At 45.3% G+C, this 144,179-nt stretch overlaps 4 protein-coding genes and 1 long non-coding RNA gene across 6 annotated transcripts; 3 read left to right on the forward strand and 2 right to left on the reverse strand.

The window, feature by feature from the left end:
- Positions 1-2,061: 2,061 nt before the first annotated feature.
- On the reverse strand, positions 2,062-13,133 carry cgrrf1 (cell growth regulator with ring finger domain 1). Its single transcript, XM_061703778.1, has 6 exons — positions 12,943-13,133; positions 9,303-9,439; positions 6,164-6,341; positions 3,466-3,613; positions 3,262-3,369; positions 2,062-2,694 (listed from the first exon to the last, which is right to left on the reverse strand). Exons 1-6 carry the CDS (start codon positions 13,044-13,046, stop codon positions 2,356-2,358), a joined length of 1,014 nt encoding a protein of 337 aa, XP_061559762.1. The 5' UTR covers positions 13,047-13,133; the 3' UTR covers positions 2,062-2,355.
- A 509-nt stretch (positions 13,134-13,642) lies between these two features.
- On the forward strand, positions 13,643-61,834 carry ddhd1b (DDHD domain containing 1b). Of its 2 annotated transcripts, XM_061704899.1 has the most exons (13): positions 13,643-14,561; positions 23,288-23,464; positions 29,841-29,969; positions 30,164-30,311; positions 30,384-30,493; positions 30,865-30,971; positions 31,184-31,440; positions 33,087-33,162; positions 43,691-43,840; positions 47,949-48,013; positions 48,835-49,013; positions 58,073-58,324; positions 60,850-61,834. In XM_061704899.1, the coding sequence occupies exons 1-13, from the start codon at positions 13,811-13,813 to the stop codon at positions 61,032-61,034; spliced, it is 2,586 nt and encodes an 861-aa protein (XP_061560883.1). In that variant the 5' UTR covers positions 13,643-13,810; the 3' UTR covers positions 61,035-61,834. The 2 variants fall into 2 exon arrangements, 1 of the variants encoding a protein (XP_061560883.1); XR_009770334.1 differs by lacking the exons at positions 47,949-48,013; positions 48,835-49,013 and having other exon boundaries at positions 60,850-60,935.
- Positions 34,479-34,956, forward strand: LOC133417274 (uncharacterized). The gene is made up of 3 exons (XR_009770335.1): positions 34,479-34,538; positions 34,620-34,674; positions 34,780-34,956. It is a non-coding gene; the product is annotated as an uncharacterized LOC133417274 (long non-coding RNA).
- A 10,219-nt stretch (positions 61,835-72,053) lies between the features above and the next one.
- stxbp6l (syntaxin binding protein 6 (amisyn), like) lies at positions 72,054-89,312 on the forward strand. Its single transcript, XM_061704648.1, has 7 exons — positions 72,054-72,206; positions 75,580-75,741; positions 76,395-76,525; positions 76,619-76,913; positions 77,569-77,667; positions 78,955-79,067; positions 88,667-89,312. Exons 2-7 carry the CDS (start codon positions 75,588-75,590, stop codon positions 88,688-88,690), a joined length of 816 nt encoding a protein of 271 aa, XP_061560632.1. The 5' UTR covers positions 72,054-72,206; positions 75,580-75,587; the 3' UTR covers positions 88,691-89,312.
- Positions 89,313-115,992: 26,680 nt separating this feature from the next.
- gjd2b (gap junction protein delta 2b) lies at positions 115,993-121,771 on the reverse strand. The gene is made up of 2 exons (XM_061704477.1): positions 121,444-121,771; positions 115,993-117,903 (listed from the first exon to the last, which is right to left on the reverse strand). The coding sequence occupies exons 1-2, from the start codon at positions 121,512-121,514 to the stop codon at positions 117,060-117,062; spliced, it is 915 nt and encodes a 304-aa protein (XP_061560461.1). The 5' UTR covers positions 121,515-121,771; the 3' UTR covers positions 115,993-117,059.
- Positions 121,772-144,179: the final 22,408 nt, after the last annotated feature.

The following is a 144,179-nucleotide window of genomic DNA, read 5'->3' on the forward strand; positions in this document are numbered from 1 at the left end:
GCAAGCTAACACGAACGCCGCATTGCTAACGCTCGCCGAACAAGTCAACGAAATTGAAAAAAAACACCCGGACTCACCCCTCATTATTCTCGGGGACTTTAACAAAGCTAAACTCGACCACGAACTCCCTAAATACAAGCAGCACATCGACTGTCCTACCAGGGAAAATAATACTTTAGACCACTGCTACACTACGGTAAAAAACGCATACCGTGCTATACCTCATGCAGCCCTGGGCTCGTCCGATCACTGCTTAATTCACTTAATACAGACGTACAAGCAAGAACTTAAATGCGCGAAGCCTACAGTGAAAAACAGTCAAAAAGTGGACCAATGATGGATGATGCAGTCAACACGGGACTGCACTTCATCCTAGAACACCTCGACAGTGCAGGGACCTACGCGAGGATCCTGTTCGTGGACTTCAGCTCAGCGTTCAACACCATCATCCCTGAACTCCTTTCAACCAAGCTTTTCCAGCTCAGCGTCTCACCTGCCATCTGCCAGTGGATTTACAGCTTTCTGACGGGCAGGACACAGCAGGTCAGGCTGGGGGAGGCCACCTCATCCACACGCAGCATCAGCACTGGGGCGCCCCAAGGTTGTGTCCTCTCTCCGCTGCTCTTCTCTCTCTACACGAACGACTGCACCTCAGCGAACCCGACTGTCAAGCTCCTGAAGTTTGCAGATGACACCACTGTCATCGGCCTCATCGAGGACGGTGACGAGTCTGCATATCGACAGGAAGCGGAGCGGCCGGAGCTGCGGTGCGGCCGACACAACCTGGAGCTGAACACGCTCAAGACAGTAGAGATGATCGTGGACTTCAGGAGGCATCCTTCGCCACGGCTGCCCCTCACGTTGTCCGGCCGCCTTGTGTCAACCGTCGGGACGTTCGAGTTCCTGGGAATTACAATCTCTCAGGACCTGAAGTGGGCGACCGACATCGACTCCGTCCTCAAAAAGGCCCAGCAGAGGATGTACTTCCTGCGGCTTCTGAGAAAGCACGGCCTGCCACCGGAGCCGCTGAGACAGTTCTACGCAGCGGTCATCGAATCGGTCCTGTGTTCTTCCATCACAGTCTGGTTCGGTGCTGCTACAAAAAAGGACAAACTCCGACTGCAACGGACAATCAAAACTGCTGAAAGGATTGTCGGTACCCCCCTACCCACCCTTGAGGACTTGCACGCTGCCAGAACTAAGACAAGGGCGTGCAAAATCCTCTCGGACCGTCCGCACCCCGGTCACCGGCTCTTCCGGCTCCTTCCCTCAGGTCGGCGCTACCGATCAACGCAAACTAGAACTAGTAGACATTCCAACAGCTTCTTCCCTCTTGCGATCAACTTCTTAAACACCTAACCTATAATTCCATTTCAATAAGCTGGCAGTTTTTGACTTGAGTTCGTTGTCACATTTCTGTGGGGCCAATTATGTATTAATTGTGCACTCACTGTAGTTGTCTCGCCATGCTGCACTATTTGCATATACTGGCCACTCATGCCAGAGTAGCATCTGCTCCATTTGCACACTGATTGAGGAGTAGCTGTCACATTTGCACAACCGACATTGTCCCAGATGATCGCACTACTCGTCACTTTAAACCGCATCCACTCCTTGAAGTCTCAGCGCCCTTTGCACAATGGTCATTGCACCGGACTATTGCAATGTGAGTCTTTCGAACTGCTCTAAGTGCTCGAGGACTCTGCATCTTTTTGCACAATTGCTTTTTGTCATTGTCTTTATGTCTCCAAAGTGTTCTGTCAATTGACTGTCTGTCGTACTCGAGCGGCTCCAACTACCGGAGGAAAATTCCTTGTGTGTTTTGGACATACTTGGCAAATAAAGATGATTCTGATTCTGATATATTCATGATAAGGAGACATTTTTCTTTTGTACTGCTTCAGGAACACTGGGAAACTGGAGCCTATCTCAGCTTAGTTACAAGTGTACGCCAGTAGTCAGTCACAGGGTTGACACAATCCTTCACACCTCATTTTGACTTCAACGAAAATAACAGGAGCAAAATATTTCTCGATACACACCCAATAAACTGAAAACCTCTCAGTGGGAAAAGTACAGTTTTATCATATAAATTAGTACAGCCTTGAGTCAAACCATCTCACATCATTTGAATGTGGCTTAAGATGCTAATATGTCATACATGCCTTCTGTGTTGTAAGATTGAACAGGGAAAGGTGAATACAGTAATCAAATTAAAAACTAAACGAAGCCCGAGCAGCAGCATGTTCTTCAAAGAAAACCAATTCCTAAATGGTATAAAATAATTCCAATATTACGATAATAGTGTGACACAGACTCCTGTGGGGTTGGCTAACTGTTACTGGCCCAATGGTGTCATTGTTCAGATGCAGCTGGACCAAGAGTCAGCACAAAGGACTCCTGGATGAAAGCCCTACATATGGGGCAGTGTTGGAAGTGAGCCACACAACTGTCACAAACACAAGCGTGTCTGCAGGGCAGCAAAACCCGGTTGACTGCTGCATTCTGACACACCACACAGTCTCTGCCCTGCCCCTCGGACCAGTCTCGATCATCTTCCTCCTCATCACCCTCTACAACTGATGCCACCTGTTCGTCCTCTTCCTCCTCACACTCGGGCTCACTGGGACCGGTAACTGGGTCAGTATCAGGATGACCAGATTCCCCACTACCGTTCGCTGACATGAAGAGAGCCTGCAAGAGGGATCGGACAAAATTTCAGTTTTATTGAACTCGGACAGGATAAAGACTGAAACAAAGAAGGTACAAGAGTGTGGTCACCTTGCCATCTTAAAAGACATTTTACTAAACCAACTTCTAGTAGTTGGGATGTAATATTGGCTCTATGGTACCTACGTCAACGTAAAATATGAATTAAACTCGTTGCAGACGTTTTTCTGCTGAGAGGCCTGTGAAATCAGGTCACTCAAAATCCTCGACATCATCAGCGAAGATCTCCGCCTACCTCTCCACTCCTGAGTCAGCGCTGTCAACATAATAAACACGTGTGCTCTCACAAGTGGGTCTTCTACATGGAGGCAACCAATCAGAGGCGAGAGGGATGTCCTCGCCAAATATGGACAAAGCGGCTACAAAACTGGGTCAAACTGAAGTAGCTGTCAGAGGGGCCTTTTCTGGACTCTTGTTGACAAAACCAATGTATTTTGTTTTAAATGGAATTGACACTTTTACTAAGTCCATGTTACAGAGTCACTCTTTGGAGGTCTCAGTAGCCAAAATATGGTACCTTCAAAAACATACCTTTAACTCGTACATGTTCCCTTGTGAGGTGAGAAGGTACTGGAAGAGGATCCTTGCCGACAGGTTGTGTTTATTATCAGGTACATGAATAACACTGACACTGGCCACCTGAAAGAAGATGACATGATGTTTTCTTCAAGGATGGTTTTGACCTCCCTATTTTAGCTGCCAACTCATGTTGTTGGTAATATTTGAAAAACTCACAATGTTGTATGCGTCTCGGGCTTCTTGTTCCGCCAAGGTCAACACGGCCACGAGAGGATAGCATTGCCTTGGCAATGGGCCAAAATCTGTGAGCCCCTGATCAGCTGGAATACGAGTGTAGCGTTCCTCTCGGTCTTCACTGCTGGTACTAGGAGAATCGCGTCAAAGGGCCAAACAATCAGAGTTTATACCCCAAAAATAATTTTAATATGTGCCTCCATTCAAATGAGATAATGAATACATTTATGTCATTCTCTAGCAACATTTGATCGAGAATTTATTTCTCTCGTAGGAAATTAATGTGGCGGTACGGTGAACGACTGGTTAGCACATCCGCCTCACAGTTCTGAGGACCGGGGTTCAAATCCCGGCCCCGCCTGTGTGGAGTTTGCATGTTCTCCCCGTGCCTGCGTGGGTTTTCTCCGGGTACTCCGGTTTCCTCCCACATACCGAAAAGATGCAGGGTATTGAAGACTCAAAATTGTCCGTAGGTATGAATGTTAGTGTGAATGGTTGTTTGTTTGCATGTGCCCTGCGATTGGCTGGCGACCAGTTCAGGATGGACCCTGCCTCTCGTCCGAAGCTAGCTAGGATAGGCTCCCGCACGCCCGCGACCCGAGTGAGGATAAGCGGAATGGGGGATGAATGAATGAATGAATGAATGGATGAGTATTAAATGTCATAGTGTTGCAATGGTAGTTCTAGAATAATTTTACTAAGGGGGCATGGGTGGGGTCAGTGGTTTTGTCAGAGGTGCACATTCACACAAACACTCCTTTTTTCATTTGTTACCCTACTAACATTGGCCAAACGCCATCCTGTAAAACTGAGTACCGTAATTTCTCATGTATAATGCGCATTCCCCCCCCCCCCCCCCCCAAAAAATTGTCAAAAGTCAATACTGTGCATTATACATAGGTATAGGAGAAAATGAAAAAGACTTCTAGCCATCTAGAGGTTATGAAAAAAGCTGTACACTTTCATTCCAATATGCCACCGCCTCGTAGAGGTTATGAAAAAGTTGTACACTTTCGTTCGTTTGCCACCTAGAGATTATGAAAAAGGTGAAGACTTAACTTTCATTCCAATATGACAGGGGTACATATGACTGCATATATGTACAATTGTGCTCATAAGTTTACATTCCCAGGCAGAATTTGTGAAATAGCGTTTTGTCTTGTTTTTTTTTTTTTAAATATGACTGATGACTGAACAACAACCATCATTAATTTCTTTACGGTTATGTTTGGTTTAATGATAATGCTTTTCTGAAATGCTTGACAGTTTAATTTGAATCCCATTAAAATAAAACTAAATATGTTTTTCCTCGTCATTCATGTTTTCTTTAAAGAATTGTACCCATCTTACAAATTCTGCCTGAGTAATCTAACATTAGCACAACAGTGTGTTTTGTCATTTAAGTGAATTTCAAAATCGTCCATCCATCCATCCATTTTCTACCGCTTAACCGAGGTCGGGTTGCGGGGCAGTAGCTTTAGTAGGGACGCCCAGACTTCCCTTTCCCCAGCCACTTCATTCATCTCTTCCGGGGGGATCCCGAGGCGTTCCCAGGCCAGCCGAAAGATGTAGTCTCTCCAGCGTGTGCCGGGTCGTCCCCGGGGTCTCCTCCCGGTGGGACGTGCCCGGAACACCTCACCAGGAGGCGTCCGGGAGGCATCCGAATCAGATGCCCCAGCCACCTCATCTGGCTCCTCTCGATGTGAAGGAGCTGTGGCTCTACTCTGAGGTCCTCCCGGATGACCGAGCTTCTCACCCTATCTCCAAGGGAAGCTCTTCAAAATAAGAGCAAGTAAATAAAAATAAAGTATTATGTGTTCAAATAAAGTCCTTAACTTCAGAATAATTATTTGAAAAAACTAAGAAAATACAGATAATACTTCATGTTTTGTTATGGGTAGAAGCAAAATCATGCATTGTAAAAACTAATTATACATAGGTTGAAGGGGTTTCCAGAATTTTCAGGTCGATTTTGGGGGTGCGCATTATACACGAGAAATTACGGTAATACGGGGTATTCCGGAAGTCACTTTGCACTTATATTCTTATCAACAAACATGTTTAATATAGAATACAGGGGCTACATTGAATTGTACTGAAACATGTCCGTTAATAAAAATATACAGTGACTTTGCGAACACCCTGTATTAAGTAATATTTGTATTTCGCTAAATCAGATTACATGTCAATACATGGATTTTACTAAGCATTGGACAATCCATGACAATGTTCTACCTCGTGATTCATTTTTAAACCCGAGTACCTTCTCATTTCTTAAACAACCAAGTTGGAAAACATTTTAAATATTGTGTAAAGATACTCATCTGTTACTCCTCAATTTGCTAAGATCAATTACAATTGGACTACAGATAAATATGGGTAGTTTGGTGAGCATATGAAAAGATGCTGTCATAGTGGCAATTTTAAGAGGTGGGGTGGAAATGGGGGTTCTTCATTTCTAGTTGAAGTAGCCTCATATAAGGCCCAAAGAGATCAGATGACTCCTTGAATACTATATCCTACTCAATTTTCGTGTTCCAAGATTGCAGTGCCAGGATTCACGTAGTGAGCCTATGGAAAATGAAGAATGCAAATCCGGACATAAATAAAACCTGACTCAAAGCTATAAATTTTCTTCGCAACTTTTTTATGGCCCAGCAGTGTATTTTGGAAAGGATACAAGAAGGTCTGGCAGTGATGATAGAAGTGGTCTAACGCGTCTTGGAAATGATGGGGGGTACTGAACCTGGAGCCACCCTGGTGGGCCTGCAACGCTCGCTGTAGGACACTGACCTCACAACCCCAGAAGCAGCTCAAGACGCAGGGCTCCAAACAACATGGCTTCAACCACACACCATCTGTAGAATTTAAAGGGTTTCTATCACGATCTGGAATGCAAAAACATACTGACACAACTGGAGTAAAATCTCTCACGTTGCCCTGAAGGTCGTACTAAACCATTAACCCTGAACTGTCATCATGCAAGATGTCATCTCACAAGGGCTCAGTTCATCGAGCAAATCTTGCCTATGTCTGTATTATACTCCCCCCGAGTGGCCAAAGCACATGCACCAGAAGAGACTGCAACAGATTCATGGCATTTTTATAACTTTCAACGGAGAAAGATGATTTAAGATCTGAGTGTTTCAAGTTTCGATCACGTTACTTCTTCTTTTCCTTTCGACTTGTACCGTTAGGGGTCGCCACAGCGTGTCATCCTTTTTCCATGTAAGCCTATCTCCTGCATTCTCCTCTCCAACACCTTCCCTCACGACATCCATCAACCTTCTCTTTGGTCTTCCTCTCGCTCTCTTGCCTGGCAGCTCCATCCGCATCACCCTTCTACCAATATACTCACTATTTCTCTTCTGGACGTGTCCAAACCATCAAAGTCTGCTCTCTCAAACTTTGTCTCCAAAACATCGAACCTTGACTGTCACTCTGATGAGCTCATTTCTAATCCTATCCAACCTGGTCACTGCTAGAGAGAACCTCAACATCCGCCACCTCCACCTCTGCGTCCTGTCGTCTCTTCAGTGCCACTGTCTCTCATCCGTCCATCATGGCCGGTCTCACACCACTGTTTTATAAACTTTGCCCTTCATCCTCGCAGAGACTCTTCTGTCACATCACACACCTGACACTTTCCTCCACCCGTTCCAACCTGCTGGGACCCGTTTCTTTATTTCCTTACCACACTCCCCATTGCTCTGGACGGTTGACCCCAAGTATTTCAAGTCATCCACCCTTGCTATCTCTTCTCCCTGTAGCCTCACTCTTCCCCCTCCACCCCTCTCATTCGTGCACATATATTCTCTGACTTCGGCTAATCTTCATTCCTCTCCTTTCCACTCCATGCCTCCACCTTTCTAACTGTTCCTCCACCCGCTCCCTGCAGATCACAATGTAATCTGCAAACATAATGGTCCAGAGGGACTCAGTCTCACCTCATCTGTCAGCCTATCCATCACCGCTGCAAACAGGAAGGGGCATAGGGTTGATCCCTGATGCAGTCCCACCACACCTACAGCGCACCTCACCACTGTTCTATTGCCCTCGTACATGTCCTGTATTATTCCAACATACTTCTCTGCCAGTCCAGACTTCCGCATGCAGTACCACAGTTACTCTCTGGGTACTCTGTCATAGGCTTTCTCTAGATTTACAAAGACACAATGTAGCTCCTCTTGACCTTCTCTGTACTTTTCCATCGACATCCTCAAGGCAAATAATGCATCTGTGGTACTCTTTCTAGGCATGAAACCATACTGTTGCTCGCAAATACACACTCTCTGATCACCTTGGCTGTAGTGAACCAATCTTTTGGAAGCTCCTCCTGTCCACCAAGAGCCTGTCCACCAAGAGCCTGTCTCCCCTTTACTCGAAAAGCCGCACAACACTCTTCCTTTCTCAGCTTCCACCACATGGTTCTTTTCTCTGCCTTTGTCTTCTTAATGTTCCTCCCCACCACAAGACCCATCTCATAGCCACTAATCACATGACACATAACACCCTCCATTTCAAGTTTCAGCCTCATCACTCGAGCTGATACTCTTTTCACCTCCAAGACATTCTTAGCCAACTCTTCCTTTAAAATAACCCCTACTCCATTTCTCTTCCCATCTACACCATGGTCAAATACTTTGAACCCTGCCCCTAAACCTCTAGCCTTACTGCATTTCCACCTGCTCTCCTGGACACACAATATATCAACCTTTCTCCTAATCATCATGTCAACCGACTCCCGAGCTTTTCCTGTCATAGTCCTAACACTCTCCACATTCAGTTCGAGGCTCTGTGCTTTCCTTATCTTTCTTCCTAAAAAAAACACTTTCCACCTCGCCTTCGTCTTCGACCCACAGTAGCTGAATTTCCACCGGCGCCGTGTGGCGGACGTCGTTAACCCGGGCCACGACTGACCCGGTATGGAATTCTTTGGACGAACGCTCATATTTGTTTGGCAAAGTTTTAAGCCGGGCGCCCTTCCTGACGCAACCCTCTGCATTTATCCGAGCTTGGCACCGGCCTACAGTTTGCACTGGCTTGTGCCCCCCATAGGGCTGCATTAAGTTACGGTCACATTACAATCATGTAACTCAAGGCACCACTGTATTTTTATTAGGGTCTGACCGATTAATCTATCGGTCGATTTTATCGGTAGATTTCAGCCCTTTTCAAAATAATCATAATCAGTTGAAGTTTGCTGATTAAATGCCAATATAGTAAAAAAAAAAAAAAAACGTACATGCTGTTGAGTGTTGGGAGTTTTACAGAATGATGTCCTTGCGCCGTTTGTCCACTACAAGGAGGTCCGACTCCATTCAATCACATCTTTCCTGAGATGATGACATGGTTGACCGAGAACTTGCGTGACAGTGGGCGAACACGGCCAACATTTACAACAACAGTGGTGGATTACCGTGTTACATTTGTGCTGCAGAAGATCCTGAGCTTGATATTGCTTTTAGAGCAAAATCTTGTGCTCCTCTACCGCCACCGTCAGCAACATGTGGAGATGGAGAACACTATATCCTCAAACCACTGCGTATAACAACCATAAGGGTAACGTTTTGGGTATGTTTCAGTGTTTTTGTGTCAACACACATTTCTTAAAACAATTCCGTTTACAGGAAACTTTTTAAAAACAAGAATTGATTGTACAGTATGTAAAGGCTCTACGGGGCAACATTTTGCCTCTGGACTGTGGAAAACCGATGGAAATTTTTTCCAAATCCAAACAAATGGCAGGTCAACCTTCATGCAGTTTGAACAGACTGTGCCTCAACATTTTTAATGATTATGTACCATTTTTTTCTTACCTGCGACAGATGCGAATCCTGAACCCATCTCGAGGGAAAAAGGATTAGTCACCTGAACCATTTTCTTTTCGGGAGTCGGTAGGATGGATTGTGTGTCATCAGAGCCACGCAAGATCACTGGGACATCAAACCCAAACCTGCAAGACATTGAAGCAAAATAAACATTTTTTTTTTTTTTTTAAATGTCTTGATGTGACTGGTTATCTTGGCTTAACCCGGATTTAAAGTGGGGATGTCCCGATTCGATATTTGAATATCAGCAAAAAAAAAAAAAAAAAAAAACGAGTGTTGGATTATAAAGGTTCTCAAATATAGCCACTCTTATACAAGCAGTCCATTCCAGGCTGCGCTCCGAGCACTTCAATCCAGCAGCGCCCATGTGATCACAACGGGGTCGCTAAGGTGCTGATAAGTATAGCAAGAAGTAAAAGTGACCGTCACTTGCTTAAAGTTGTTTATTGACACTCCGATTGAAAGTCATTGTAAAACTAAACCAATATAACAAAAGAATGCACCCGTTTGTATGTGGCACTTACATCACAGACTGTTTGCTCACAAAAATTGCCAGCTCAAAGCTAACACAATGAAAAACACCACTGGTGAGCTCACTCTCGCTTAAATCGCTCCAAAATAAATATAATATAATCACATGCAGACAATCAAATAATACTCTCAGGCATATATTCTTTAAACTGTGACAACTGAGGTATATTAACCATTTTCGATCGTGACTGTCTTCTACTTCTTTTTTTTTTTTATGTCAACTGTGTATCTGTAGCTAAATTTGTCCAAAAAAAATGAAAAATAAAATTCTTTTCAACATTTGTGAAATTTGGGGAATGGGAGTGGTTCACAGGGGGGGCTTAAATGAGCTGAACACGTCGAAGTCGAAACGGTGCGAATCGGTTGAGAAAAAAGGAAACTACAGCTAAATGTGTAAAATATTTAGAATTTTGAGCTTTTATTTTGAAAGTCTGTGAAATTTGGGGAGTGGGAAAGAATAAGATGAATACGTAGAAGTGGAAACGGTGTGAATCGGTTGAAAAATCGGGACATTTTGGGCTTTCATTTTGAAAATTGGTGAAATTTGGTGTATGGGAGCGGTTCACGGAAGGCTAGAACAAGCTGAACACGTAGAAGTTGAAATGGTGCAAATCGGTCGAGAAATGAAACTAGCAAAATTTGTATAAGAATTAGAATTTTGAGCTTTTATTTTGAAAATTGGTGAAATTTTGGGGAATGGGAGTAGTTCACAGGGTGGCTTGAATGAGCTGAACACAGAAACTGCAACGGTGCGAATCGGTTGAAAAATAAGGAAACTGGAGCTAGATTTGTACAAATGTTGAGCTTTTATTTTGAAAATTTGGGGAATGGGAGTGGTTCGCAAAATGGCTTGAATGAGCTGAACACGTGGTTGAAACGGTGCAAATCGGTTGAGAAATAAGCAAACCGGAGCTAAATGTGTAAAAAAAAAAAAAAAAAAAAAAAAAAAAAAAAATTATAATAATTATGGGCTTTTATTTTGGAAAATTTGTGAAAGTTGGGGAATGGGAGTGGTTCACAGGATGGCTAGAATGAGCTGAACACGTCGAAGTTGAAACGGTGTGAATCGGTTGGGAAATAAGGAAACTAGCTAAATTTGTAAAGATGGTGAATTTCGGGCTTTCATTTTGAAAATTGGTGAAATTTGGGAAAGGACTTCAGCTCAGCGTGCAACACCGTCATCCCCGAACTCCTTTCCTCCAAGCTTCTCCAGCTCAGCGTCTCGCCTGCCATCTGCCGGTGGATTGACAGCTTCCTGACGGGCAGGACACAGCAGGTGAGGCTGGGGGAGACCACCTCATCCGCACGCACCACCAGCACCGGCGCGCCCCAAGGTTGTGTCCTCTCTCCGCTGCTCTTCTCTGATCTCCACACGAACGACTGCACCTCAACGCAAACGGCTCTCAAACTCCTGAAGTTTGCAGACGACAACCACAGTCATCGGGCTCATCAAGGACGGTGACGAGTCGGCGTATCGACAGGAAGCGGAGCGGTGCGGCCGACGCGGCCTGGAGCTGAACGCGCTCAAGACGGTAGAGATGATCGTGGACTTCAGGAGGCATCCTTCGCCACAGCTGCCCCTCACGCTGTCCAGCTGCCCTGTGTCAACTGTCGAGACCTTCAAGTTCCTGGGAATTACAGTCTCTCAAGACCTGAAAAGCGGGCGACCGACATCAACTCCGTCCTCAAAAAGGCCCAGCAGAGGATGTGTACTTCCTGCGGCTTCTGAGGAACAGGAGCTGCTGAGGCGGTTCTACACAGCGGTCATCGAATCAGTCCTGTGTTTTTCCATCACGGTCTGGTTTGGCGCTGCTACGAAAAAGGACAAACGCCGACTGCGACGGACAATCAAAACTGCTGAAAGGGTTGTCGGTACCCCCCTACCCTCCCTTGAGGACTTGCACGCTGCCAGAACTAAGACAAGAGCGTGCAAAATCCTCTCGGACCTTCCGGCTCCTTCCCTCAGGTAGGCGCTACCGATCAATGCAAACTCGAACTAGCAGACGTTCCAACAGCCTCTTGCCATTAACGTCTTAAACAGCTAACTTACAATTCCATTGCAACATGCTGCCATGTTTTTTGTCTTGAGTTCGTTGTCACATTTCTGTGGGGCCAATTATGTAGGACTCGTGCACTCACTGTAGACGTCTCGCCACGCTGCACTATTTGCATATCTGTTGTTGACCAATACCGGCCACTCGTGTGCCTGAGTAGCATCTGCAACATTTGCACAATGGACAGATTGTCCCAGATTATGGCACTGGTCACTCTAAACTTTCAACTTTAAGTCTCTGCGCCCTTTGCACCGGACTATTGTTCTATTCGTTATTTCAAACTGCTCTCCTTGCTAGAAGACTCTGCATGTTTTTGCACAATTGTCCAAAAAAACATTTTATCAAAAATTGTTCCGGCATTGCCACATGACTGGTAACCTTTTATTGCTCAGTGTCTGTGGTTGTTTTCTGTCTTTATGTCTTAAAAATATTCTCCGTCAGCGGACTGTCTGTTGTCGTTCTCGAGCGGCTCGGACGACCGGAGTGTGTGTTTTTGACAAACTTGGCAAATCAAGATGATTCTGATTCTGATTCTGATTCTGATTTGGGGATATGGGGTTGTTTAAAAACACGACAGTAGAACCAGCAAATCCTTTTTATTCTCGTGATGTGGCCGAATGCATTTGGACAAAATGACAAAAATAATGATTCGACTTTTATTACGAAGTAACCGCAAAAGTCAAAGTAATGAAATCGTTTCATGACAAAATACTGCACGAAATAAAACAGACACGAAGGAAAATCTGTCGGCTACAGTGCAACTCAAATGATGAAAAACCTCAAAACAAAAGAGGATTTCAATTTCAAACCAGCTGTTTCGCGCCCTCTTTACACGTCACTGTCGAGCAGCCAAAAGGACTCACGCAAAGGAAATAGCAACGCTTCCTCGATTTCAGCTCGTCTGTGATAACCTCCTTGATGCTCGGTACCCACGCGTTCGGAACATTGTAATTCGGACAAATGAGATCCAGCCATACATTACAGACTTGTTCCAGAGCCGTTGCTCTGTTTCCAGTCAAGTAACATGGCAAAATAATACTTACCAGCCAAGGACAATGGCGGCTGTAACAACGAAACACAAAGAAACTACGCTAATATAGAAGAGTGGCGAGTACTCGTACAATGTGACTAGGAAACATCCTGCCATTTCCTATCAATTGTACGATGGAACCAAGTAATTCCTAAAAACACACTCCAAACTGACAACTCTCGACGGCCATGACAGGCGCAAGCTGAAACTACGGTGGCTCTCGAGGTACAATGCGCACGAAATAGACTTACATTAAACGTATTACTATAATATTTATTACTGAGTGATGGGACGAAGTAGTGGATTATTTCTTTGCCAAATCTGTAGAATGTACAATGAACAAATGTCATGCAGAACTGTAGGAGGGTGTTTTTTTTATTATTTTTTTTTTTGCACGCTGCAAATTACTCCGTTGTAATTGTTTCAAATCCGACTTCAAAATAATAATTAAAAAAAAGGGCAACTCGAAGTACTTTATTTCCGTGAAATGCCGACCAAATTAAAACAATCACATAATGAAATTGTTTGGCTACTGTTTGGTCTACTCTACTTTATTTATGTCCAACGCTCTGCTTCGTAAAGCAGTATCACACTTCATTTGTCGAATATAATCTTATTTTGATGGGTTCCACCGGAACTTCCCCTGTCATTTTCTCGCTGACTTGCCTTCCAAACTAGCATCGTTTATTATAACACTAGTGACTGTGATGAATGAATAGCATTACAGCAGGCTATTTTTGTGTGTGTCCGGAGTCGGTTAACATCGGTTTTGGAATCAGTTCTATTATTATTATTATTATTATTATTATTATTATTATATCAATATTATCGCGGTCGGGACAGACAGGCGAACAGATGTTCCAAACTGGGAAGAAACCTTTATGCTGGGACTACAAGGGGTTAGCCCCAATACAGCAACGTTGTGCGGAACCGTGAGCGATATGAATATCCGCCAGCAGAGCTCGGATAATAACTCGGTGAGCAGTAGCGAATGGGACATGGCAAATGACGTTTTCGTGTCCGGCTACGACGAGAACCCGACGGGAACGGAAGCCCGCGTCGGCGGCGGCGGCGGCGGCGGGTGTGACCCGGCGGAACCGGGTTTGGACAGACACCTTCCTCTTTTACCGCAGGACGGCCTCATGCTGGGCCTGCCTGATGAGGAATACTCGAGAGAGACTCCGTCGTATCTGGACATCGAGCGAAACTACAGCGAAAGTGACAGCAACGCGACGAGCAAGAAACGCGTGCGTTCCAACAGCTCCAGGCACAGAGGCGAAATCGTCACGGAGCTGGGCCCGGAGGAGGTCAGGTGGTTTTACAAGGAGGACAAGCGGGCGTGGAAGCCTTTCGTCGGACACGACTCTTTAAAAATCGAGAGCGCCTATGCGAGGTTCGCGAAGCACAGCCCCGACGAGGTCAAACGCCCCCGTGAGCCCGTCGAGAGCCGGGGCAAAGATGCGGCGGAGGACTGCCGACGGCCCTCCTTGTCCGAGGAGATGAGCGACCCGGACGGCACCGGCACCGGCATCGGCATCGGCATCGGCATTAACACGGAGGCAGTGTGTGTGAGAGGGGGGCTCTATGAAGTGGACGTCAGAGAAAAGGAATGCTACCCAGTTTACTGGAACCGTGAGCACCAAATCTTGTTGCAATTATGAGCCTGCGCAATTAACGCTGACCTTCCTCCCTTAACACTTCTTCACCGATTCAAACCGTTCCAACGCCAAAATATTGGCCACAGTCCCCCAATTCCCACATTATACAAACCGCCCCCTTTTTCATGTTCAAACACCCACAAAGACAAATTCGACATTCTTCCCTCCTGCGTCAACATTTCTTAACCGATTCAAACCAATCCAACTTCAAAATAATTTTCAGGTTCCCCAAGTTCCCTCAAACCACAAAACGTTTTCACCCACATTTCTCATTTCCCCACATTAAAATAGCCACATTTCCCCCGCATTCGCATCTATTCTACATTATTCCCTCCTCCTCCAACATTTCTTGACCGATTCAAAAACCGTTCCAAATTCATTGTGTTCAGTGAAGTCACGCCATTCTGTGAACCAATCCCATTTCCCGAATTTCACTTTTTTTCCAAAATAAAAGCCCGAAATTCAAAATTTGTACAAAAAGTTCGCTAAAGTTGTCTCTTTTCTCAACCGATTCGCACCGTTTCAACTTCTACATGTTCAGCTCATTCAAGCCATCCTGTGAACCACTCCCATTCTCCGAATTTCACAAATTTTCAAAATAAAAGCCCGAAATTAAACTTTTTTTTTTTTTTTTTACAAATTTAGCTCCAGTTTCCTCATTTCATTTCATGGGTGTGTGTAAGGTTGTTTGTTTCTATGTGCCCTGCAATTGGCTGGCGACCGCTTCACGGTGTACCCCGCCTCTCGCCCGAAGATAGCTGGGATAGCGACCCGTGTGAGGGTAAAGTGGTATGGAAAATCAGAATCAGAATCATCTTTATTTGCCAAGTATGTCCAAAACAATGTTGGTTGTGCAAATGTGACAGATACTCCTCAATCAGTGTGCAAATGGAGCAGATGCTACTCTGGCATGAGTGGCCAGTATATGCAAATAGTGCAGCATGGCGAGACAACTACAGTGAGTGCACGAGTAATACATAATTGGCCCCACAGAAATGTGACAACGAACTCAAGTCAAAAAATTGCCGGCTTGTTGTAATGGAATTATAGGTTAGGTGTTTAAGAAGTTGATCGCAAGAGGGAAGAAGCTGTTGGAATGTCTACTAGTTCTAGTTTGCGTTGATCGGTAGCGCCTACCTGAGGGAAGGAGCCGGAAGAGCCGGTGACCGGGGTGCGGACGGTCCGAGAGGATTTTGCACGCCCTTGTCTTAGTTCTGGCAGCGTGCAAGTCCTCAAGGGTGGGTAGGGGGGTACCGACAATCCTTTCAGCAGTTTTGATTGTCCGTTGCAGTCGGAGTTTGTCCTTTTTTGTAGCAGCACCGAACCAGACTGTGATGGAAGAACACAGGACCGATTCGATGACCGCTGCGTAGAACTGTCTCAGCGGCTCCGGTGGCAGGCCGTGCTTTCTCAGAAGCCGCAGGAAGTACATCCTCTGCTGGGCCTTTTTGAGGACGGAGTCGATGTCGGTCGCCCACTTCAGGTCCTGAGAGACTGTAATTCCCAGGAACTTGAAGGTCTCGACGGTTGACACAAGGCAGCTGGACAACGCGAGGGGCAGCTGTGGCGAAGGATGCCTCCTGAAGTCCACGATCATCTCTACCGTCTTGAGCGTGTTCAGCTCCAGGTTGCGTCGGCCGCACCGCAGCTCCGGCCGCTCCGCTTCCTGTCGATATGCAGACTCGTCACCGTCCTCGATGAGGCCGATGACAGCGGTGTCATCTGCAAACTTCAGGAGCTTGACAGTCGGGTTCGCTGAGGTGCGGTCGTTCATGTAGAGAGAGAAGAGCAGCGGAGAGCGGACACAACCTTGGGGCGTCCCAGTGCTGATGCTGCGTGTGGATGAGGTGGTCTCCCCCAGCCCGACCTGCTGTGTCCTGCCCGTCAGAAAGCTGTAAATCCACTGGCAGATGGCAGGTGAGACGCTGAGCTGGAGAAGCTTGGTTGAAAGGAGTTCAGGGATGATGGTGTTGAACGCTGAGCTGAAGTCCACGAACAGGATCCTCGCGTAGGTCCCTGCACTGTCGAGGTGTTCTAGGATGAAGTGCAGTCCCGTGTTGACTGCATCATCCGCAGACCTGTTCGCTCGGTAGGCAAACTGCAGGGGGTCCAGCAGGGGACCTGTGACACTCTCGAGGTGGTCCAGCACGAGACGTTCAAAGGACTTCGTGACCACAGATGTCAAAGCGACAGGCCTGTAGTCATTCAGACCAGAGATTGCAGGTTTCTTGGGGACTGGAATGATGGTGGAGCGTTTGAAACAGGATGGAACTTCGCACATTTCCAAAGATCTGTTGAAGAGCTGAGTGAAGACTGGAGCGAGCTGGTCCGCGCAGACCTTGATGCAGGATGGGGACACATGGTCCGGTCCTGCCGCTTTGTTAATCATCTGTTGTTTGAAGATGCGTCTCACATCCTGTTCATGGATGGTTAACGCAGAAGTCAGAGGTGCGGTTTTGGTCGCGGGTGCGGCCGGGTGGGTGTGTGGAGTGAAACTGTCCTTTTCAAATCTGCAATAGAAGGTATTCAAGTCGTTGGCTAGTGTGCTATTGTTCTCAGCTTGGGGGGATCGTCGCTTGTAATTAGTCAGCGATTGGAATGCACGCCAGACTGATTTTGAGTCGTTCGCGCTAAACTGTTTTTCCAACTTTGCTGCATAGATCCTCTTTGCAATGTTAATTTCTTTAGTAAGCTGGTTTCTAGCTCGATTAGACAGGATGGATGGATGGATGGATGATTCAATACCGGTCCACATAATTTCATTCAGCATTTTTGCATTCACATGCAATTTCTATGTCTAGTTTTAATTAGTTTTGACTAGAAATAAAATATTCTTGGTAAGTTATTGCAGGGCCACCTATGAACATGCCCTATCTTGGCATAAGATACCTCACAGGTATCCATATCGTAACCATCATGTAACCAATAAGATTGGGGTAGAAGGAGTCAATAGTTATATCACAACCATGTTATTAACCCCCCTTAGTTACAAAGTCATTCTGTTCTAGTAGAACTATAAATTGCAACAAGGGTAAAAGTTGCGTGCCGTGTCCAAATAACAGACGATAATTCACTCCCAAGGGCGGGTGCTGTGACCAAAATGGTCTGTGGTATTAGGGGAATTTTATTGTGGGTTATTCTTACTAAGGCCCGACCGATTAATCGGCCAGCCGATTTAATTGGACAATGTTAGCCCTTTGCAAATTGGCAAAAATATGCCGATTCATTCATTCATTCTTTCATTTTTACACATTAACCCAATACAACATAAAACAAAGGTATATTCAAACAAACATTTCCAAAAATTGGCGGATTTTTGCAGATTTGTGTTCTTTTTTTTGCCCATTAATACATGACAACATAAGACAAAGACATAAGACATGCAAACAAACAACGAGACATTACACCGATCTGAACGGCCTGATAGGTATCGGCCGATAATTGGCATTTTATGCCGATCGGCTTTAATGTCATAATTCGCCTATCTGATCATTGACGTCATTGGTCGGCTTCTCAAAAGATATTTACTCCGTGTCGCCATCGTGTACAGCATATTTGAATCCAAAAGATGGTTTATTTTTAGCCTTGTCATTTTTAGCCTTGTCACCTGTCTGTTGACGTAGTACTGTAAATATCTGACAGCCAATCAAGTTATTTAATAAAAAAAATATAAAAAAACCATGTCGGCAGTGTAGGACAGACAACCGGAAAACGTGTGTTGGTGGTCACCGGTGCTCGGGAGAGGACTTTAATTCAAGGCTTGCTTGAGGTACGTTCACATACTTTTAATACGATACGGCTCGCAAGTAGGCAACAAAACGTAATGTAGCCTAGCAAGCTAGTGCTAGCACTAACGGTTGTAACGGCGTTCTGTCGAATCATGCTCTAAAAGTTTCGGTGTGTGTGAAGTAATTTAATTACAATAAAGTCATTTAATTACAGTAAGCTAGCACCCATTATTTCTGTCATGTTGTAATGTTGGTTTGACCTGACTGATTAAAATACATGCCCTGACAAGATATTTTTTGAAGAAACTCAGTATACAGTACACAAGTATATACAGTAAATGAACAAGTCACTTAAATAGACACATTGCTCAAGCTTGTGATCGGATCTGTGATCAGTTATCGTTTTTTTTTTTTTTTATATAAACACGCTGATCGGTCCCAAAACTCCTGATCTTGTAAAGCCTCCAAACAACAATACCAAGATTTTGGTAAGTTTCAGCGTTTATATAGACCGGTATATAATCGGCCAGTGAATCAATTATCGGAATTTTATAGAATAGGCATCGGCCTAAAAAATCCATATCGGTCAGGCCATGCTTCCGATATCATGATGTGACATGATGACTTTAAGGTAATCAATGAAAAAAGCTGCCTTGATTGGCGGCGAATAAACCTAACTGTGTTTATTCCCACCGGGCACATTTTTTGGGGGGCTTTGGGGCTTTGAATTACGGGTGGGAGAAATAATCGATTCTTAGATGCAATAGAAATTAAAATAATTCTGAATAGTAATAATACATTGCACTAATCAAATATCAAGTAAGACCGTCGGACAGCCAATGTGCCGCAAGTGGTGCGAGTAAGAAAGAAGGCTTTCCCATATCATAATACCAGTATTATTTTTACACGATGCAATACTCTATATGATAGATATGTGAATACGTTGTCGTACACATGCGCAAGAAAGAGTTCACTCACAACATGTCTAACAGCAGTGTAGCAGCATGTCATGCTAAGATTTTTTAATTTGCAATGAAAAGATGACTTTAAGTGAACGGCGGACGATACACACAGACACACTTGTCTCTATTCATGGAGAATAGAGACAAACATCTTCAGTTCTCACATTCCCACTGTTACTACGTTGGTATTGCACCCACCGTGGCTGCGAAGAATTGAACTAAGTGAAACACTAGAGTCACCAACGTGGTGCTAGCCTGCAAGCGTTTTCTAAAAATAGCTCACCTGTTAGATGCATCTATTTTTTGCGTTGCTTTTCTAAAAAAATATACATATCCCACCACTTAAAAAAAAAAAAACTGTCCTGTTCAGCTGCACGGCCTTGCAGAATGGTGGATCTGCATGCCTTTGTGCAGGAACAGTTTTGCTGTGCAACAGGGGAGTTTGAAATACTCCCTCTGCTTATTTTTTATTTTTGTAATTATTCTGATGTTTATTGAAAATGCAGCCGGACAGAAAAGGGTTTTCGGGGACAGAGGAACAGAGTGGACAAGGGGACTAGGGGTGAAGATCACAGCAGAACAATAGTGAGACAGTCGAGATATTTGATCACAATTAACATGACAACAGTCATTGGTAGATTTGGGGGTGACACACACTCACACCCAGGAGAGGGTGAGGACATGCAATAACTAACCAAGAGAACCGGATAAGAGTGCAGAGAAGGGCCCAGGGGTCCAACCAAGAGAAATGTGAAAAAGCAACACACCCTATTAGTATGGTTACCACGTCCCCGACTGGCAACCATTATCGCTGTACTGTGATTGTGTGTGGTGGGGTGTAGTGCATTAAAATTGGAGAAACTGGTGGGGTGAGGCGAGACGGTCACAGGGCAATAATGACCTGCCACCGTCACCGCCACCCAGGCCGACCAGCTCCCCAAAGGATATGCATTAAAAATCTGCGGGAGAGAAGCATGAAGGGCCAGAGAGCAGGCCGGAGTGCCGGGACACCTAGCCAAGTGTCCTACCCAGGCTGACCCTGCCCCTCCCCCACAGACGGGTGTGATGCATTAAAACCGGAGGACCAGCAGAGCAGTGAAGGGGGGGCATCCAGACCGGAAACCAGCACAGTTGTGTCAGCACCGGCCTGGCACCCGCCCCACCATACCTGGGGACCCTGAATGAGATATGAGTGCGCCCAATGTGCGGAGTATGTACAGTGTAGGTATTAAAAAAGTTCAGTGTGTGAAGTAAAAGGCTAGACTCCTGCAATTCCGGCTCGGTCCGACCGGTCGACAGACCACAGAGACGAGGCTAATTCCAGCCCCCCAAAACCAACCGTAGGCCAGTGGCTAGAGCACGGCCAGAAGGCGGGTCTGACCGAGGTGGGAGGTGCTGACACCCCGCTGTGATCCACAAGTCAGTCGGGGATCCCACACAGCCTGAAGGAGAGAAGGGCAACGACCACGGCGGCGCACCACGGGGAGAGGGAAAAGGAGGACACAGGCCCGGGAGAGACACAGCAGCGCGGCCCCCAGTCCCCCACCCGGAGACCAGGACGAGACCCTCGGTGTGGGGCCAACGTGCCAACACCATGTGTTTCTACAGATTTGTGCCCAGTGATCAATGTCAGTAGACACTGAGAGGTCTTTTTCCCATTTTGCGACTGGTAAGTGTATTCAATTAGTACTTGGTATACTTCTTAAAGGAGTTTTTTGTTTAGTGGAAGTAATTCCACTATTTTCTGAATAGAAATGTGTAATTCTAATGTATTCACGTGTGTTGCGAGTCTTTTCAGGACTGTTGTTCTAACTTTATAGTATTGAAGGAAATTACCATCTGTAATTTGAAATTCTTGGAATAAGCTTTCACGCGATGTTTTTTGATGTTTTATTTTTGAATTAGTGATGTAGGCGGTCAATTCAAGGGGTATTTTGTTAATCTTAAAATCGGGATTGTGCCAGATTGGAAAGGAATGATATGGTGCTAACTGAGATTGCGTGGTTTTCAATAGGCTTTACACGATCAGGATTTTTGGAGCTGATCACCGATCAGCAAGTTTAAAAAAAACGCTAACCGATCACCGATCAAATTACAAGATGGAGCAATGTGTCTGTTTACATGACTTGTTCATTTATTGTATATACCTGTGTACTGTACACTTGAGTATCTTCAAATGTATTATGTAAAGTTAAAACATCAATGACCTCTCGGGGGAATTCAGTGATTGGCCACTGACATAAGTTTAGGTCAAATCAACATTACAACATGACAGAAATCATGGGTGCTAACTTACTGTAATTCAATTATTTTTCTTGCAGTTAAATGACTTTAATAAATACTGTTAATGACATGCTTAATGTAACTTTCTCACGGTCACTATATGGACGGGTGTCCGTATTTTTCCCTTTTTTGTTTTTTCTTCTCCACGCTGCGTAGCTTGAACGCGGCATGCTCCTCCTTGTGTACATTCTTCAGGTGCCTGATCAAATTTGTTGTGTTGAAGCATTGAGATGACGTTCCCCAACGACGTACTTCAGTTGTGCACAGACTGCAAATAACTTCCGTGTTGTTTGTCTGCGACACTGCAAAATAGTCACACACCGACGGCGTGTTTTTTCAACAACAAGATTGAAAAAAACTTTATTATGTCCGTCAGATAGTTACAGTACTACGCCACAAGACACGGAATAAGGCTAAAAATAAACCAGCTTTTGGATTCATACGCGACGGCGACGCAGAGTAAATGTCTTTTGCGGAGCCGATCGATGACGTCATTGATCGGATTGGCGAAGTATGACATGAAAGCCAATCGGCCGATCAGCAGCAAATGCTAATTATCGGCCGCTACCGATCAGGCCGATAAGATCGGTGTAAAGTCTCGTTTCTAGACTTTTCCAGCAAGCTGATAAAGTGGCAGCAAAAATCGGATTCTTAAAACAATTGTGGCGTCGGAGACTTGCGCTGATAAATGCAAGGTCTGAAAGTTTGGTGCTATTCCAGTCTATCTGTTCTAGTTCCAGGCAAGATTGTTGTTCAACATAGGATGTAACCATTTAATGAGGTACTGCTTTTGGCTAGCTAAGTAATAGTGTTTGAAATTGGGTACGTCGAGTCCCCCTTCTGCTTTACCTTTCTCAAGGGTAGCTGGGCTAATTGTATTTTTTCTTATTTTTAGAGTAAAATTTTAAAATGGCAGAGTCAAGCATTTGGAACCATTTTAATGTGGGTTTGAATGGGATCATTGAAAATAAATAATTAATTTGTGGTAGCGTTTTCATTTTTACTGCAGCTATATGCCCTAAAAGTAAGATAGATAGGCTGTTTTCAATTATCACCATTTTTTTTCCAGTAGAGGTATGTGATTTAAATTATTTAAGATATTAATGCCTAGATAGTTGATATTCCCAGTCGGAATTGGAAAGTTTGGATTTTGGTCCTCATGATTCCACGAGTTAGTCGTTCCAGGGAGTATTATTGATTTTGACCAATTGATAGCATATATCCCACCACTTAAAAGTGAGCTGCATCCTACTTTTTTTGGTCAGTATTCTTTTTTAAATCACACCTCCATCCATGTAAATTGGGGGGGAAAAAACCACAAAAAAAAACGAGTATCGTTCAAAGGTCACATTATTGGGCGCATGACCAAAGCAAACCATTTATGGAGACAAGCTATGGAATGACCATGAGATGATGATTTACCCACAAATGTTTTGAGCAGATTTGTTAATTCAGAAGTGTGAATCAAAAGGGTAGCCCTTCGCATAGCATTATGTGACCTCTCTTTCAGAATTCATATAGCCAGTATTGAGTGACAACATGTGACCCAAGTCTAAAATGATAAAAACTAGAAAATGCAAGAATGTTGCAAGAGAAGTTGAATGTGAAATTCCGTCAAAAAGAAATGAATGATGCTGGTTCATAGACGGGACTGTGTGCAGCTTTGGTGATGACATCAGAAGAACTTGAAGATAGGCTTAGTAAGTGTGATTTTCATATTTCCCCAGAGCAAGATCGTATTCCTGTGATGAGAGGCCAGTGGTTCATTGATGCAACCTGGCTTCCTTTGGAGGAGGATGAGAGTGACATGATTGAGCAAGAGCACCTTGCCCGTTTCCGGGGTCAACAAATGAGGGACACCTATGAAATGGAGGTAGTGACTACCACAGTAGACAGCAAAGATGGTAAGAAAGGAAACATAGTGTCCGTATGTGTAGAATCAAGCGATGAGGTATACAGTGCCATGAAAAAGTATTTGCCGCCTTCTCAAATTCGTATTTGTTGGCCTAGTTTCTCCACTCTAATGTTTATCATCAAACAAATGGAGACAAAGATAACCCAAATAAACATAAAATGCAGTTCTTAAATGGAGATTTTAATTCTTAAGGAAAAACAAAACAAAAATTAAACCTACATGGCCAGGTGTTAAAAAATAATTGGTCCCCTGGTTAAGTTATGGATTAACTGTGGCTAATGTAATTTATTGGAAAGCTTAGTTCATTTTCACTGACCACAACCAAGACCAAGATTATCGCCACACCTGTTCTGTCTGACAAAATGAAGTCGGCCGAAAGAGTTAAAAAAGAGGCAATATAAGGCCACAATTCCCCCAAAATTCAAGAAGAGATAAGAAATAAAGGGATATATCTATCTGCCTTGATCTTGCCAATCTTGCCAAAGCCATTTCCAAAGCTTTAGGATACCAGTAAACAATGGTGAGAGGCATTCTCCACAAATGGAGAAAACATGGACGTGGAGGTGGGTGTGATCTGCCATTGGCTACAGGGGAGAGACAGGTGTGGGGAGGGCTCTTGTGAGTAGGGTTGGGTGAGTTGGCTGCGACAGGAGTGGCTATTTGAGTTGATTGCACTGCCGTTTTATTCTTGCAGTAGTGTCCCGGCGAGCGGTTACTGAGGTGGGCAAGCTAAGGAGGAGGACTTTGGCAGCTGCCTTGCATTTGATTCACCAGGGACTTAAAGGCCAGCATCTTGTGGGGACTTTCAAATAAAAACCTTGTCTGCTGACAACTCATCTGCGTGTGTGCTGAGTGAACCCACGAAGGTAGCAACGTTGCCAGAATGGAACAATGGGGAAACTTCCCAGGAGTAGCCAACCTACAAAAAATTAACCCAAGAGCACAGCGCCGACTTATCCAGGAGGTCACAAAGGAATCCAGGAGCATATCCCAGCTGACTTCGGGCGATAGGCGGACTACACCCTGATCGCCTGGTCGCCAGTCAGTCGCAGGGCAGATATAGACACAGACAACCACTCGCACTCACATTCACACTATCACTGAGTGAGAACTGAACCCACGCTGCCTAAATCGAAGTAAGGCGAATGCACCAATACACCATCAGGGACTTCGATGGAAGAGTTCCAAGGCAAAAACCACTGCTGACCAAAAAGAACATTAAGGCTCGTCTTACCTTTGCCCAAAATATAATATATACTCGATATAGAATATTCTAGGGACTGATGAGACGAAAGTTGAAATGTTTTGGTAGGTGTATGTCTCGTTACGTCTGGTGTAAATGTAACACAGCATCCATCCGTCTATTTTCCAAGCCGCTTATCCTCACAAGGGTCGCGGGCGTGCTGGTGGCTATCCCAGCTATCTTCGGGCAGGAGGGTGGGTCCACCCTGAACTGGTTGCCAGCCAATCTCAGGGCACACATAAACAAACAACCATTCACACTCACATTCACACCAAGGGAAAATTGAGAGATTTCAATTAACCTACCATGCATGTTTTTGGGATGTGGAAGGAAACCGGAGTGCCCGGAGAAAACCCACGCAGGCACGGGGAGAACATGCAAACTCCACACAGGCGGGCCCGGGGATTGAACCCCGGTCGCCAGAACTGTGAGGCAGACGCTCTAACCAGTCGACTACCGTGCCGCCCGTAACACAGCATTTCAGGAAAAAACATCATACCAACAGTCAAACATGGTGAATGGAGTGTGATAGTCTGGGGTTGTTTTGCTACTTCAGGACCTCTGCGTCTTAGGGCCTCTTTATACTCCCGCGGTCACGCGGCCGACAACGCCCGCATTGCATCACGTGACCGACGAATTGCCCCGAGCGGCCCCTCTGCATAGTTTGACTCGCACACGGCAAAAATTGCTGTTGCGCGTTGAATGCCGCGGGGGTCATCTCTCGTGATTGGTCCATTTTAGTCACGTGCTGTGATGACGTACTCAGCGTGCCCCTGGGTTCTACATACCAACGCCGCCGCCTTCTCGATCAATTTTGCAGCATAATTAAACGTATCATCTGGTCATCTAGGTCCATTTGTTCTAGCAGACACTGTTCTGCGGTCGTCATTGTTGTTGCTTTGTTCCTTGTTACGGAAAGGAAAGTAAAACTGCTACCGGAAATGGCCAAAAAAAATGCAGAGGAAACTCCACCCTTTGGTGTCCAGCCAATACCAGCCGTAGCGACACCCCTGTCTTGGAGGTGAACTGCAATACATTTTCAAAACGTGTGGGTTGCGCTTGAGTACAAAGGCAAACTACGCGCGGGGCAGCCGCAGTGACGTCAGTGCGGTCGCCGTGCGAGTATAAAGAAGCCTTTACTGTGACTGGTGGGACGATGTGTCACGTGTAGGAAGTAGCTGAACCCAAGAGCAGGAGGAGGCTGATGTAAAATGATGAACAGTTTATTGAGCAAAGGTTATGAAAGTGGTCCTGGATGTGTTGATAGGCGGCGGCGTGGACAGATGGCAGGCTGTGGACAGAACAGGGGGGTGGCAGGAATGACGTGGGTCAGGAACAGTAGCTTACATGAGTACAGTGGGCCGTGGTACCGCTAGGAGAGGATGCAATAGTTTGGCGAGGATTTCCGGGAACAGGCAGGCTTAAGTGTAGGTGGTGATGAGGGTTGATTGGAGACAGGTGCGTGGCTTGAGGAGAAGCTGAAACAGAGAGGGGAGGGGAGAGAGAGGCCAAGAGGGCGCAAAGCGCCATCCAGGCTCCAAAACAGTACTGCAGGGCAGTACATGACAGTACCCCCCTCTCAACGGATGCCTCCTGGCGTCCTGCCAGGCTTCCCCGGGTGAGCCGCGTGGAAGTCGTCCAAAAGAGTAGGATTGACGATTGTGAGAACGCCGGTAACGAAGTCCACAGCGATGTGAGACCAAGGGCGGCTGGGAATTGGCAGGGGGCACAGCAAGCCAGCTGGAGGTCGGTGAGAAGACTTCCCTCGGGCGCAGACGGAGCAGGCTTGAACAAACTCACGGGTGTCTTTGATGAGGCTGGGCCGCCAGAAGTGCTGTTGAATGAACTGGGTCGTACGGGTGATGCCAGGGTGACAAGTTAATTTAGAGTTGTCCTTTTGCAATGATGTAGCCGAGGAAATGTACTGAGGATAGGTGGAATTCACATTTTTACGGTTTGACGTATAGACAGTTCTCGAGGAGGCGCTGGAGGACTTGGCGTACATGGATGCGGTGTTCTTCAGGGGAGCGGGAGAAAAGGAGGATGTCATCGAGGTACACAAATACAAACCGGTTGAGCGTGTCATGGAGGACGTCAGTAATTAATATTTGTAAAACTGCAGGGGCATTGGTTAAACCGAATGGCATGACCAGATACTTGAAGTGTCCGAGAGGGGTATTGAAGGCGGTCTTCCACTCGTCCCCCTCTCGGATACGGATGAGGTGTTAGGTGTTACGAAGGTCCAATTTGATAACAATTTGGGCTTCGCAGAGGGTTTCAAAGGACGGGTCGGTGAGGGGTGGCGGTAACTTATTTTTAATAGTAATGTCATTGAGTCCTCGGTAGTCGATGCATGGGCGGAGAGTGGTGTCTTTTTTCTCAACGAAAAAAAATCCAGCCCCGACTGGCGACGAGGAGGGGCGTATGAGGCCAGCAGCCTAGGAGTCATGGATGTAATCCTCCATTGCCTTCTTTTCGGGACGGGAGAGATTGTAGAGTCGGCTGATGGGAAGTGGAGCTCCCGGCAAGAGGTCTATAGCGCAATCATACTAGCAGTGGGGGTGGTGGGGGTGGTGGTGGTGTAGAGAGATGGCCAAATCCTTGCCGAATACTGGGGAGAGGTCATGATATTCTTCTGGAACTTGGGAGATGTCCACTGGGGCGGCAGAGGGTGGTGGGTCTTCTGCGGGTGGAACGGCAGAAAGCAGATAGTGGGAATGGCAATGAGGACTCCATCCGGTGATGGATAAACGTGCCCAGTCTATGGCGGGGTTGTGGAGTTTGAGCCAGGGAATACCAAGAACTAAGAGGGTCTCAGGGGAAGGAACGACAAAAAGGGAAATGTTTTCACAGTGATTGCCTGAAATAAGGAGTGTGATGGGCACTGTTTGATGGGTGACCAGGGAAATTACTCTGCCATCCAGGGCTGTGACATTTTTCGAGGATGGAAGTGGTTGGAGAGGGATGTGGAGCTGGTGAATTATTTCTTCATGAATAAAATTATCATCGGCACCTGAATCAATAAGGGCAGCGACGGGGGTGGGATGAGCAGAAATGATAATGCAAGCAGGAACGGTCATGTGGGAGGGAGAGTTTGCGGGAACGGAGGTTTGGCTCACTGTGACGCTCTCGGGACGTGATCTTACTGGTCGGAGGGGGCATGAGGAAATAAAGTGACCGGATTGACCGCAGTAGATACACAGCCACTGGATGACACGACGCTGACATTCTTGTGGATCTAAACGTGTTTGGCTCGTCCCGGACCACAAGCTTGTCCCTTGATATGTTCGTAGAGATCGTTTGAAAAGATTCCCCCAAGGGCTGCGTCATCCCACCCGCATTCATCAGCAAGGATACGGAAGTCGATGGACTTAGCGCCCTGAGTGAGTGTGAGGAGACGGTGGGTGTCTTCTTTGCCCTGAACGGGGTGATCGAAAATCTTACGGAGTTCGGTAGAAAAAGAATCGAACGAAAGTAGGACCGGGGAGGAGTTGTGCCATAATGAAGTGGACCATTTTGCTGCTTTGCTGCGGAGGAGGTTAGTGTCATATCCTACTTTGGAACGTTCGGTGGGATAACTGTACGGTTGGAGATTGAATACAAATGAGCAATTAAGAATGCAACTAGGTCCCCGGAGTAGGGCTCTGGCGGAGGGACATGAGGTTCTTTGTACGGGAAGCGGGGTGGCTCGGAGGCTGCGAGCTCGGGAGGAGTACTTACAGGGGGTTGAATGGATTGCATCTGTTGGGAAAGGAGGGAGACAGGTTGCGAAAGGGAGTGGAGCGTTTCGGTGGTTTTTTGCAGGTTTTTATCCGGTCGTCCAATGTGGGCGCCTTGGAGGGTTAGTGCGTTCTTCAGTGCCTCCGAAGTTGCTGGGTCCATAGTGGCCAAAGTATTCTGTCACGTGTGGGAAGTAGCTGAACCCAAGAGCAGGCGGAGGCAGATGTAAAATGATGAACAGTTTATTGAGCAAAGGTTATGGAAGTAATCCTGGATGTGTTGACAGGTGACGGCGTGGACAGGTGGCAGGCAGTGGACAGAACAGGGGGCTGGCAGGAATGACGTGGGTCAGGAACACTGGGGACGAGGAGACACAAGAGTTAACAAGGGAACGAGGAGTTGAGTAGCTTACATGAGTACGGTGGGCCGTGGTACCGCTAGGAGAGGCCGCAATACTTTGGCGAGGATTTCCGGGAACAGGCATACTTAAATGTAGGTGGTGATGAGGGTTGATTGGAGACAGGTGCATGGCTTGAGGAGAAGCTGACACACAGAGGGGAGGGGAGAGAGAGGACGAGAGGGCGCAAAACGCCATCCAGGCTCCAAAACAGTACTGCAGGGCAGTACATGACACCATGAATTCTGCTCTTTACCAGAAAATCCTGAAGGAGACTGTTTGGCCATCATTTTGTGACCTCATGCTGAAGGTCACCTGGGTTCTACAGCAGGACAAAGATCCAAAACACACCAGCAAGGCGACTTCTGAATGGCCTACAAAAATGAAATGAAGGTTTTGGAGTGGCCTAGTCAAAGTCAGGACTTGGATCCGATTGAAAGGCTGTGGCATGACCTTGAAAAGGTCGTTCATGCTTGAATACCCTCCAGTGCTGCTGAATCAAAGTAATTCTCCAAGGAAGAGTGGGCCAAAATATCTCCACAGAGATTTGAAAGACTCATTGCCAGTTGATTTCAATTGTTGCTGCTGAGGTTGGCCCAACCAGTTATTAGGTTTAGGGGACAATTACTTTTTCACACACGGCCATGTAGCTATAGTTTTCTTCCCCTTAATGAATAAAATCACATTTGAAAACTGCATTTTATGTTTACTTGGGTTATCTTTGTCTGATATTTACATTTGTTTGATGATCTTAATCATTAAAGAGAGCAAACTATGCAAAAAAATAAGTACTTGTGAAGGGGGCAAATACCGATACTTTTCCACAGCTTTGTACTGCATAAGAAGGTAAAGAAAGTGTTGTAGATGTTTTTTTGTTTTTTTCCTTGTGGAAGTATTACACATGCACACGCACACACCACGCACGCACACACACACACATTAAAATATTATTGGGGAATAGTTGAAATTGAACTGGCTGTTGATAACTATGTCACTTTCGGTCAGCTATTCACAGTTTGAAGCTGAGCCGGAGCCATGTTGACTGGCAGAGTGTGGATTTGGTGTACCTGTACAGCGACGCTACCACATCCAAGATTGCACGAACTGTCACTCAGAAACTGGGCTTTTCTAAAGGTACATGGAAAAACGTGTCATACATGTTTGTAGATGTCCACAAGAGGCATCACATCAGACATCGGGATTTTTCTGGCAAACTTTCTCACACACTTGGAAAATGCAATGACACTGTGAGAGTGTAGAAGTTCAAAGCTTTCAACCTTTGCAGGACACACAACCTCAGAAGCTCACGTGTACTCTTATACCCGCAGCTTCGAGCAGCGGGACACGTCTCCACCGAGGGTATGTAGAGGAGGCAGCTCCTGAGGACACCCCACCTGAAACCACTCACATCGTGTTTGTGGTGCATGGCATTGGTCAGAAGATGGACCAGGGTCGCATTATTAGGAACACCAGCATGTAAGACAATTGAGTGGAAGTCAGTACAGTATGCAATCAAGTTTATTGTTGACAGTAACACTCTGTTGGCAGGATGAGAGATGCTGCCAGAAAGATGGAGGAGAAGCACTTTCCTAATCGCACCACAGAGCATGTTGAGTTCCTTCCTGTTGAATGGCGGTCGAAACTGGCTCTTGATGGAGGTATGCTGCACCTTTTTCACTCATTCAATCAACCGTGCCACCTATTATTATCCATCCATCCATTTTCAGTACCACTTATCCTCAATATGGTCGCCGGCGTGCTGAAGCCTATCCCAGCTATCTTCGGGCGAGAGGTGGTGTGCACCCTGAACTGGTCGCCAGCCAATCGCAGGGCACATAGAAACAAACAGGCATTCGCACTCACATTCACACCTACGGGCAATTTAAAGTCTTCAATTAACCTATTATTATTATTATTATCTACTTGCTCGACCTAATGTTGTGGCTGGTGAATGTATGAGACCAGCATCAAACTTAAGGTGAGATGTTATGTTCATGAACATTTAATATTGTAATGTATGCCCTTGCAGACACAGTGGACACCATCACTCCGGACAAACTGAGAGGTCTCAGAGACATGTTGAATAGCAGCGCCATGGACATCATGTACTACACTAGCCCGCTTTACAGAGACGAGGTGAGACTATTTTATGGCTACCTGTAAGTTCGTGCAGAGCCTCAGAGGGCATCGAGTTCAGACACTTGGTTGTCGTCGGGAAAAAATATTTTTCAAATGGTTTAGTTTTTCTGTAAATACACTAGGTTTGCAGAAAAGCAGCAACAATAATAATGCATTGTTTACATCTTCCATTTATGACTAATTTTCATTGTGTTTGTTTGTGTATGTAGATTACCCGAGGTCTGACTCTTGAGCTGAACCGTCTTTACTCACTTTTCTGCTCGCGAAATCCAGACTTTGAAAAAAATGGGAAGGTCTCCATCGTGTCACACTCCTTAGGCTGTGTCATCACTTTTGACATCATGACTGGCTGGGACCCGGTGCGCTTTCATCATTTAGAAGTGCCTGATCCGGAAGAAACAAAGGCCCGCTGGCCAAGTGTCGAAGAGCGCCAACTTCAGGAGCAACTCAGACTCACACGCCTCAGGTACTTGTAAATACTATTCATTCATTCATTCATCTTGCGTTCCGCTTATCCTCACGAGGGTCACGGGCATGCTGGAGCCTATCCCAGCTGTCATCGGACAGGAGGCGGGGTACACCCTAAACTGGTTGCCAGCCAATCGCAGGGCACATACATACAAACAACCATTCACACTCACATTCACACCTACTGGCAATTTAGCGTTGTCAATTAACCAACCATGCATGTTTTTGGGATGTGGGAGGAAACCCACGCAGGCACAGGGAGAACATGCAAACTTCACACAGGCGGGGCTGGGGATTGAACCCCGGTGCTCAGAACTGTGAGGCAGACGCTCTAACCAGTCGTACACCATGCCGCCTTCCTTTGCACAATATAATCTTATTCCAAGTGTTGCACTGGGCTGACTGGTCATTAATTTAAACAAAGTTAAGAACACTTTTGTTCGTCGCCACTACCTTTGGGCACAAGCACACCTTCGTGCGCGTTCTTCTTCTTCGTTGGTTTTTGCTGCTTCTTCGTCGTTTTGTGCCACTTCTTTTTCGCGGCCAGAGGACTAGGCATCGAAACTGGGAACCGGGACAACGTTAGTCCCGGTTCCAATCGGTTCTCGATTTTCCATGCCCAACCCTATGAGTTACATCATCAATAAAGACTCGTGAGCCCGTTCCAGAAGCAGCCATGCAAGCCCAAGCCATGACATTACCTCCACTATGCTTCACAGATAAGCTTGTGTGTTTTGGATCATAAGCAGATCCTTTCTTTCTCCATATTCTGGCCTTTCCGTCACTTTGGCAGAGGTTAATCTCTTCAGTCCAGAAGACTTTGTTCCAAAACGTTTGTTGCTCATCGCTGTACTCCTTTTTGCTAATGAGTGGTTTGCATCTTGTGGCATGGCCTCTTTTGACAGGTGAAACCAAAAGCCAAAAACAAGCACTAGCTAATGTTTAAGCAATAAATTTAAAAGGCAACACCTGAGCAACCAAAATCACCCATCAGTCACACGTTCCAATATTTTGCTCACTTTAAAAGCCATTTTATCTCCCGAAGAGGAGACTGAAGGGAGAAAACCCCCAGGAACAAACAAGAACTGAAAGAGGTTGCAGGAAAGGCCTGGAAAAGCATTTCAAATGAAGAAGGGAACAGTTTGGTGGTCAGTGGGTCGCAGGGTTGATGCAGTTATTATTGCAAGTTAGGGTTATTCCAACAAATATAAAATTGTATTCACTTTTAAGAGACATGATTTAATCATGTCTCTTCCAATACTTTTGCTCACGTGAAAAGTGGGTGGCTTCAAACAAAAGATGCTCCCTCCTGAGTTGTTTAACACATCTCGATGTAAATACCATGGAATAAAAGCTGGAATTCTGAACAGACAACAAAAACGAAGGAATTGACCTTGCCATTCCAATGCATTTGGAGGGGACTGTAGTGTACCTCGCCTCCTGCCCGATGATAGCTGGGATAGGCTCCAGCACTCCCGCGACCCTTGTGAGAATAAGCATCTCAGAAAATGGATCGATGGATGGATGTAGCAATGCTACATTGAGTTGCTAATACTGTGCTAATATTTTTGTCTGTGCATTTGCTTCATTTGTTTGGATGTGCTTGAGTAGAGAGAGTAAAATATCTGGCATTTTTCTGTGCAGGTTGAGGGATTTGGAAGATCAGTTCCAGGGTCTGCAGACCTTGTCTTGTGTTGCAGTTCCGGCAATGAAATTCAAGGTAATTTTGACGGCTAAAATCCATTTAAGATGAACAGCACTGCAACTTCTGCGCAGTGCAGAACATCGAAAATACCAATTCCAATTCCAATGAAGTTGGGACACTGTGTAAGACATAAATAAAAACAGAATAAAATGATTTGCCAATCATTTTCAACCTATATTCAATTGAAAACACTACAAAGAAGATCTTTAATGTTCAAACTGATGATCGTTATTGTTTTTTTGCAAATATTCTCACATTTTGCGTTTGATGCCTGCAACACATTCCCCAAAACCTGGGGCAGGGGAAACAAAAGACTGGGAAAGTCGAGGAATACTCAAAAATTCCCCAAGTTAACAGGTAATTTGGAAACAGGTGAGTGTCACGATTGGATATAAAAGGAGCATCCCCGAACGGCTCAGTTGTTCACAATCAAGGATGGGGCGAGGTTCACCACTTTGTAAACAACTGTGTAAGCAAGTAGTCCAACAGTTTAAGAACATTTCTCAACGAACAATTGCAAGGAATTTAGGGATTTTAACATCTGCGAATCAGATTATGTGCGGGGTTGTGGCTGCATATTAACTCATTCCCTGCCAATGCCGTACAAAGACGTCATTCAGAATCGAGCTATTCCCTGCCAATGCTGTCTGAAGACGTCAATGGCTTTTTTTAACGGGGATGGGTGGGAGAGGGTCTTGTGCAGTTTATGTGCGATCGTCAAGCCTCTGGATAACTGCAATGAGGAATGGCACCCTGTAGAGGGCAACAATCCCTCAGAATAGAGAAGAGGAAGAAGAAGGAGGGGGGCGGGGTGCAGGAGACAATGAAAGATGCAAGCATAATGGCGGAAAAGAGAGAAGACAAAATTTAAAAAATCTAAAAAAAGCTTTCGATACAAGAAATTTACTGCGCCAAGGCAAGAAAAATATTCCTGTGACTGACAGGAATGTCGCCTTAGATCATGCAAGGGTATAAAGGATGACGCGCCGATCCGATCCCTTTGTTGCAAAGCTATCGGCCAAAATGCGGCGAGATGCTCTCAGCCGCTTGCCAGTTGATCGTCTGCCGACCATGATTTGGGTCAATGGGATCTGGAATCGTGATGAGTGAACTCCCTCTGGATCGCCTGGAAGCGGCCGAGCTTCATTCCGAGATCCTCCGGATGATCATGGAGACGAAGGTAACTCGTTTGCAGCTCGCGTTAGCTACATTTAGCGAGCAAACACGCTCCTTCAATCCTTGTTATATAAACATAATTTAGTCCCACGAGTTCACATTACAATGTAACATCTGTTGCCAGTACTGATTGGAATTTTCCATTTCCATTTCGTCCATCTTGCAGGAATTCAACACCCCGAGTTGAATGTCTTTTAGGATTGCAACGAAGAAAGGTAATGTTTTTTTTTACCCTTGTAAAACACGTCATCAATAAGAAAGTATTCTCTAGTAATCCTATGTTTTAAAATTTACAGGTTATGCATCCAGCAGACGTTCGGCTCCCATTCCAGTAAATGCAAACAAAAAAAGGTAATTGCAAGCTTTTTTTCCCCCATGTCCCACTGCAGCAATTTCAACAATGTATTTTATAGTAATAGTTATATTTCTAAACTGCAAAGGTTGTGCTTTTCGCAGAAGTTGGGACTGGTTTCAAGGACAATAACAACCACACAAGATCCCATTCACCACCACCAAAGAATAAAATCCAGAGGTGGATAAAACTTTGCTAGATTTTATGCGCAAGGTAATAAAAACCTGGACTGTTGAGAAAACGGTAGAGGAGGAGAATTACGAGGAAGAATGTGGAAGTGTGGGAGCCCCGTTTGGTCATGCATTTTTGTCTAATGTAAATTATGTACTGTACATAGTTATACTTGTAAATAAACTATTTTTTTTGTCAAAAGTACTTTCTCAGTGTTCTTTTATGTTCAGATGTTAGAGATTTTCACTAAAGAAAAAATATATTGCCGTCAAAAGTCATTGTTCTGCTTGATCTGTCTGCTTTCACAAAAAGGCTTGAAAATGCCTGGCAGTCTAGGGGTTCCCTGTTCGGGAAACAACAGGCAGTGAATGAGTTAAATATAAACATTCTTCTCCAGAATAAGTCAGACCCCTGTGGAAGTCAGGGATTTTTCATCCGTGTAATTACAAGGGACAGAAAGTTAGTTCAAGAAATATGGCACAAATAAAGTACAGCGACTAGCTTAGTGAGTATAAAATGTGAACCAAGCAAACCATTGCTTTGAGTTATCTCTACAAGACTAGCTCTATTCCATATCAGGTGATCCATCCATCCATCCATTTTCTTTACCGCTTATCCTCACTATGGTCGCGGGCTTCTGGAGCCTATCCCAGCTATCTTCGGCGGGAGGCGGGGTACACCCTGAACCGGTTCCCAGCCAATCGCAGGGCACATAGAAACCAACACCCATTCGCACTCACACTCACACCTATGGGCAATCTCGAGTCTCCAATCAACCTGCCACGCATGTTTTTGGGTTGTGGGGGAAACCGGAGTGCCCGGAGAAAACCCACCCAGGCACAGGGAGAACATGCAAACTCCACATAGGCGGGGCCGGGATTTGAACCCCTGTCCCCAGAACTGTGAGGCAGACGTGCTAACCAGTCGCTCACCGTGCCGGCCATATCAGGTCACTGGGTAACAAATCAGTGTTGATTAATGACATCATTACAACCTGTGATCTACACTTTTTACGACTAAAAGAAACATGGAAAGCAGCTGTAATACACTTCTATGTGAGGCAACAAAAGGCGGCGGAACGGCTGCTATTTTTAAATCATTATTTCAGTGTAAAGAAATTATACTGGGTGATTTTAGCTCTTTTCAATATCTCTGTTTTTTTAGTAAAAGGTGATCCAAGCTTCTGTCAGTTCTCTGTACCGACAACTATTTTGTTAAAAGGGGAGACTTCAACATTCATTTTGACGATAGCATGGAAAAAAAATCCAAAGAGCTCCCTGCTATACTGGATACATTTGACCTCTGTCAACATATAAAGAATGCAACCCACACTCAAGGTCAGATCTTAGACCTGATAATCTCTCAGGATGTTGAAATCATATCAGTTGACATTAAAGACTTGGCTATTTCTGGTCATTTTTCTGTGTTCTCTGAATTACAGATTCTCCCAAAAGTTCAGGCAAATTCAGTGCACAGCTTGGGCTCTGGTACCAGTCCTCTCGAGAGGGTTTGGACTCTCTTCCACTCTGGAGTTGCCCATGGTGAGAGGCGCTGAGCAGGTGTGGGTATACTTATTGCTCCCCGGCTCGGCGCCTGTACGTTGGGCTTCACCCCGGTGGACGTGAGGGTAGCCTCCCTCCGCCTTCGGGTGGGGGGACGGGTCCTGACTGTTGTTTGTGCCTATGCACCAAACACCAGTTCAGAGTACCCACCCTTTTTGGAGTCCTTGGAGGGGGTGCTGGAGAGCGCTCCTGCTCTCCATCGTTCTGTTGGGGGACTTCAATGCCCACGTGGGTAATGACAGTGAGACCTGGAAGGGCGTGATAGGGAGGAACGCCCTCCCCCCCCCGCCGTTCAGAACCCGAGCGGTGTTATGTTATTGGACTTCTGTGCTCGTCATGGATTGTCCATAACGAACACCATGTTCAAGCATCAAGATGTCCACACGTGCACTTGGCACCAAGACACCCTAGGTCGCAGTTCGATGATCGACTTTGTGGTCGTGTCATTGCGATCATTTGTCATTGCAAAGTCGATCATCGAACTGTATCCGGCAGTAAGTCGGACTCGTTTCCGGTGAGGGTTGGACTCCGCCAAGGCTGCCCTTTGTCACCGATTCTGTTCATAACTTTTATGGACATAATATCTAGGCGCAGCCGAGGCGTAGAGGGGGTCCAGTTTGGTGGCCTCAGTATTGCATCTCTGCTTTTTGCAGATGATGTGGTTCTGTTGGCTTCATCAAACCGTGACCTCCAACTCTCATTGGAGCAGTTCGCAGCCGAGTGTGAAGCGGCTGGGAGGAGAATCAGAACCTCCAAATCTGAGACCACTGTCCTCAGTCGGAAAAGGGTGGCGTGCCCTCTCCAGGTCGGGGATGAGATTCTGCCCCAAGTGGAGGAGTTCAAGTATCTTGGGGTCTTGTTCACGAGTGAGGCAAGAATGGAACGGGAGATCGACAGGCGGATCTGCAGTGATGATCAATTGACTGTCTGTTGTCGTACTAGAGCGGCTCCAACGACCGGAGACAAATTCCTTGTGTGCTTTTTGGACATACTTGGCAAATAAAGATGATTCTGATTCTGATTCTGATTTTGAACTGAAACCCAAATGTCTTCAGTATACAATAAAGCAAAGGAATTAACTTTGCCGTTCCAATACTTTAGGAGGGGGCTGTATGTCACAAACTGTGAATGCTGAGATAGTTGATGAACATTTGGATAAGTTCACCTGGAAAATCTCAAAGGACATGGATGCTGTCGCTCCTTTTCAAACTAAGACAACCTTGAGGTGGCCTAAAGCACCGTGGAGGAGCACTATGATGGTAAACGCCTCTAAATCAAAGTGTAGGAAAGAAGAACGTAAGTGGAGAAAGACGGAACTCCGAATTGACGATGAGCTCTACAGATTTTTGTAATTTTAACCAAGAGTTAGTCAGGGCTAAACAGCAACCCTTTTCTGAAATCATAAGTAAGAACCTCAACAATACTCGCACTCTGTTTGCTGTGCTTGCTTGACAAACTCAACCCCCCAGATAAATGCAATGAATTTGCTTGCTATTTTAGTGAAAAATACAATCCATTAGGTTATGTATCACCATGAATCAGCAAAATGATAAAATTATGCTACCATCACAAGTGCTACCACTATCTACGCTCTTCCAGGAAAAACTCTATGACCACATAAGAATTGGATACAGCTGACCAAAAAACTGTAGAGAAAACGGTCCACCAACTGAAACTGTCAACTAGCTGTCTTGACTCAATACCATCTGACTTTTTCAAAACTATTGTGAAATCAGTCCTGGCTGATTTGCACCAAATATTCTATTGCTCACTTCAGTCAGACGAATTTCCTAAAGCGGTTAAAATAGCTGCCGTTAAGAACTCTTCTTAAAAAAAAAAAGAGAGAACGTTAGATGCTTTCATGTTAGCAAACTATTGACTCATCTCAAACCTCCCCTTTATACCCAAGATTGTCGAGAAAGTGATTTTTAATCAACTCAGCAATTACTTGAACTTAAATGGACTTTTTGACCAATTTTAATCAGGTTTCTGAACTCATCACGGTACAGAATCAGCTCTTATCAAAGTAATAAATGATATAAGGTTGAACACTGATTGAGGAAACGTGTCAGTCAGTTCTGGTGTTGTTGGATCTCAGTGTGGCTTTTGCTACAGGAGATAAATCTAAATCTCATCATAGAATATATTGCAATAGAAAAAATATCATCAGAACGAAAAAATCAATGACACATATATGTAGATAGGGCGTCTGCCTCACATTTCTGAGGACTGGGGTTCAATCCATGGCCCCTGTGTGGCATTTGCATGTTCTCCCCGTGCCTGCGTGGTTTTTTTCCGGGTACTCCGGTTTCCTCCCACATCCCCAAAACATGCATGGTAGGTTAATTGAAGTCTCCAAATTTCCCGTAGGTGTGAATGTGAGTGCGGGTGGTTGTTTGTTTGTATGTGCCCTGCGATTGGCTGGGAACCAGTTCAGGGTGGTTGCCATTCCAATGCATTTGGAGGGGACGGTAGTGTACCTCGCCTCCTGCCCGAAGATAGCTGGGATAGGCTCCAGCACTCCCTCTTCATAAGGGTGAAAGTAAACAATGGAATTCTGTATTCTTTTTTGTCGAGGTTGTTGTTTTATTATTATTCTATTTATTTATTTTTCTTATTTTTTATCTTCATTTTCACACATTTTAGATCGGTTTTCATGGTGAAAAGACACATGCATGGTGTGGGGATCTTCTTTTCTTGTCCCTGTGTTTGTTGTTCTGGAGTCTGTGGGGGCGGGACTTTATTCACTCCTTCCTGATCTTGGGGGTGGGGGGTAACCAATGGGGCGACCTCCTGGGGAGTAATGGTGGTGTGATGGTGACTCGGTGTTCCGTGGGTGCTGGGGTGGTGCCAGCTGGCACCCGCCTGGGTCACCCGTTCTGTCTGCTGACGGGCCCCCCCTGTCACTCCTTGGGCCTGCTTCCTCCTCTTCTCTCCGTTCCTTGCACCCCGCTGCGGTTGCCTCTTCCCGTGGGGGAGCCGGGCGGTCCCCTGCGGGCTGAGGGGCGGGCTGTGGGGCCCGCTGTGGGGTTCTTGTCCCTGCCTGGTTTGGGGGGTCCACCTCTCACAGGAGCCATGCCTCTTAATCACTCACTTAGCACACACTCACTGTATATATTTTTCTCACAAATCACATCTGGGCACATACACATATCAAAGGGTTCTTGGGGGACTGGTATGGGATCGGGAGGGTGTGGGTGTCGGATCGGGTTTCAGTCACAGACCTCTCCAGATTTCAATGCACCACACCACTCGAGGGGGGCACTGATACACGGGGTGGAGCCAATGACTGCCAGTCGAGGACCTGTCAGTCATAGTAACAGGGGGGGAGGTGGGTCTCACTTAGTTGCATGGCGGTGCTCCTGAGGCCGGGTGCCCCCGGGCTTGACGACTGCTTGGTGTTGGGGCTGACCCTTCATGGCCCGCGGCTGCTTCTTGGGTCCCCCCCCCCCCTCCCCACCTTGTCGGGTGCCGCTATCCGCCCTCCTTTCCAACAGACAAGGGACACTCTCCCGCCCTCGGGCTGGGCGGGGACTGGCTGCATTGCGGCCCCTGCGAGTTGGGGGGGGGGGCGTCTGGCTCTCCTGGGGTTGGTGGGATGTTTGGGGCGGTGGGTGGGGTTGGCTGGGGGGGGGTGGCATTGGGTCCCTGCGGCTCCCACTGGGTGGACAATTGCCGGGTGCCTTGCTGGGGCCGGCGGACCGCCCCGGGTCCCTCGGTGTGGGACGTGTGACCTGCTCTCGGGTGGACCCATGGGCCTGATCTCGCCCCTCGATTGATTGGGTGGGGTACTCAGCCTCCGCGGTGCGGCCACACTTCTGTCAGTCTTTGTGCATGTAATTCACTTGCATGTGTCCGCAGGCACACACCCCATGGACCCTTTCACTGGGTGTGGGGTCACGCACTTACTGTGACAAATAACTCATGAATATGCAAATCGCTTGTGTAGCCCCTCATTTATACTCTTGTCCTGTAGACTTTTATAATTTACATAATTAATCCCACCACACTTCAGTTGTACAGCCGGGTTCACGACCCTTTTCCTGCATGCTTCTTCTCCTGTCCTTGTCCTGTTCTATCTTGTCCTGTCCTTCCCTCACAGGGTGTAGCACTACAGCCCCATGCAACACTCATATTTAATGTTTCATTGTTGTCGATAATGTAATGATTTACTTCTCTCATCCTGTTTACAATTAGTGCTTTGTCTTTTGTCTTTGTTTCTCTCTCCCCTCTAGAAACTTTGATCAAGTCTGATTCTCAATAAACCTCAATTATAATACCAAGAAACCACAGCGGAAGCGTAAAAACTCCCCTGTGACACAGTAAAACTGTTCCGTCATAAAACGGATACAGATTTTCCATTCTGCTTGACCTAACAGCCGAACAGGACCAAAAAAAAGATACAGTAGATCATAACATATTTCTGAACAGGTTGGAAACATGGGTAGGACTAAATGGAACAGTCCTTAAATGGACCTGGTCCTCCTACCTGGAGGAAAGGAGTTATTTTGTAACCATTTGAATTGTTCTCATCGAATGGCAGTTACATATGTGGTCCCTCAAGGGTCAGTTCTTGGACAACTTCTGTTCCACCAATATATGCTACCCTTGTGTCAGTTCTTCAGAAACTCAATATTGACTATCATAGCTATGCACATGACACAGTTATATCTAGCAGTCTCCAGATGACTACAGTTCAATTGAGGTGTTGTGTCACTGTCTAAAACATCCATCCATCCATCGATCCATTTTCTGAGCCGCTTCTCCTCACGCGGGTCGCGGGCGTGCTGGAGCCTATCCCAGCTAACATCTGGCAGGAGGCGGGGTACACCCTGAACTGGTTGCCAGCTAATCGCAGGGCACATACAAACAAACAACCATTCGCACTCACAGTCACACCTACTGGCAATTTAGAGTCTTCAATTAATGCATGTTTTTTGGGATGTGGGAGGAAACCGGAGTGCCTGGAGAAAACCCACGCAGGCACGGGGAGAACATGCAAATGCCACACAGGGGCCAGGGATTGAACCCCAGTCCTCAGAAATGTGAGGCAGACGCCCTATCTACATATATGTGTCATTGATGTTTTTCCACTGACTCTCAACTGCTAGAATGCGAACCTTAATCGCGTAATCTGACACCCTTGTTGTAAGGTGACAAGGGAGCGAGCTGTCTCACGATCTAGTGTGGAATACTGGAAATTTTGCTCCATCATCTTTATGAAAGAAGCCCAAGAATGACACGCGGCGGAATTATGGCTCCATTCAGCAGTAGCCCAAGCCTCCGCACGACCAGTCAGGTGGGAAATGACAAAAGCGATTTTTGACCGGTCGGTGGGGAAGGCAGCTGCCTGCAGCTCAAAGTAGAGTTCGCACTGAGTGATGAACGGCTTAATATTCCCAGAATCTCCAGAGAACCTCTCCGGTCGAGAGAGCTGTGAGCAGACAGCAGCGGAGGTGGCTGGATGGTGACTGCTTTACATGGAAACGTTGTTACCGTGGCGGTATCGGGTGTTGTGCCAACTGGTTCCTTCTTCTGAATCGTTTTCATAAGAACTTCAAACTGTGAGGCCACCTGTCTCATCATATTGTCCTGATGCTCTGACAGTCCCTCTAGATGAAGGTGGAAGGCAGCAAGCTCCTCATCCTGCTTTGAGAGGTGTTGACCCTGCGCTCGAAGGGCTTGGCAAACCGGGTCTGAGTCTGCTGGGTCCATGTTATGGCCAGTCCGTCCTGTCATGAACATAACAGAGGACAGGAGCCAAAAATGCACGACTCCACTACAAATGGACAGTTTAAAAAAAGAGAGGTTTAATATACGGGCAGAGGTCGGTACACAGGCAGGCAATCCGAAAAAGCAACAGTATCCAAAAACGTGAGGGCCTGAGTTCATCTGAGATGGACTGACGCAAAGTGGAAATGTGTGCTCTGATCTGACGAATCCACATTTCGAATTGTTTTAAGAAATCATGGACGTGTGTCCTCGGTGCCAAAGATGAAAAGGACCATCCGGATTGTTATCTGCGCAAAGCTCAAAAGCCACCATCTGTGATGGTTTCGGGGTGTGTTAGTGCCAATGACATGAGTATTTTGCACATCGGTATGTTGAAGCAACGTACGTTTACCATCCAAGAAACATCTTTTTCATGGACGCTGCTTATTTCAGAAAGACAATGCCAAGCCACATTCTGCATATGTTACAACAGTGTGGCTTCGTAGTAAAGAAGTGTGAGCACTAGACTGGCCTGCCAGAACTACAGACCTGCCTCCCATTGAAAATAAGTGGCACATTTACGCATTATAGAGCGCAAAATACGACAACAGATACCCCGGACTGTAAAGCAACTGAAGTTGTACATCAAGCAAGAATGAGAAAGAATGCCACCTACAAATCTTCAACAATTAGTGTCTTCAGTTCCCAATTACTTACTGAGTGTTGTTAAAAGTAAGTAATATAACACAGTAGTAAACATGCCCCTGTCCCAGCTCTTTTTAAGTGTTGCAGGCATTCAATTCAAAATTAATGAATATTTGCAAAACAAAACAAAACAAATGTTTATCAGTTTGAAGATTGTCTTTGGAGTTTATTCAATTGATGATAGGTTGAAAAGGATTTGCAAATCATTATATACTCTTTTATTTACAATTTATTCAATGTCCCAACTTCATTGGAATAGGGGTTTGTAAGAAAAAAGAAAGACTTGAATATGTCTACCGCACACTTTTTCCACAGAATCCCTGACACTATTGTATACTGTACACTTTCATTGTTGTCAATAGGTTTAAAAAAAAAAGTGGATTCAACTTGATATACAGTAAAATTAAATAAGGCTTTGTACAGTTTCTTTTTTTGGTTGAAAAAATAGAAAATGAAAGGTTATTAAAATTATGTGATGTGGTTGTCCATCCATCCATCCATCATCATCCGCTTATCTGTGGTCGGGTTGCGGGGGCAGCAGCTTATGAAGGGGAGCCAAGACTTCCCTCTCCCCAGCCTCTTCATCCAGCTCTTCTGGGGGGATCCCGAGGCGTTTCCAAGAAAGCCGGGAGACAGTCTCTCCAGCGTGTCCTAGGTCGTCCTCGGGGCCTCCTCCCGATAGTAGGTGCCCGGAACACCTCACCAGGAAGGCCACGGGACATCCTAACTAGATGCCCGAGCCACCTCATCTCGGCTTGACTCTGATCCCCTCTCGGATGACCGAGCTTCTCACCCTATGTGGTTCTGTATACTATATTTGACTTTTCCCCTTTCAAGAGCAATGTTCTTTTTCTTGATCTTTCAGGTGGAGAATTTCTTCTGCATGGGCTCCCCTCTGGCAGTATTCTTGGCATTACGAGGCATCCGTCCAGGAAGCAATGTCGTCCAGGACCATATCCTCCCCACCTCAATCTGCAAACGCCTCTTCAACATATTCCATCCCACTGACCCTGTGGTGAGTTCATTGTATGGTACAGGTGATGATTTCCTGCTTTGCATCTGTGCCTGCTGTGCCTCCTCCCACACACTTTTGGGCAGCTGCAGGCTCATCAGCTGGTACCACAATCCGTGGACTTTTCACCCCCTTTTAACAGTACATCTCCTGGAGGAGGGCAGTGGCTTGATTGGGATGTCTCCACGCCAAACCCTGCAGCTGCCCTCATTGGGCTGTTGCGCCCCAATTACTATCCTTGCTCCGAGTAGCTTGACTCGTCCGCCTCCTCCACCACATACCCGAGCTTGCCTCTGAAATTCTGGCAACCCAGAGGAGCTGGATTGCTGACTTTCCCACAAAGCCCCTGCAACCCACTTCTACAGGGTGGATGGTTGCAGTCCAGCGCCCCTCTCTACACTTTGCTGCTAGATTAGAGTACTTGAACTGCCTGACTCCAAATGCTGACGATATTCCTTCCGCCCATGGCACGTTGAGCTCGATGATGAGGAAGTTTTTGGCAGTGCGGACCACATCACAGTGTCTGCTCTTAATGTCACTGTGGTCATTGTTGGAAAGACAAGCTAGGTGCTCAGATTGACGTGCATCTCCCATGTCTTCCCAGGAGTACGCAGGGGTTTTGGTCTTCCCAATATAGGTGTCGACTTTTGTTTAGCCTCTCCTGGTCTGAGGAATGGGATGTCTGCATGTCGACTGTCTCAATCTGGTTTCTTCCGGGGATCCTTCCGCACCGGGTTGTGCTGCCACTTGAGGTGGCCCTGCAAAAATGCAACACTCAACCCTTCTAGGATGTGTTGAAGTCCTGCAGTGACTTTGATGCATAGTGAGCACTTCTCCTCACCTCCAAACCATTGGGAGAGATTTTGGGGATCACAAAACATGTCATACACTGTCCTCACAAGGAAGCTGAGCCATGACTGTGGGGTTGGCCAGATGTTGATCACCTCCTTCCAATGGGTCCTTGCTCCTTGTCTCCCCTGGGATGCAGCCTTAATGAGGTCCCAGTCCTGCTCCACTTGTGAGACCTCTTCCACAACCATGGTCTTCCTCTGCCCCCGTGCGACTCTGTTGTGTTGGATTCTCCCCAGGACTTCCTTGTGTTCCAGCCTGCTGATGGCTTGGTCCACCTCCCCTTGGGCCTCCATTTACGCCTTCAATAGACAGTCATCCGTGCACCTTTCACTGCCTCATCCATGGATTCCCTCAGCTCGAATACAAGATGGGTATTCTCCTGTTTGTATCCAAGGTTTATGAACCTCAGTGGGTGCTGTAGGCAAAGAGGCCTGTGTCACAGAAGCAGCGGAGAAGGTCCAACCACTACCTAAAGTAGAAGTTGTAATTGCCAATCTTGCCGGCCGAGGATGATTGTATCTGAAAGAGAGTGAACTGATAGCACCACACCTTTAGTTTCCTGGTAAACTGGCTGCTGTCAATCATTATGAGCCCCTCTCTCAGCTGCCTCTGGGCCAAATTCCCCATCTGCCTCTCAGACAGGTCGGCTATATACTCTCTGCCAAGTCTTTGGATAGGTTTCTGTGTCATCTTCTCCCCACCAGCTGTGAACACCATTCTTTCATCTCTCACCCCTTTCCTAATTGACAGGACCCTGGACTTTGATGGCTTGTCAGCTCATGAAGGAGCCTGAGGAGATGGTCCTTACATGGGGCGATCTGTGGGATGGTTGTCACGTCACCAATGTACCCTCTCAGCACAGGGAGTCTTCCTCCTGATAGTGATTTCAGCGCTTTGGCGACTTACTTCGCCTCGATGAGGATTACCTCGCCACAACAAAGGGAATTGGAGAGATTGAACAGCTCTAAGCGATGTCAACTTCCAACTGATGCCAGCCTGTCATTAATCCCTCACAAGAGAAGCACATGTGCAGACTGCTGAAATACTTGGCTATGATGGTGTTGACACAAGCTGGAATGTGAAATATTTCCTGTGAGAACTCAATCAGCTTGTACAGTACTGATTCACATTTGCTATGTCAAGCCACACAACGTGAACATCACCCATCTCCCTTTTGGCGTGTTGTACTGTATCTACTCCCAGATCATGGAAGAGTGGGAATCTTGGGAGCCAGGCATTTTGTCAGCTTTACACTTCAAATTCAAATGACATAACAATTGAACCGCTCTACTTTTGAATGCACCTTTGTCGTACATTTAGAATACAACTCAAATGTTGACCTCTAAAGTTGAGACTTCGTGTGAGACTTCAGCATATCTTGTAAGACTTCAGGTCAATGCGCTTCTCAAGAATAAACCATTTTTTTTCTTTGGATTTTTTTTGTGTGTGCGTATTTCATGATGTGACACAACCACAGAATACCACTAATGGAAAGCGTGATGATACCATTGAACAGGTAATTGTTGAAGGGTCATCATCTTAAAAGATAAAATTGTTGTGACGTAAGAAGGCAGTCTCTCTCAGTGATTACAGTGAATACAGTGATTTTAACAATGTAGTCTTAAGGTTGGAACAAGTACACAATTTGTTGTTTTGGACTTTTAATATGCAGCTGTCATTTTTTTATTTTTTTTTATATAGATATAGACCTTGTAGGATCGTTAAGACTATTAAAACGCGCAATGAATGATGTTGACATGCATTCAGTTATCCTCCCTTTGCATGCCCGTTACACGAGTACAGTGCACAATTCCTACACTTGTTTGACTATTTTAAATGTTTAAATGTGGTTTTAAACATTATGAAAAATAGTCACAACAGGGGTCAGAAAAGACGCTACATATGTATTGGGGTTACACGCATAGTATATACATAGAACCCACCTTCAGTGCTGAATCTGTAACTATAATTGCACCACTGCATCCAACGTTTTGCATTGCACTTGTTGATGTACGACTTGAATGCAGCTGCTCGGCCACGGAAACCCATTCCATGAAGCTCTCTGCGCACTGTTCTTGAACTAATCTGAAGACCACATGAAATTTGTAGGTCTGTACCGATTGACTGCAGAAAGTTGGTGACCTCTTCGCACTATGCGCCTCAACATCTGCTGAACCTGGTCCGTCAGGTTACGTGACCTGCCACTTCGTGGCTGAGTTGCTGTCATTCCCGAACACTTCTGTGTTCTTATAATACAGCTGACAGTGGAATATTTAGGAGAGAGCAAATTTCACGAATGGACAGTTCCACGATGGAATTCACTGAGCTCCTGAGAGCGACTCATCCATCCATCCATCCATCCATCCATTTTCCTTACCGCTTATCCTCCCAGCTATCTTCGGTCGGGAGGCGGGGTACACCCTGAACCGGTCGCCAGCCAATTGCAGGGCATATAGAAACAAACAACCATTCGCACTCACATTCACACCTATGGGCAATTCAGAGTCCTCAATCAACCTACCACGCATCTTTTTGGGATGTGGGAGGAAACCGTAGTGCCGGGAGAAAACCCACTCAGGCACGGGGAGAACATGCAAACTCCACACAGGCGGGGCCAGGATTTGAACCCCGGTCCCCAGAACTGTTAGGCAGATGTGCTAACCAGTCCTCCACCTTGCCGGTGAGAGCGACTCATTCCTTCACAAATATTTATAAAAACAGTCTGCAGTCCTCGGTGCTTGATTTTATACACCTGTGGCCATGGAAGTGATTGTAAACACCTGATTACGATTACTTGGATGGGGGAACAACTACTTTTGGCAATATCATGTATTTCTGTGGATGAATGGGTGAATAAGAGGCATTAACTTTGTGCATTTTGTAGGTAGTCTCTTAATGAAGGTCCTCCTATTTACTTAGATTAGATTACAGGATCTGCCACATTCAATGTGACGCACGCGTAACATCGCAGAAACGCGTCAGTGCGTTTTGTGTTGACTTCATAAAGACTTTGCGAGGGCCGGTCAGAAACTGTGGATGTACCAGATATGGACCGTGGCCCATTTTTTGCTTGGTCTCTGGGAAAAAATGACATCACGTTAATACAAACAAATCAGAGGTAGAACAGCTTCCCAGAACTGGTTGCACTCGAACTTAGAGGTTTTTACTGTAACTAAGATGAGAAAACAATGTAGAATAACATAGAAAATAGGTAATGTTTCTTCACCCCAAATAATTTTTTCTCTCTCTGCTCTTTTAGGCATACAGATTGGAACCTCTTATCTTAAAGCACTACAGTAACATTGCACCCGTTCAAATCCACTGGTAAGTCAAGTTGTAATGTACATTTGTCGCCCGAGACAGTGTAGTGGTTCACACAGCTTGATTTTAATTCAGATGCGTCGGCTTGAGGATAGAATTCCCTTTCAGTGTCCATCGGTGTGAATGTGAATGATTGTTTGTCTCTAAAGTGTCATCCCTGTGACTGACTCGACATCCCTGAACAGAATAAGTAGGAGAAAATGGATGGCTGGTTATTTTTGTATTGGGCGTCTATGATTCATTTGACGAGATCCCATAACAACCTGTACATCTTTAAGACTAAATTCAAGCGCTTGGTTTGAAGTGCTGGTATTAAGTGATAAAAGCACAAAATCAAAATAATCTTTGGTTAAATGTCCTTAATCGACACAGATTTTAAAGCAACAGTTTGAGAAGCTGTTCATACGATCATGTTTTGCAGATGACATACTGTATTTTCCCTTGAGCCACAGTGTTGACATTTGGAACACATTGAGTATGTGTGGCGTTTTAGATTTTGTTGGCTCCAGATCTCAGCAGATCCCATACAAGTCCATTATTCTTGATACATCTTTTTTATTTTGATTTCTTCTGATGTTAATGACACAGCAAGAGAGTTTGATTAACCTAAGACACATATGGGCAGTTTGAAATGCAATGTTTGACGAGCGATGCTCCAGGGGGACGATCGTCCAGGTGTCGCATAGGGCGCCTCGACTCGGACATTTAGGGAAGTGTCCGCCAGCTAATGTCATTTTGAGTGCAGTTATGTCTTGGTGCATCTGCTCAAGGATGATGTGTTTTAGGTCAAAGTTCATGTTGATTGTGTGGCTACGATGTGGCAGGTACAACACCACCAGCCCCACGCCATATGATCAAATTCGCCTCACACTGCTGAACCTTCCCAAGGAGACAACATCTATATCGGACTCCGAAAGCCTTGCCAGCCCTTGTACCTCTCCGCCCCAGGCACGACGTCACTATGGCGAGTCCATTACCAGCCTGGGCAAGGCCAGCATCATGGGTAAGCACCTTGGAGGTTAAGGATAGGATATATACAGTATATAATGACTATAATAAATAAAATAAAATAAATTAATAATAATCAATGATAATAAGTTTAAAAATAATAATGGTTAAGAAATGCTCCGCAAAGGAAGAATATAGTGTGTCTTACATATCAAAGTGCATTTGCTCTGTTAAAATGTTAATTCATTTCTACACTCGAATACATAGTATACACTATATGGACAAACGTATTACACACACATTAAAAAAATGAATAAATCATGGTTCCCACTGCATCCTAATTCATCATTTGACCAAGAATTTAGAACAATTCTAGCCTTCCAATCTGTGGGTACAGTTTGAGGAAAGCTTTTTTCCCCCCCCCAGCATGACTGTGACCAAGTGCACAAAGCAAGGTACAGAAAGCTCGGATGAGTTTGGTGTGAAAATATTTAAGCTCCCTGACCTCAACCCCATCAAACACCTATGGGTCACAAATTATTTTCTGGATGAATGGACAACAAAATCCCACTGACAAACACCAAAATACTATTGAAAGTGTTCCAATAAAACAATAACCTATTTTAGCTGCCGATGAAACTTAGAGCTATTGTGAGAAGCTCGGTCATCCGGGAGGATCTCAGAGTAGAGTCGCTGTTCCTCCACATCGAGAGGAGCCAGATGAGGTGATTGGGGCATCTGATTCGGATGCCTCCCGGACGCCTCGCTGGCGTGGTGAATCCAGGCATGTCCCACCAGGATGAGACACCGGGGACGACCCAGGACACGCTGGAGAGACTTTGTCTTTCGGCTGGCCTGGGAATGCCTCGGGACACCCCCGGAAGAGCTGGATGAAGTGGCTGGGTAGAGGGAAGTCTGGGCGCCCCTGCTAAAGCTACGACCCCCGCGACCCGACCTGGGATAAGCGGTAGAAAATGGATGGATGGAAACCATCTCCATATTTTATTCTACAGTGGGGCAAAAAAGTATTTAGTCAGCCCCCAATTGTGCAAGGTCTCCCACTTAAAAAATTGAGGGAAGCCTGTAATTTTCATCACAGGTATACCTCACCTATGAGAGACAAAATAAGAAAAGAAATCCTGAAAAACACATTGTCTGATTTTTCAAGAATTTATTAGCAAATTATGGTGGAAATTTAGGTTTTTGGTCACCTACAAACAAGCAAGATTTCTGGCTCTCACAGACCTGTAACTTCTTCTTTAAGCGGCTCCTCTGTCCTCCACTTGTTGCCTCCTGTATTAATGGCACCTGTTTGAACTCGTTATCAGGATAAAAGAGACCTGTCCACAACCTCAAACAGTCACACTCCAAACTCCACTATGGCCAAGACCAAAGAGCTGTCAAAGGACATCAGAAACAAAATTGTAGAATCTGCTTACCTATCTGCAATAGGTAAGCAGCTTGGTGTGAAGAAATAAACTGTGGGAGCAATTATTAGAAAATGGAAAACATACAAGACCACTGATAATCTCCCTCGATCTGTGGCACTACGCAAGATCTCACATGGTGGGGTCACAATTATCGCAAGAACGATGAGCAAAATTCCCAGAACCACACGGGGGGGACCTGCAGAGAACTGGGACTAAAGTAACAAAGGCTACCATCGGTAACACACTACCCCACCAGGGTCTCAAATCCTGCAGTGCCAGACGTGTCCCCCTGCTGAAGCCAGTACATGTCCAGGCCCGTCTGAAGTTTGCTAGAGAGCATTTGGATGATCCAGAAGAGGATTGGGAGAATATCATATGGTCAGATGAAACCAAAATAAAACGTTTTGATAAAAACTAAACTTGTCATGTTTGGAGGAGAAAGAATGCTTGAGTTGCATCCAAAGAACAACATACCTACTGTGAAGCATGGGGGTGGAATCATCATGCTTTGGGGCAGTTTTTCTGCAAAGGGACCAGGATGACTGATCCGTGTAAAGGAACGAATGAATGGGGCCATGTATGGTGAGATTTTGAATGAAAACCTCCTTCCATCAGGGCATTGAAGATGAAACGTGGCTGGGTCTTTCAGCATGACAATAATCCCAAACACTCCGCCCGGGCAACAAAGGAGTCACTTCGTAAGAAGCATTTCAAGGTCCTGGAGTGGCCTAGCCAGTCTCCAGATCTCAACCCCATAGAAAATCTTTGGAGGGAGTTGAAAGTCTGTGTTGCCCAGCGACAACCCCAAAACATCACTGCTCTAGAGGAGATCTGCATGGTTAATTGGCCAAAATACCAGCAACAGTGTGTGAAAACCTTATGAAGACTTACAGAAAGCGTTTGACCTCTGTCATTGCCAACAAAGGGTATATAACAAAGTATTGAGATGTACTTTTGTTCCTGACCAAATACTTATTTTCTACCAAAATTCCCTCTTAATATCATGGTCGTTGCCTGCAGTCCCCTTTTTTGGAGCTTGGGTGGCACTTCGTGCCTCGCCTCCCTCTCTCTCTCTCCCCCAGCAATCAGCACCACCTTGACCGCGCACCTGTCTTCTATCAGCACTCATCACTGCCGGCCTCAAAGCCTGCCTGATCCAGGAAACCATCGCTCGATTGTTAACACTTTATTGTGGTACACAGGCCGACCCTCACATGCTCGTACGTAAGTCACTCGCTTTCCCAAAACCATTCTTATCGCCTTGTGTTCTCCTTCGTCTCCAGTGCTCCTCCCGTGCCCCCCGCCTCGATGTCCGCTCCGGCTACGCCGCCAAGGTATCCCACCTGCTCACGTCCCCGCTTCCTGCTCGCTCCTTGTCCCGACGGTCCACCATCTCGCCTTGGATATCCTTACATTGAGCCAACCTTCAATAAACCATTCTAATCTACTCCCTCAGATTCATTCTGCTTTTGGGTCCAGTCAAAGCTGATACGATGAGTATCGTGACAGAATACTCTGGCCATCATGGACCCAACAACACCAGAAGCGTGGAGGGAAGCGCTCGCCCAACAGGGCGCGCAAATAGACAGGTAGGACAAAGCCCTAGACAGGTAGGACAAAGCCCTCCGCAAGATAATGGAATCTTTGAATACCCTGACACGACAAGTATCCCTCCTGTCCTGCCAGAGCCACTTCAGCAATCCTTCCGTGCGTATTCCTCCCGAGCCCGCAGCCTCGGATCAACCCCGCCTCCCGTACAAAGAGCCTCACGTGCCTCCTCCCGAACCTAGGTTTATGTAGCCAATTCCTATTAAACGTCTATATTTGACCTTCAACCGCTTAGTTACCCCACGGACAAATCCAAGATTGCATTTATCATTAACCTCCTGAGCGGACGAGCTGCCAAATGAGCTTTGGCAGAATTCCTCCCATGTCCTCGCGTCATTTGACTCATTTGCGTATGAGCTTAAAAAGGTTTTCGACCACCCCATCAAGGGTAGAGAAGCCACTTGGCGCCTCCTAGCCCTCACCCAAGGTTCAAGTTCAGTGGTGTTGTACTCCATAAACTTTAGAATACTCGTGAGTGAATGTGGTTGGGACGACGCCGCGTTAATTGGGATTTTTCTGAAAGGATTATCAGAGCCATTTAAAGACTAGCTTGCAACCAGGGACGAACCCACCTCACTAGAGGAATTGATCTCACTGGCCATTAAGTTGGATAATCGGCTATGGGAGAGAGCTCAAGAGCGAGGAATGAGCATGCGCAGTAGAGCACCGTCCACGGGCACAACGCCTCCAACCACTCCGCTGCACCCTGAACCCCCGTTGCACCCTCTTCACCAACCACAAGACCTGAGGAGACCATGCAACTAGGCAAGACCCGTTTAGACCCCTGGAACATAAGCACCGTGTTACTCATCGATTGTGCATTTATTGTGGACAGCCAGGTCACTTCATTGCCACCTACCCCCTCAAACCAAAAAGAGCGGGCTGAGCATGACCCGAGAGCGTAATGTTGAGCCAAACCCACAGCTCTCCCAGCTCTCCCTCCCTGATTACCGTTCCTTCGTGTATTCTTGGTCCCGCTCGCAACACCCCTGTTACCACCCTCATTGACTCCGGTGCAGATGACAACCTTATTCATGAGGGCCTGGCCTGTCAGCTTCAGCTTCCCCTCGAGCCTCTCCCATTCCCTAAGAAAGTCACTGCCTTGGACGGGCGTCTCATCGCCCCTGTTACCCACCAAAGTGGACCGTTCAGCCTGCTCATTTCCGGAAATCACCGTGAAACCATCCAGCTATTTGTCATTCCCTCCCCGGAAACTCTGTTAGTCCTTGGTAACCTCCGGCTCCAGAAACACAATCCGGACATCGATTGGACTCATCTGTACATCACCGGTTGAAATCCTTTCTGTCATCCCCATTGTCTTTTCTCGGCCGTTCCTCCCTCCAGTAAACCTCTGCCACCCGCCACAACTGTCAATCTCTCCCGGGTTCCGCATATCATCCACAAGGTAACGCAATGTGCTTTACATGATTAAAAGCATTTAAAAACAAAGAATAAAAACGGCTTATATCATTTAAAACAAAGAGAAAAATAAAAAGTACAATTAAAACAGTGTGCAGTGCAAGAAATATCATTTCAAAGTGGAAATGCTCTAAAAAGCATGAGAAAAAAAGAAGAGTTTTTAACCTGGACATAACATTCACACTTGATGTCAATTCTGTTGGCAACTTATTGTCATGGTCTGTGCCCTGCAATTCCTTTTTTGGAACTTGGGTGGCACTTTGTGCCTCGCCTTTCCCTCTTTCTGTCCCCAGCAATCATCACCTCCTCGTTCACACACCTGTTATCAATGAGGACTCATCACTACCTGCATATAAGCCTGCCAGATCCAGGAATCCAGCGCCGGAGTAGTTACGCTTGTTCGTGGTACACAGGCCTACTCTCATGATTCCTTCTCGTGCGTTCAAATTGATTACTTGGCTACCCGCTAATGTATTAATTCTCTAGTCCCGTAGGTGTGAATGGTGGTTTGTTTGTATGTGCCCTGCGATTGGTCGGCAACCGATTCAGGGTGTACCCAGGCTCCTGCCCCATGATAGCTGGGATAGGCTCCAAGTCCATTACATCGCCACATGTTCCGTTGGAACACAATATCCGTAAATCCCTTGCTTCTGGGCTCATCTGCCCCTCTTCTTCCCCGGTGGGGGCTGGATTATTTTTCATTGAAAAGAAGGATACCACTCTCCCCTGCATCGACTTCCAGGGACTCAACAACATCACTGTGAAAAATAAATCCCTGCTGCCCCTCATTGAACCTTCATTTGAACTCATTGACCCTTCATTTGAACCCCTCTGCGACGCCCAGATATTCACCAAATCGAATCTGTGGAATACATACCATCTTATCCGCATTAGAGAGGGGAACGAATGGAAAAATGCTTTCAATCCCCTCCTTGGACACTTTGAATGATCTTGTCATGCCCTTTGGGTTAACCAACGCCTCCACAGTTTTTCAAACCTTCATCAACAACGTTCTCCGTGATATGCTCAAGCGGTTCGTCTTTGTCTATTAAATGATATCCTCATCTTCTCGCGCTTCCCCGAGGAACATCACCAACATGTCCGCCAAGTCATCCAATACCTGCTTGAGAACTGCCTTTTTGTGAAACCAGAAAAGTGTGAATTCCATCTCTCCTCCGTACACTTCTTGGGATACATCATTGCCAAAGAACAGTTACAATCAGACCCGGCAAAGATCCAAGTAGTCGTCAACTGGCCCATTCCCTCCACCTGCAAAGAGCTGCAACGTTTCCTAGGCTTCGCCAATTTCTACCATCGATTCATCCGTGATTGCAGAAAAGTGGCCGTTCCTCTCACCAGTTTCACCTCCACCAGCTCCCCATTCCATTGGACCCCTGCTGCATCCGAACGCCTCTGACACTGGGGCAGGGGCCGTCCTCTCCCAGCGGGACCCCGAATCCCAGAAATTACATCATTGTGCCTTCTTTTCCCATCGCCTTCCCCATCCGAAGGGAATTACGACGAGGGAAATCGTGAGCTGTTGGCCGTCTGGGGCTTGGAAGAATGGAGGCATTGGCTGGAGGGGACCGTTTCTCCTTTTGTTATATAAACCGATCACAAAAATCTCACCTATCTCCGTTCCGCCAAATGTTTGAACCCCCGACAAGCTCGTTGGGCCCTATTTCTCAGCCGTTTCAACTTTAGCCTCTCCTTCCGCCCTGGTTCCCGCAACGGCAAGCCTGACACCCTCTCTTGATTTTTCACCCCCCTCCAGCCCAGTAGTACCGGAACCCATCCTTCCTGCTTCCTACTTCGTTGGGGCAGATTGAACAGGTGATAAAAAAGGATCAGAGAACCCAACTGGATCCTAAGAGTGGACCTCCGGACCAGCTTTTTGTACCCAATTTGGCACGTTCTGACGTTCTTCAGTGGGCCCACAAGTCCAAACTTACCTGTCATCCCGGAATCACCCACACCATCCAGTTCGCACAACAACACTTCTGGCGGCCCAGCCTAGTTAAAGACACCCGGGAGTCCGTCCAAGCCTGCGCGGTCTGTGCCCAAGGAAAGACTTTACATCTGCCCCCAGCTGGACACCAGCCCTTGGTCCCACATCACCTTTGACTTCGTTACCGGCCTACCCCCCTCTGAAGGTAACACCATCATTCTACCGATCATTAATCGTTTCTCCAAGTGTGTCCATTACGTACCCCTTCCCAAGTTACCCTCTGCCTTTGAAAACACAAATTTCCTAGTCCTTCACGTGTTTAAGCGCCACAGCATCCCCGTTGACATCGTCTCGGACAGAGGTCCACAGTTCTCCTCCCAGGTTTGGAAGGAGTTCTGTATGGCGGTGGACGCAGCAGCCAGCCTTTCCTCTGGTTACCTTCCGCAATCTAACATCGAGACGGAGCGGGCGAATCAAAATCTGGAGTCTGCTCTGCGCTGCGTGGCTGCACGCAACTCCACCTCCTGGAGCACCTTTCTCCCGTGGGTGGAATATGCCCACAACTCTCTCACCACCTCTTCCACAGGTATGTCTCCTTGTTATGCTTGTTATGGTTTCCAACCACTCTTCTTTAGGGCACAGGAGCACACTGTGGTTGTTCTTTCGGTGAGGGAGCACCTACGTCGGGTACAATCCATCTGGAAGGACATCAGAGCTGCTCTTATTGGGTCAGCCGAAAGAAACAAGCGGTTGCCGGATCTGCATCGCTCCCCTACGCCTGTTTACAAGGTGGGTCAGTCGGTTTGGCTCTCCTCCTGCGACCTTCCTCACCAGACTGAATCACGTAAGCTCACGCCACGCTTTATTACATCCTTTCCGATCACTAAACTCATCAATCCCACATCGATTCAGTTGAAGCTGCCTCAATCTCTCAAGATCCACCCAACATTTCATGTGTCTCTGTTCAAGCCTGTCTCCACCAGTACCCTTAGCCCTCTTGCCGTATCCCCTCTTCCTCCCCACCCCCCGTGTCATCGACAACCATCCTGCCTTCACGGTGTCACGCATCCTGGATGTGAGGGGAAGGAGTTTCCAGTTCCTGGTAGACTGGGAAGGGTATAGTCCGGAGGAACGCTGCTGGATCTCTCGCAAGCTTTTTCTGGATGACTCTTTAATTAGGGACTTTTACGCGGCTCACCCTGGGAAGCCTGGTAGGACGCCAGGAGACGTCTGTGCCCTGCAGTTCCTTTTTTGGAATATTGGTGGCGCTTTGTGCCTTGCCTTTCCCTCTCTCTTTCCCCAGCAATCATCACCTCCTCGTTCGCGCACCTGTTATTAATCAGCACTCATCACTGCCTGCATATATGCCTGCCAGATCCAGCAATCCCAGTGCCAGAGTATTTACGCTTGTTCGCGGTACACAGCCCTACGCTCATGATTCCTTCAAAATGATTACTTGGCATCCCGCTAATGTACTAATTCTCTTGTGTCCTCCTCCGTCCCCAGTACTCCTTCCGTGTCTCGCCATCACTCCTTGGATATCCTACCCCCTGAACTGCTACTTAATAAACCATTCTCATCTACTGCCTCCGCCTCCGCCTGCTTTTGGGTCCAGTCCTATTTCATACGATTACCAATCGTGACACTTATTCCATTTGTGTGCAACAGAATGGCTAAATTCTGCTTCACCATGTTTGCTTTGGACTCTGTGCTCCACTATTTGACCTGAGTCTGTAGCTCTCAGACCCCAACTAGGTTTGTATATCATTAGCATTTCCAGTGAAACTCGGGTGGGAATCTACCAGTACACCAAAGTTTCGGACTTGGTCTTCGGTTTTTAAAGAGTGACTCCAGGTATTTATTAACAGCGATCCTCTTTTCTTTATTGCCAAAAACAATTATCTCAGTCTTGTTGTGGTTTAATTGAAAAGGTTTTGGCTCATCCAGTTTTTTATCTGTTTAAGACAGTGACACACCTCAATTGAACTATAGTCATCTGGAGACACTGATAGATATAACTATGCGTCATCTGCATAGCTATGATAGTCATAATTAAAGTTGTGAAGAATTTGACCCAAGGTAGCATATATTTGCTGAACAGGAGGGGTCCAAGACCTGACCCTTGATTAAAAATAACTTTCTCAACAATCTTAGCTATGAAAGGGAGATTTGAGATTGGTCTATAGCTTGCAAACATGGAAACAAATAACAAACAAGTGTATAGCAACAGCAAAGAATAATTAGAATTAAGGAAGCAGATTTAAAATATTTAAAAAACACAAATTTTGCATTGCACAAACGGAAAATACTCACTGTTATTCTTAGTTTGATGTCATGTCAATTCATTTGAACCGAAAAAAGTAGAGGACATTGCAACTTGCAATCCTCGAGAGCCTTTCACTTCTTGAGTGAAATCCTTGACGACTACTTATCGTGTCTCCACAAGAGGGCGCAAATGTCCCATATAAACGCCAATGATTTACGTGATGATGCTAAAAAAACAAAACGTTTCACACGACTTTTATTATTATTATTTTTTTAATTTTATTGATTTATTATTTTTTTTTTTTGTGGGCTTGTTGCCACCCTGTGCAGCAGCACATTAATCCACATACCATACACCGCTATTTTCTGCAACAATGACTGTTCAGTTTGATTTTTTTGGTTTAACACCATTCATTTATCATGTACAATTCTTTTGCCCTTCAGGTGCTGCAAGTCTCGGAAAGGGAATCGGAGGAATCCTGTTTTCTCGCTTTTCTCGATCCAGTTGTCAGGTGGGTGGAATGGAGGAGGAGCCCTCAGATTTTGAGGGTCGAACCACAGAAGCGGAAAACGCAGCGGGAGAGAAGACGGTTCTCCCCGAAATTGATGAGAAAGAAAAACTAGTCGAGGAGGAGCAGAGGGAAATAGAGCAGGCAATGTCGCAATCCACTTCAGTAGTCATGGACCACACCTCCTGTAAGTACAAAAGCTCCTCATCATCGACTGATTTGTCTGCAAAGTAAAATGCCGATAATCGTGTTAATAGGACATTGATAGCATCCGACATTGTTTACTCTTATCCAGAGGGATGATTTGTCTGACTTTGTCATCCAGGAACTACCCCCCAAACTACAAGCATACTCAAGTCAAATCCAGTGTTTCCCAACCTTTATTAAGCCAAGGCACATATGTTATACAGTGGGTACGGAAAGTTTTCGGACCCCCTTACATTTTTCACTCTTTGTTATATTGCAGCCATTTGTTAAAATCATTTAAGTTCTTTTTTTCCTCATTAATGTACACACAGCACCCCATATTGACAGAAAAAAACGTAATTGTTGAAATCTTTGCTGATTTATTAAAAAAGAAAAACTGAAATATCACTCAGCCATAAATCTTCAGACCCTTTACTGTGTCCATTTCTTCTGATCATCCTTGAGATGGTTCTACACCTTCATTGGAGTCCAGCTGTGTTTGATGATACTGATTGGACTTGATTAGGAAAGCCACACCCCTGTCTATAGAAGACCTTATAGCTCACAGTGCATGTCAGAGCAAATGAGAATCATGAGGTCAAAGGAACTGCCTGAAGAGCGCAGAGACAGAATTGTGGCAAGGCACAGATATGGCCGAGGTTCCAAAAAGAAATTCTGCTGCACTAAGGTTCCTAAGACCACAGTGGCCTCCATAATCCTAAAATGGAAGTCGTTCGGGACACAGTAAAAAAGGGATACAGATTTTCGATTCTGCTTGACTTAACAGCCCATCCAGCCATCCATTTTCAACACCGCTTATCCTGGTTAGGGTCGCAGGGCGCTGGAGCCTATCCCAGCTGACTTCGGGCGAAAGGCGGACTACACCCTGAACTAGTCGCCAGCCACTCGCAGACCTAACAGCCGAACAGGACAAAAAAAAAAAAAAAAGTTGTTTGGGACGATCAGAACCCTTCCTAGAGCTGGCCACCCGGCCAAACTGAGCAATCGGGGGAGAAGGGCCTTGGTGAGAGAGGTAAAGAAGAGCCCAAAGATCACTGTGGCTGAGCTCCAGAGATGCAGTCGGGAGATGGGAGAAAGTTCTGGAAGGTCAACCATCACTGCAGCCCTCCACCAGTCGGGGCTTTATGGCAGAGTGGCCCGACGGAAGCCTCTCCTCAGTGCAAGACACATTAAAGCACGCATGGAGTTTGCAAAAAAAAAAAACACCTGAAGGACTCCAAGATGGTGAGAAATAAGATTGTCTGGTCTGATGAGGACAAAATAGAACTTTTTGGCCAGTATTCTAAGTGGTATGTGTGGAGAAAACCAGGCACTGCTCATCACCTGTCCAATACAGTCCCAACAGTGAAGCGTGGTGGTGGCAGCATCACGCTGTGGGGGTGTTTTTCAGCTGCAGGCACAGGACGACTGGTTGCAATCGAAGGAAGGATGAATGCGGCCAAGTACAGGGATATCCTGGACGAAAACCTTCTCCAGAGTGCTCAGGACCTCAGACTGGGCCGAAGGTTCCAACTTCCAACAAGACAATGATCCTAAGCACACAGATAAAATAACGGAGGAGTGGCTTCAGAACAACTCCGTGACTGTTCTTGAATGGCCCAGCCAGAGCCCTGAATTCAACCTTTTTACCTCAAAGAGCATTCTGCGCTCTTTCAGTGATCTTTACAGGACAGCCACTCCTTGGAAGAGACGCAACAGTGCTGAACTTTCTCCATTTATAGACAGTTTGTCTAACCATGGGCTGATGAACATTGACTTTTAGAGATACTTTAACTTTTCCAGCTTTGTACTAATCAACAATTGTCAATCATTGGTCTTCTGAGAGCTCTTTTGAGTGAGGCAACGTATACATCAGGCAATGCTACGAGTGCTACGAGACAGGAGCCAGTTCCAATCTGGTGCGTGCGTGCGTGCGTGTGTGTGTGTGTGTGTGTGTGTGTGTGTGTGTGTGTTTTGTGGCCAGAACAGTTATAAGATACACTTCCCATCTTGACTTACTGATTGGACTCAAGTTTGGCTCAGGTTGGCTCACACTCAACTTTGACTAGCTTAGAATCCATAGCTTCGAGGTTCACTTACTTTTTCTTCCCTGTCCTGTGAATGTTTACGTTATTTTTAATACAAATATGAAAATATATAATTGTTTGTTTGGCATTAGTTTAAAAAAAACAACAGTTTATTATTTATTATTGCTTTTTCCTCACACTGTATATCTTCGCATGCCCAAAAACCGACATTTCTCAGGAAACCAAAAAAATGGCAAATTTGTTGAGCCGTTAACACTGCATTGTCAGAGAGCAAGCCATTTTCAACACTTTCGATTGGTCAACAATTTGTAAAAAAATTAAAGACCCACTTAGGGATTGACCACTGGGATAGATTTGGAAGAAAATATGAAAATGACCAAATGTGGACATAATTATCTGCCCCAGTTATAATTTTTTTCATATTTTATTTTCATCCAATATACAAGAATTTACTGTTTGCTGTTTTTCTCTGTTTTAGTGGAACTGGAAAGACGCATCGACTTTGAGCTGCGAGAGGGCTTGGTCGAGAGTCGCTATTGGTCGGCGGTGACGTCGCACACAGCCTATTGGTGCTCTTACGATGTGGCGCTTTTCCTCCTTACATTCATGTATAGACCACAAGAGCCTCCTGAGACTGCTGAAGACAACACAGATGCCTCATAAAAAAAAAATACATGCACACCTTCAGGCATGGCCGGTCAATTCATTTTCTATTCGCATTTGAAAAAGAAAATGATCGCACTCTCTTTTGCATTTGCAGTTTTATTACAAAATTATCTACCAAAAAAACAATGGTACTGATTCGAGATTAATGCTATTTTACACATTTTAACCTTACAAAGTCAATCCATATTTGTTTTATACGTCTTATTTTTACATCATGGATTTCAACATAGACACGAAAATGTCCCTTTTTTTAATTTACAATTTGGCGTCACAGGCGCATGAAATGACTGTTACCAAGTGAATTGAAACTGAATTGACAAACGCTCACATAGGCACACACACACACACACACACACACACACATCTAGCTTCGACAGAACGGACAAACTGTGCCCAAAGCCTTGTCCTCTGACCATTTGTCCACAAATGCCTGCTCATGATCTTTTGCAGCAGCAACTGCTTCCTGCACAGAACCTTTCATAGCCCTCATTGAACTTTTAGCGTTCTGTGTATCAGGAGGATAGTTTCCATCTGTGACTGAGGTCGTGATGATCCCGTAATTTATCCTACCTGACCATTGACCAGTACGATGCTCAGCTTTGATATCATTATCATTTCCCAACATAAGGCACCATGGTGAGACAGATACAGTACGAGTTATAATACTAGGAGTAGTAAAAATAGTTTGTCTGGTGGCGAACTTATAGCCCAGTACAGTACCGTACAGTAGTTCCAAAAAAAAAAAAAAACTACTAAAAGCTTAATTTTTGTCACTTTTCAGGATTTGTAGGAATGAATTTGGAGTGACACAATGACTTTTTTTTTTTTTTTTACACATTTGCTGCATGCGCATGTAATTTAGTAAGATGTTTAGAGGTCACTCAAAAAGACCAGCCCATGTTCAATCTGATACACGGATGTAACTTGTTACGAGAATTATGCACTAGTGGCATATCCACAGAAATGCCCCCCTTGTCCTGTCTTTACAACAACTCCAATTTCTGCCATGGTTGTTTGTTCTACCTTTGTGTCTGCGCGTTTGTGTGTGTCAGTGCAGGCTGAATGGAGAAAATGGGTCAATGGGTCATTTTCATATCATTTGACCAATAACAGTAAAGAGACAAAAAAAATCTAATTGAGCAGCTTTTTATTCCACCTTCCACCATATGGATAAATGTCTTCCATTATGAAACTGCCACACTTAAAGTACTATTTAAAAACGTTATTGATGATTTAAACATTAGACATGAGGGCAAGCCTTATTGACAGGGTAATGGTGGTAACCTATTTGAAATAGGCTTGTTAAAACCGTAAAGACAAACGTGCATTACGGTAAAGAAAAGAAATCCTCCAAAAGAATCACGTGCGATGCACAATTTACGTCTTGCCCTTCAAACTCTGCGGATACAAGTGCATAAATGATCCTAACTACTCATTCAACCCATTATACTCTTGTCTTCATACAATCGTAATAATGGTAAAGACATGCAATAGTTCTGACCCTTTCACAAATCCATACATACTGGATTAGTTCATATCTCAAAAATCCATCCATCTTCTACTACTTATCCGTGGTCGGGTTAGGGGGGGCGGCAGCTTTAGCAGGGAAGCCCAGACTTCCGTCTTCCCAGCCACTTCGTCCAACTCTTCTGAGGGGATCCGTGGCGTTCCCAGACCAGCCGGGAGACAGTCTCTCCAGCGTGTTCTGGGTTGTCCTCGGTACCTCCTGCTGTTGGGACATGCCCGGAACACCTCGCCAGGGAGGCATCCAGGAGGTATCTTAACAAGGTGCCGGAGCCACCTTTCCTGACTCCTGTAGATGTGGAGGAGCAGCGGCTGGACTGAGTCCCTCCCGGATGACCAAGCTCGTCACCCTATCTCTAAACGAGAGCCCGGACACCTTGCAGAGCAAACTCATTCGGGCTACTTGTATCGGCGATCTTGTTCTGACTCACAGCTCGTGACCATAGGTGAAAATGGAGATCGATCGGGAAATTGAGAGCTTCGCCTTTCGGCTCAGCTTCTTGTTTACCACAATGGACCGATACAGAGTCAGCATCACTGCAGACGCTGCACCAATCCACCTGGTGATCTCCCGCTCCATTCTTCCCTCACTCATGAACAAGACTCTAAGATACTTGAATTCCTCCACTTGGGGCAGGATCTCATTCCTGACCCGAAGAGGGCAGGCCACCCTTTTCCCAGATTTGGAGTTGCTGATTCTCATCCCGACCAGGGCTGTAACGATTATGTATCGAGACCGAAAACTGCAGTTTTCAAATACACGATCCCGTGTTGTCTTTGAAATGTTAGAAACGCGACACGCCCTTTCAACTGTGAGCTTCCACTCCGCATACAGCCATATGCGCTCACAGTGCTACCAAACTTAATATAATGAATATTAGAATGTTTTTAACAGAAATCTTGATTGAAGATGCATTTCTCCATCAAGCCTCCTCCAAATGCGCGTCGTCATTGTCATGGGACCACTTTTTCCGGTGAGCGGCTGATTAGCCAGCCGGTGTCCATCAGCAGCCTCCGGAGTCCCACAGGCCAAAAAGGTCCAGTAAGACTCCTTTATCTTGACGGCATCCCTTACCGCTGGGGTCCACCAACGGTTTCGGGGATTGCCGCCACAACAGGCACCGACCACCTTACGGCCACAGCACCGGTAAGCCGAATCAGCAATGGAGGCATGGAACATGGTCCACTCGGACTCAGTATCCCCTGCTCCCCCAGGACGTGGAAGTTCAAACTTGTGTAGCTCTGGGCTCGTCTGATCACTGCTTAATTCACTTCATACAGCTGGCAGCCTGAATGAATATACGGACTCTTGTCACATCCTATATCAGTTTCTGTGTACCAACAAAGTAATTTTGCACGTTCAATATCAACAAGCTGTGGTTCACTGCCAAACCTAAGCAACTTCGCAAGGCTAAAGAGGATGCATATCAAAGTGGGGACAGGGCCCTGTATAATCGAGCTAGAAACCAGCTGACTAAAGAAATTAACATTGCAAAGAGGAATTATGCAGTAAAGTTAGAAGAACAGCTTACCGCTAACGACTCTAAATCAGTCTGGCATGCATTACAATCGCTAACCAATTACAAACGACCAACCCCCCAAGCTGAAAACAATAAAAGACTAGCCGACGACTTGAACACCTATTGCAGATTTGAAAAGGACACTTTCAGACCCCACACCCACCCAGGCGCACCACCGACCACAATCACACCACCGACTTCTGCGTTAACCATCCACGAAAAGGTTGTGAGACGCATTTTCAAACAACAAAAGATCAACAGAGTGGCAGGCCCAGACCTTGTGTCCCCATCCTGCCTCAAAGTCTACGCAGACCAGCTCGCTCCAGTCTTGACACAGATCTTCAATAGATCTCTGGAACTGTGCGAGGTACCATCCTGTTTCAAACGCTCCAGCATCATCCCACTCCCCAAGCAACCTGCAATCTTGAGTCTGAATGACTACAGGCCTGTCACCCTGACATCTGTGGTCATGAAGTCCTTTGAACGCCTTGTGCTGGACCAGCTCAATAGCGTCACAGGTCCCCTGCTGGACCCCCTGCAGTTGTCCGGCAGGGTTTCATCCTAGAACACACGTCCACGGTGCGGGGACCTACGCGAGGATCCTGTTCATGGACTTCAGTTCTGCGTTCAATACCATCATCCTCAAACTCCTCTCCTCCAACCTTCTCCAGCTCAGGGTCTCGCCTGCCATCTGCCAGTGGATTTACAGCTTCCTGACGGGCAGGACACAGCAGGTGAGGCTGGGGGACACCACCTCATCGACATGCACCACCAGCACCGGGGCTCCCCAAGGTTGTGTCCTCTCGCCGCTGCTCTTCTCTCTCTACACGAACAACTGCACCTCAACGCACCCGTCTGTCAAACTTTGCAAAGTTTGCAGACGACACCACAGTCATCGGCCTCATCAAAGACTGTGACGAGTCTGCGTATCGACAGGAAGTTGAGCGGCTGAAGCTGTGGTGCGGCTGACACAACCTGGAACTGAACACGCTCAAGACTGTAGAGATGATCTTGGACTTCAGGAGGCATGCTTCGCCACAGCTGCCCCTCACGCTGTCCAACTGCCCTGTGTCAACTGTCGAGACCTTCAGGTTCTTGGGAATTACAGTCTATCATTACCTGAAGTGGGCGATAAACATCAACTCCATCCTCAAAAAGGCCCAGAAGAGCATGTACTTCCTGCGGCTTCTGATGAGGCAGCACACAGCAGCCAATCGAATCAGTCCTGTGTTCTTCCATTAAAGTCTGGTTAGGTGCCGCTACAAAAAAGGACACACTCCGACTGCAACGGACAATCAAAACTGCTGAAAGGATTGTCGGTACCCACCTACCCACCCTTGAGGACTTGCACGCTGCCAGAACTAAGACAAGAACGTGCAAAATCCTCTCAGACCCTCCACATCCCAGACACCAGCTCTTCCGGCTCCTTCCCTCACGTAGCCGCTACCGAACAATGCAAACTAAAACAAGCAGACATTCCAACAGCTTCTACCCTCTTGCAATTTACTTCTTAAACTGTTCATTTATAACCTCATTGCAACATGATGCCAATATTGTGTCTTGAGTTTGTTGTCACATCTCTGTCGGGCCAATTATACATTACTTGTGCACTCACTGTTGTGGTCTCGCTGATCTGTTGTTGACCAATGCTGTGTCTGCCAGGTCGACTATCTTCCCCCACCATAGGAGCCAACACACCACCAGGTGGTGATCAGTTGACAGCTCCGCTCCTCTCGTCACCCAAGATTCCAAGACATGCAGCCTAGGGTGTTGGCACCAGGACACCCTTATGTCTGAACATGGTGTTCATTATGGACAATCCATGACAAGCACAGAAGTCCAATAACGGAACACTGTTCGGGTTATGGTCGGGCGGGGGGCATTCTTCCCGATCACGCCCCTCCAAGTCTCATTGTCACTACCCACGTGAGCATTGAAGTCCCCCAGCGGAACGAGGGAGGCACACTGAGCTGCTGCTTGGTCTATAGGCAGAAACAAGAGTCAGTGCCTGTCCCCCCACTCAAAGGCGGTAAACCCCAACCTACAAACACCAAGCCAGGGGGCAATTAGTAAACCCACACCTGCTTGGCGCCTCTCACCGTGAGCAACTCCAGAGTGGAATAGAGTTCAACCTCTCTAGAGAGAACTGGTACAAAAGTGCAAACAGTGTGTCGAGGTGAGCCCGACTACATCTAGTTGGAACTTCTCAACCTCGCTCACCAGCTCGGGCTCCTTCTCTGCCAGAGAGGTGACATTCCAAATCCCTAGATTGGGCTGCGGGATTAGCTGCAGGGTGGAGAGGGGCTGCCCCCCTTTTCTCTTATGTCTTGCAGCTGGTCGGACTGGGCCTGCAGGAGTCTAGCCTCTTACTTCACACACACTGCACAGTTTTATTACTCACACTGTACATATTTCACACACTGGGTACGTTCATGCATCTGAACAGGACAGGTTAGAACAAAAAACAAAAAAACTGAAATAACACCATTTATTTACTGTCTGCTATTGTGGGAATACAAAATGGCTGCCTCATCCTGGCAATTGAGGTCATAGATTCTGCTTATGTATTGCAACAACATGAGGCTCTCTCCAGTGACAGTAACGGTAAAGACAGCTTGAGTGACAAAATGGGCCGTTTGTAAAAGAACCAAAAAAAAAAAGCAACTATGATGACACTAAGATGCATTTTTGTTCGTTTTCATGGAAAAGGCATATGAAGCAATTGGAGAAAAAAAATCTAGTCATCAACTTCAGAAAAAAATGTCATAAAACTACATTTCGGACACCTAACGGTAAAGACATTTTGGCATGAAATATTTGAAAAATGTTCTTTAGAATGTGTTTTTCCTCGAAACAATTATGACCTTTTGCTGGATAACAAATGGCAATAATTCAAATACTCATCAGTAAAATGAATTGGGTTTTCAAAAGGGAATCCATTGGGCCATGGCTTTACTGTTATGAATCAAATTATATTAAAATGACCCAAATACTCAGAAGTAAAACGAGTCAGTCAGCCACGGGAAGGGTGCAGTGATGGAACCGCTACAAATGTGAAGGCTTAATCACTGTATTTAACCATATTTCTCTCCAGCTGTTACACTGTCAAATCAGGTAAAGCATATTTTGGGTGTACGCAGACATGAGCATACTGGTGAGCGATGACCTCGTTACTGAAGGCGAAGATTTACTTCGTGTTCTTATTTACGAACATGAAATACAGACAAATAATTGAGAGAGTATAGAAATGATTGACTGGCTCACAATCTCGGTTCTAGTTCATCTCTAAATGCGTTTGATGGGGTCAGGGCCAGTGTCGTCGCAGTTACCTTGAAAAAGTAACTTAGTTACTTTCCGGATTACTTGAGCTTAAAAGTAACTTCGATACCTTACTGATGACTTGATTTCAAAAGTAACTGAGTGAGAAGAAAAGCAACTTGATAGTTACTTTCAGCAGGAATATCACTTATCCGCAGCACAAAAAAAGCGTTAGCGTAACCGTACCCATTACTTGGTAATGTTATTCTCGTGAACGAAAAGCAACTTTTGGCAGATAAATCAAAGTAACCGCAATTTGACTGCTCTAATATAAAAAGTAACCCATTAGATTACTTATGATGTCACCGGACCACTTTTTTTGTTGTTGTTGTTGTTGTTCCTTGCGTAACGCGTTACTGGCATCACCGGTCAAGGGCTCAAGTTGGACCAATCGAGTTCTTCTCCACCAAACTCATCCAAGCACGCCTTTCTGGACCTTGCTTTGTGAGCACAATATTAGCATCTTTTGTCCAATGATCATGCGGGTAATTATGCATAGGTCATATTTAAACGTGAAATGGCCAAATGTTTGTGAGTTGCCAGCAATATGTTGAGAGGAACTTCAAAATTGTTCAGGGAAGTTAAGACAGTATTTGATGAAAAATACAAATCAAACGAACGTTGTGATTATTATTATTTTTTTAATTAATCCCCAACACAACTTCAAAGTATTTTTTCACTTTCTTATGCCATGTCCAAAGAAATATTCACTTGCTCCCGACCTTTGTCGTTTTGGGCATAACTGTCAGTCGGAAAGTCGTCTTTCCTGTTCCCAAGACGTGTTTGTCAAACTTGAGTTTTTTTTTCAATTCATTTTCATTTTTCTTACGAATATCTTTCTTGGCTGCATGTTATTTCGGTACTTCGTGTTGCAATGCCAAAGTTTATAGATTATCATGGTTTTGGTGGCCAAGATTCTCCATTCAGTAAAACAAAAAAAATGTTTAAAATGAGAAACGATAAAAAGTATGATGTACGTTGTTCCCGTTTGACATTTTAGCCTCCTCTATTCTGTCATCAGGGCAAACAAGACAACTTTTACCTTTAGCTAACATGTTAGCCCATATGACAAATGCCAATTGTTAACTACTGTACAGGTGAATGTGCCATTTTTACATTAGATGTCCAGTGTATCACATTATTCCAATAAGTAGACTAGAGTCATTTTTAACATGACTGATTTGCTTCATTTTGTGTGTGTGTTCTTGTTGCACTCGCAATATGTACCATACAATTTAGGTAAAAACCTGCTTTGAGATGTTCTGAGACTAACTAAATAGGAGACTGGACACGCAATGATCATTTACAGAAATTCAAGATGTGCATAGTTGTATGTTAATCCTTGTGTTTTGTTTACTGAACAAGCATTTCTTTCATTTGCACCACTACGTGTACTCCTGAAATGTCCTAATTTGTGGGCCAGTGCTACTTTGCAGACTATCGGGTGGTATACTGTACCAGGTGAGTGGCAAACGTATGATGATCTTCTCATCAAAAGTACAGTCGATTATGCTGAAATCAAGTATAATCAACAAACCCTCTTATATGGCGTCTTTTGCACAATCGACAGATTGTCCCAGATTATGGCACTAGTCACTGTAAACTTTAAACTAGGTCTCTGCGCCCTTTGCACAAGGGTGATTGCAGCGGACTATTGTTCTATTAGTCATTTCAAACTGCTCTAATTGCGAGAGGACTCTGCATCTTTTTGCACAATTGTCAAAAAAAAAAAAAGAAAAAGCTGTTACTGGCATTACCACATTACTGGCAACCTTTTATTGCTCTGTGACTCGTTTTTTATGTCTTTATGTCTCAAAAGTATTCTCTGTCAATTGTCTGTTGTCATACGAGAGCGGCTCCAACTGCCGGAGACAAATTCCTTGTGTGTTTTTGACATACTCGTCAAATAAAGATGATTCTGATTCTGATTGAAAAGGCAAGCGGACCCAAGCGCAGGGAGGTTGACAAGTCCTTTTCCAAATCCTTTTTGCACGCCACCGTTTCCTCTTATGCCCATATGAGACTACAGGTTTTTAGCCCCGATATTGACCCAATTAGCTATCGCGGGCGATTTCTCAGATCTGAAGTCTTGTCGTGCGACATCATCCACGACCAACGATTTGGCCATACCGTAGCCCTAAGTCGCCAGAATGAAAAGTCTAGCAAAGATTTTTGGGATATCTTGTGTGTAGTGTGACATATCAACGACCACTCTCCGACAGATCACCTTGATGCCGGGCCAATAGGACTGCGTATTGTGACGGCCTCGTCGCCTCCCATGCTTCCCGCTGTCAACATACTTGGTCGCCGTTGGCAACATTAATTCGCACAAACCGATGTTTACCAAAGCTTTAGAGCATGATTCGACAGAATGTCCGCATGTTTACGAACAAAGGTTAGCGCTAGCACTAGCTTGCTAGGCTACATAACGTGTTGTTGCCTGCTTGCAAGTCATATCATATTAAAAGGATGTGAACATATCGCAAGCCCTTGACGACGACTTGTCACCATGGTAACGGTTGTATCCGGTTGCAGAGAACAGTGACACGTTTTCTGATCACGCCTCCCTGACAGTGTTTGATTTGACAAGATAAAGCCCAGTGATCATAAAAGATGGGATATGGCGGTATACATGTCGGGTCAGACAGCGATACCGCAAAATCTTATGGCAGTGGTCTGACATAGTGCAGTCGTTAAAGATCATCAGCAAGTTCGAAGTGACGTCATTCCAATAACCCTGTTTGAATAGATGAATGTGGCACCTTCAGAAGCTTGTGAAGCTTCATTGCACCCAAGGATGAACGGGACTTGTCCAAGTCCGCCATTCTCTTTCTGAAATCTTGGCTGATTTTCTTTTGACTTTCTGATAAAGCTTCAAGATGGCACCTGCGCACGTGGTCGCCTCGGTAACGTGCTTTCTGATACTGTCCCTGATTCTGTCTTTTTCATTCGTCTTTGGAGACATTACGTGACTTACATCAGGGAATACTTGCTAAACATTCGGGAGTCTACTCCGAACCTTGTGCCAAATTTCACAAATCCACAAATGTTTTTTTTTGTTTTTCTCTAACATACTTACTCACTTGTGGTGCATCTGCACTCGGGCCCAAGGAAGGCGTGTCGGGGTACAGGCTAGGTCGCGACGGCGTGGATTTCGAATGCCGCCACGGTCGATTCACCTCGCAAATCTACGCTCTCTACCAGACAAAATAGATGAGCTTTGTCTCTTCATGAAGACCAGTAAAGATTTTAAATGCTCTGCCGCACTCTGGTTCATGGAGTCTTGGCTTTGTGAATGCATCCCCGGCCTCGCCAGTGTGGAGCTTGCTTGTTCTCCCCGTGCCTGCGTACTCCGGTTTCCTCCCACATTCCAAAAACACGCATGCTAGGTTAATTGACACTTCTAAATTGTCCGTAGGTGTGAATGTGAGTGTGAATGATTGTTTGTTTCTATGTGCCCTGCGATTGGCTGTTGACCAGTTCAGGGTGAAGATAGCTGGGATAGGCTCCGGCACGCCCACAACCCCAGTGAGGATAAGCGGTATGGGAAATGGATGGATAATAATCCATATTATAATAAAGCCATTAATACAATTCCCATTACACCCAGTAGCTGAATGTCGATCTCTTGTGCAAGGAAGAACAGCACATACCAGGATCATAAAAATTGACCTCCAGCAGGTTGCTTGCATGCAAGCTGTTATTTTTTCAAAGTTGGAACAAAAAATTCAGTTCAACAGTTTCCAAAGGCACCGTCCTTTAGACTGCAAGGAGCAGAAAACCAATTCAAGTATGTATATATCCTCATTATGTTTGATTTTACACGACTTACTACTATTACCCTTCCATATATCCATTTTCTTTGCTGCTTATCCTGTTCAGGCTTGCAGGTCATGGGAAACTATCCCAGCTGACTTGGGGCAAAAGGCAGACTTCGTCCTGGTCTGGTCGCCAGTCAATCGCAGGACACATATAGAGAAAGACAACCATTCACACTCAGATCGACACGGTCACGAAGGGAAATCTAAACACACGCTCAGCAGATCTGCTCTTATGATAGCAGTATCTTCGCACACAGGCCACGACATTAGGTACCCCTCGACAACCATATCTGAGATGAGACTTCTATTGAAGCTTGTGCCTGAGAAGATAAAATGGATACATATAGACGTGTTCATTTAACAGGGCATGTGTTTATTATTGCGCTTGTGGTTTGCAGTTTTGTAGGACTGCACTGTATCGCCCTGAGAGGCACTACTAATATTTTGCTTGACGATATTTTTAATTCATTATACAACCGAAGGGGCATCGAATATTTTGCTTCACGAGGAACGTAAACCACCTCGCCAGAGTATAACAGAATAATTGAAAAAGATAGCTGAGACACTTTATCAACATCAGATTTTGAGAGTCAACACAAAATCCCCCTGAAGGGATGGACACCATGTGATATGATTAAAGATTTGGCGAGGGGACATATTCGTGAAGAATTCCACGTCTTATGATTTATGATTCAGCGATTTAAATCGCATTGTGTCGTTTGGATCTCAAGCAGCCATAAAGTGCAGTGGGCCGTGGCTCTCCGTGTCTCAAACAGAGAGCGTCTGTTTCTTGCCTTCCAGTGTCATCCTCCTCTGGTGGGACACACTGTGATTTGTGTGTGCCTCCACAGCATGGCACACCACTCGGTGTGCCACCGGGGTATAAATTCATGACGGCTGTAATATCTAACAGGAAACTAACATCACTTTGAACTAACAAGAAGAGCTTTGTCCCCTTTGGAGATTCGAGAGCCGAACCAGGAGAGGTAAGTCAAACAGCTTATTGTTAATCATTATTGTTGTTTGGGGGAGGCCGGTGCAATGACTTTGGGGCGAAAGGCAGATTACATGCCGGACTAGTTAGCGGTCAGTTACAGGACACATATAGATGCAAACAAATATCCGCACCGTCGCGGAGTCGGAACTGAACCCACACTGCCGACATTGGAAGTCAAGTGAGTACCGCCCCGTAAAATATCCATTGCCCTTGAGCAGGAAACAACAAAAGAGTTTGTTCTTGGCACTTCAAGGTTTAATTATTGAAGAAAATCCTTCATAAGCAGGCTGTAATTCAATCTGACAAAAAGGCTAGACCGAAGAATCCGAGTGCGGGTCAGTCACGTCATCCAAACAGTCAGCATGAGGAAAAAGTTTAGGAAACCACCAGTGGGAGAGGAGAACCTTAGAGGGTCCATGGAGACCACACGCGTATACTGGACAAACGCCTAGCCAATCATGTGGGAAACCAACGACTTGAGCAAAGGCACTAAGCAACAAGACAAGAAACAAAGCATCAGAAGAGTGACACTGAAAACAAGTGCAATACGATGTATAGCCTACCAACCAAGTCCAGCGAACCAGCTGGAATCAAGAACCTCAAGGACGGTTTGGTGAAGGTACTGTGGACAGGTGCGAAGAAAGTGTGATGACGAATTGGGATGTGCGGAAGGCACTACATGTGGGGTTGCAGCGGCACGCGGCATGAAAGAACAAACATAGCAGTTCCACACCGCTACGCCTTAGGACCCAGACCAAACATCTACGCAGGGAATAGATAACTCTGACAATTACGAGAAATAACTCTACATTTCTGGTAGTTCAATATTGCCATCTGCATTAGCCATGGTTGTTGTGACGGGAGGACATCTTTCGAACCCGGAGGGATCTATCGATTCTAATTCATAGTTGCATACATTAATTCCATAAGTGTGCGAATGAATGTCTGGTGGTGACCGTCAATTCAATGGGAATGTCATCAGTGCCAAGCGCGTCTTCATTGCAAAAAATAAAAAGAAACAGCAATGTCGAATGCAGTGTGTGTGTGTCACCATCGCTCTGTCTTTGGGGTCAGCCAGAGGGTTAGGGCGAATTGGGGACCCCACAATCGATTGCCACCATGAGTGCAATCGATTGTGGGGTCTTTTTCTTCTTCAGACAGTCTCATCCAATGTCTATCCAATGTCCCTTCTTTTCACAACGGAGGCATCTTCTGCACCCTCCGCGTCACCTCCCCTGTTCAGCGTCCAGCCTCAACCTCCTCAAATCTGGTTGCTGTCCATCGGTCGTCTAGTACATTCCGCAAGGGCGGGCGGTGTGGGAGGGAGGCGGCTGTGTGAGGCGAGCAGGACACCGCGGAGGTGCCGTGCGCGAAAGGGCCGTGCTGTGGGCTGTGGGTTGATTTGTGGAGGCCACTGTGGAACCCAGCTCGGGACCGCAACTCGACTTCCTCCCCTTGGCCAACTCGGACAGATTAGACCACAGGCGATACACGGTCATCAGTAACTTGCCCAACTTAGTTTTTCTCAGAAAACGTCTGTCCCTGTTCGCATCTAGATCTAACAGTCAACCACATTTCCAGACATTTGACATTTTTTCTCTAAAGGTTCAAAATCCTTGACTTAAATTTTTTTTGTTCTTTCTCAAACAACTTTCTTTTGACCTCAACCTATTTTTTAGTTGTTGTAACTGTCTTGTACTGAGGCTCCCTGTTGCTGGGAAAGCACATTCATTTATCCACATCTCCACGCAGTCCACAGACGTCTCTCCATAGTTTTCGCTCATAAGAAACATAATAGTTGACATGTGCACTGGTGATTCAGCCTTACTCTTTTTTGATCTTCCCACTTCCCATTTCCAGTGCCTGTTAGAAGTGCTTCTCTTTTTTACAATATTCGAAGGTCTTCAAAATGGTTGGGGACCCTTTCCCCTGATTGTCGCACTCTAACCTGGGGGGGCCTAAACCCCTGACCCACGTCGGACGCAAACTTGGGGACCCAACCCGTAACCCACGTCGGACTCGAATCTAACCCTGACCTGAACCCCTAACCCCCAAACTCCAACCGGGGGACTTTAACCAACACGTTAACCGGACTCAAATTTAAGGACTTGAATCCAGGACTTTAACCTAGCCTTTAACCTGGATGAGTGAAGGGAAGAAACAATTAAGCTACAATTGAAAAAAGTCACAAAAGAACAAAGAAATATTGAAGTCACAAACGTATGGGATAATATCATAAACTATGCGCTAATTAATATATAGTAATAAAAGAGTATAGACTATATTTTGTCATAACAGAAACCACAGCAAGTTACTGTCAATCATAACGTGCAGTATGTGAAAAACAATAACAAGACCAGACATAACTGCCAAACTCGTCTTTCCTGCAATTGGCTATCATGCCTCTGCCACCCGCACACGCCAGACACTTGCTGGTTTTTCAACAAGCACCAGGCACTCTATCCCAGCTACGCGTATGACTGCACCAGACTAGAATTTCGGAACACACAATAGCATTATGAACTGACCCAACACTCAATAATTTATTCACGTCACTCAGGGGATGAATAATAATGTTTTTTTAAAAAAAGGGTGAAAGTGCATTGACTTTTACAAGACTGGCATACGTGCCCTTGTTCGTGGATGGGCAGTTGGTGTTGAGACAAAGGGAGATTACATTGAAAAGTAGTGATGAAATCCCCCTTTTCTGGGCTTTTTTTCTATGTGTATATTGTCTTTCTGTTGCAATAAACAAAAAGAGAGGAAAATCGGGCTCATTACTTTATGACGTTCTTCTGCCAGCCCATGACAGGAACTGGGATCCTCTTGGCAGGTGGCGATCTTAACCACTTGGGCACTTATGCTTTGTTTCACAAGCACCCAAACCCAGCCAAATTTGTATTTTTACTTTTTTAACAACACATGCAAACAGCATTTTCTCGTGGATAAACAAACCACCGATGAAATATGGTACCCTGCATCTCGTTCAGCTCGGTTAGACGACGGTTCACCAAGGCTGTGACCCTGACAAAGTGGTAGAAAAGGAATGTACGAATGAATGAATTCAAAAATCCAAATACTATAGCCACACTCCCGTCTATCGATCAGAATACAAATATGCCTACATTTTGGAACGGGTTGTCACTGAATCCATTTTGTGGCATCTCATTTATATATGCACGATCAACCCATACACAATTGTTGCATTGTTCATTTAATAAAATAAAAAATAAAAAAAGCAAATGCAGCTACAGTGTTGAAAAAGAGTGCGCCATATTGACTTTGCTTTACTTTACTTTTTGGTTATTAATGTTACTCGTTCTCACCAAGGCCTGACATGCATCCTGTGTCATTTAATGTAGGTCTAACAATGAATATTCAGTCCACCATCAATAAAGAAGTCTTCATCCCCTGCAACGAACGGATGCTGGTGGGTTCGGAGGTACGGAGGAGAAAAAAGAAGAGAATGCCTTTTCTTTCGCCTGGATCCAAAGGAGACTATGCAACATTCATTTGTGTTTCAGGTAGAAAAACTTTTTCACTTTGTGTACGGTGTGCCATGAGACACATTTGAATTGAGTCGTCACACAAACGTGCAGAACCTTCCAAAAGGAGACTAGACATGTAGGGCTAGAAATGACACCATCTGGACCACTCTTGTCTTTATAAGTTAGCTGGCTGGCGGAATTTCCCCCCTGTGCAACTCTTTCCTCGGCAAAACACCATTTCCAAGCTACTATTTTGGAAAGACGTCACACAAGATTTTGGGGTATGTTTACATTTTCAGAGGTCTGGTCCATTCCAAAGACGTTTGATGAGTTGAGGTCAGGGTTTGTTTCCCACACACAATTCTTCGTGCAGCATAAGTGTAATGTATTCAAGTGCCCCCTTTCAGTACTTTCAAAGTCACCTTTGATGTACTATTGTTGAGGTTTTGTGACATTTGCAAATCTTGGCATTCTGTTTATATTTCATATTGAAACAGCGTCCCAACTTTCTCCGTGTTGTATACATTTTCATGTTCTGCTGTCAATGCAACGAATGAACTCCATCCAGCTATTTTCAATCTGGCTTGTCCGTATTTGTTAATTGTTCGTTTTATGTTGTTCGTTTACATTTTACAATTACATTGGAATTAGTTGTCAACAGCGAATGATAGTTTCTGCTATCTTTGTAGTGACCAACACAAGACCGCACCAGCTCCTCATTTCAAAGGTGAAGCAGTATAGTGGCTCCTTGGCCTTCACAAGGACGTCACAGTGGAAGGCGGAGCAACTACGACAGGTCAATGGCATTAACCCCAACAAGGTCACCATGTCATTTTGATTTCATAAAAGAGTCGGTAAAGATATGACTTTTTAAAAGCTCATCAAGAGTAATTACTTGCCTACTCTCCACTAGGACAGCCCCGAATTTGACCTGGTCTTTGTCAATGCTGTGGATCAGTGGGTGGCCACCTCAGCGGCAGAAAAGTGCATCTTCGTGCAGATTCTGTACCGCGCCTGCCAGACCTACTGGGAGGGAAAGCCCGGAAGTCTGATCAAGGCGAGCCGCCGGGTTTCCGGCCAGGTCGGGGCGGCCGGTCCCAATGATTCCTCACCGGGGCCTTCATCCGGAACAGTACGAGCACGACGGAAAAGCTTTGTTGCACCCAGACCACCGGAGTTCATTAACTGCTCGTCCAAACTCACACGAGGTAATATCGCACTTCACAGCGTTGTGCAAATGTTGTAGTCCGTCGCCAGCTTTATTGTTTTAATGGCCAATAAAACAACACAGGAAGTGGGAGTTAGCCGGATAATGCATAAAACGCAAAACCAGTGTCCACAAAACTAGGTAGAGGGGTGCCACATAGCCCGAGGAAGAGCCCATTCACTAAGGTGATCATCTGGAATTTATTTTCGATGCTTGAGTCACCATGTGATCAATGTGTCTCCCCACAACTGCGTCCTCATATTTTATTCATGGCAATTGCAAAGGTAGCTATTGTATTCATCAATCAGGTTTTTCATTTTCTTGGAAGACGACATGTATGTAGTTAATTGGTTAGTTAGTTCAAAAAAAAAAAACAAGTGGAAGAGAAAGAAGTCACATTTTTGGGACAAGATGTATTTTCTGGAAGTTGGCATAGATAATGGAAAAGGTCCAAAATAAGATCACTATTTGTCATGTTATGTTTTGACATTTTTAATAACTTTAACTTACCTGTACATTAAAGGTAAATGTCATACAACCTTTGGTTACACTGTGGTCGTTATAGCATCGGCAAAACAACAAATCTAATGGTGGCCAAACACTAAGTGCAATACTGTATACAATTTTATTGTCTGATTTTTGTCTCTGGGCGACAGACTCCTCCACCATGAATCTGTTCATCTACCGCTGCAAAGCCTTCTTGAATCATGTCAAGAAGAAGATGGTTGGAACACAAAGCAGCTCACAGAATAGAGGTAGTTGATTTTTTACGACAAGTTAGGGGCAACTACTTCTATCATTTTATTCAGGTTTTGTGTCTCCGTATGTATGTGTGTGTGTGTGTGTGGTTTTTTTTTTGTCTGTTGTCCATTGTCTATTCTGCACTTCTCTCCAGCTCAAAGGCATCTCTGTGCTCTATGGCAGGGCAGTCACATGAGTGTTGACTTTGTTGATTTCGGGGAGATTGAAACAATACAATGCAAAACAATAGCTGATATTTATGGGGCCCTCAGAGCACTGAAACTGAGAGGGAGCGCAGTGCACCACAGCAGGAATAGGCTCCAGCTCACCCATGACCCTAATGATGACACAATAAATTGAAGGTTACAATGTATGTCAACGTATTGCCAAATATTATTCCAAGGCATTTTTACGACATCCACCTCTCCCTGCAGCAATTGTCTTGCACTTTGAGAAAAACAAATCTTGTAGTTCTATTTTTACGCCACGAGGTAGCGGCAAACCGTTCAGTATGAGACAATCGAGCAGAAGCAAACCACGCAATCGTTAGCTACAGAATGAGAAATGCTACGCAACCGGGTATAAAGTTGCTCCCCAAAACATGAAACTATACCAGTGACGTGTGGTCAGGGTAGGCAAGTGAGGCAGAGCCACACTGCCCCCTGTTGGTCTTTCCTTTCCACTGCACGTGAATGGTAAAAAAACAACTTTAGGATTATATTAAATTGTTCCATTTTACTTCTATGGTCCGTGCTTTACATTGATTTTCTTCTTCAATCCAATACTTTCAACGAGTTTGTCCTAAAAATAGCAGAATTTTCATATTTCCTGTTCAAATGCATAGGAAGCGCATGTTACGAGTCACGTTGAGTCATCGCTCGCATGATGCTTCAAGAGACCACGCACACATCCATTGAGGCAGGCTGTGATTGGTCCGTGGCTTCACACGAGAGACATTGGTGTTTCCTCATTACGTCGCCAATGATATACGTTTTATCACACATGTACTGCACTTACTGACATTGAACAGACTGTCTAATATATTTAATGACTATGAAACATACCAAAAAGGTTTCAACTCTCTATCAAGCCAAAAATATGCGCTATACTTAAACCTATCCTTCACACTCACTGGAATATTTGGAAACTCTATAAATTCAAATCCAGAAATGTATTTTAAATTGCATAAAATATTTTAGTAACTGTTTAAATGTTTACTTGTATATTTGTAGTAATTATTGGTATAGTACATTTCATTCTTCTTTTGTTTATATTCATTATAGCGTTTCATTTTTATGCAGTCCATCAGATGACAGTGGCTTTGGGAGAGCATGGGGACAAAGTTACTGCAGCTGAAGACAAGACTGTAGGACTAGTGCACACAGTCCAGCAGCTTGCAGACATTGCGCACAAGGTAATTCAACAAAATTTCAGACAAATAATTGCTTTTCAGGCGGCACGGTGGTCGACTGGTTAGAGCGTCAGCCTCACAGTTCTGAGGAGCGGTGTTCAATCCCCGGCCCCGCCTGTGTGGAGTTTGCATGTTCTCCTGCGTGGGTTTTCTCCGGGCACTCTGGTTTCCTTCCAAATCCCAAAAACATGCATGAATTGAAGACTCTAAATTGCCCGTAGGTGTGAATGTGAGTGCGAATGGTTGTTTGTTTGTATGTGCCCTGTGATTGGCTGGCAACCAGTTGAGGGTGTACCCCGCCTCCTGCCCGATGTTAGCTGGGATAGGCTCCAGCACGCCCGCGACCCGCGTGAGGAGAAGCAGCTCAGAAAATGGATGGATGGATTGCTTTTCAGTCACAGTATTCATGCTCAGTTGCGTGTTCTCATACACAGCGATCATCGTTCATGTATTTCACACATAGATACTATGTATCTTTTTGCTCAAAATTAGCCCTTAAGTATGTGCTATTAAGAAGCCCTGGAAAGCGATATGGTTCCGGCGGTGTCTGGTAAGGTCTCACTGTCAAAGCTGATCGAGTACCGTGACTACTGGAGCAGCCGCCCTCCCTACTCTCCCCGGAGATGTCGTGCGGGTGGGTCATGTGATGGGTGTCCAGCAGCTTGGCATCTTGATGTGGTATGCCCGCCGACACCCAAGGCCTTTCACGGGGACATGTCAAAACAGGTGTCTAACACTGGGGTAGTGCTAGCCAACCTCCAATGTTGAGAATAGGATACCAGTCAATGAAGGGACGGTGCTTGGAGAGTGGGCTGGAGTTCTCGACAAGCCCCGCCCCCCCTTCTTGGAGATGTTCTACTCAGCTTGCACAGGAAGTAGAGACGCTGGTGAGCTTTCTTGGCCAGTGATGAGATGTTGCTGGTCCAGGAGAGGTCCTCAGTGACGTGCACTCCCAGGAACTTGGTGCTGCACACCCGCTCCACCATGCTGGGAGTGCACTCTCCTGAAGTCCTTGGTTTTACCCTAAGATTAACACCACTTCACTGACCCATGTGTGACCATTACACTGACTGCGAACCTCCTGAACCCAGATGATATCCCTTCCAAGCAGCAGAAGGATTTCACCTGAGGGTCCAAGAGGTGGTATCTTGGTAGCAATGGTCTGCGGGGACGATGGTGTGTAGCAGCCTCTGGAGTCGGAATTGTTTTCTCTATTTTCTATAGCTAGTGTCACATTCCATTTGCTGAGTGTTGGCAGTGCCAGAGATATCTATAGCCTCTACCATGAAGTCTGTGGCTCTTCTTCTTCTTTTGTCTGTTATGCCAAAACATATTTTTAACACACAAGGAGAGACCATTCCCTGAATTTGAAACATGCTGAAGACTGCAGATTTGGCTGCTATAGTGATGGATTCTCTTGCCATAAAGGGAGATCGACCCACACAAAGAGCTGCGACGTGATGATTGCAGTAACACTTTGAACAGCAGATGGCAGTTTTGGGCTCCATGGTTTGTGAACGTACAGCATTTCAAACAAATGGTGTCATGGGTGTGTGCTTTGGTTGTTGTTTTCCCCCGGTCTCGTACACACCTGCTCCTGAGAGCATCTTCCCCACCTGTGCCTCATTTACCCTAATTACCTCATGCATTTAACCTCCTGTCTCATTCTTTCTGGTCGCCAGTACGTTGTACCTTGTTGTCACGTTGCAGCATTCCTTGTTTCCACGTCACCGACTCATAGTAAGACTAGACCCTGTTCTGATTTTTGACCTTGCCTCTTTGCCTAACGGTTTTTGGATACTGTTGCCTTTTCAGATTGCCTGCCTGTGTACCGACCTCTGCTCGTGCATTAAACCTCTCTTTTTTGAAACTGTCCATCTGTATTGGAGTCGTGCATTTTGGGTCCTGTCCTCTGTTCCGTTCATGACAGAGCGAACTGGTCATAACATGGTGCGCAAAGCCCTTCAATCGCGGGGTCAACACATCTCGAAGCAGGACGAGCAGCTTGCTGCCCTCCACCTTCATCTAAATGGACTGTTGGAGCATCAGGACACTATGATGAGACAGGTGGCCTCACAGTTTAAAGTTCTAATGAATATGGTTCAGAAGAAAGAACCAGCTGTCGCCACTGTACCACCGTTTCCATGTGAAGCAGTCACCATGCAGCCACCTGCCACGTCTGTTCCTGTCTGCCCACAGCTCTCTCGACCGGAGAGGTTCTCTGGAGATTCTGGGAACCTTAAGCCATTTATCACTCAGTGTGGACTCCACTTTGAGCTGCAGGCAGCTGTCTTCCCCCCGAGTGGGCAAAGATTGCTTTTGTCATTTCCCACCTGACTAGTCGTGCAGAGGCATGGGCTACTGCTAAATGGACCCGCAAGTGTCATTCTTGGGCTTCTTTCATAAAGACTATGGAGCATTTTTTTTCAGTATTCCACACCAGATCGTGAAGCAGCTTGCTCCCTTGTCACCTTACAACAAGGCAAGCGCAGGGTGTCAGATTGAGTTTCGCATTCTAGCAGCTGAGAGTCAGTGGAATAACAGGGCACTACCCGATAAATTTTTTTCAAGGATTATCCCCCGCCGTCAAGAATCATTTGGTCCCACTAGACCTGCCGACCGACTTGGACACTCTCATCGCTCTCGCCATGAAGATCGACAAAAGGCTTTTGGGTCGTGCGCTTGACCTTGGTGAGACACTGCAGGAGGACCTGGGAGCGAGCATGCCAGATGCTGCGAACTACAAAGTGGGTCAACGAGTGTGGCTCCCCACCAAGCATGGATGATGGAGTCCAGGAAGCTCGCTCCCAGGTTCGTTGGGTCCTTCCCCATCACAAAGGTCATCAACCCTTTTACCATGAAGCTTAGGCTCCCAAGGTCGATGCGGGTCCACCCTGCATTTCACATCAGCTTGCTCAAGCCCGCCCAGGAGTCCCCTCTGGTCCCGCTTTCCAGGCCCCCTCCTCCCCCGGTTCGTGGATGGGGGCCCTGTCTTCACTGTGATGCAGCTGTTGTCGTCTCATCGGAGGGTGAGGAGGTTTCAATATCTGGCTGACTGGGAGGGCTTACGGGCCTGAGGAACGTTCATGGGTGCCATCTGGGTTTATCGTGGATGACTCATTCATTCGGGACTTCCAAGTTGCGCATCCTGGGGCTCCGGGGCCATCTGGGGCCGGCCGTTAAGGGGGGAGGTGGGGGGGGATGGGGGTACTGTCATGGGTGTGTGTTCTGGTTGTTGTTTTCCCCCTGTCTCGTACACACCTGCTCCTGAGAGCATCTTCCCCACCTGTGCTTCGTTTACCCTAATTACCCCATGCATTTCACCTCCTGTCTCATTCTTTCTTTTCACCAGTTCATTGTACCTTGTTGTCACGTTCCAGCATTCCTTGTTTTCACGTCAACGACTCATAGTAAGACTAGATCGTGTTCTGATTTTTGACCTTGCCTCTTTGCCTCACGTTTTTTTGATACTGTTGCCTTCTCGGATTGCCTGCCTGTGTACCGACCTCTGCTCGTATAGTAAACCTCTATTGTTTGAAACTGTCCATCTGTATTGGAGTCGTGCATTTTGGGTCCTGTCCTCTGTTCCGTTCATGACAAATGGAATGTTCTTTCAGGAAGCTCTTCCTGAGACCTGGAAGATAATGTTATTTTTTGCGGGTTATACCTCCAGGAGAAGTTCTGCAAGCTTTTGAAGACATGTGAAAAAAAGTATAGTATCCAGCTTCTGTCAAATGGCCATAAGTGGCGTAACCAACCGGAAGTGACATCATTTGTTGGTTCCGAGTCTATCTGAGGTTATATTCCCAGAAGCGACATCAGTTGAAATAGGGCGGGATAAAGGTTGTCAGCGGGTGTGACGGTTGTTGACAGAAATCTAACCGGAAATGACGGTACCGCTATATTGCCGCTAACCGTAATCCTAACCCTAACCCCTGGAATTGCCAGGGAAATGATTTACGTCCTTAGGGAATAGACATGTCCCCAAGAGGGCCCCCTTTTGAAATTTCGTACACCCTTAGCACCTGCAAGGGGCTTCTTTCCCCCAAGGGGGCCCCTCAAGTGGGCCCCCAAGCAGGCCCCACCTCACTACCAGTCACATATCCGCACATTCTCAACACAGATCTGAAGATTCGTGTCAGAAAGATTAGTTATATTGCTGTACGAAGTCCTTTTTTTTCATAACATCTGAAAGTGGTCTGTTTGTCAGTAAACATATATCTTCTTATAAACAATCATAAATATCAAATCAAATCAATTAATTGCTACGTTGAAATATTCCCACGATATTGTATCCACACAAATTCTCACAGTATGATTGTGCTAGTATCAAGTTGTAGCTTTACTAAAAGTGTTGCAGCTGCCGAGGAGCAGGGACGGGAGCCTGCCACAGCTGACGGGGAGCAGGAATCTACTCCCAAACCTCAATATCAGCCTGCCGATATTGAGGTTTGGGAGTAGAGGGTACGAGAGGGTCAGAGTGCACCTCGGGAAGGTGAATGAGGAAAAACAGGTCGTACGGAATGAAGTGACTTTGGGGCTGGTTTGGATGGACGTGACTTAGGCCTGGAACAAGGTATGGAAACTGGTGAAAAATTAAGTGACTTAGGAACAGTGGGGGGAAAAAACGGGAGGACAAAATTTGACCTTTACTTGGGCACCTACTTTGGCCACCACGCGGCGGTCCCGGATAGATGGCCAAATGGGTGCCCAAGTAAAGGTCCTACGGAAAGGACTTGGGCTTGGACTCACAGAGGTTGGAAATGGGAAGACGTGACAAAAACAGTCTAGGAAAGGAAAAACTAGGGAAGGAACCAGAAAAATCTAAATCCGTGACAGAGTCAGAATCAGACATGTTAACTAAATCGGGGCCATCTTCACAATCTGAAAAATCAGAATCTAAAAAAAACGTGGAGGTAAAACGGTAGGGCATGGTGAATAACTCTGAAACGTGGGGGACACAGGTGATAGGGACAGAGAAGATGGACCGATAGGGTTTACTGGAGGAGGGTAGTTATGGTTGGCAGCCTGAGGGCGCTGGGAGGCAGACTGGTGGCGTGCAGGGTGATGCCGACAGCAATAACCTCACCTTCTTTTGTAAGACAAAGCTGTGTGTTTTTTTTAAATTCTCAACATGTAATGCTCTCTTGTTTTATGTTTAGTGTCACAGTAAACTTAAACTGAGAGTGGTAATAAAAATCTCAAAGCCTCTTTGAAGAAGAATTGTATTCTTAAAACTAAAGGTAAACTGTTAACCCCCAGTCTCGTGCTGTTCCGCGTGCCTGCCTCGGCGGCCCGCTGAGTCAGTCTGCCTACACAAGACATCTAAGGAAAACCTTGTCTGTTTATCAAAAAAGAAGCACGAGGAGGCTTAACTTCGCACACGCACGCTAAATGAATTACCAGCCAGTCCCCAAGTAGCTCATCAAAGCTGAGACACAGACACCTGATTTCTCACCCGGACGCTAAATGAATTAACTTCCACCCCCAGCCAGCCTGAAGAGTCTCACCAACAAAGACTTGTTTTCCCCCCTGTTTTCAGTGACATTTGTTCCTCCTGTCTGGGACAATGGATGGAGCACTAGCGACACCCACAGGTAGTGGAACGCTACTGCAAGCCCGGATTAACTAATCACAATCTTCGCTGGACTTGAATGTTATATTATATTTTAAGAACTTTGGATGAACGCCACAAGTGTTACCATCGAAATAACGCCACTAATAATTGTATTTCTGCAAATTTCAATGTCTGATGTCAAATCTGTTTGTCAACTGAACCGGATGAAATGTTTTACCCCACACAACACAAATGCCACATTGCAAATATTACAGTGTTCTCAACAACCACATACAATTGAAACATTCGTTAACAGGGATTAAAGAGGATGTGCGTATGACAATGCAAAGCTGGAAAATGGTCTCGTTATCTTAAATACAATAATTCATATTTTATCCCACTAGATTTAAACCACAAAATAATCCTAGAATAGAAAAGTAACATTAAGAAGCGGTCCATCTTCCCTGTTGGCCCCAGAAGGGGGAAAAGGGGGTTGTCATAAAGCCCGAAGTCCCCTTTACTGCTGGCTCTTGTTCGACCAACTTGCCGAAGACTGGCTCAGCCAGGACGCCCCACCACGCACCACGAGGTGACGAGGACACACCGGACCCTTCCCGGGGCACCCTGCCAGTGCTCCGAGCTACCCTTTTTGGGTGCCTGGGCAAACTCCGTGGGAAAGGAAGCGGGCAGCACACGTCTGCTCCAAACGTCTTGTGAACAGCGACATACGGGCTGCGGCGGTCCTGCCTAGGAACTTTTCATTTTCCTGCTCTCTTTTTTTCCCTTCCTCCTTTCCTGCCAAATCCACCTGTCCCCCATGCGGACCGGACCGGCCAAACATTCGGGAGACTGACCCGCCTGCCTAAATTCTGGTCCACGCACATAAATCCAATTTACGGTCTACTAAAAGTAAAGATTAGTGCATATTTGGGTTTAAATTAACGAGAACAGGAACCCCAGCTCTCTGCATTGTCAATAAATGCTCCTTCCAACCTCATATCACAAGTTAGGCTCCTTTGCCAATCTTTGTCTGTCCTTTGTGTATTCTTTCCTTGTAGATTCCCATGTTAGAGCTAATTAAACTTTCTATAAAAATTCACAACGTGTATCATTTGTGTGTGTTTGGGTTCAACAAAAGACCTCTGGTTATGGAGAACTCTTATCTAATTCATGTAGCAACCTTCAGATTACAAGACTGATAAAAGGTTTGTCGTCTCTTTGTCCTGAAGTTTTATACATCTAAAAAGTGACGCGGTGCCCCTTTACGAGACTAATTAGTTTGATTTTCACGTTAAAGCGTATATCGGACAAACCCGGAAGTGAACCCAGGCGTTTACCTTCCTTTGTATCTTTTTCCAATTTTACTTACATTTTATTTAACCCCCATATACACAAGTACCATTTGCTGAAAGGCAGCCCCACACCATCATGTTCACACCTCCGAACTTAACTGTTGGTTTGGTGTTTTTAGTGTGAAGTTCAGTGCCATTTCTCCTCCAAACATGGTGTGTATTATGGCATCCAAAGAGTGACATTTTGCTCTCATCAGACCAGACTATATTCTCGCAGTATTTAACTGGCTTGTCCAAATGAACTTTGACATGCTTTTGTTTTTCAGAAATGGGGTCTTGGGTCATGAGCGTGCATACAGGCCATGGCGGCAGAGCGCATTACTCACTCTTTTCCTGGTGACAGCAGTACCTGCTAATTCCAGGTCTTTTTGAAGCTCCCCACAGGTGGTCCTTGGCTCTTGGACAACTCTTCTGATTGTTCTTGGACATCCTCTGTCAGCAGCAATTCAGAATCTTAGATATGCGCCTGTAACCAATGCCATTCTTATGTTTTGCAAGAATTACTTTGAGATTGTCTTGAGACAGATCTTTGCTCTTACCCATCATGAGAAGTGTCTTGACTCACACATTGGCAATGAGACCTTTTTGCAGGCCATCAATTAGGACTGAACCAGCTGACATTCATTTGCGTTGACAAGGGGCTAGATTGCTGTTTGATTATTGATAGATTTTAGGTGTTGTCTTGGATTTCCATGCCTTTATGCACCTCCCTTTCTGCATGTGTTCAATACTTGTTCCCTGTGTCATTTAACATTATTACACATTACATTAATTTCTTATCTTATTTGTTCTACTTTCTTTGTATATATGGCTTACTTGTGTTGTTCCCAACATCTGGTGAAAATTTCAAATCAATAGCACCTTTGGAAATTTATTTAGTGAGAAAAAGGGTGATGTATTAAATACTTATTTAAACCGCTGTACATTCTCAAGACGTTTGAAAAATGAAGCCTCAATAACCTTGGGAGAGCCGGAGGCCTTCTCCAACCGTTGTCATAGCCTGTCAAATCCAGGTGATGGATCGTTGACATGGAATGCTCCTATTCTCAGAGCCCACTGAAGTGACTCCCCACCCACCAAGTCACCTGCTAAATAAGTCTTGCTCAATACTAAGTTTGAGATTCAAGCCATTTATTGTATTCAGAAAGTAGATCTCCATAATATATAGTTCTCTGGCTAATTGTCAAGCTCTATAAACCCTGTTTTGAGGTCACGATGAGCGAGAAAGGCAGCAAAGTCGGAGACATCTGTGGACCTGAGTGGAAACCTGTCACTGTGTTTGTGTGGAGAGCTAGCTGTGTTGTTGCCTTGTGGCAAGCAGTAGGGACTGAAGATATTGACGTTGGAATGAGAAAATGTTATTTTCTCCACAGCAGCTTCAAGCACCTTAGCTGCAGCCAGTGTAGCCTCTTTAAGAGAATTAAATGTTGCAACAATACATGTTCGTTCAACTTCCATGTCAATTTGAAGTTTTCAGTACTCAGCTCCTGCCTTTGCCTGTGCCTCTGCTGTAACTTGGCTTGAACCTGACTTTTAAGTGTGCTGTGAAGATGAGGCTCGAGGAGCATTTGACTTGGAGCCTCGTGATGACGATTCATTTGAAGCTCCACACTCTGAAATGACCTCCAGGTTGGACACTTCTTAATGATCTGACATTTTACTTGGTGTTCTCCTGCCCTTCTCCACCTTGTCGAGGCCTTCTACTTTAGTCCGATCCACAATGAGCGAGCGTCCACTTTGATGTAGTTGGTGTCTCGCATGGCACGCTCTTGGTGGAGGATTCCCAGTTATGCTTTTGAATAATAGGTAATCTTTTCAGTCTTTTGTCATGACCAAGTGTTGAAATAAGAAAATGGTGCCTTTTTTGGGGGGGGTGAAAAGATTGTGCTAAATCAAGGTCAAAAGAAAGAGTGGCTGTGGATTAATCGTGGCATCTCTCCACTGCTGTCTCTACTCAAAATGGCTGCTCTGCAAGATGTCCAGTAGTTTAACTACCTCCACCACAAGATGTCACATCACACCTTTCATCTAATTTCTGGGGCCAGTATAATACCAATCCCTTACATACCAAGCAAATGTCCCTATAGAATCTATGAGGACGGATGGCAGGGATCATCACAACAATTACATACCAAGTGCCTTTAGTGACTACATCAGATTTTTTTGACTTTGTAATTACTTTTTAACATTTCCATCTGCTTTAACATGCTCTACTATCACTGTGTTTATTAAACACCGGACACAATCTGCACACACATATTCCCAAACCTGCTCATTATTCCATGTTGTTTTCCTTATTTAACAGCAGTTAAATGCAGTTGTCTGAGTTGACCTCTAAGGGGGGTCAACAATTACTGAGCGAGTGACCAACAGTTTGTTGCAGTCAACCGCCCCCTTAGTTGAAATATGCTCCAGTTTCCCTATGACCATGAACAAGAAAAATGAATGTAGATAATGGAGTAATGGATGGATGGGCGACATTTGGAAACAAAAAATGTTTGGGCAAAGAAAAGTGGGAGCACACCTGTCTCAAAGTGATCCTTAACCGAGAATTCTTTGAAAATGACCATCGAGCATTTAGTTTATAGGCTTGTAGGTTAAGACTAATTATTTACTCTCCCAAGCAATCAGCCAACAAGGATAACAGTATAATGCTTTGAATATATGTAATTTTCATTATTCTGCTATTTCAGATCTCCCTTAAATATGCAAAATAGAATCTCAGTGGACTCTTCCAGGATGAAGGACATGAATAGCAAGTGGATGCCGAAACAGCATGCGCCTAATTGCTTAATCAAAGCGTATTTAAAGAAGACTAAGGATTTATACGCTGTCACTTACTGTGTGTATTCAGAATTACAGCTTTATTATTTGTTTCTTGTACTTAAGACACAAGTATCGTGGTCATACTATATACAGTATATAAATATGTTGCCAGCCATCAGATTAACCTTGTTGTTAAAGTAATCATGCTCTTATTAAATGCCTTGTACAAAGCACCTAACACACCAGTGTGCATGTTGTTATCATAACTCATAGTTGCGCATTGTTGTGGGTTTATATTGTGTCCCCGCTGTGTCTTGTCTATGTTCCCTGAACACTAATCCAACTGTCAAACATTGTGTATTTTGTCTTCTGATAAATGCTGGCTAGTCTTTGTGTCTATGTGACTTATGTCTTGTCTATGTAAATTGAATCAAAATGGTTCAGGTATGTTGCACAATGACCATGAAGCAGAGGTACAATAAAAAGATCTACCAATGTGGAAAGTCAGTGTTCAAGGTTCAGAAGTTAAAACATGATAATGTAAAATGTATTACTTACTGTACTTGAATAAAAAACAGCCTACACATTTCCAGCTATTGTCTGGTAATTTCTGGTAATTTTTAAACATTTTAAAAAAAATCTTGAATTAATTGTTGTTGTTGTTGTTGTTTTTTTTTGGGGGGGGGGGGGGGTACTTTTGGATATATGTAGGTGAATGTATATTACATGTTCCAAATATTTCTGCAGCCACTTTATTTTAATAATAAATAATATTGCACTTAACATGTCTTGTTCAAAAGTGTTTCTGTTATCGTCCTTGAACCACTACTAGATGTTACTCAAACTGCATGAAATTAATTGTTCATTGAAGAACTGATAAAGAATGGAATTTGGTACACTACCGTTCAGTACAATGTTCCTTAAATCTGAATACGAATACATGCACAGTTATACTCCTAATAAGTATATTACTTGGTTAGTGACATTACACTTTCATGCCTAGAAAGAGTACCACAGATGCATTATTTGCCTTGAGGATGTTGATGCAAAAGTACAGAGAAGGTCAGAAGGAGCTACATTTTGTCTTTGTAGATCTAGAGAAAGCCTTTGACAGAGTACCCAGAGAGGAACTGTGGTACTGCATGCGGAAGTCTGGAGTGGCAGAGAAGTATGTTAGAATAATACAGGACATGTACGAGGGCAGCAGAACAGCGGTGAGGTGCGCTGTAGGTGTGACAGACGAATTGCATCAGGGATTGGCCCTAAGCCCCCTTCCTTTTTTGCAGTGGTGATGGATAGGTTGACAGATGAGGTTAGACTGGAAGCCCCGTGGACCATGATGTTTGCAGATGACATTGTGAGCTGCAGTGAAAGCATGGAGCAGGTGGAGGAACAGTTAAAAAGGTGGAGGCATGCACTGGAAAGCAGAGGAATGAAGATTAGCCAAAGTAAGACAGAATATATGTGCATGAATGAGAGGGGTGAAGCGGGAAGAGTGAGGCTACAGGGAGAAGCGATAGCAAGGGTGGAGGACTTGAAATACTTAGGGTCAACCATCTAGAGCAATGGGGAGTGTGGTTAGGAAGTGAAGAAACGGGTTCAAGCAGGTTGGAACGGGTGGAGGAAGGTGTCAGGTGTGTTATGTGACAGAAGAGTCTCTGCGAGGATGAAGGGCAAAGTTTATAAAACAGTGGTGAGGCCAGCCATGATGGACGGATGAGAGACAGTGGCACTGGGGAGACAACAGGAAGCAGAGCTGGAGGTGGCGGAAATGAAGATGTTGAGGTTTGCTCTCGGAGTGACCAGGTTGGATAAAATTAGAAATGAGCTCATAAGAGGGACGGCCGAGGTTGGATGTTTTAGAGACAAAGTTAGAGAGAGCAGACTTTGATGGTTTGGACACATCCAGAGGAGAGATAGTGAGTGGTAAAAGGATGATGAAAATGGAGCTGCCAGGGAAGAGAGCGAGAGGAAAACCAAAGAGAAGGTTGATGGATGTCGTGAGGGAAGACATGATGGCAGTTGCTGTTCGAGAGGAGGATGCAGGAGATGGGCTTACATGGAAAAGGATGACGGGACAAGCCGAAAGGAAAAGAAGAAGAAGACACTGTTGCAGGTTATCGCACAATTTGTCACTTTAAACTGCTTACATTTCTTGAAGTCTCTGCGCCATTTGCACAATGGTCACTGTACCAGATTATCGCTCTATTCGTCATTTCAAACTGCTCTAAATTGCTAGACGACTCTGCATCATTTGCACAATAGTAAAAAAAAAAAAAAAGTTTCGGCATTATCGGTATTATCGGTAACCTTTCATTGCTCAGTGACTCTCCGTGCAGTGTTTTCATGTCTCAAAAGTATTTTCTGGCAAATGCCTGTTGTTGTATTAGAGCGGCTCCACCTACCGGAGACAAATTCCTTGTGTGTTTTTGACATACTTGGGAAACAAAGATGATTCCGATTCTGGTTATGATCGTTAATTATTGACAAATAAATACCCATTAAAGAAATCACATGCTGGAAATTGTCCCAGTCAAATTTAGAATGTAGAATATAGAGAAAAGAAATGCAATGTATGAGTAGTATTTCCCTATTTTTTCTTCTTCTATTATACAGAAGAAATAAACAGGATTACATTTATCAAGTTATTATAGGGGCGGCACGGTGGGCGACTGGTTAGCACTGCCTCATAGTTCTGAGGACCTGGGTTCAAATCTGGTCCCCATCCCCACCCCCTCCTCTGTGGAGTTGCCCCGTCCCTGTGTGGGTTTTCTCCAGGTACTCCGGTTTCCTCCCACATCCCCAAAACATGCATGGTAGGTTAATTGAAAACTAAATTGCCCGTAGGTGTAAATGTGAGTGCGAATGATTGTTTGTTTATATGTGCCCTGCGATGGGCTGGCGACCAGTTTAGGGTGCACCTCGCCTCTCGCCCAAAGATAGCTGGGATAGGCTCTAGCACGCCCACGACCCGAGTGAGGAGATGCGCTGTGGAAAATGGATGGATGTTATTATATGAAAAATTAACAAAACAAAGCCTCAGCAATTGCACTTTGTGACCACTTGGAAACACCCACAGCGGTGTGTTGTATTGACAAAGTGAGAGAATTGTTTTAATGTGGTTTGTAGTTTTGGCATTGTGGATTTTGTGCTCATCTGCCACTACGCCTCATGTTTATCTGTGGGAGGGAAGAGGTCATTACTGCTAATTCGGCTTTTCCCATGGTTTTACATCAGTGCAATTTCTAGAATGGATTTGTTTATTGTGTTTCATCGATGTACACCAGTGTCTTTAGATGCGTGTCGCTGGGGGACACCTTGTGTGGTATCGAGTAGCTTTATTTATTGCAGTGAATAGGCATAAAGATTTACGCAACCTCACATTTCAGGCCTACTTTAAACCAGAGCAAAGCCTAATTGAATTGCAGTGAGTTCATGGTTGCATGAGCGTAACATCTGTCAGTAAACATCTGGAGTCTTCTATGCGTTTGACAGCATTAGGTCAACAGGAAAGCCAAGTGAACTGCTCATTATTACAACAGATCAAAACGATACATAGAGAGAAATATAGCAACATACGTACAACACATGATACAGCTCCCGTGAATTCTCCATGTAAGAACAACTGTGGAAATATTGGCCCATTGTGTGAAGGAAACATAAGTGGGTCAAGTCTGAGTAGTGTGTGACAGTGGCGGATTAAGGGCACATGTACAGTGGATGAACAGATATGAACATACATTTTGAGTTAGTGAAAAGTGGGACGAGAAGGACATTCATTCATTCATTCATTCATTCATTCATTCATTTTCCATACCGCTTATCCTCACTCGGGTCGCGGGCATGCTGGAGCCTATCCCAGCTTTCTTTGGGCGAGAGGCAGGGTACACCCTGAGCTGGTCGACAGCCAATCGCAGGGCACATAAACACACAACCATTCGCACTCACATTAACACCTACGGGCAATTTAGAGTCCTCAATGAACCTACCATGTATGTTTTGGGGATGTGGGAGGAAACCGGAGTACCTGGAGAAAACACACGCAGGCATAGGGTGAACATGCAAACTCCACACAGGCGAGGCAGGATTTGAACCCGGGTGCTCAGAACTGTGAGGCAGATGTGCTAACCATCTGCCTCAGCTCTTCCCCCTTGGCAGGGTACTCAAGGGTGCATGGGAGTTCACCCAACCGGTCTACATGTGTTTTGCGGACATGGGGAAGGCGTTCGACTGTGTCCCTCGGGAAGTCCTCTGGGGTGTGCTTCGGGAGTATGGCGTACCGAACTCCTTGACAGAGGCTGTTCGGTCCCTGTACGCCCAGTTTCAGAGTTTGGTCCGCATTGCCGGCAGTATGTCGGACTTGTTTCCGGTGAGGGTTGGACTCCGCCAAGGCTGCCCTTTGTCAACGATGCTGTTCATAACTTTTTTGGACAGAATTTCTAGGCGCAGCCGAGGCGCTGAGGGGGTCCGGTTTGGTGACCTCAGTATCGTATCTCTGCTTTTCGCAGATGATGTGGTTCTGTTGGCTTCATCAAGCCGTGATTTCCAACTCTCATTCGAGTGGTTTTCAGCCAAGTGTGAAGTGACTGGGATGAAAATCATCCATCCATCTTCTACCGCTTATCCGAGGTCGGGTCGCGGAGGCAGTAGCTTTAGCAGGGACGCTGTTGGATTTATCTCACCAAACATTATAATGAATAAACACAAAAGGAATGAAGACGTTGGTCATTTTACTCATGAGGAGGGCGCATGGGAGATTGTTCAGGTTACAGCCTCTCAACACGCTCTAAACAATCTCTCCCGTCGCTCCTGCATTTATTTGAAAATAGGGAGGTTTCTAAGTTTACAAGACATAACGTACTAAGCTACAAGACACAACACACTAAGGGTAGGGTTTCAAGGTGAAAACATGGCACCTGCCACGTCCCGGCCACGTCCTTCTCTCAGATGATTCCTGCTGAGTCATCTTCTTGAAGGCGAGACATCTCTCTTTCTAAACATTGTCCATAATACTAATGCAAGCTAAGCAAATAAATGATAACTTCTACAATATATCTAACAGACGCCCAGACTTCCCTTTCCCCAGCCACTTCATCCAGCTCTTCCGGGGGGATCCTGAGGCGTTCCCAGGCCAGCCGAGAGACGTAGTTTCTCCAGCGTGTCCTGGGTCGTCCCCGAGGTCTCGTGCCCGGAACACCTCACCGGGGAGGCGTCCGGGAGGCATCCGAATCAGATACCCCAGCCACCTCATCTGGCTCCTCTCGATGTGAAGGAGTAACGGCTCTACTCTGAGATCCTCCCGGATGACCGAGCTTCTCACCCTATCTCGAAGGGAGAGCCCAGACACCCTGCGGAGGAAACTCATTTCGGCCGCTTGTATCCGGGATCTCGTTCTTTCGGTCACGACCCACAGCTCGTGACCGTAGGTGCGGGTAGGAACGTAGATCGACCGGTAAATCGAGAGCTTCGCCTTTCGGCTTAGCTCCTTCTTTGCCACAACGGATCGATACAAAGTCCACATCGCTGCAGACGCTGCACCGATCCGCCTGTCAATCTCCCGTTCCATTCTTCCCTCACTCGTGAACAAGACCCCAAGATACTTGAACTCCTCCACTTGGGGCAGGATCTCATTCCCGACCTGGAGAGGGCACGCCACCCTTTTCCGACTGAGGACTATGGTCTCAGATTTGGAGGTGCTGATGCTCATCTTAGCCGCTTCACACTCGGCTGCGAACTCCTCCAGTGAGAGTTGGAGGTCAGGGCTTGATGAAGCCAACAGAACCACATCATCTGCAAGAAGCAGAGATGCAATACTGAGGCCACCAAACCGGACCCCCTCTTCGCCTCGGCTGCGCCTAGAAATTCTGTCCATAAAAGTTATGAACATAATCGGTGACAAAGGGCAGCCTTGGCGGAGTCCAACCCTCACCGGAAACGAGTCCGACTTACTGCCGGATATGCGGACCAAACTCTGACTCCGGTCGTACAGGGACCGAACAGCCCGTATCAGGGGGTTCGGTACCCCATACTCCCGAAGCACCCTCCACAGGACCACCCAAGGGACACGGTCAAACGCCTTCTCCAAGTCCACAAAACACATGTAGACTGGTTGGGCGAACTCCCATGCACCCTCGAGGACCCTGCCAAGGGTGTAGAGCTGGTCCACTGTTCCACGGCCAGGACGAAAACCACACTGCTCCTCCTGAATCTGGGATTCAACTTCCCGACGGACCCTCCTCTCCAGCACCCCTGAATAGACCTTACCAGGGAGGCCGATGAAAATCAGCATTTTAAAATATGAGTCGGAAAGGGTGGAGTGCCCTCTCCAGGTCGAGGATGAGATCCTGCCCCAAGTGGAGGAGTTCAAGTCCCTTGGGGTCTTGTTCACGAGTGAGGGAAGAATGGAACGGGAGATCGACAGGCGGACCGGTGCAACGGCTGCAGTCATGCAGACTTTGTATCAGTCCGTTGTGGTGAAGAAGGAGCTAAGCCGAAACGCGAAGCTCTCGATTTACCGGTCGATCTACGTTCCTACCCTCACCTATGGTCACGAGCTGTGGGTCGTGACCAAAAGAACAAGATCCCGGATACAAGCAGCCGAAATTAGTTTACTCTGTGCTGCATAGAGATAGGGCGAGAAGCTCGGTCATCTGGGAGGGCTCAGAGTAGAGCCGATGCTCCTCCACATTGAGAGGAGCCAGATGAGGTGGCTCGGGCATCTGATTAGGCTGCCTCCTGGATGCCTCCCTGGTGAGGTGTTCCGGGCACGTAACACCGGGTGGAGACCCCGGGGACGGCCCAGGACGCGCTGGAGAGACTACATCTGTCGGCTGGCTTGGGAACGCCTCGGGATCCCCTCGGAAGAGCTGGAAGAAGTAGCTAGGGAGAGGGAAGTCTGGGTTTCCCTGCTAAAGCTGCTGCCCCACGACCTGACCTCGGATAAACGGAGGAAAATGGAGGGATCGATAGATGGATAAGTGATATTACTGCCACTTGGCAGCTGCTGAAAGTAACTAAAAAGTTACTTTTTTCAAAGTTAGTTACTTTTGAAATCAAGTAATCAGTAAAGTAACTAAGTTACTCTTTCAAGGTATTTGTGGCAACACTGCCAAAAGCATGTTGTCCGCTGTCTTTCATTTTGCCAGCATTTTGTGGTCACTTTTATTCCAAATATTTTTTTTCCCCCTCAACAGTCTACACACCCAGCATGACAACAAGAAAAAAAAAGTTTTTTTGCACCTGTGGCAACTCAATTTAGAGCTTCATGGCAAAGGCTTGGAATATATATAGCGGCTGAAATAAGTATTTAACATGTCACCATTTTTCTCACTAAATATACTTCCAAAGGTTCTATTGACCTGAAGATTTCACCAGATGCCAAGGACCACCTGTGGAGAGCTTCAAAAAGACCTGGAATTAGCAGGTACTGTTGTCACAAGGAAAACAGTGAGTAGTGAACTTCGCCACCATGGCCTTATGCATGCGCAACACGCAAGACCTCATTGCTGAAAACAAAGCCTGTCAAAGCTCGTTTTAAGTTTGCTGAACATTTGGACAAGCCAGTTAAATACTGGCAGAATATAGTATGGTCGGATGAGAGCAAAATGTAACTCTTTGGAGGCCATAATGCACACCACGTTTGGAGGAGACACGGCACTGCACGTCACCCTAAAAACACCATACCAACAGTGAAGTTTGGGGGTGGGAACATGATGGTGTGGGGCTGCTTCTCAGCAAATGGTACTGGTGAACTTCACATTATTGAAGGAAGGATGAATGGGCAAATGTACCGAGATATTCTTGACAAAAATCTGCTGCCATCTACGTGGAAGATGGAAATGAAACGAGGGTGGACATTTCAGCGGGATAATGATCCAAAACATACTGCCAAGGCAACCCTCAATTGGTTTCAAAGAAAAAAATAAAGCTGCTCGAATGGCCCAGCCAATCACCTGACTTGAATCCAATCGAAAATCTATGGAAAGAACTGAAACTCAAGGCCCATAAAAGAAGCCCACGGAACCTTCAAGATTTGAAGACTGCTTGTGTGGAGGAATGGGCCAAAGTCACACTCAAGCAATGCATGTGACTAGTTTCTCCATAGAGGAGGCATCCTGTCATTGCAAACAAAGGGTTTTGTACAAAGTATTAAATAAATACCAGTTGGCGTGTTCAATACTTTTTGCCTGTGTCATTTCACATTATTACACACAACTTAATTTCCGATCTTATTTGTTCCACTTTCTTGGTGTGTATGGATTACTTGGGTGGTTCCCAAAGTCGGGTGACATTTTCATGTCAATAGAACCTTTGGAAATATATTTAATGAGAACAATGGTGACGTGTCAAATACTTATTTCAGCCGCTGTATGTGCAAGTGATTTCCTATATTTATATAATATTTATTTTTGATAAATTTGCCCCAAAAATATATATTTTTTAATGTCATTATGTGGTGGTGTGTGTCGATTTTTTTTTTTAAGGTAAAAATAATTGTATCTGTTTTGCAATAATGCTGTAACATGAAATGTGGAAAAAGTGGAGCTATGTGATTACCTTTCAAATGCACTGTATTTTCTCTGTGGGAACCCTTATAATCACCCCGTCATATTACATAAGCATCCCTCCATTTGATTAGGTGCAGTGATGCATTTGATTATTTTTATTTTGGGTAATGACTTTTGAACAGAAGTCAAGGCGGCAAGTCTTTCATGGGCCACAAAATGACATGAATTGCCGGATCTGGCACGCGGGCCTTGAGTTTGACACCGTTGCAGTATGTTATCAATTTGGTACGCGACAGACAACCCTAGCTAGTGCATGGTAGCACCTGGTTTGTCAGTTGAAAGCCATGGTGAGTCTAAAGTACAGTGAAAAAGAGACGTTGACTCAAACTGTACTAAATTTCATCAAATGATAATGTTACTTGACTGATGCACATTTCTGACGTATACCTTTTCACAATGTTTTGTCTAAGTCTAACCGCAGATTTGATTTCAACATTTTTCATTATTTTTTTTCTTTTTGACTAGTTGCCCACTATCTACGTCTGTGACCCACTTTTGGGTTGTAACCTGATGCACCAGTTGACGATCACAGATCTCTTTGTTATGTCCACATTGAGGTTTTCTATTCACAGCCTTCGATGGTCCTCTATGTCTACATACAAATCAAAACATCTGCATAATCACGAGATATAATGCAAGATATATTTTTCAAATGTTTTACAAGTACTGCGATTGGGTGGCGACCAGTTCACGGTATACCGAAGAGAGCTGGGATAGGCTCCAGCACGCCCTCGACCCTAGTGAGGATAAGTGGTACAGAAAATGGATGGATGGATGGATGGGTGTTTTAGAAGTGCAACAGCAGCTCAGCTGCCCCTCAGGAGTGAAGATTATGGGTCCTCCAGCAAGACAAAGACCCAAAGCACATATCCAAAAGGACACAGGAATAGTTGAGAAGGAAAAAATTAACTATTTTAAAATGGCCAGCAATGAGTCCTGATCTCAGTCCAAGTGAAAATCTTTGGGGGGAGCTGGGTGTCACGGTGCACGATTGGTTAACGCATCTGTCTCACAGTTTTGAGGACCTGGGTTTAAATCCGGCCACCCCTGTGTGGAGTTTGCATGTTCACCCTGTGCCTGTGTGGGGTTTTCACCGGGTACTCCGGTTTCCTCCCACATCAAGCAAACATTCATGGTAGGATAACTGAAGACTCTAAATTGCTCGTAGGTGTGAATGTGAGTGTGAATTGTTTGTGTATATGTGCCCTGCGATTGGCTGTCGACCAGTTCAGGGTGTATCCTGCCTCTCTCCCAGAGTCGGCTTGGATAGGCTCCAGCATGCCCGTGACCCTAGTGAGGATAAGCGGTACGGATAACGGACGGATGGATGGGGGGAGCTGAAATCTGCCATTGGGGAAAAGAATCTTGCACATGTTCATGCGGTTGAACAAGTTGCAAAGGAACAGTGGGAGAAAATATCACCTGAAAAGTGGAAAAAACTTATACATAGATACAAAAAAAACGTTTGGAGGCTGCTGTCCCTGCCAAAGGGTGTGCAGCCAAATTTTGAAGGGTGCCAATATTGCCGCACCTGCTGTTTTTTTGTTGTTTTTGTTTTGGAATTTGAAATTACAATATCTAAGTTAAAAAGACAGTTTTCTTGGTTAAACTACTTTGGACCTCCAATTGAAAGATCCTGATGAGAAATGTTTGGTACGTTTTCCATTTTTATACAGGTTATGTAAAAAATGAAGCGGTGCCAATAACGGTGAGCAGGATTGTAACAGGAGCATTTTGAGTACTGATTTTCACAGAGATACTGTACTTGCAATGAATAAACTACAAAGAAACTCTTGGTATTTCCAGTGTTTATTACAATAATATACAAACCACTGTCTCTTTGTCAGGAGCCATCTTGTGATATTGTTATTAGAAGTGTGCATTTGTTAGTGTACTGTGCTCGTGTGTTACGAAAGAAGGAAGGTGTAATGATCATTGATGGTTCATGGACAGGACAAGGTTCGGAGAGACAGGCTGTGAGAAATTGACAGCTCAGGCAAGGCCATATGGGCTGAAGGTTAGGCTCTGCTTCATTACCCAGCAATTCACACATCTGCTCCACAACAAATGACCTACAAGCTGTTAACCTGGTGTGCACTGGGGCCTGTCTATTTTGGTTGAACACTCAAATGAATATTTGGACACTTTTATTTCCTTCATTCTGCTCAGTGATGAAGAGAAGTGGTCAAGAGAAAAACAGTACGTAGGGATATTGTATCCTGCTCCCAGACTACATTCTGTATGAACAGTAATTAATCATTTTCAATTTTGTTCTGCAATAGTTTAACAGGTCTAACAATGAATATGTACAGTGGGTACGGAAAGTATTCAGACCCCCTTACATTTTTCACTCTTTGTTATATTGCAGCCATTTGCTAAAATCATTTAAATTCATTTTTCCCCCTCATTAATGTACACGCAGCACCGCATATTGACAGAAAAAAACGGAATGGTTGAAATATTTGCAGATTTATTAAAAAAGAAAAACTGAAATATCACACAGCCATGAGTATTCAGACCCTTTTGCTCAGTATTTAGTAGAAGCACCCTTTTGAGCTAATACAGCCATGAGTCTTTTTAGGAATGATGCAACAAGTCTTTCAAGTCAGGACCATTCAAGAACAGTCACGGAGTTGTTCTGAAGCCACTCCTTCGTTATTTTAGCTGTGTGCTTAGAGTCGTTGTCTTGTTTGAATGTCTGTCCAGTCCAGTCTGATTTCCTGATCACTTTGGAGAAGGTTTTCGTCCAGGATATCCCTGTACTTGGGCGCATTCATCTTTGCTTCGATTGCAACCAGTCGTCCTGTCCCTGCGGCTGAAAAACACCCCCACAGCGTGATGCTGCCACCACCACGCTTCACTGTTGGGACTGTATTGGACAGGTGATGAGCAGTGCCTGGTTCTCGCCACACATGCCACTTAGAATTAAGGCCAACAATTTCTATCTTGGTCTCATCAGACCAGAGAATCTTATTTCTCACTATCTTGGAGTCCTTCAGGTGTTTTTTTTTTTTTTTTTTAGCAAACTCCATGCGGGCTTTCAAGTGTCTTGCACTGAGGAGAGGTTTCCGTCGAGCTCCTCTGCCATAAAGCCCAGACTGGTGGAGGGCTGCAGTAATGGTTGACTTTCTAGAACTTTCTCCCATCTCCCGACTGTTCAGCAAGAGTGATCTTTGGGTTCTTCTTTACCTCTCTCACCAAGGCTCTTCTCCCCCGATTGCTCAGTTTGGCCGGACGGCCAGCTCTAGAAAGGGTTCTGATCGTCCCAAACATCTTCCATTTAAGGATTATGGAGGCCACTATGCTCTTAGGAACCTTAGGTACAGCAGAATTGCTTTTGTAACCATGGCCGCATCTGTGCCACAATTCTGTCTCTGAGCTCTTCAGGCAGTTCCTTTGACCTCATGATTCTAATTTGCTCTGACATGCACTGTGAGCTGTAAGGTCTTATATAGACAGGAGTGTGGCTTTCCTAATCAATCAGTATAATCAAACACAGCTGAACTCCAATGAAGGTGTAGAACCATCTCAAGGATGATCAGAAGAAATGGACAGCACCCAAGTTAAATCGATGAGTGTCACGGCAAAGGGTCTGAATACTTATGGCTGTGTGATATTTCAGTTTTTCTTTTGTAATAAATCACCCACATCCTCTGGGGGTGTCCTTGGTGGTTTGGCATTAATCGCCATGGTTATCGTGCTTAAATTGTGTATTGACGCTCCCACTTTGACAGTTGACGCAGTTATGTACCTTAGCGGGCGTGACAATTATGACAAGCTTCTGCGGGTCTATATGATCGCCACTACTTCTGCTAATTGCACCTCCTACAGCGTGAATGTTTGGTTCCTGTATGCCCGTCATGTGGCAAGCTCTCCAAATCGTTCTAACTGCTACGATTGTTCTTTCATGCCGCGTGCTTCTGCAAACCCAGATGTTGTGCCTTCCCCACATCCTAATGCATCATCACTCTTTCCTCGCACCTTAGTTTCTTTTGTCAGTCCACAATACCTTCATCAAATCGTCTTTGATGCTATATTTGTACCATGCACAACCTTTGTCTCTAATTCGTCTCTGAACAATTCCCGAAGTCTTTTAGACACTAACTGTCTTCCCTGTATGTCAGCACCTGACCGGTTGGGCACATGACCTTTTCACGGCGTGTACTGGGTTTGTGGACACAGTGTCTCCACTAGACTCGTTCCCGATTGGTCAGGTCAGTGTACCCCTATTGCTTTGGCATATCTCTGCCACGCCCCGCTCCCGTTGTCGCAGACAGGCCCAATTTAAAGAACACGATCCAGTTTGTGGCACAGATGTCCCCACCAATCACAAGGTTTGGAGAACAGATGCCAAGGTATTATACTCACTAGTTCCTCAAATTGGAGTGGGCAAAATCATGTTATGATATGAAACTCTAAGTTATCTCTTTTCTAGTTTTGTTAATGCTACCATGACCGCCCTTGAGGCTTCACGTGTGGAAAATTCATGCAATTCGTGAAGTAGCCCTCCAAAACCACTTGACACTTGATCTACTATTGGCTTCTCAGGGCGGTGTTTGTAGTCTCTTGAACCAAACTTGTTGCCCATGCATTCGCTGGTGATACAGTTGTCATAGTCAGTATTCACGATTTCACTATCCAGTCTCTGATGAATGTTTTCCTGACCGTTTCCCTCAGTTTGACTGCTTGGATGACAACGACGACTTAAATGATGACCATGATTCCCTATTCCTCAGTCTAACTTTGTTGTATGACTGACTTCCAACCCGCTTATGAAGGATTTTCTTGAACCTGAGTTGTGAATTTCTGGATGACTGTAGGATTGTTTTATATATTAACTATTTTATTGATTTATTATTATTTTAGTTATTTTAACTCCATCCATTTTCTTTACCGCTTATCCTCAGGAGGGTCGCGGGCTGCTGGAGCCTATCCCAGCTATCTTCGGGCAGGAGGCGGGGTGCACCCTAAACTGGTCGCCAGCCAATATTTTAACTATTAATTAATTATTTTTGTTCCTACATGTTACAATGCTATATTATTTTGATTAACTTTTAATGTTTTGATTACTTAGTTTTAATTTGTAGGTAGTTAGAATGTAATGTTTAGTAATTTTCCTTTTTTATGATTAATAATAGATTGTGTAATATAAGCAAAAGGGGGGCGCTGACTTAGAAAATGTATGTTTTATGTATACCAAATATTACTTCTATTAGTTCTATACAACCTTCACATGCTTTATTGTTCCATGTTGAGACTGCTGGCTGTTTTTCGGCCGTTTTGTGCATCCTGGTTGTTCCCAGCCATGTTGTGAATACTCGCTGATTGTTTTGCTTAGACTTCAGTAATTGGTGACAACTCGTAAGACAGAGACTTGTTTGTACCTTTTCCTCTCTTTGCAAAGACTTTTCTTTCTTTTTTTGTAATAAAATATCGTCCTTACTTATTGTGTCAGAAAAAGATTGGCCAAAACAACGTACACATACATATCATACCCTCTGTGTCTCGAAGGCGATTATTAAAGCTTTTTATTTCATAAGATTAAAAGAAACAACACATTAAACTTCCATAGCGCTTCTCAAGACACTGAAAGACGCTTTCCACAAATTAGATGACAATAACAGTATGGTGAGTGAGCAGGAATCCCAGCTGGCAGGTTCTGGTGTCAGCGATGCTGTCCACCGAGGTGGAATGCAGAAAAGTCATGCCGGCTGGCGAGAGCCTCGCTGGACGTCCAGGGGACACGGAAGGATGGTCGGCAGCTGAGCTCGCTGCACGCGTGTTCACGTGTCACAACCGAAGCCGGGTGTTCGAGAGCTTGCAGAGAGAGAGAGAGAGACAGGTACAGTAGGTGATCAATCAGCTGAAATTTTTTATTTTGTTTTTAATAATCGCCACACGGTTTACAATACATGACAACAACAATGCATAGTCCTTCCGTGAACGTGCTGAGTGAACGTGAACCTCAGGTGTTGGATCGTTAAATGAATGAGGAGGCACTTGAATGATTTTGTGAAAACGAACTGAACGATTCAGTCAACGAATCGTTTTAACAAATCTTTCTAATAAACTGGTTCCAATGATCCAGTACACTCAAAAGAACTGCCATGCCCATCACTATCCGGGAGTCGGAACTTTGAAACTAATCTTGGACACGTACTATCCAGACGCTCCGTTACTTCTGATATTCGTTAAATCGGGGTCCGATAAATCGAGGTTCCACTGTAGTGAGCGGAATGTAGCCCAGCGGAATGTTTCTTAATGAAAATACTCCAGTAAAAGTAAAAACTATGTTGCATTGAAACTACTGTTCATCAAAAAAAATTAAGTAATTTCAATGAAGTAAATGCACTGTAGTTCCCTCCTACCCACCTCCAATGATTTCTCACATTTTTGTTCAACAATGATGCAACAATTTAGGAATACATATATATCTCAGGGTCTTGCCTTGGTATCGCTGTGCATTCAAAATGCCATCAATAAAATGCAGCTGCGTTCGTTGCCCATAACAAAGATCTGCGCGTACCATAACCCTACCGCCACCGTGGGCCACTCAATCCACAAAGTTGACATCATCAGCAAACCGCTTACCCACTTGACGCCACACACCACCCTGTTTGCCATCTGCCCTGCACAGTGAATTCATTCGTGACGAGAACACCTCTCCAATGTACCAGATGCCATCGAACGTGAGCATTCACCCACTCAAGTCGGTTATGACGACGACCATGCAGATGAGCTTCCCTTTCCGACAGTTTGTTCAGAAATTCTTTGTTTCTGCAAACCGATTGTTGCAGCAGCTTGTCCGTGAGGCTGGTCTCAGACAATCTTGGGGGTGAACATGCTGGATGTGGAGGTCCTGGGCTGGTGTGGTTATACATGGTCTGCGGTTGTGAGGGCGGTTGGATGTACTGCCAAATTGTCTGAAATGCCTTTGGAGGCTCTGGTGGACATTCCTGCAGTCAGCATGCCAACTGCACGCTCCCTCAGAACGTGCGACATCTGCGGCATTGTGCTGTGTGATAAAACTGCACGTTTCAGAGTGGCCTTTTACTGTGGCCAGCCTATGGCACAGCTGTGCAATAATCATCCTGAGTTTTAGAGCTTGGATTCCAACTCACAAACAAAACAAAAGTGTTGCGTTTATATTTTTGTTCAGTATAGTTAAGAAACCTATGTTACTGAAATTATGAGGGGCTTAACAGATGTTCGAGCCTCGTCCATCTGCATGTAGCAGAACATCAGCTTGCTTTGTGATTTTTGTGAAGCAGCGTGTTACCAAAAATAGATCAATCACGTGGGGAGATGGCACAAGCATGCGCGCACACATGCACAAACATACACTGTGTACATTTTCCTGAGCACCACGCATTGTGCCGAAACCTGAAGTTTTGAGATGGAAAACGCTCATCACATCTCACGGCCATCAGGAGAAGACGTGAGCCTCTGTCAATGTATATTGTTTCAATCCAATGAAAAGAATCTGTATGACTAGGCACCGGAGTAATGCGGAAAAGTGAGTTGTTATCTGTTATCTGAATTTTCTTCTTAATTTTTTCTACAGCATTTTTACATTTTAATTGAATTTCCATTTGATGTATCATGATTATGAATATAAATGTCCCAAAACATGTTTTGCAGCACTATAACGTTCACTCAGGGCTGTGACCAGCATTATCCTGGGTGTCCCAAACCACTGGCCTACTTCACCTGAAAAACAATGAGACTGAGAGGCAGCTGGAAATCCTATAATCCATACATGCTGGTGGCTGCTGTGTGATTGAAGAGGCCAGACACAATTATACTCTTTGATTTGAACATCACAATCTCAAATATGCCTAGCGGTCTCCCCATCGAAGGCCTGAGCCACATAAATCAAGGACAAAATGTGTACGAGTGAAATTCCACCAAAACCGCTTCCATAAATATACGATGACATTTAAATCATTTGGGTCGGAATGAAAAGATTACATACTCTGGAACGACTCTGGAGTCGATAATTGTAAATTTGACTTCATTAGCCAAATAAAGATGAACAAGTCTGCCAATCTGCTGGTCGTAACTGGCATGGATGAAATGTCACGGAGCTTCAAATAACATACTTTTTTACCTGCTGGGGTCACGAACTTCAGTTTTAAGACGCCTGCGTTACTTCCGGTTTAGCGTAATTTTAAGTTTCAGCATTATAAATAAACTTTTTATATGTACAACATTCAGGAGAAAGCGACGACAAACCTTTTATCAGTCTCGTAATCTGAAAGTATCTACACGAATTAGATAAGAGTTCTCGATAACCAGAGGTCTTTTGTCGAAGCCAAACACACACAAATGATACAGGTAGTACATTTTTAGAGAAAATGTGATGGGATCTAACAGGGGGAATCTACAGGGAAACAAGGCAGAAAAAAACAAAACAAAGGACAGGCAAACATTGGTAGGAAGAGGCTGAGCTTGTGATGTGAGGTTTGGAATGAGTGTGTATTGACAACGCATATAGCTGGGGGTTCCTGTTCTCGTTCATTTAAACCCAAATATGCACTAATCTGCACTTTTAGTAGACCACAAACTGGACTTACGTTGCGTGGAAGAGAATTTAGGCAGGCTGGTCAATCTCCCAAACGTTTGGCCTGTCCGGTCCGCACAGGTAACAGGTGGATTTGGCGGAAAAGGAGGAAGGACAAAAAAGGAGCAGGAAAAAGAAGAGTTCCCAGGCATGTTCGCATGACCTTCGGAGTGGATGCGCGCTGCCCGCTTCCTTCCCGACGGAATTTGCCCAGGCACCCGCAAGGGTAGCTCGGAGCGCTGGCAGGATGCCCTACGGCGGGGAAGGGGCCGATGTGTCCTCGCCTCCTCGTAGTGCGAGGTGGGGCTTCCTGGCTGAGTTGGTTGAAAGTTGGTTGAACGAGAGCCAGCACTCAACAAAGGGCGCTACGGCCTTTAAGCCGGCCAAAAAGGGGTGGTCCCCCAACAGGGAAGATAGACCGCCTCTTAATATTACTTTTCCATCCTTGGATTATTTTGTGGTTTAAAACCAGTGGGATAAAATATGCATTATTGGATTTACGATACCGAGACCATTTGCCAGCTTTAGATTGTCACGCGCACATTCTCTTTAATCCCGCTAACGAATGTTTCAATTGTATGAGGTTGTTGAGAACACTGTAATATTTGCAATATGACATTTGTGTTGTGTGGGATGAAAAAGATCATCAGTTGACAAACAGATTTGACATCCATCCTTCCATCTATCCATTTTCTGAGCCGCTTCTCCTCACTAGGGTCACGGGCGTGATGGAGCCTGTCCGAGCTATCATCGGGCAGGAGGCGGGGTACACCTTGAACTGCTCGCCAGCCAATCGCAGGGCTCATACAAACAAACAACCATTCGCACTCACATTCACACCTACGGGCAATTTAGAGTTGTCAATTAACCTACCATGGATGTTTTTGGGATGTGGGAGGAAACCGGAGTGCCCGGAGAAAACCCACGCAGGCACGGGAAGAACATGCAAACTCCACACAGGCGGGGTCGGGGATTGAACCAAGGTCATCAGAACTGTGAGGGAGACGGTCTAACCAGTCGTCCACCGCGCCGCCCATATTTGACATCAGACATTCAATCCGGCTCGATGGCGGAGCCACGCGACGTCACTTTGGAAGATGGCACAGGTTGGCAGGAACACACACAACAATGCAGTTACCAAAGTACATTAGTGCATATCACCCCCCTTATTGCTATAACAGTTCTTCATGACAACTTCTTACAGTGGGTACGGAAAGTATTCAGACCCCCTTAAATTTTTCACACTTTGTTATATTGCAGCCATATACAAACATCATTTAAGTTCATTTTCCCCTCATTAATGTACACACAGCACCCCATATTAACAGAAAAAAACAGAATTGTTGAATTTTTTGCAGATTTATTGAAAAGTATTCAGACCCTTTGTTCAGTATTTAGCAGAAGCACCCTTTTGAGCTAATATAGCCATGAGTCTTTTTGGGAATGTGTGTTTTTCACACCGGGATTTCGGAATCCTCTGCCATTCCTCCTTGCAGATCCTCTCCAGTTCTGTCAGGTTGGATGGTGAACATTAGTGGACAGCCAGTTTAATGATTTGCAACATGTTTTCTGAAAAAGCTAATTTCATTTTTGGATATATTGGATTTTTCTCCTATTGCTTTATATGCCATTTTCATGGAAACTAACACAAATGCATCTTCGTGTCTTCAGACCTGCTCGGTGCCTCTCACCGTGGGCAACTCCAGAGTGGAAGCGAGTCCAACCCCTCTCGAGAGGACTGGTACCAGAGCCCAAGCTGTGTGTGGAGGCGAGTCCGACTATATCGAGTCGGAACATCTCGACCTCACACACCAGCTCGGGCTCCTTCCCTGCCAGAGAGATGACATTCCACATCCCTAGAGCCAGCTTCTGTAGCCAGGGATCGGCTCATCAAGGTCCCCGCCTTCAGCCACCGCCCAGCTCGCACTGCACACGACCCCTATGGCCCCTCCCACAGGTGGTGAGTCCATGGGAAGGGGAACAGGCCCGGCCATCAGGCGCTTACCTTCGAGCCACACCTCCAGGCCTGGCTCCAGAGGGGGCCCCGGTGACCCGCGTCTGGGCAAGGGACAACTGAGTCCATAGTTTGTCGTCATCATAAGGGGTCTTTGACCCGTGATTTGTCTGGTCCCTCACCTCGGACCTGTTTGTCATGGGTGACCTTGCCAGGGGCATAAAGCCCCACACGATTCAGCCCCTAGGATCATTGGGACACACAAACCCATCCACCACGATAAGGTGACGGGTTCCAGGTGGGGGCATAAAATAATTTATACATTCATTTTTTTAAGTGTATTTACTGTTATTGATCAAATTATATGAAAATGACCCATATGGAGCTTTACAAAGTCTTTACGACACTAGAAATCATGTTAGCGCAACATCATGATTCGTAATGTGCTCCACGGCCTGCTGCCCATCATGTTACCTCTGTGATTCATGATGTGCTGATGAAGCAGTATGATGTCACTAAAAAATTGCTTGCTTGTAATAAGTCAGCATGATGACGCAGCAGAGCAGAACTCAACTTAGCAGAAGTAAATCTTTTGCCTTGATACAGTACTTCAAATAAACTGAACTATCGATCCATACTGTGGTGAAAGTGACCTTAGTTCTCATTGACTTGCTGCACTGATAGTAGTGGCAGATCAAGTAAAGTAAGCTCATCAAAGATGGCCATTTCTTAAAAATCGACATAACACCCACAAGCCAAAACAAATGCCATTTAACCTTGAAGCCTAAAGAAGGTCCTTTTTGGAACAGGCACACCACAATATGGTCAAATTCAGGAAGTGGCGAATCATATCTGTGAGAGTGATAGGGAATTATCACTGAATATAGACCTGATAGAAAAAAAATGACTGTGGCCTATCAAGATGACACACGTTTGCCTTGATGGGCCGATTAAGGGTTAAAGATATAGATATTGCAAGCCGAAAAAGTAATCTTTACGTGCTGACTGAGTAGGGTTGGACATCGTTTGAATTTGAGCGATTCCAGTCCCAATTCTGGTTCCAAACGATTCTTGATTCCGATTATTTTAGGGGGCAGGGTCCAAAAAATGTGCATGGTTTAAATAAAGGGTGTCCAAATTTGAACTTCCATTTTCTTAGCAGCCCGCAGGATAAACTAAAATGAACATTTGATTTGACTCGGGGTTCTTTATAACCAGTATCAATATCAAACCTATGTACTAAAAGGCAATGTGTCTGTAACTAACCCAATTGGCGTAGTATTCATTAATTAAGGTTTTAGCTAAGAGTTAAATATAGTATTGTTAAAATAGTTATTTCCGACTTTCACACGTCAAAGGGTTTATATGTGCAAGTTTTAACTTGATTTCCTGTTTTAAGCATGTAGCCTTTTATTTTGTAGGGTACTCGCCTGAACTCAACATTTTGGCACGAAACATAACGGCACACGACACCAGTAAAAACGAAACTAAAATGAGACACAAGGAAAAGAGCAATGAATCGAACCAAATAATCTGTAAAAAATTGATTCCTTTAGCTACCCAACAATGAGACACAAGATTAGTGTTTGTGATACTGTGTTTTTGTCAATTTTGTCCCAATTCATTGTGATGTAAAGTTGATAGTTTGACCTATGTTGCAGTTTTAGCTCAGTGTTAATCTTATAATGCAACTGTTTCTACTTTCTTTCCAGTATGGTAAAGTAATTTATATTTTCAGCTCTACCCCACTGTTTCACTTGGTATCTGCCTCAATGTTGGCATAGACATATTTTATTGTTTCACTCACCCAATTGAGTTCACTGAAGTTCCACACGGCGTAGGCCGAGGCCCGGAGCGGGAGGGAGCGCGTCAGATTTCTACACATCATGAAAGCCTCCTTTGCGCAATATAATCTTTATCTAATCTCATTTGACTCATTTATTTTAACATAGTTAAGACACATTTGTTCGCTGCCGCTAATGGGCACAAGCACGTATTCGTGCACGTTCGCTTTGGTTTGGTTGGACTATAGGCATCGAAACTGGGAACTGAAATTTTCTGCGTTCTCTCCTTATTTTCACTCGTGTTGATCGCAGCCGCCTGAGAGAGTAATGACTTGTTCCTCTCCCACTATTCGAGAACATTCCGTAGCTTCTCTCCCAGCGCCGCTCCCTGTAAACATGTTTATAGAAGCACAACTGCAAGCACTCGGCACAGGCGGTCACACAGCGGCCACGGTTTAGTGAGGTCCTCTAGTTTTATACTGAATAAAAGAAATAAGGATACTATGACAATTCTATCGGTATTATGAAACGATGACGAGAGAGGGGTACGAGAGAGGGGGCTCAGCTCGCGCAAAAACCTTCCCACTCCGAGCACCACGCCGTCAGCTTCTCACCCGCCTCCTGCAGAGTCTACTGCACTTTCGTCACTCCCCGTTGCACCCGATGAGCCTATGCAAATTGGTAAAAAGCGTTTAGATTCACAGGAATGTCAGCGTCGTGTCGTCCAGCGGCTGTGCGTTTACTGCGGTCAATCTGGTCATTTTATTTCCTCTTGCCCCCTGCGACCAAAAGACCAGGCTCACCACGAACCAAGAGCGTCATGGTTCTCAGTGTTTTCCCCTGTCTTCCTGATCCACCTCATTCCTGCCGCCAAGCCAGCCGCCTGTCCGCTCCACTGCCTGCCACCTGTCTGCGCCACTGCTTGCCAACCCACCCAGGACCACCTCCATTACCTTTCCTAAATAAGATGTTCATCATAATCTGTCTGACTCCGCCTGCTCTTGGATCCAGCTCCTCTCCATATGTGACAGCTGCAGCCAGGACTAAACAGACATCAGGTTACTGGATGAGGTGGTTTGTGACAATGCCCTACTTCCCAGAAATCTGACACATTCATGATTCCCGGTGGCCGTGTGATGATCCATGTTAGCCTGGAGCATCCTGGGTAATGGTGGCTTGGTGGGCATGTCCAGGTGTCAGCACATTGCAAACTGGGATGTCACAATGGATATTTCACATTGTGACAGTCTGTCACATCGAGGAGTGACCTCCAAACTACTTCATCGGCAAGCGTGACTAGTGATGCCACATGTAGTGATGGTGAGATGAGGACAATGCTGAGCTAGAGACGGACAAGTACAGTATTTTAGAATTTCCGGAGGTGAACCTGAACCATTTTGTAAAACATTCTATCGACCTGTTCTCTTTCTCCAGCGGCTTGTGGTAGTATTAAGAAGAAAAACAATTATAACAATGTTAACATACTAAAGCATTCTCATACTGTTATGCTTGTCCATAGATTTTCTACACATCTTATTCTCACTCTGGTCACAGGTATGCTAAAGGTAAAAGCAAGAAGCAACGTACGGTGAATAAACTGAGATGGATGTGAGGCACGACAAGAGCTAGGTGCCAAAATAGATGCCACTCCTTGTCCGGCAAATAGCAGATGTTAAAGAAATTCAGAGATCAGAAATAAGCCCAGACAAATGACTTAGGCTTGCGAATATGCAATCTTTTCTGTTCCTTCTCCCAGGCTACGCCTGTCGAGATCTCACACAACCTTCTTTATTTATTTCAATATGCAGGCATTATACCTTTATAAAAATATATATTTGATTGACAAAGTCATGTCAATCAAATCTGGAGGGGTATTCATCCAGCCCATGTCGCACCAGGGAGGCGAGTAGAGTAGTAGTGGTGAAGGCGGCCATATGAGGTACCCCGACGTGAGGAACCCTTCACCTTGATTCAGCCCTGATGTGAGGTCAGAAGGATGGTGAAATCAGCCCAGACAAATGATTTAGGCTTGCAAATATACAGGCCATCTTTTCTGTTCCTTCTCACAGGCTATGCCTGTGTCGATCTCACAAACCCTTCTTTATTTATTTTGATATGCAGCCATTGTATCTCTATAAAAATATATCACATCCACAAACTCAGGCAGTGGAAAGATGCAGAAACAAATGAGTACCAAAACATACGCTCATGACAAATTCAATATATTAATACTTGCATCTAAACTTGAGGAGTTGAATGACTCTGGCATCACACACACTGCCATGTGGCCTTTTTTGGTTTGTTTAATGACCTTATAATCATTTTTCTTTGTCTTTTGGGTCTGTTTGCATGTGCTCTACGTTTTATTAGTCATAGTCTGAGCCATTTCACAGCTGGTACACAGCCTGTACATACATACCTGTAGCAATAGACATTCATTTAGATACATTGTATATTATTTCATACCTTGCATTCTGTATAGACCTATAATTATAATCTCATGAGGAAATTTAAGTTATTTTTTTCTGACTTATGGCAAAAGGGGGAGGACCGTGATTTTGCCAGATGCCACTGCCATTACCAATCATGATGAGATGGAAGACGATAGAGGGGTGTTGGGGGGCATTCCACCAGCATCACCACTCCTTACAGCAGTTGTGAACCTTCCCAGGAGTGGCCAGCTTACAAAAATTAGAGAGAGAGAGGCGAAAACCACTGCTGACCAAAAAGAACATAAAGGCTCGTCTTACTTTTTGCAAAAAAACATCCGAATGATCCCCAAGACTTTTGGGAGAATATTCTATAGACTGACGATCTGAAAGTTGAACTTTTTGGAAGGTGTGTGTCTCGTTACATCTGGCGTAAATGTAACACACTATTACAGAAAAAGCTGTGGCATACAGCTGTGGCTGGGACGGTTCCAATCCCAGCTGCGACTGTCTTCTGTCGAAGTGTCCTTCGGCAAGACACTGAACCCTAAATTGCTCCCAGTGGGCCTGGGCCAGTGCATTGCACGATAGCAGTTGCCCATTAGTGTATGAATGTGTGTGCATTTGTGAAGGACTTTGGCAGCCACAATGGTGTAGATTAAATAAAGCATTATATAAATCCACTTCATTTACCATTTACCAACAGTCAAAGATGGTGGTGGTATTGTAATTGTCTGGGGTGCTTTGCCCCTTCAGGATGTGGACGACTTGCTGTGAACGATGTAACCATGAATTCTGCTCTTTACCAGAAAATTCTGAAAGGAGAATGTTTGGCTATCAGTTTGTGACCTCAGACTGAAGCGCACCTGGGTTCCGGAGCAGGACAACAATCCAAAACACATCAGCAAGTCAACTTCTGAATCGCATAAAAAAAACCTGAATGGTTTTGGAGTTGCATAGTCAAAGTCTGGATTTCAATCCGATTAAAAGGCTGTGGTGAGACCTTAAAAAGGCCATTCATGCTCAAAAACCCTCCAGTGTTGCCGAATTAAAACAATTCCGCAAGGGAGAGTGAGCCAAAATTTCTCGACAGAGATGCGAAAAACTCATTGCCAGTTATAGAAAACGAAAACGATTTCAGTTTTTTCTTCTGAAGGTGGCCCAAACAGTTATTAGGTTTAGGGGGCAAATACATTTGCACACAGGGACTTTGAATGATAGTATGCTCTTGTCACTCAGTAGTATGTCTCATACCTGCCTTAAGTGCCATATGACAGCACCTCAGTGGACACAGCCAAATATATGCTCCTGCACATAAGCCCCAACTGGACCTGATCATGCGGGACCCTGACTTATTCAGGATCATCAGTCAGGGACGTTCACAGGGACACATTGGTGCTGAGGGTGTTGCAGGAGAGCCCACCCATTTAGCCTGCAATGGATCACTGACACGCCACTACATAAATCTTGTCCTCATCTGTTTGTCTAGCAAACAATCTTGGATTCAATAACTTTATTGAACATTAAATATTGATACTAATATGAAATTTAGTCCCAGTGTTTGAAAAGATAGAAAGATAAATACTATTTTATACTATTCAGACTGGAGTGTCTTTGAAAATTCAGCTGGCAGCCTGGATGAATAAACGGACACTGTCACATCCTATATCAGTTTCTGTGAAGAGGTTTGTGTACCAACAAAATCATTTCGCACATTCAACAACAACAAGCCGTGGTTCACTGTTAAACTTAAGCAGCTTCGCCAAGCTAAGGAGGACGCATATCAGAGCGGGGACAGGGCCCTGTATAATCGAGCTAGAAACCAGCTGACTAAAGAAATTAACATTGCAAAGAGGAACCATGCAGCAAAGTTGGAAAAACAGTTTTGCGTAAACGATTCTAAATCAGTCTGGCATGCATTCCAATCGCTGACTAATGACAAGCGACGATCCCCCCAAGCTGAGAACAATAGCACACTAGCCAACGACTTGAATACCTTCTATTGCAGATTTGAAAAGGACAGTTTCACACCACACACCCACCCGGCCGCACCCGCGACCACAACCACACCTCTGACTTCTGCGTTAACCATCCATGAACAGGATGTGAAACGCATCTTCAAACAACAGAAGATTAACAAAGCGGCAGGCCCGGACCATGTGTCCCCATCCGGCCTCAAAGTCTGCGCTGACCAGCTCGCTCCAGTCTTCACTCGGATCTTCAATACATCTTTGGAAATGTGCGAAGTTCCATCCTGTTTCAAACGCTCCACCATCATTCCAGTCCCCAAGAAACCTGCGATCTCGGGTCTGAATGACTACAGGCCTGTCGCTTTGACATCTGTGGTCATGAAGTCCTTTGAACGTCTCGTGCTGGACCACCTCGAGAGTGTCACAGGTCCCCTGCTGGACCTCCTGCAGTTTGCCTACCAAGCGAACAGGTCTGCGGATGATGCAGTCAACACGGGACTGCACTTCATCCGAGAACACCTCGACAGTGCAGGGACCTACGCGAGGATCCTGTTCGTGGACTTCAGCTCAGCGTTCAACACCATCATCCCTGAACTGCTTTCAACCAAGCTTCTCCAGCTCAGCGTCTCACCTGCCATCTGCCAGTGGATTTACAGCTTTCTGACGGGCAGGACACAGCAGGTCGGGCTGGGGGAGACCACCTCATCCACACGCAGCATCAGCACTGGGGCGCCCCAAGGTTGTGTCCTCTCTCCGCTGCTCTTCTCTCTCTACACGAACGACTGCACCTCAGCGAACCCGACTGTCAAACTCCTGAAGTTTGCAGATGACACCACTGTCATCGGCCTCATCGAGGACGGTGACGAGTCTGCATATCGACAGGAAGCGGAGCGGCCGGAGCTGCGGTGCGGCCGACGCAACCTGGAGCTGAACACGCTCGAGACTGTAGAGATGATCGTGGACTTCAGGAGGCATCCTTCGCCACAGCTGCCCCTCACGTTGTCCAGCTGCCTTGTGTCAACCGTCGAGACCTTCAAGTTCCTGGGAATTACAATCTCTCAGGACCTGAAGTGGGCGACCAACATCAACTCCGTCCTCAAAAAGGCCCAGCAGAGGATGCACTTCCTACGGCTTCTGAGAAAGCACGGCCTGCCACCGGAGCTGCTGAGACAGTTCTACGCAGCGGTCATCGAATCGGTCCTGTGTTCTTCCATCACAGTCTGGTTTGGTGCTGGTACAAAAAAGGACAAACTCCGACTGCAACGGACAATCAAAACTGCTGAAAGGATTGTCTATCGTCTGAAATTTGAATGGCCACGTCGGGCGTTTTTTCCGATATATGAAAACAGGACAAGATTTAGATGGAAAGAAATCCTTTAAAAACGACTCACATGAAAACTAGGGCATACTAAAAACTGAGGCTCCACTTTTCTGTAAATATTAATTCAATAGTAAACACATCTTTATTCAACACATCCATCCATCCGTTTTCCTTTACCGCTTACCCTCACTAGGGTTGCGGGCTTATTCAACACAATTGTACTTAAACATTTGAGTCGGTGATATTTAGAATAGAATATAAATAACGACATGAATTCTGTACAAAGATAAAAAGTCACTTTTAAATTCTACTCAACCAACATAAAGAAAATGTTCTGCACGAGCACTGGTGTGATATGTGGCCCCTTCTCATCACATAAAAACAATTCATTTGAATGTTTACATTTTTTATGATTTATAATTAAATTACAATCAATTAAGAAAACACACCTTTCAGTCATGTTCCAATAGGTTTTTCTTCTCACATTCGGAACCTTGCACAGTTGTTTCAGGTATTCAGTAAATATAAATAGATATAGGTGACGAGTAGAGATAAATCAGACAAATGCACTAAACTGTAAACCAATCTCTAGTTACGGAACTTATTGGCAAAATCAAACGTACTATATTTGTTGGCAGGGCATTTTTATTGATGTGTAAAATACATAATAACATGTCTTGACCCATAATCACATCATCTTCAACCATTTTCACAAACAAACCAACAAACATATAAGCAAACAATCATTCATAGCAACAGCCACACCTTTTCACGAGTTAACCTTTTGTTCACCTAACATGCATATTTTCGGAATGTGGGAGAAAACCGGACTACCTGGAGAAACCCATGCAGGCAGTCCGAATTCAGACTCCTTTGAAAAATACTTTGTGGTTTTACCAAAAGCGCTGCTGATAAACCCTGTGAGTCATGTATGATATGCATTTCTTAAGCTACGTTGCCTGTTTTATTTCAGAGGTTATATGAATACACCGTGTTCATGATGTACTGTACTTGTATGGCACTTGATGCTGATAAACAAACAAACAAATACATACATACATACATACATACATACATAGGGCGCTTAGGTGTGATTAAAAAAACACACACACACGGAGGGAGACCTCCAGTTAAAGCCAGTGGTGCAAGCACAGGCATCCAAAGCGATGAAGTGGCTGGAAAGAAAAGGTTTTGATCCATAATCTAGTCTGTATACATGTGTGTCTTTACTCAGTTTGTTGCATTGTGATGACAGCTTGACCACAGCAATATGAGGAATGTCTGGGAATGTCCTTCTGGCTTATGAGTTTGTTAGTAAGCTACATCCATATACTAGTGTACGTGCATGAGCTACGTCGGCCGGTCTCGTGGGAAAGTCCAGTCCGAGACAAAGGTCCCTTGATGCAGTGGCGGTTCTAGGGAACAAAATGGATAGGATGTGACTGGCTTGTCAGTCAAAATGTTCTTTCTGGACATAGCAACCCCCCCTTGATGATTGTCATCCTGCCGCCTTGTAAAAACCCAGGAACCCAGTCTGGCCACCCTGCTAAAAACAGGCTAGAACCACCACCGCTTAGATATTGTGTGAAATACAAGCTCCCATGGTAGTATTACTGCCATTTCTTACCTTAAGAAGAGTAGCGTATGTTTCTTTATTATTTATTGCATCTTAATATTCAAGTTGCGCTAATTTCTACACCGCTGTCCTGCAGCTTTTTTGTGTTACAAATATTTACACATATGCAGAGTCACTGGACTGAGTGCGTCCAAAGTTGGGCATACTCATCCTTGTCAAGTCTTTGTTGCGGATTTCATAAATAGACTTCCTTCTGGCTCGCACTCCTCTCACGGCAGCTTTGATCTTCCTCCACCCTAGGTGGTTGAGCTCTGCCAAGTTGAGCACCACACAAATGCCACTGACTGCAAACATGAAGACCAAAAACACCGTCTTCTCCGTTGGCCTGGAAACGTAACACTCGACATCTTTTATGCAAGGGTACCGATCGCACTCATACACTGCGGGGACATTGAATCCATACAGGAAATATTGACCCACGAGAAATCCTATCTCCAATGCATTTCTGAACACCACCTGGATGATGTAGAACCTCGATATACCTTCCTGCCTTCGCATTTTGGACTTTGTAGTTCGCAGGACTGAATTGGGGATGTCCTTGACCTCAAGGCAATCAGGCTCGGCCTCCTTGCTGGTGTTCTCTGTGTTTTGTACCACCCCATTCACAATAGTGTTCTTCATCTTCTTGCTGTCATCTCTCTTCATGGAGTCCTGCTCCTTGTCTAGGGAAAGGTAAACTGTAGAGAAGCGCCGCTCCTTCTGCTTTGCAGACTGGTGGACAGAATAGGTGATAAAGCAAAGGCTGGGGCAGCAGACCATAATGATCTGGAACACCCAGTACCTGATGTGAGAGATGGGGAAAGCTTTGTCATAACAAGCCTGGTTACAGCCTGGCTGTAAGGTGTTACACACAAACATGGACTGCTCATCGTTGTACACCGTCTCTCCAACTATTGCCACGATCAGAATACGAAAAATCACCACCACTGTCAGCAGGATCCTGAGGAAACAAACATAGACATTTAATATACAGTATATCATTGTCATATTTTTCTCACAGTCTACATTTCCCTCCGTACATTTCTAGTTCATATTTTAAATTGTGGATTTGTATCTACAGTGGATATAAAAGTCTCCACACCCCCTGGTCAAATGCCATTTTGTTTTCGTGATATCAAAAGATGAAGCCAAGATAAATCATTTCAAATGTCTTTCCACCATTAATGTGACCTATAACCTGCACTCCATAGAAAAACAAATCTACTGAGATAAGTGTGTTCACCCTCTTATACCTGGCGATGTGTTCAGAAGTGACCAATCACATTCTAACTCATGTTAAATGGATTGCCAACCTCTTTTTCATGACCATTTGACCTTTCCCATAGCATGCAGGGATACCAGCAGCGCTCCAGTTCCCCATTTTTCTGTCTTCCGATATTTTTCAAACTTCCGCCAAAATGTCTTTACCGTGAGGTGTCCAAAATTAAGCTTCATGATTTGCAACACGCGGCGCGGTGGATGACTGGTTAGCACATCTGCCTCACAGTTCTGTGAGGAGTTTGCATATATTCTGTGTGGGTTCTCTCCGGGTACTCTAGTTTCCACCGACATTCCAAAAACATGCATGGTAGGTTAATTGCATCTACAGTAAATCTGATTGAAAAATCTGTCTAATAATATCTCATATCAATGGTGGAAAAATATATATATTAGGAAAACATTAATGATGATACATGCAGTGCTTAGCAAATATATTCAACCATGACCCAATGTAAGGTTTATGACACGGCTTTATGACACGGCTTATTAGCAATTTAACAAGTTCACATCATTTTTTTCATGTTTCCGAATACATTAAGAGATCAGAATGTAGACATTCTTTAACCAAAATGATATTCTCAATGCAATAATATAATAATTATGGTAAGCCATTAATTTTACAATTCGCGGTTTTACAAAAAAAATATGAATTATGCTCCTGATTAAATTGGCATATTAATATTCCTTCATTATATGTTGATTTGATTGATGTCAAATTATATGTGCTATTATAGAGCATGTACTGTACTTATACAGCATACCCGAACAGGCTCAATGATGGGGTTTAAGAAGTTGAATTCAGTTTAAAATTCCTCATTGCTGTTCAAAATGATCCAACTTGAGGGCTCAGCACTTCATGATGCCGGATGGTGTTGTCGACAAATACAAATACAATGGGTTTAATAATAGGCCTGTCACGATAATTACTGAATCGACGTATCGCTCCATAAATACAATGACACACAATAGGACTTGCGTGTCATTGACTTTCCGGACTTGATCAATTGGGTACATCCGGAAATTCACTTCGAGCGCGCTCTCCACACTCTGGAATGTTCGGAAAGTCGGAGCGTCGTTGTCGTGTCCCGTTGGGTTATTCCGAGCGCCACACCGGGAGTGCCGGACTGCACTCCCGCTGCTCTGACTGAGGAGACAGAGTGGCCGCAGTGTCAGGCAGGACGAGATGTTTACAGGCAGAACTGACACATTCAATATGGCGGACGCACTGATGTACCCCTGCCAATGGCCAACGCGCTCGTTCGTAAATTCATAAGAAAATGGAACGCGCTTCTGCCTCTCTGAACACTGCACTCTCGGAGAGCAGCGAGAGCGTCAGATTGAATTTCCAAAAGTGCCCTTAGTCATTGTTGCGGTGAGCCAGCGTGCGGATCACCCAGCGAGCCGACAGAGTTGGACGGCTGTGTCATTAGCGTTCAGGGGGCTCATGGAATGCTGGCGGACCGGTACACTCTTGCTGGTGTTGGCTCCATGTGTAGATTCACACAACAGAGACGCTTTAGGGAAAGTTAACTGGATATTGTGATCGCGAGCCTGCGAGCGAATGAGCTAGCTTGTGAACTAACGGCCTAGCCTGCGAGCTAACGAGCTATCAAGTTGAGGAGCTAAACAGCTCGCTCCACCGCGGTGATGTCATTTAAACAGTCGGCGTTTCTCTCTGAGTTGTTGTGTGTGTTAGTCCCCAATTAACACACAGGGTAAAGTTAACTGTTTTATTATGTTCACTAGCCCACAAGCCAATGAGCTACCGAGCTAAAGAGCTAAACGGCTCGCTCCACCGCGGCGTGTTCAAAAACATCACGCGACGTTTAAAACGTCAGCACCACTCTCCGAGTTCTTGTGAGTGTTCGTCCCCGATTAGCACAAACAAGGGAAAGTTAGCTGTTTATTAAGCATACCCTCAGTGGCACACATTTTTCAGCCAGTAGTTGACTACATTTACCCATTTGCCACTCCAGCGTGCAGTTAGCAAGCTAACAATGGCTCTTCACTGGATGAACAGTGATGTTTTTTTAAGCTCCCAAAGAATGAGGAAGTAAAAAAGCGATGAATTGACTTTTTAAAGAACTTCAACACCACCAGCCGCTCTGGAGTGCGCATTTTACAACAGATAGTTTTGTAAACTTTCACCAGAGACAACATGGCTTCATGGGTAACGTGATACGAGTGAATGAGGCCGTGCCGACTGTCGAACAACCTGGGCTTCCTCCTGGGCTGCTGGAGGCTATCCCGGCTATCTTCGGGCGAGAGGCGGGCTACACCCCGAACCGGTCGCCAGCCAATCGCAGGGGACATACAGTATAAGGGGGACGTAAAGGGGACGTAAATAAAGTGCGCAAAATAAAAATCGTTTTTTACAAGTGTCTTTACCATGACTGATCAAATTATATGAAAATGACCCCACGACACTACATCACACTACCCTACTATGCTGCACTATACTATACTACACTAACATATGAATTTGCTTACACTCAATCAGCTCATCAAACAGTGATTATGTTCATCGTAAGCATGAAGGCATTATTAGCATTATCCATTGTAAAGTGCTGAGATGCTGTTAGGACTTGCACAGCTTGAATGGCAGGTTGATTTTATAGCCAGGCAAATAAATCGCCAAATCACACAGACTCGGAGTCCTTGTGTAAGTTTGAGGGAAAACTCAAATGGATGAAATTCAACAATACCAGCACTAATAATCGTCGATTATTATAACCATTAAATTGCTTACAACAAATCCTATTTATAGAAGAGTACTTATTTCTATTTGGAGGGGCTCTGCTGAGATGAAAAGGAGACTCACTCCTTATCATCGGATCCTGACACTGTTAAGGGTGCTGTCCACCTCTGAAATAGCATCACTTTTCATTTTGTCCTTCTTTGTGCTTGTATTATAAGTGCAGGTAACATGAAGATGCAAACTTTCGTTTGACACTTTTATTTGAACCACCGCTCCACCATATGATCCATCCGAAGTCATACTGGAGGAATGAATTCATAAGCCATAACAATCATTTTTATTTGTATTGTTTGTTTTTTCGAACATGTCCAATGCAATTTGTCTTTTTGTGAAATGCAGTGTTAAAAAAAAAAAAAAATGGTAATTGAGTTCCACTCGGCTGGTGATTTTATATATTCATTTCAACCAATGCATGTGTTCAGACACGGAGATTGTGGATTTCTTTCATCATGAAACTCTTACCTTCCGATCATAGTCGAGTGCTGCTGGACTGCCGCCTCCAAGAGACGCTCCAATATGGTCCACTCTCCCATGACTGTTCATTCGGAGAAAATCTCACTCAGACGCAGATTGTGCTCAGAAAATAAGTGAGGGGGAAAACATCTATGAGTGCAAGAAGTCATCCGACCGATACACCGTTTTCCACCCACGGCACGCGTGGAAGTGCTGTGGATGTGACTTCCCCTAACCTTCCCCTGACAGCTGCGAAATGCAGTCTTTGAGCCGGTCTCTCCCTATGAGAGCCGTCTGCAGGCTTGGCTTGAGCGCGCGCTAAAAGGACGCCTGTGTGTAACCGAGCGCGGGGTTGCAGCCCTCTGCGTTAATTCCGGTTTAAGTAGACTTCTCCGCGTCACACGCACGTCCGTCAGTCGGCGGGAGAGGTCAGGGGGACGCGCTCGTTGAGTGCAACGTGTCCATCCGTCCAGCGCTGCCCTCTGGTGCGACAGTGAGCGAGACTACTGAGAAGTCACGCTCATACGCTCTCGCTTCTGCACGCATCAGTGCATACGTGCACTTCGAGATGGTACCGTATTCTTTCTTCAAGTATTGCCTGTATCTACCATTTAAATTGTATTTGTATGTACATGGAGTGGTTCAATTGCGATAAAGAAATCATAATGGTTTTGCCATCCAGACAGCCTGGTGGACAAGTGGTTTTTTTTTCATTGGGCATTGAGGGAGAATGGCTATGCACCACAATTTCTGCCAAATAAAAAGTGGCAGCAGTGTGATGTGACCAGTGGCGTGCAAGGGGGTGGGAGTGGGATAGGGAGGAGGGGGCGCTGGCCCCAGGAATCCAACTCGAGGGTGGAGGGGTTGGGGGGTAATCCAAACAGGTTTGGACCCAGCATGTATGTATCGGTCACATACATTTTGTTTCACAAGCTTTACTTTTTCATCCACGGGCACATTAGCTATTTGAAATATAGTTAATTATTGATGTCAAACACAATATGTGATACTTTACACACTACTTAGACGGCTTGAGCCGAACTTGCAAACCCGGAAATGTATTTGCTGTGTGTGTGAAAGCTTGTGTGCAATTCGATTGGCTGTAAACTGCAATGTTGCGACAGTGTGCGCCCAAAACCAGTGGCAGACTCGTCAACAGTTGCCAAACCCGGCACACTGCGCAACAGTTCAATCAGGTTCGATCAAGTTACTCCGTGAGCGGTACCATAGCCTTCGTGCTGATTACTTGCATTCACCCAACCAATACGCCGACCGTCTTCGAAAGCGGAAGCTGTATGACATCGCATTAGCGTCATGCCGCTTTCCTTTTTCTTTTTTTTTTTTTTTTTTTAAACCTGTCCTGTTCAGCTGCATGGCCTTGCAGAACGGAAGGAGAGCAAAGCAAGGCAAAAACGTGGAGGACCCAAGTGCAGGGAAGCAGGGAACCAAGGCAGGTGTGCAGGAGTCTCAAAAAAATTAGATTTAATTTCCTAAAAAAAGCAAACCAGGAACATGGAAAAAACTAACGAAACAAAGTCCCACAACTGATAACCAAAGTAACAAAGAAACACTTGAATAAACCTAAAACTGGAAACAAAACATGACTGGTGAAATAACTGAGTGACAGCTGGCGACTATGACATGGCACAGACAGACAATGACACCTGACAACGACATACTACAATGAACCGACATGAACTGAAAGAAACCTGGGAACTAAATACAATCCCTATTCCAATTCGCATATCAGAGCGGGGACAGGGCCGTGTATAATTGCGCTAGAAACCTGCTGAATAAAGAAATTAACATTGCAAAGAGGAACTATGCAGCAAAGTTGGAAAAACAGTTTAGCGCTATCCATCCATCCATCCATTTTCCTCACGCGGGTCGCGGGCGTGCTTGGAGCCAATCCCAGCTGTCATCGGGCAGGAGGCGGGGTACACCCTGAACTGGTTGCCAGCCAATCGCAGGGCACATACAAACAAACAAACAACCATTCGCACTCACAGTCATGCCTACGGGCAATTTAGAGTCTCCAATTAATGCATGTTTTTGGGATGTGGGAGGAAACCGGAGTGCCCGGAGAAAACCCACGCAGACACGGGGAGAACATGCAAACTCCACACAGGCGGGGCCGGGGATTGAAACCGGGTCCTCAGAACTGTGAGGCTGACGCTCTAACCAGTCGCCCACACCGTGCCGCCCAGTTTAGCGCTAATGACTCTAAATTAGTCTGGCATGCATTCCAATCGCTGACTAATTACATGCGACGATCCCCCCAAACTGAGAACAATAGCACACTAGCCAACTACTTTATTACCTTCTACTGCAGATTTGAAAAGGACCTCAAAGTCTGCGCGGACCGGCTCGCGCCAGTCTTCACTCAGGCCGTGACCTTCGACCCCTCAGGCAGTGACCTTCGACCCCGCAGTCGGCACTGCATCAAAAACCGACGTCAATGTGTAAAGGATATCACCACATGGGCTCAGGAACGCTTCACAAAACCAATGTCAGTAAATACAGTTCGGCGCTACATCCGCAAGTGCAACTTGAAACTCTACTATGCAAAGCAAAAGCCATTTATCAATAACACCCAGAAACGCTGCCGGCTTCTCTCGGCCAGCCGGGCCGGCCGAGGTGAGGTGCTTGGCAGTTCAGGAGGTCGTCCAGGACACCAAGGACCAGGGTCTTCACAGGTCCATTCAGCCGCAGCTGCCAAGGAGCAGGAACGGGAGCTTGGCGCAGCTGCCAAGGAGTAGGAGCGGGAGCCTGGCGCAGCTGCCAGGGAGCCGGGACGGGGGCTGCAGTCGCTTCCCCAGCCTGCTGCTATGGAGGTTTGGGAGCAGAGGAAATGTGAGGGGCAGAGTGCACAGCAACTCGGGAAGGTGAACAAGCAAAAATTGGTGGTACGGAGCGAGGTGGCTCGGGGGCAGATTTGGATGGATGTGACTTAATTGGAGGCGGGGAACAAGGTTTGGCAACTGGCCAAGTGACTTGGGAACAGGCGGAAAAAAATACGGGACGACAAAATATGAGCTTTACTTGGGCACCTCCGTTGGCCACCACGCGGAGGTCCCAGATAGATAGCCAAACAGGTGCCCAAGTAAAGGTCCGAGGGAAAGCACTTGGAAAAGGGGAGACGTGACAAGAACTGACAAGGACGGGAAAAACTAAGGAAGGGACCAGAAAAATCTAAATCCTTGTTAGAGTCAGAATCAGGCAGGAGGTTAACTAAATCGGGGGCATCTTCACAATTGGAAAAATCTGAATCTAAAGAAAACATGAGGTAAAATGGTAGGGCATGGTGAATAACTCAAAAAAGTGGGCGACACAGGTGAAAAGGACAGAGAAGATGGAACGATAGGGCTTGCTGGAGGAGGGTAGGTATGGTTGGCAGGCTGAGGACCCTGGGAGGCAGACTGGTGGCGTGCAGGGTGACGCAGTGTTCTTCCCGCTGGGTCCTGTTTTGCTCGGGTCATTCTGTCATGATTAGGATTTTTGAAGGAGAGGAAGGCAAGGCAAAAACGTGGAGGACCCAAGTGCAGGGAAGCAGGGAGGCAAGGCAGGTGTGCAGGAGTCTCAAAAAATGATATTTAATTTCCCCCCAAAAAAAGGAGAACATGGAAAAAACAAACTAAACAAAGTCCAAAATCTGATAAACAAAGTAACAAAGAAACACTTGAATAAATCTAAAACTGGAAACAAAACATGACTGGTGAAATAATTGAGTGACAACTGGTGACTATGACGTGGCACAGACACAGACAATGACACCTGACAACGACATACTACAATGAACCGACAAGAACTGAAAGAAACCAGGAAGTAAAAACTAAATATAAACAGATTGACAAGGCAACGAGGAACAACTGGACAAGACACGGATGGCTGGAGGGAGCTGATTGGTTGAGACAAGGTAGAAGGTTGATGAGAACACGTGGTCACAATAACTAAATTAGCACACAAGACAGACACAGACAAAAACATGGAACACAGGAAAACAAAACACAACCCAAACCAACGTATTTGCGGTTGCAATGTGAAGACTTCAACCATCCGGTATGGCACCGGGGGCGACCAGTACCAGAATATAGTCACGTGACAGTAAACATCGATTCTCTGTATTGGCAGACTGGGGTGGTGGTCCCCGTTTTTAAGAAGGGGGACCGGAGGGTGTATTCCAACTACAGGGGTATCACACTTCTCAGCCTCCCTGGTAAGGTCTATTCAGGGGTGCTGGAGAGGAGGGTCCGTCGGGAAGTCGAATCTCAGATTCAGGAGGAGCAGTGTGGTTTCCGTCCTGGCGGTGGACCAGCCCTCGGCATGGTCCGTGAGGGTGCATGGGAGTTCGCCCAACCGGTCTCCATGTTTTTTGTGAACTTGGAGAAGGTGTTCGACCGTGTCCCTCGTGGAGTCTTGTGGGGGGTGCTTCAGGAGTATGGGGTACTGATCCCCTTGACACGGGTATGTTCGATCCCTGTACGACCAGTGTCAGAGTTTGCTCCGTATTGCTGGCAGTAAGTCGGACTCGTTTCCGGTGGGGACACCCCGGGGACGACCCAGGACACGCTGGAGAGACTATGTCTCCCGGCTGGCCTGGGAACGCCTCGGGATCCCTCCAGAAGAGCTGGATTAAGTGGCTGGGGAGAGGGAAGTCTGGACAACCCTGCTAAGGGTACTGCCCTCGTGGCCCGACCTCGGATAAGGGGAAGACAATGAATGGAGAGATGGATGGATGGACACAATATAATTTACACACCACTTATGGGTATCTTATTTCAGGCTTCTGGTATTAGTTTTCATTTTAATCTAAACTATGCAGTGTTTGTTATATTAAATAGACAAATAATACTGTAATTAATATCATAAGAATAGTAATTACATTTCACCTTATATAGGGTCAGCTGTGTATCAACAAACACCACTAAAATCCAGACAGATTACTTTCATAATGCATTATTGAAGCCAACAGATAGCACTCAGACAAGCGAGGCAAAATTCACAATACAGTCATAATATTACCTTATTTGGTGAAGACAGCAAACAGGAGTATTAGACACACAAGAGAGGCAGGCTGTCTATATTTAGCCATTTGTTCGTGGATGAGGCTGAGGAAAACTATACTTGGTTTCAGAGACACTAATCTTTTTAAGTTTCTCCACGGTCTCTAAATATAGAACGCATGAAGACCACCTGTTGTCTCTGTGTAGCAGCGTCAAGCCCAGCATTATTACTGTATTGTGGAAAGCAACTGAATCAGGAAATATGCACACCGTATTTCCTGCTAGTTTTGTTAGACTTCAGGGTCAAGGTGAGCAAAATAATTTATATATTGAATATAAGCGAAAACAAACATACAAAAACAAACAACAATCACATTCTGAGTATTACATAACACATGTATAAAGGAGGGTGTTATTATTGAGCCCATGGATGACAAGGTGTAACTCAAAGTATTTAATAGTGTTATTTCTCCAAGATCTCCAGTAATGTTTGTATCAATGTGATTCAAGGTTCAAGGTGCTTTGAGTGTCAATTCTTCAATATGCGTAACACATACAGAGGTTTGAATTTACAGTAGTCAAGGGCCCGCGGTGCTGCAAAGGACAGTACAAATAATAAAGTCAATATAAAAAGCGATATAAAACTATGGTATATACAGTATAAAAAGTATTAATTGAATGTGCAAATATCAAAGCTCAGGTGACGTGTGCAACATAGTCAAGGTCAGAGAACCAAGGCAAATAAGACATAGAAATTAGATGATAAAACCCCAATGCTGCGAATGTGGCTGGTGCGACCCTGAGTCTGATGTGTGCGTGTGTGTATGTGTAGGTTTGTGTGTGTGTGAGTGTGTGTGTGCATGTGCATGTTTGTGGGGCGTCAGAGTTCAGAATTCAGGTGAACAGAGGACAGAAGAGGTAGAGGTGGCAGAGCGGGCAGAGAGTTCAGATTCCTGACAGCTTGATGAATAAGTTTGATTCGACTAGTCCTGCCTCACAGACTCCGCAGTCTCCTCCCTGAAGGAAGCAGACTGAAGAGGCTACCACGCGAGAGTTCTGTCCGCTCGGTAGCATACTAACCAGTCGAGCTGAACGGCGCTGTCCGCAAAGGTGCTGTTAAGCCATGTTTCCACAAACACAAAAACACAGCACTCTCCCACAGTCTTACGGGTAGAGTGGAGCAGTCGAATGTAACCCAGTTTGTTGTCCAGAGAGCGTACGTTGGCTAAAACGATGGAGAGAATAGCCGGCTTGTGTGGTTTAGCCGCTAGCCTAGTTCGGATACCTCGCGCTTGCCCCATTTCTGGTTCCTCCTTCGCCGTTCATGGCGCCTCCACTCTGGGCTCGACGCAGGAGCGGGGATTGCAGCTGTTGTAGGCACCGATAGCAGACCGGAGTTCGGTAGCTCCTCAGTGAGAGTAGAGTTTAACTCCGTAAAATTAGTTCTGCTGATGTCGAGCAGAAGCTTACTACTGTATCTGCGCCTTCGCTGGCCTCACCACTGTTTTATAAACTTTGGCCTTTATCCTAGCAGACGCTCCTGTCACATAGCACACCTGACACTTTCCCCCACCCGTTCCAACCTGGTTTGACCAATTTCCTCACCTCCTTACCACACACCATTGCTCTGGTTTGTTGACCCGAAGTATTTAAAGTCCTCCACCCTCGCTATCTCTTCTCCCTATAGCCTCACTCTTCCTTCTCACCTACTCGTATTCATGCACATATGTTCTGTCTTACTTCAGCTAATTTCCATTCCTCTCATTTCTCCACCTTTCTAAATGTTCCTCCTCCTGCTCCCTTGCTTTCACATCACAATGTCATCTGCGAACATCATGGTCCATGAGGATTCCAGTGTAACCTCATCTGTCAGCCTACCCATCACCACTGCAAACAAGAAGGGGCTCAGGGCTGATCCCTGATGTAGTCCCACCTTCAATTTACACTCCTTTGTCGCACTACAGCACACCTCACCACTGTTCTGCCACCCTCATACATACCTGTACTATTCTGACATACTTTGGCATGCAGTGCCAAAGTATGTCTCTTCCTCAACATGAAACCATATTGTTGCTCACAAATACTAATTTCTGTCCTGAGTCTAGCCTCCACTACTTACATGGAAGACGTTTGGGACGACAAGAACCCTTCCTAGAGCTGGTCGTCTGGCCAAACCGAGCAATCGGGGGAGAAGAGCCTTGGTGAGAGAGGCAAAGAAGAACCCAAAGGTCACTGTGGCTGAGCTCCAGAGATACAGTACAGAGATGGGAGAAAGTTCGAGAAAGTCAACCATCACTGGTTGGCTTTATGGCAGAGTGGGCCGACAGAAGCCTCTCCTCAGTGCAAGACACAGGAAAGCCCGCAGAGTTTGCTAAAAAACACATGAATGACTCCAAGATGGTGAGAAATAACATTCTCTGGTCTGATGAGACCAAGATAGAAATTGTTGGCCTTAATTCTAAGCGGTATGTGTGGAGAAAAGCAGGCACTGCTCATCACCTGTCCAATTCAGTCCCAATAGTAAAACATGGTGGTGGCAGCATCATGGTGTGGGGGTGTTTTCCAGCTGCAGGGACAAGGAGAATGGTTGCAATCGAAGAAAAGATTAATGCGGCCAAGTACAGGGATATCCTGGACAAAAACCTTCTCCAGAATGCTCAGAACCTCAGACTGGGCCGAAGGTTCATCTTCGAAAAAGACAATGACCCTAAGCACACAGCAAAAGACCAAAGGAGTGGCTTCAGAACAACTCCGTGACTGTTGTTGAATGGCCCAGCCAGAGCCCTGACTTCAACCCCATTGAGCAGCTCTGGAAAGACCTGAAAATGGCTGCCCACCAACGTTCACCATCCAACCAAACAGAACTGGAGAGGATCTGCAAGGAGGAATGGCAGAGGACCCCCAAATCCCGGTGTGAAAAACGTGTTGCATCATTCCCAAGAAGACTCACGGCTGTATTGGCTCAAGAGAGGGCTTCTACTAAAGACTGAGCAAAGGGTCTGAATAGTTATGGCTGTGTGATATTTCAGTTTTTCGTTTTTAATAAACCTGCAAAAATTTCAACAATTCCGTATTTTTTCTGTCGATATGGCTGTGCTGTCTGTACATTAATGTGGAAAAAAGAACTTAAATTATTTTAGCAAATGGCTGCAATCTAAAAAAAAAAAAAAAAAAAGAGTGAAAAATTTAAGGGGGTCTGAAAACTTTCCGTACCCACTATATGGATATCCATGATGGAGACGGTCACAATTGCTCAGTAAGCCACAGTAATATGAGTCATTATTCGGAAAGGATAAATAATACTGCATACTGTATGCCTACGAGTATTGTTGTATTATCTGTCTGCATTTACTACTCTACTTCCCCCCCTCAACTGCCTACCGTCTCACTCTCAACCTTCTCCCTTTCAGAATCTTCATCTCTCTCTCTTTACTGCTCTGTGTTCTCTCTAAAAAAAAAAAAAAAAAAAAGTGCCTCCCAAGTCCTCTGGCTTTCTTTCTTTGGCACTCAACTTGCTTCTCTTCTCAACACCATCATCTGGCTCTTTCTTAAAGTCTGCCTCCGGTTATTTGTCTTTATGGTGCAGGAATATGACATATTGCCCTTGTTCTCTTCATTTTGAATTATAGACAATAAGCAATGGAGAGGAATACTCGAGATTTCAACAACCCAGTCGACAATTAATTATTATCATAGACTACTGTAGCGGGCTTGCTTGGTTCTGTGTTGTGATAAGGTTAACTGACGTTATCTAGAAGTGGGATGAACGTGCCCCTCGAACAGTACCCTTGGCGCCAGCCAGACTTCCTCAGTAAAATTGGTCTCGAGCCGCCACTGGGAGGACCCAAGAGCAGACATGGGACAAAGCTTTGCAGATTTACATGATGAATCTCTACTGAGTCCGTTGAGGAACGGGCTAGGGGAGACAAACCTGGACAGCGTTGCGAGATGAGGTCTACAGGTGTAGGGTTCTGGCAGGTATGAGGCAAGGCAAACAAAGCAGGAGTCCAGGCAAAGGATGCCCGTGCAGGAACTCTGAGAGAAATATAAATACAGGGTCAGATGAAGGCAAGAATACATGAATATGAATATGAGCTGGATACGAAGGAATCTGGCAGCCTTGTGCAGTTCGGGACTAGCTTTAGACTGCAACCGAAGATGATGATGTCCCTGCTCCAACGCACCTAATCTCCAAACCTGGACACAAATACGCATCGCGAAGGGAAAGGGGCGGGGCTCATGGAGTCGAGGCAGCAGACCTACCTGACATAGTATCCTTTTGCTACAATATTTAGTATGTGTTATGGAGACACAGCTTGTCGCACCAGCAGTGTTACCAAACTATGCATCCCCCCCCCCCCCCCCCCCCAAAAAAAAGAGTTTACTTTATTTCAAGTGTAGTGAGAAAGGTGTTCTTATTTGCTGCATCAAAGTGTATTTATGGGGGGAACAGCTCAATGATTATTGCAATGAAACGATTTGCAATTGTCTCGTCCAATTTAGGGATTTAGGGGCCTTTCCCACAAAAAGTATCTGAATATCTTTTTAAGTTTAACTACACCTCGGACAAATTGCCAGTTAATTGCCGGTGTCAGATAGAGACAGACAAGCGTTTACGCTCACAATCACACCAACACCGAGGAAGAACTAAATCCACGATGCCTGCACAGAAGTTAGACGAGTCAACCGCGACACAGAAAAGTACGAAAGAGAAGGAATAGCTATAAAGGAATGTCCCACGTGACCTGACTTTGGTCAGGTAACCTTGTTGGGCATGCCTACAGGCATCTTAGATTTTGGGTCGGGGGAACGTTTGCATGTCTAATAAAGACCATGTATAGAACTGCATTGTGATTTTCTCTTTATTAATGACCTATGACATTATAAATAGCCGAATGTACACCATGTATGGGCAATTTACCTTGGCTTACTTAAAGGTTACTTTGAACCTTCTTTGATAATACCTTTTGGTCAATTGTTCATTGTATATATATTGTATACATTGTATATATATATATATTGTATACATTGTACATTGTATATATATATATACATATATATATATATATATATATATATATATATATCCTAAAAATGGTTCCAATAAAATTGGAACCATTTTTAGAAAATAATTTCCTGTTGCGGATTTTGTGTTGAGCAGATGTTTTGGATGATCTGTGTCCCTTAATGCATCCCTGTCTGCTTGTTATGCATACCTCCACCTGGTATTGTCAGTTTTGCCCCTCCCCCTGCATCAGCCAATCAGCTGTCTCCATCCATTCGTGTTTTGTCGAGGTGTGCCTCATTTTCTTGTGTGCCCTGATTTCCACTTAGTCGGTCAGTCGGGCCATTGTCCTTTGTCACGTGTCCTGTTGCCTATGTCTGCGGTGGTGAGACACAATCCATGTGCCTCAAGTGTTCGGTGATTATACTTTTGGTTCAGTATTTTTTATGCTGCTTTTTCCAGAACGGTAGAACCCCGATTTTCAAACACCTAAATGGTGGAACTATTCAATTTACGAGCCTCAGACCAAACAAAAATATCACTTGATGTTTGAAGCTTGTCGCAGTGTGGAAACGTCTCATTTATCCCTTTTTTGCCGGGCTAGTTTTACAATATTAGGTGTTAACCTTCTGTATTCTTTTCCTAGTTTTCTGCCATAGTTTTGTTTTACAAATGGTCAGGTATTCTGTGGGACATTTTCAGGTGAGCCGTTAGTCTGTACTATCACAACACGCAATGTATTCTGTTGCAATATCCGTAAATTACAACAGATACTGTACGTATATTAATGTAATTCCATGTCTAATCAACCGGACATTCTATTTTAGCGAGGTATACAAACAAATTGGGGTTCCTGGGAAGAAGTAGATAAAGGTGGCCAATCAGGACACAGTGAACAACAAATGGAAACAATACAGACCATTTTAGAAGTGTATATGACTCGATTTCTTATTGTTTTCATGGCACAAGAATATATCTCCCTCTGTACCATTATTCAGTCCTATATGCTACGGTGTATGCAGAAATAATGAGTCTCACATGTTTTACAATACTCTCTTTTCATTCGACAAAACGTTTTGCATGCCAGGATGCAGGCAAGGTTGGTTTCGACAATGTACAGCTTGAGGACTTCCTACCACTGTGGTGTTTATTTCCTTACGCAACATCAGTAAGTGAAGCGTATCTGGCTACAGATGTTTAACCCAATCAGAGAAAGACTCCCACAGGTCAGGGAGGTGCTCATGGGATTATGTTTTATGTCTACATGCAGCCAGAGCGATGTCACAGATTAAATTACCCTGTAATCGCCATCTGACCTATAAAATATGCAGTTGTGGTGAGTGGGGGAGCAGGCTGACCTAGACTTTCATAGCTCAACCCTTCGAGTACTAAAGAAGGAATCTCAAGGGCAGATGTTTTAGAGTCACACACTCAAATGTTTGCGTCTCAGTTATCCTAGGAGCTAATTTGTTGGAGGGCTTTAATGCCCCTGGTAGAGTCACCCAGGGGAAACAGGTCCTAGGCGAGGGACCGCACAATGCACATCTCTGAACCCTCTATATGACAAACACAAAACATTGGAAATGTGTTTTTCCTTGCCTGGAGGTGGGTCACTGGGAGGCACCCCCTCTGGAGTCAGGCATGGAGGAGTTCCTCAGGCGCTCCCTTTGCCAGCATGATGCTCAAGTATCTTCTCCAGATGCTAGCGTAGTGACCTTTTACTATTGTTTTTAACAGCTGTGTGCACAAGCAAGTGTTAAAATCATTCGTTGGATGACCAAAAGACAGTTTAAACCAGTGATTTCCAACCTTCACGGACCAGAGGCACTTATTTTACAAGTGAAAAATCTCACGGCCAGTGATGATCGCATCACGCATTACCCTCAAATTCCGCCATTTTGACTAAACGAGCAAAGTAACGCGTTACTTTCCCCATGATAGTAATCAGACTACAGTTACTTTTTCTAAGCAGCAATCATCAGTGTTCCTCAGCAAGTACTTATTGGTGGTTGGTGACTCGAAAACTCGCAGTCCAGCCATTCAACAATATTTCACCGTTGACATAGACTGCTGATTTTTAAATAAGGGGAAGAAAGGGATTGGGAGGTGATTGTTGATTCTACGCTGTGACGGTGCAGTACCGTAAAAGTGCAAAGAAATGTACGATTTCACTATCGCCACGCTATTTTTGTTATTTTCCTTTGTAAAAAAGTGGATTTGATTGTTGTTACTTTTTTATTTCCACATGAAGAATACAGTTTTACTCGCATGTTAAGTGTGCAATGCATTGTGGGTCATACCGAAGTGCGCGGTCATAAATCGGTCATGGAAGTAAGGACTGTCTCACTGAAGGACTTGCAATCCATCCATCCATCCATTTTCTTTCCCGCCTATCCTCACGAGGGTCGCGGGCTGCTGGAGCCCATCCCAGTTATCTTCGGGCGGGAGGCGGGGTACACCCTGAAACAGTCGCCAGCCAATCACAGGGCACATAGAAAGAAACAACCATTCGCACTCACATTCACACCTACGGGCAATTTAGAGTCTTGAATCAACCTACCACGCATGTTTCTTGGGATGTGGGAGAAAACCGGAGTGCCCGGAGAAAACCCACCCAGGCACGGGGAGAACATGCAAGTTCCACACACACAGGCGTGGCCGGGATTTGAATCCCGGTCCCCAGAACTGTGAGGCAGAAGTGCTAACCAGTCTCCCACCGTGCCGGGGGACTTACAATACTAATAATAATTCATTGTCGTCGAAACTTTGAGCTGGTTTAACGCGCTGCACGGCTGACGTCAAGTAAGTACCGTAATTTCTGGTGTATAATGCGCACCCATGTATAATACGCACCGCCAAAGTTGACCTCAAAATTCTGGAAAACCCTTCTACCTATGTGTAATGCATTTTTACGATGCATGATTTTGCTTCTACCCATATGATCAAAACAGCAAGTATTATCTTTTTCCAATAATTAGTCTGAAGTTAAGCACTTTATTTATTTATGTAGTGCTTTTTTTTTTTATTAACTTGCTCTTATTTTGAAATTCACAGCCCTACTTTTATTTAGTAAACTAGAAAACACACAGTGGTGCTCATATGTTTGATTACCCAGGCAGAATTTGTCAGATGGGTACAATTCTTAAAAGAAAGCATGAAGGGCCAGGCGTAACACATTTTATTTTAATAGGATCGGCTGGCGACCAATTCAGGGTGTACCCTGCCTCTCGCCCGAAGATGGCCGGGATAGGCTCCAGCACGTCCGCGACCCTAGTGAGGATAAAGCGGTACAGAAGATGCATGGATAGGACTCAAATTAAACAGTTAAGCATTTCAGAAAGGCATTATCATGAAACAAAACATAACCATAAAGAAATTAATTAATATTTTCTTGCTCTTCGCATCAAATTACGATGGTGGGAGCAATGGCGTGTGTGTGTGTTTGTTCGTATGCCCCCAATATCAAACCGCCACTCACTTTCGCGTTTGCGCACACGCACACGAAATTGCCTTCCTGGACCACCATCGGCATCTATCCATCAATCAGTTAAGAGTCTTTAGAGAAGTGTACTGAGAATGGTGCGCTTGTTTACGTTTAGGTACTCACCGTACTGTGTTGTCACGTCAAGTCTGCAGGAAGTTGCTCATTTCACGTGGCTTCGACTACACTAATATTTCAGTTATTGGTTCATGTTGTAACTGTGGCGACACTGCTCACGGCACACCAACAAACAAAAATGTCACAAAAAGCGGATTCATTACTCGCTGTATGTGCTTCCCGCCATCTAATAGAAGAGCATTTATATGTCCTGTCTGGCACTATGGCTCACCGGCATAAATAGATGAACAAAGATACATTACTTCTTGCAAATAAACACTTTTTACGTCGAATTACGTAGAATTTTATAATTTATATATAGTTAGAATTGAAAAAATGATTGAGAATCACTGGTTTAAACCATAACCCAATACAGAGATAGTAGCTTTCATTCATAGGTATTCTATGTGTGACCCTTAGAGTCCATAGGGAAATGTGTCCATCTCAGTGGAATGAAATAGCTCCCTCTTGTGACTGGAAACAAGTATCACACCACAGTATGAAGGCTGGGAGATGAAAAATTCAATACCACCGATGTCTTGGTTTCGTTCAGCCAAGCGTGAAAGAAATGTATTTAAAACAAATACATTTAGAAATAAACGATTGTATATATAAATTAATAAATAACATAGTTGGGCAGAATTCTACCATGGAAATGGTTTTCATGATGAAGAAATAATAGGAAAAGCAAATTCCTGACGACTCGATGAAGCCAATTTTAATCATTAATGGTTTGACTTACTGGTGGCTGGGAACCTGAACAATTGGTTTTGAGGTAAATCGATATCTTATTTTGACACGACAAAATAAGCCTCTGTTTCTTTTTAAAGCACACGAATACACAAACTTATTTTATATTAGCATGCAAGTCTTGTAAAGGGATATCCACTATTTGGATCAGAAAATACCAAATGCTTTTTTTTGCCCAATATATATGTATATTGTATACATAATATGTGTGCCCAATATGTGAAAGTGTCAAAGTAGGGCTTTTGGGGTAAGACCCCTCCCCACCGACGATTTTCAATATCGAGCCTGGCTACTGTTTTGTTTCATCAAACATAATCTATTAGCTAAACACCGGTAAGAATTTATTTTCACCAGTTTATATTAGATGTAGCGCTAGTAGCTAGCATTCTTTACAAACTATAGCCTGTGGACTGGACACGTGAGTGTGTGTGTGTGTGTGTGTGTGTTGGCAATTGTGATTTGTCAGACTCACACACCTTTTAATTTGAAATTGGCAATAATCAAACAGTTGTTCAAAAAAATTGTTCAGTATGTGTTATGTAGCATTTGTTTTTGTTATATTATAACTAAATACCAATTTTGTACGGATCAAATTGACATTGCGGGGTAGGTGGCGTCTTCGACCCACCGGGGTTTCGGGCATCTTCCCCAGGCCGTTTTGATTTTTTGATTTTTTGAAAGTGTCATTCATACACTCGTATCCTTGAAAATGCAACAACAGGATGCTGGAAAAGAGGAAGACGGAGAGAAACAAATGAGCTCCCATCAAATTTACCAGAGTACGGAAGGTACCCACTGGATTATTTCATTCCAGTGAGTGTTCGAATCAGTTCTTTAAAAATATTTGCTCAAAAGATACGTTCACCGAATCGTTCAGTTCTTTTTCACAAACTCATTCAAGTGCTTCCTCCTTCTTCCTTAATGCAACCCTACGGGGGGCACAAGCCAGTGCAAACCGTAGGCCGGTCCCAAGCCCGGATAAATGCAGAGGGTTGCGTCAGGAAGGGCGTCCGGCTTAAAACTTTGCCAAACAAATCTGAGCGTTCGTCCAAAGAATTCCGTACCGGGTCGTTCGTGGTCCGGGTTAGCGACGTCTGCCACCGGCGCAGACGATGTCATCTGAAGGAGGTTACCGACTGTAAGGTAGCGGTAGGGGAGAGTGTGGCGAGACAGCATAGGGTGGTGGTGTGTAAGAGGACTCTGGTGGTGGGGAGGAAGATGAGGAAGACAAAGGCAGAGCAGCACCCGAGAAAGGAAGAGTGTTGTGCGGCTTTTCGGGAAGAGGTGAGCCAGGCTCTTGGTGGACTGGAGGAGCTTCCAGAAGACTGGACCGCTACCGCCAAGGTGATCAAAGAAACAGGCAGGAGAGTACTTGGTGTATCTTCTGGTAGGAAAGGAGAGAAGGAGACTTGGTGGAGGAACCTCAAAGTACAGGAAATCATACAAGGAAAGAGGTTAGATGATGATGGACGGATTAGAGACAGTGGCACCGAACAGACAACAGGGAGCAGAGCCGGAGGTGGCGGAAATGAAGATGTTGAGGTTCGCGCTCGGAGTGACCGGGTTGGATAAAATTAGAAATGAGCTCATCGGAGGGACGGCCGAGGTTCGATGCTTTGGAGACAAAGTCAGAGAGAGCGGACGTCGATGGTTTGGACGCGTCCAGAGGAGAGAGAGTGAGTATATTGGTAGAAGGGTGACGAGGATGGAGCTGCCAGGGAAGAGAGCGAGAGGAAGACCAAAGAGAAGGTCGATGGACGTCGTGAGGGAAGACATGAGGGCACTTGGCGTTCGAGAGGAGGATGCAGGAGAAAGGGACAAGCCCAAAGGAAAAGACGAAGAATTGAAGTGCTTCCGGGCCAGAGGAGACGAACACTGGCGTGAGGCTGGCCGGCAGGGACATTCTGATGGTCCAATCCAGTCAGTTGCGGGGGGAAAACAATAACCTTCCCAGGCAGGAGCTCTTCCACCTTGTGGGAAAATGCCAGGTTTGCCATAGTGCAAGACAAGGAAATGAAGCCTGGCTATTTGGTTGTGTTTGTATGTTCACAAACAATGTGCAGTCCTTTTTTGTTTGTTTGCTTTTTCCACGCAAACACAGTTACAAATACCAAACACCTCAAAAGGCAGTATTTCAAAACTGACTAAGCTCTGTCCATGAAGTCATGTATTTGTGTGTTCACCAAATGAAAATATATGGACAATATGACACCATGTTTGAAAAACGCATTCACGCCTTGGGTTAAAGTCCCTGGTGGGATACTGGAACAGGTTGGAAAGCCTTGGATTCAGCCGGCGTGCGGATCTTAAATATTTGGCCAACTCTAAAAGGTTGAGACTCCGTGTCAACAGACGTTCAAAATTACCTGGAGGGATTTATATACCGAAGGAGCTGTGAGGTGAAGAAGAAGATTGGATACAGATACGGATATGGTTTTAAGTTGAAAAGCCTGCGCGCAAAATCGATGGTTTATGGTGAGCCCACTCCGTGAAAACGTGCAACACTTTTTAGTCTAGCACGGCGGAATAACAAAACTCTCGAACAAAACTCTACGAAATTAGGATTTGATGTCCTGTGAGCGACAAAATTAGGCGAGCTCACGCAGTGAGATATTTGCGGTGAATTGCAGGGGTTTTTCATCCCAAGACTCCTAGAATAAAATTTATTTTCATAAAAGCACCAGAAAATTGTTTGAAGTCGATAGAAAAAACAACAACAACTAATTAGGTCCTTACTTTAGCCTGATAAATAGCTCATGCACACACGTCACAATTTTGAATAAATGCAAGAGCAACGTTGAGCTAGATTTTCTACAACTCCGGTTAAAAACATCACCAGAACAAATTCTATGTTCCCGTCATGCTTGTCGCTGACGACATTGCCAGGACTGCAACGATGCCAACGCTTAGGGCAGGAAATGGCCTGTTCGCACCAGGTCCACATGGGCTGTGGTTGACGTCGCTGAAGCAGAGCGCAGGCTTGTGCTTATGTAGAGTGTGCGGATGGCGACCTCAAGTGGACAAATAAAACACACGCACCTCAATAAAGTATCATGTTGGCACTGGATTGGATATAGGAAACTAGACATCCATCCATCCATCCATCCATCCATCCATTTTCTGAACCGCTTCTCCTCACGAGGGTCGCGGGCGTGCTGGAGCCTATCCCAGCTCTCATCGGGCAGGAGGCGGGGTACGCCCTGAACCGGTTGCCGGCCAATCGCAGGGCACACGCAAACAAACAACCATCCGCACTCACAGTCACATCCACGGGCAATTTTAGAGTCTCCAATTAATGCGTGTTTTTGGGATGTGGGAGGAAACCGGAGTGCCCGGAGAAAAGCCACGGGGATTGAACCCCGGTCCTCAGAACTGTGAGGCAGATGATCTAACCAGTCGGCCAACTAATGTAATAAATAATTCTTGCGGTATTGGGTTTTCTGGAACAAAACAACAAATGAGGGTTTACTGTCAATAAAAACAATCCTGAATACTGTCAATGACTCTGACCATGTACCATGAACTCCTGCTTCCATTATCCGTGTCCCCTCTACTTACCCACAATTCCATAGTGCAATCCCGAAACAGACCAAGGGTCCTGTGACCGTGCGCTTTACAAATAAAACACTCGCATCAAGGTTTTTCTTGAATGCCACAACTGCCCTTTAAGCCTCTTATGTTGCATTTGTATTCCTATTTATTCGTATATTTTTTTCCAATATTTAACTCATTTAGTTTGTGTTTTTTATAATATCTAAATGTATAAATATGTACTTCCAATTTGTATGTATATACAGCACTGTTTCGGCAGTGGTTGTTTTTGAAGTGCTCTACAAAAAGAGTTTTAAGTAGCGCACAACTGACACTGCTAAATATATACTTCATATTATCCAGCTAAAAGAATGCTGCCCTGAGCTGGAACAACAGTGATGAAGCGAATTAAGAAAACTGCGATAACCAGATCTTCCAAACGTCGACTCGTGTAACTGGCATCTGTCACTAGAGGGCAGTCTCGTGTTATTGTGGGCAGTTCGAACTTCTCCCCACAAGTGGGTCAAAACAGAAAGGTGTGTCTCCGTTCAAAATGGTCATTAAAGACGGAGATCATCTCACTTCATGGCCTCCTTAATAAATCCGAATAGCAGCGCTTGGGTAATGTTTTGCACCATGAAATACATTTTCATTTCCAACACAAACAAAATGAGACAATTGCAAAGGTCCCGGTTTCAGTTGAGCTTTGTACAGCTATCTACAATTGTGAGCGTTCCGCTGGCCAGACCAATGCCTCCATGCTATCCACTTGCTCTTGTCCATCCAATTAATTCTTACCCACGACCAGTCTCATCTCCTCCGACATGGCAGGACGGGGCCGGCCGTGATGGATCTGACGTTAACGGGAAACGAAGCTGGGGAGATGCGACGCCCCAGTCCAATAGTGGCATTTGTCACTGGTCTGGTCATGCAGATTGGGCCGGCCTCGCTCAATGACTAAGATTAATGATGACGGTGGGCCTTGTCTTTGTCTCCCTGTCTGGCTTCCCTGAGCACAGCTCGGTCTCCAGCTACGACCACTCTCACGTTAACCTCGCATCACAGATCTAACACGCACCTTGATATATAAATATTGGTTCCTGCTCATGTTTGTATTCATGCTGGGATGACAGCGAGACGTGGCATTAAGTTAATTCATCTTGAATAGGGTTTCGAGTGAACCGCGCCTTTAATACAGGTGTTCTAACTGTATCAGGGATGCTTTGTCAATTTGATTGGTTGTACAGTATTCTGGTGGGCCAGGTTTGTAATAAAGAAATGGAATAACCTCAAGCATCATGCACCAGCGCACAGAAAATGGCTTTTCCCTGACAGATGAGGTAGCTGGGGCAGGCTCGGACGGAGGGGGGATTGGGCCGCTTGTGTAAGACTTCAGGGATGCAGCACATTCCCCTGGTCATCCATCATGGGGCGACACATTCACTTACATCTGCACCGCACGTACATACAGATGTAATCCTCTGATTGATCAGCGATCCAGCGATTCGAACACAATGCACGCTTAGGCCTGCGGTCTCACCCGTGGACATTCCGTTCTGTATGCTATGCGTGGACGCAAGTGTGATTTAATAGACATTAAGGTGAAAGCTAATAGCGACAGATCAGCTGAATAATATTTCAATAATAAGCTGGTGTGTCCCCCGAAACAAAAATTCCAATTACAGAACTAATAAACATGCACCGGCACACTTAATGTATTGTATTTTAAATCCAACCAAATTATATAAACCATCACAATTGTAAGAAAATACAAGCACAAAAAATGACAATATTGTTCAAAGGCGGCACGGTGACCCTGGTGAGCTCAGAGCCTCACAGTTCTGAGGACCGAAGCCCTGAATGAATACGGACGCCCTGTTGAATCCAAAAGCTAAGCAGTGCTGCAGTGATGGAAACACATGCTAGTGTAAAGACTTCTTGATTGTTCTATGAAGCTATCAACACTTGTTCAATTCGGAGCTCAATAAGTCTCATCGTCATGGTAACATCGATACAATAAACAACTGCAAAATCGGCAACCGATTCCACCGTTGACAGCCTGCAGAAGGGGGAGAAAAAAAGCCAATTGAGCAAAACATCAGTTTGATATCTCACGTCATCGCGTAAGTTTGTCAAACCATGTGTCAAACTCATGGCCGACGCTATTGTTTGGTGTTCCTAACACACATAAATTTGTTTTGACTGACACCACCTGTTAGACAGAGTTCAATGTACCGCACACACCAAGTTATTCATCCATCCATTTTCTTCCGCTTATCCGAGTTCGGGTAGCGGGGGCAGTAGCATTAGCAGGGACGCCTAGACTTCCCTCTCCCCAGCCACTTCATCCAGCTCTTCCGAGGGGGATCCCGAGGCGCTCTCTTCCCAGTGGGCGGTGCCCGGAACACCTCACCAGGACGCATCCGAATCAGATCTCCCAGCCAACTCATCTGGCTACTCTCCATGTGGAGGAGCAGCGGCTCTACTCTGAGCTCCTCCCAGATGACCGAGCTTCTCACCCTATCTCTAAGGGAGGAAACTCATTTCGGCCGTTTGTATCCGGGATCTTGTTCTTTCGGTCACGACCCGCAGCTCGTGACCATAGGTGAGGGTACGAACGTAGATCGACCGGTAAATTGAGATACAAAGTCCGCATCGCTGCAGACGCTGCACCGATCCGCCTGTCGATCTCACGTTCCATTCTTCCCTCACTTGTGAACAAGACCCCAAGATACTTGAACTCCTCCAAGTGGGGGCAGGATCTCAATTGGAACACACCCTCCGGGCCCCCTTTTTAAAAATGGACCCCCCCCCCCCAGTATGCCAATCCAGAGACACTGTCCTCAATGTCCATGCGATGTTGCAGAGGCATGTTAACCAGGACAGCCCCATAACATCCAGAGCTTTTAGGAACTCCGGGTGAATCTCATCCACCCTTGGGGACTTGCCACCGAGGAGCTTTTTCACCATCTCGGTGACCTCAACCCCAGAGATAGGAGAGACCCCAGACTCTGCTTCCTCATGGGCAGGCGTGTTGGTGGAATTGAGGAGGTCTTTGAAGTATTTGCCCCACCAACGCACAATGTCCCGAGTCAAGGTCAGCAGCATCTCATTATCACTCTGCAGAGTGTTGATGGTTCACTGCTTCCCCCTCCTGTGACACAGGATGGTGGACCAGAATTTCCTCAAAGCCGTCCGAAGGGCGTTCTCCGTGGCCTCGCTGAACTCCTCCCACGCCCGAGTTTTAAAAAGTAACTTAGTTACTATGCTGATTACTTGATTTCAAAAGTAACTAAGTTAGAAAACACTTTTTAATTACTTTCAGCAGCTGACAAGTGCCAGGAATATCACTTATCCACAATATAAACAAGCATCAGTTTAACCGAACTCATTACTTGGTAATATATGCCACGCAAGTTTCAGAATTATGTCATCAACATGAACTAATAACTTAAATATGAGTGTAGTTGAAGCCACATTAAAGGAGCAACTTAGTGCAGACTTGACATGCCGAATACAAGCGCACCATTCTTAGTACACTTCTCTAAAGACTCTTAACTGAACCTCGGCGCCTCTCACCTTGGGCAACTGCAGAGTAGAAGAGAGTCCAACCCCTCTCAAGAGGACTGCTACCAGAGCCCAAGCCTTGTGTGGAGGCGAGCCCGACTATATCTCGGAACGTCTCGACCGCACACACCAGCTCGTGCTCCTTTCCTGCCAGAGAGGTGGCATTCCACGTCCATAGAGGCAGATTCTGCAGCCGGCGATCGGATCGCCAAGGTCCCCGCCTTCGACAACTGCCCAGCTCACACTGCACCTGACCCTTATGGCCCCTCCCACCGGTGGTGAGCCCATGGGAAGGGGGACCCACGTTACCCTTTCGTGTGCCCGCCCGGGCCCAATGGGCGCAGGCTCTCGCCTTCGAACCCCACCTCCAGGCCTATCTCCAGATGGGCGCCCCAGTCACCCGTGTCGGAGCGAGGGAAACCAAGATTCGTACTCTTCATAAGGTGTCTTTGAGTTTGCTTTGTCTGGTCCCTCACCTGGGACCTGTTTGCCATGGGTGACCTTACCAGGGACATGACACTCCAGACAACTTAGCTCCTAGGATCATTGGGACACACAAACCCATCCACCACGATAAGGTGACGGCTCCAGGAGGGGATACGGACATACAGTGCAGTGAAAACGTGGCCAGGTGAGTTTCGAGTTTTATTGCCTTAATAAATGAAATCACCGTTTAAAAACAGAATTTTCAGTTCATTTGGTTTGTGCTCCAAAAACAACAAAATGTGATGAGTGCATGTTTACAATTTCAATATTTATCATTATAATAACAGTATTACATGCATTGGAAGCAGTTAACACTCATGCAGACATTGGAAAAAAAAGCAAAAACGTACCGTATGTATTTTTTTAAATGAATTTTTTATTATGTCATATTCCTAATTTCTTGTTCATTTAAAAGTGTTTATACCTTTTGTATAAATACTAAAGGTATAAACACTTTTTTGTCTTATGATCAGTGAAAGAAAGCATTTTACTTCTCCAATGTATGCTGCGACAGAGCAAACTTGTATGTCTTGACTTCACCGAGTTTTGACCGATAGCTAACCCTCCACACTCCTGGTTGGGTCCCCCCATCCAGCGGGGGACCCAACCAGGGGGATGCCACCCACTTCCCAGGACCCGGGGCGGTCCCCAGCCCAAGCGAAGCACCAGTCCTAAAGGGAGGAGCACCGCCCCTCATGGCCAATCCCGCCCCCCCCACCCCCGCACCCAAGGCGCCCCACCCCCAGCACCATCCCCGGAGATCATGTTCTTGTCAACCCTCTACCTCGTGTAAACCAATCAGCTC

Source organism: Phycodurus eques, chromosome 18 (assembly GCF_024500275.1).
Source record: "Phycodurus eques isolate BA_2022a chromosome 18, UOR_Pequ_1.1, whole genome shotgun sequence".
Classification (NCBI taxonomy): Eukaryota; Metazoa; Chordata; class Actinopteri; order Syngnathiformes; family Syngnathidae; genus Phycodurus; species Phycodurus eques.

Excerpts from the sequence above, each read along its gene's own strand:
- cgrrf1 (XM_061703778.1), bottom strand. The coding sequence starts at position 13,046 with ATGGCAGGATGTTTCCTAGTCACATTGTACGAGTACTCGCCACTCTTC. Across the intron at positions 6,342-9,302 it reads AGGATTCGCATCTGTCGCAG|ATGGTGTGTGGTTGAAGCCA; the intron begins GTAAGAAAAAAA and ends TAAATTCTACAG. Across the intron at positions 3,370-3,465 it reads CCCGAGACGCATACAACATT|GTGGCCAGTGTCAGTGTTAT; the intron begins GTGAGTTTTTCA and ends ATCTTCTTTCAG.
- ddhd1b (XM_061704899.1), top strand. The coding sequence starts at position 13,811 with ATGCTGGGACTACAAGGGGTTAGCCCCAATACAGCAACGTTGTGCGGA. Across the intron at positions 14,562-23,287 it reads CTACCCAGTTTACTGGAACC|AGCAAGATCGTATTCCTGTG; the intron begins GTGAGCACCAAA and ends ATATTTCCCCAG. Across the intron at positions 58,325-60,849 it reads AGTCATGGACCACACCTCCT|TGGAACTGGAAAGACGCATC; the intron begins GTAAGTACAAAA and ends TCTCTGTTTTAG.
- stxbp6l (XM_061704648.1), top strand. The coding sequence starts at position 75,588 with ATGAATATTCAGTCCACCATCAATAAAGAAGTCTTCATCCCCTGCAAC. Across the intron at positions 76,526-76,618 it reads ATGGCATTAACCCCAACAAG|GACAGCCCCGAATTTGACCT; the intron begins GTCACCATGTCA and ends ACTCTCCACTAG. Across the intron at positions 77,668-78,954 it reads AAGCAGCTCACAGAATAGAG|TCCATCAGATGACAGTGGCT; the intron begins GTAGTTGATTTT and ends ATTTTTATGCAG.
- gjd2b (XM_061704477.1), bottom strand. The coding sequence starts at position 121,514 with ATGGGAGAGTGGACCATATTGGAGCGTCTCTTGGAGGCGGCAGTCCAG. Across the intron at positions 117,904-121,443 it reads CACTCGACTATGATCGGAAG|GATCCTGCTGACAGTGGTGG; the intron begins GTAAGAGTTTCA and ends TTGTTTCCTCAG.